This window comes from Chiloscyllium plagiosum, unplaced genomic scaffold (assembly GCF_037043375.1).
Source record: "Chiloscyllium plagiosum isolate Xiang-an unplaced genomic scaffold, Cpla_swu_hap1 HiC_scaffold_19, whole genome shotgun sequence".
Lineage (NCBI taxonomy): Eukaryota > Metazoa > Chordata > Chondrichthyes > Orectolobiformes > Hemiscylliidae > Chiloscyllium > Chiloscyllium plagiosum.
The window spans coordinates 28,020,941-28,133,332 of record NW_028270157.1 but is presented as its reverse complement, the minus strand read 5'-3'; the positions used below and the strand labels follow the sequence as shown (position 1 = coordinate 28,133,332).

At 39.8% G+C, this 112,392-nt stretch overlaps 1 protein-coding gene across 4 annotated transcripts; it reads right to left on the bottom strand.

Annotated features, from left to right (window-relative positions):
- Nucleotides 1-24,182: 24,182 nt before the first annotated feature.
- Nucleotides 24,183-75,656, bottom strand: lemd3 (LEM domain containing 3). 4 transcript variants are annotated; one of them, XM_087997160.1, is made up of 14 exons: nt 73,931-75,656; nt 53,464-53,517; nt 46,822-46,853; nt 46,000-46,066; nt 41,893-41,969; nt 39,990-40,069; nt 39,731-39,876; nt 36,783-36,884; nt 36,497-36,599; nt 36,205-36,383; nt 32,338-32,419; nt 28,056-28,161; nt 27,812-27,890; nt 24,183-25,877 (listed from the first exon to the last, which is right to left on the bottom strand). In XM_087997160.1, exons 1-14 carry the CDS (start codon nt 75,396-75,398, stop codon nt 25,714-25,716), a joined length of 2,739 nt encoding a protein of 912 aa, XP_087853286.1. In that variant the 5' UTR covers nt 75,399-75,656; the 3' UTR covers nt 24,183-25,713. The 4 variants fall into 4 exon arrangements, with proteins under 4 accessions (XP_087853286.1, XP_043565591.1, XP_043565593.1 ...); XM_043709656.2 differs by lacking the exon at nt 53,464-53,517 and adding an exon at nt 48,126-48,179; XM_043709658.2 differs by lacking the exons at nt 36,783-36,884; nt 53,464-53,517 and adding an exon at nt 48,126-48,179.
- Between the last annotated feature and the right edge of the window lie 36,736 nt (nt 75,657-112,392).

Here is a 112,392-nt window from a genome sequence, read left to right as displayed (position 1 = left end):
CATCCACACAGAGAACAAGAATCTCAAACCTCTTAGACAAGCTCAGGGCTGAGGTTCTTTCAACACTACCTCCTGGATCCCTTTACCTGTGTCGCTGATAGTCACATCACCTTGTTTCTGACTATTGACCACATTTAAGGTAGTTAATCTAAGAGGTATGATTGTATTCTGAAACACAGCACCCAGGATAACTCGCACAGCAAGGTGGCTCAATGGTTAGCACTGCTGCCTCACAGCGGCAGAGACTCTGGTTTGATTCCAACCTTGGATGACTGTGTGGAGTTTGCACATTCACCCCGTGCCTGTGTGGGTTTCCCCCAGGTGCTCCAGTTTCCTCCCACACTCTAAAGATGTGCAGGTTAGATGAATCGGCCATGCTAAATTGCCCGTAGTGTTCAGGGATGTGCAGGTTAGGTGTATTAGTTAGGGGAAATGTACAGCAATAGGGTTGGGGAATGAGTTTGGGTGGGTAACTCTTTGGAGGGCTTGTTGGGCCAAATAGCCCGTTTCCACACTGTAGGGATTCTATGATTTCTCCCATCTCAGTTTTTGAAGCTCAGATTCCAGCTCATCAAATCTGAGCTGGAGTCCTTCAAGAAACCAACAATTTCAACAGATGTGGTCATTACTATTAGATTAGATTAGATTAGATTAGATTACAGTGTGGAAACAGGCCCTTCGGCCCAACAAGCCCACACCGACCCGCCGAAGCGCAACCCACCCATACACCTACATTTACCCTTTACCTAACACTACGGGCAATTTAGCATGGCCAATTCACCTGACCTGCACATTTTTGGACTGTGGGAGGAAACCGGAGCACCCGGAGGAAACCCACGCAGACACGGGGAGAATGTGCAAACTCCACACAGTCAGTCGCCTGAGGCGGGAATTGAACCCGGGTCTCTGGCGCTGTGAGGCAGCAGTGCTAACCACTGTGCCACCGTGCCGCCCTTTACAAACCATAATGGAGTCCACCAACTGCTACATCATGTCATTATAACAAATCACCTGGTCTGGCATCTCTTTTTTTTAAGAAGTTCTTTCGTTTTTAAATTTCAGATGCATCTTTTAGTTTTTAATTTGTAAAATATTTCTCCTAGTTACCTTCAGTCTGGAAGTAATTTATAGTAGATAGTCAAATTAGCAGCTATTACCAAACAACGAACTTAAGGTTTTTCTGTGATGTTACTCTTTGTTTTGTGCTCAGCCCTGGTTGTGAACTTTAATTTATTCTGTTAAAAGACCTTACAAACCATGCACCAAAAAAAAATCAAAAAGCATCACTTCCCCTCTGCACCAAATTCTCACGCAGTTCCAGATTCCCAGAAATATATTCTCACTTGGGTTGTGCCTCATTCCAAAGGTGATCTCTCCTTCCTGATCATGCAAAATTTATCTTCCTCTATGTCCCAGACCCCTGGCTTTGTCATGCTTTCAGTACAGCCAACCCATTTTCATCTACTTATGGCCCTCATTTTCACATTTTCTTTCTTCCTGTCCTACCATTATCCACCCCTTTGTCTGTCTGTCTGTCTTTCTCTCTCTGGGCAATGTCCTCACCTAATCACTTACTCCAGCAGTCACCCCATCCCTGACTTCAGCATATACTGTATACCACCTTTTCCTTGCTACTAATTGTTCGAAAGAAGAGTCACTGAACTAGAAAGGTTAACTCAGCTTCCTTTCAGAAATGAGGCAAAAGTGAGTGCTGAAAACGTTGGAGATCAGAGTCAAGATTAGAGTGGTGCTGGAAAAGCGCAGCAGGTCAGGCAGCATCCGAGAAGCAGGAAAATTGATGATTTGGGCAAAAGGCCTTCATCAGGAATCCTGATTAAGGGCTTTTGCCCGAAACATCGATTTTCCTGCTCATCGGATGCTGCCTGACCTGCTGTGCTTTTCCAGCACCACTCTAATCTTGACTTCCTTTCAGAAATGCCTGCCAGACCTGCAGAGTTTCTCCAATAATTTCAGTTTTTGCTTCAGATTTCTCACATCTGCAGTTCCTTCTTACTTTCCTGCTTATATTTGTGTTGTCAGCAAATTTGGCAACCATACCTACTTTCCCTTCATCCATATAATTTATATAATTTCAAAACAGTTGAAACACCAGCACTAATCCTGATAGCATACCACTCATTACATCTTGCTGTCCAGAAACGACCCACTTGTGCCTAAACTCTGATTCCTATTAGCTCCCAACCTTCTATCCAGGCCTGTATGTTAGCACCAATATCATAAGATTTTACGTCCTGCAATAACCTTTGATGTGGCACCTAATCAAGTGTCTTCTAGAAATTAAGTCCAGATTATCCATTAGGTCCCCTTTATGAGCACTTGAGCAAAACACTTGTGGGCTTTATGACACTTTGGGGATCAAAGTGGAAAATCAGAGCTACTTCTCTCTCTTTATCCCACCTATCCCTGGGGAAAAAAGAATCTACCTTCATTCATAGAATCCCTACAATGTGGAAGAAGGCCATTCGGTCCATTGAGTTCACACCGATCGTCTGAAGAGCAGGCCCAGAACCACTCTGACCCATCCCCCTACCCTATCCCTGTAACACTGAATTTCCCATGGCTAACCTACCTAGCCTGCACATCCTTGAACACTGGGGAAATTTAGTATGGCCAATCCACCTAACCTGTACATCTTTGGACTGTGGGAGGGAACTAGAGCACCTGGAGGAAACCCATGCAGACTCAGAGAGAATGTGCAAACTCCACACAGACAGTCTCTTGAGGCTGCAATTTGTTAGTCAAACATCTGCAATTGTTTTTCTAGTAAACATGAAGCTTGAAACAAACTTGTGTTGTATTCTCCTCCTTTAACTAATTACAATCATGCCCTCTCCACACAGGACCACTTCCATCATTTTTCAACAGATTCTCTACATCAATCAGTGATGCATTGGCAAAATTTGAAATATTGATATCAAAATATCTGCAATATTCAGAGAACCAAGAGCAGATCCAAATGATTAGATTTATTACGATAATTGTATTTAGTTTCTGTGGTCCTGTCAATAGTCAGCAAGATGCATATGTCAGAAAAAACCTGTGTGCTTTTTTAAAAAGAACTATGCAGGAGTTCAGAAATTGTAAAGTTAGTGAGTTGATGATGGCCCAGAATTTGCCTTTGATTTCAATATTGATACAAAAAGAAAATGCTTAGCTTTTAAATTCTTAGTTTTTATTAGGCAAATATAATCAGTATCAGGTTGCCTGTTGACAAAACACAATATGTTGGCACAATGGTTGGCATGATTCTAAAAAACTAGATTTTAAGATTTGAATTTTACTCTCTGGAGCTATTTTCTTCAATTAAATAAATTGTGTACAATGTAAGTGAGTAGTTCATCTTGCGTTATGGAGACTGGAATATTTAGACCATGTATTACAGATGCAAACATTTGTCAAGGTTTCAGATTGTGAAAATGAAGTTGAGAAATCACTAGAACACAGAGGCTGCATCATCCAAGGTAACAGTTCCTCAGGAATTTGTTATTCTTATACACAAGAAATACAAGAGCAATCAGTTGGAAATGTATTTTTTTGTTCGCTAAATTTGCTAATTAGACTGTTTCTCTTTGGTTTTATGCCATCCTGGAAGAACACACAGGAAAACATATAACATTTTTCATAATTCTCCTTTGAACCTTCTTGGTATCAGTGCAGTGCTAATGAAATAGATCAAGGACATCAACATTCAGTGCTTGGTCTCTGCTGCGTTTGGTATGCTTTCAGCACAGCACTGAGAGCACTAATTTACCTCAGCATCCTTCTGTAGGTGAAGACAGTGTATTCCTAATCCTGAACAGTGTTCAGAAAGTATGCAGGTATGGACATTAGGCAAAAGTGATGAAGGGCTTTTGCCTGAAATGTTGATTTTCCTGCTCCTCAGATGCTTCCTGACCTGCAGTGCTTTTCCAGCACCACTCCAATCTTGACTGAGATATGGACACAAGGATAAGTTTGGTTGTGTAGTAGCATTACTGAGATTGAACATTCAACAAGTCACTAGCTTTCTGTCACTACACAATGCATTTCAATGAGCACTTATTGCTTTTATTTTGTCTTGTGTTGAATGAAAATTGAACTTAACACTGAAGATCATCTTTTACTAAGTTATTGTGAATACTTTGCTGTTTTATCACAGCTGTTTAACCACCACTTTTATGAGGATGATATGATATTGAGTCTGATGTGAAGTACATAGGTAGGGAAATTAAGTATACCCAATGTATAATTCTCACCTCATATAAGGTCCAGTTGTCTATGGGATATGTTGGCCATTTTTCTCTTTCTTCATATGGATTGTCAGGGCAATCTGGAAAGATTCAGAGGAGAGCCACTTGTTTGACACTTTGTTTAATAGCTTCTTTATCAGGAAGGGCTCAAAGTTGGAAGTGTAAACTTTGCGGGGATGTGTTTGAACTCTCTGAACTTTTGAACACTTTCTGACCAGGCAGATAGGTTACATGGGTACCTGTAAGAAGTGAATTTGGAGGCAGCTACATAAGCTATGGTCGCAGAATTAGTTCGATGTCTGAAAGTTTTCTTTGCACAGCCTTTAATCTGTGGAACAAAGCACTAGAACAGGTGGCAAGAACACATTTGATGGAATGGTTTAAAAACAGCCTGCTGAGTTCCTGTTGGACTCTTTTATTAACTTAGTATGACGGGGAGAGTGTGGTGGACTATAGGAGAAGAAGCGGTGGGGCACAGATGAGTTAGACCATGTCTGACTAAATTTGATGAACCAGCATGTTTTCTTCCTGTCCTTTTCTTCATATTTTATATGAGGCAAATTGGTAGGAGTAATGGAAACTTGGGAGAAATAATTTTTGCAGAAAGGGTGATGCAGTCTGGATCTGACTGCCTGAAGCAGAGGTTAAGGAAGAAACCTCATGGCATTGACAAACATTTTGAATATACACTTAAGGTGACTAAACCTACCAGTATGGACCAGAAACTGAACTGTGGGATTAGGATGGGAACAACATTTTAAAGAACTAATGACTAAAACAGAATTAATTTTTGTTAGACCATTGACTCATAGAGATGTACAGCACAGAAAAAAAACCCTTTGGTCCAACATGTCAATGCCAGCTAGATATCCTAAATAAGTCTTGTCACATTTGCCAGCATTTGGCCCATATTCCTCTAAACCTTCCTATTCATGTACCCATCCAGATGCCTTTTAAATGTTGTAATTTTACTAACCTCCATTACTTCCTCTGGCAGCTCATTCCATACATGCACCATCCTCTTCATGAAAAATGTTGCCCCTTCGCTCCCTTTTAAATATTTCACCTCTCACCTTAAACCTATGGCCTCTAGTTTTGGACTCCTCTACCTGGGGAAAAGACCTAGTCTATTTACCCTATCTGTGCCCCTCATGATTTTATAAATCTCTATAAGGTCATCCCTCAGCCTACAATGCTCCAGGGAAAATAGCCCCAATCCATTCAGCTTTTCCCTACAGCTCAAACCCGGCAACAACCTTGTAAATCTTTTCTGAACTTTTTCAATTTTCATAACATATGTCCTGTAGCAGGGAGACCAGAATTGCATGCAGTATTCCAATAGTGGGCAGCATGGTGGCGCAGTGGTTAGCACTACTGCCTCACAGCACCAGGGACCCCGGTTTGATTTCAGCCTCAGGCAACTGTCTGTGTGGAGTTTGCACGTTCTCCCTGTGTCTGCATGGGTTTCCTCCCACAATCCAAAAATGTGCAGATTAGATGAACTGGCAGTGCTAAATTGCCCGTAGTGTTCAGGGATGTGCAGGTTAGGTGCATTAGTCAGGGGAAATGTGAAGTAATACTGTAGGGGAGTGAGTCTGGGTGGGTTACTCTTCGGAGAGACGGTGTGGACTTGTTGGGCCAAATGACCTGTTTCCACACTGTAGGTAATCTAATCTTGTAGTGGCCTAACCAATATCCTGTATAGCCACAACATGACCTCCCATCTCCTCTACACAATGCACTGACCATTAAAGGCAAACATACCAAACGGCCTCTTCACTATCCTAGCTATCTGCGAATCCACTTTCAAGGAATTATGAACCTGCACTCAAAGGTGTCTTTATTCAGCAACACTCCCCAGGACCTTACCATTAAGTTTATAAGTCCTGCCTTGATTTGCCTTTCCAAAATGCAGCACCTCACATTTTCTAAATTAAACTCCATCTGCCAAACCTTGGTGCGTTGGCCCATCTCAAGTTCTCATTGTACTCTGAGGTAACCTTTTTTCAGTGTCCACTAAATCAGAAAGATATATTAATGATTTGTGCTGAGGGAACAATTGATCTCAACACCCTAAACAGAGGATGCTAGCCTTTATTGAAAAAGTGCATGTGCGTAGACACGTATTTGGTTTGGACTGAGCTCAACTGGGTCATGTCTTTCTTGAATTCCCCTCATTTTCTAGGTTTCAAGGATGAAGAATGACTGTTGGATAAGTTGCTGGAGATCAGTAGAAATTAACATTTTTGGTGAAGAAGATGGAAGAAATGTGCTTAAGAAAAATAATTACACGGCCATTCTGCTATAATACACGTTTCGTTAATGCAAATTTACTGTAATGCAATTGACGAATTGGGGACACTGTTTCTAAAGCACAAACTTTTAACACGTATATTGGCTGTAACGCGATTACATTGCCAACACTTTAAGCGCTGTTTCTAAAGTGCAATTTTTATATAATGCAGGGTTGCACAAGAACACAACCATCAAATTATTTTTAAAACCTGTACCAGGAAAGGTTGGAGACTAGAGAATTAAGATGTTCATGATCTGGAGATGCCGGTGTTGGACTGGGGTGTACAAAGTTAAAAATCATTCAACACCAGGTTATAATCCAACAGGTTTAATTGGAAGCACACTACCTTTTTGAATGCCGCAACTTCAACCACCTGATGAAGGAGCGGCGTTCCGAAAGCTAGTGTGATTCCAATTAAACCTGTTGGACTATAACCTGGTGTTGTGTGATTTTTTAAGATGTTCACATATTCATTAAATGCAGCTCTTTGTTGCCCCACAGTGGCAAGGTTTGCAACTACAATGAATAATGCCAGACTTTGCTTTCTGTTCAGCACCATTTTTTTGTATAAACGCTCAGAGCTTCAGTTGCAGAAGAGTTGCAGAAGTCACAAATCAATATGTCACGTAGGTGATAGAACTTGAATACTATATCTACTAATAAGATACAAATGTAATTATTTATAGAACACTCTTCATAAATATTTATAAGCTGCTGATTCTTTGGTTTGCTTTGTTGAGACACATCTTATTTGTTTTCAACTATTAAGTTTGACTAAATACTTTAAATTGTAACTACCTTGAAAGCGTCTAGTCCTTGAGTGGCGCTATGCTTTTTGGCATACTCAATGTATCGCTGCTTCAATATGCAACTCTGCTTGAATCATTTCATGTCTTCAAATCTTTTGTCAAGTTCTTAAAACAAGCATTTCCAAACCAATTGTATGGCCGTCTAGCCCAAAGCTGTATTCGTGGGCTATCCAGTTTCCTTTCAAATTGCTTTTCTTTTTATTGCTGACAGTTCTGTTAATTCAGTATTCATGCAATGGCCTCTCACTCATTCTTCTTCACATCGTCCAACTGCAGCCTTTTTTGAATAATTTTGATCTGTATTCAATTTCCTTCAGCTCACATTCCATTAATTGCCACAAACTGCTCCCTACATTGCACCAGCAGCTGACACCATGATCGCCTCCATAGCCTTTAAAGTGGTAATAAAGTTTATTCCTCCAAAAACGCAGTTCCTGTATGTCTTTCACAAGTACAAATACGCTAAATTATTAATCCTTGATGACTACATCCTTAATCCTTCATCTTTTGCTTATCTTGGTTTCATTATCTCTGATCAACAATCCAAGTTCCACAATTTCATTGTGAAAGCAGCCTTCACAACTAATTCACTTTCATGTCAAAAAGGTATTTTCCGCGGTACAATTCAACGCTAACAAAATCAAGTCCACCTAGAAAAGATTTGAATTCTGTTTTTGGAGTAGGGGATATCAAACGTATTTTTGCAGCCTGGACAATATTTCAGGAACGCTTCTTTTTTATGATCACAACTTATCATTCTTCTGTTTTACCATCCTTTCAATCTTTCTCTTTCTAAATTGAAACCCTTGACAGTTCTGCATTTATGGGCTTTGTTCCTCCATTTGGATTTCTCAGTTAAAAAAATACAAACCGTTAGGAATTTAGCAGTCATATTTTGCTCCAAAGTGTAGGAATAGTTAAATTTCTTGGAAAGTTAATAACGTAAGGCTCGAGTTAATGGTTTGGTGAGTTGATTTATTATATTTGGCAGACAGCTCAGGATAGGATTTCAGTAGAAAAGTAGGAAAGCCTTGTTACAACTGTACAGTGCATTGGTGAGACCAGACCGAGAAAACTGTGTATGGCTTTGGTCTCCTTATTTAATGGAAGGATATTTTTGCATTCAAAGCACCTCAGAGAAAGTTCATAAGGCTGATGCTTGAGATGAAGTGATTGCTTTATGAGGAAACATTGAGCAAGTTGGGCCATAACTCACTGGAGTTTGGAAGAGTGAGAGGTAATCTTACTGAATCACACAAGATTGTGAGGGAGCTTGATCGAACAAATTCAGAAAGGATGTCTCCCCTCGTGGGGAAATATATAACAATGGGACACATTTTAATAATAAAGGGTCTCCCATTTAAGATGGAGATGAGGAAGTTAGAGATGAGGTAAAAACAATGACTGCAGATGCTGGAAACCAGAGTCTAGATTAGAGTGGTGCTGGAAAAGCACAGCAGTTCAGTCAGCATCCAAGGAGCAGTAAAAGCCCTTCATCAGGAAGTTAGAGATGAGGAAGTTTTGTTTTTCTCTGAGGATTTTGGAAATCTCTTCCAAACAAAGCAATGGAGGCTGGGTCAAAAGCTGAGTTAGGTAGATTTTTGATGAAGAGATTTGGGTTGGGTGGTGAAGTTAAGGCCACAATCCGATCAGTCATGATCTTATTGAATGCTGGAACAGGGAGCATGGGCTGAATGACCTACATCTGTTTTTAGTTCCTGTTTCTTTTGGTTTTAGGCTCCAGGGCTGGATCCAGTTTATGTTGCTGGTTGTTCTCAGCAGGACTCTTTGAGTCCCTCTTTCCCACTCCTCATTTGATTGCAAGTTTTTTTAAAAAAAGACATGTTTACCTCTTCAGTAAATATTTAGCTGTTTTTAATGATCACAGCACAAAAGCAATGAAACAGGCTTTCTTCATTTGTTTTTAAGAGATAGTTTTTATTGTATTTAACTCAGGCTAAATAAAATAATTTTTAAAGATGTCACAACTTTCTCTCACACATCTCCACAAAGTCTCACAGATTTTGTCAGATGACAGAATAAAGGAGGATAGTTTAAGTAGGCTACAAGCCAGAGATATAAATGGGGCTGAATGTCACTTCAAAGCACCTGGCTAGGGTCTAAACTCTCTAGTCCTTCTGCTTTCACTCACTAGATGCGCTGCTTTTGGTGTCGAGGTAGTTTTATGTTGTAGGCAAATGACTCATCTGTTCTTTTGGAGATGATATGTTGGATGTTGATTTTTTTTTCCATACTGACTGCAGCCCTTAGACAGTGTTCAAAGGCTTGCAAGTTGCACAAGATAGTAAATAAGGAATCCACTCACTGAATCCACTCTCAGAATCCATTCATTTGCTTGACCTTTTCAAGAAAGAAAGGTGCTTAAAGTACATGAAGAATTGACTTGCTGTGTAGCCTTCTGCCACACAGTGATTCTAGTTGCCTGGTTTATGTGATTACATTAGGTTGGAAGATATTTCTTTAGTTGTCAGGGTCAATGCTCCAAGAGATTACACCTCATGAATTGTCTGTACCAAGCTGGGTACCACAGGTGTTTCTTTTTGGATGCTGTGATAAAAGGAAAGGAAATACAGTCCTTCTATTGCTATTCATTCTCTTTCAAATCTGATGAAAGGTGCATTACATATATTTTGTGACATAGATATTATAATAGAGGTCAATGGATGTGGATCAGATCTGTGAAGGGATTTTTTTAAAGCAGATCAGAAAGTCATTTGGAACAGCAACTCAATTCCAAAAAAGTATACAATTGTGGTCAGTTGCCTGATAGGACCCCTGAAGTGTTAGTAGATATAATACCTATACAGCTGAATTTACAACAGACCAAAATGTCAATGGTTATTATTCCTAGCTAAGCTAAATGATCAGGATTCAGTTCAGAAAGGCGAGCAGCAAGACGATCAAGTTTTTAGCTAAGGGGAACTAGTCACCCCAGCCAAATGGCTTTAATTTGAAGTGTTTTTATGGCAGGAAAGTTTGGATGGAAAATTTTAAAGTTGTTACAATTGTATATGTCTCGACCATCAGAAATATGAGAAGGTTCACGCCAAGTGACTTGGAAAGAAATCAAATAATGGTCTCCACAATCCAAGGAAAAGAAACTAGTGGCCAAAAGTTGTTTTTGGGGATCATAGATGCATGTGCATACCAATCTACAGGCAAAGAAACAATTTAAAAGAACTGCTTGATGCTTATGGGTTTGTCCCTGAAGCTTATTATTAAACTTTCAGAATTTAAGGAAGATATCTACTCAGACTTTGCGGAATAGGGGGAACTGCTCATATGTGAATTCGTAAAGAAACTGGAGGAACAGAAAATATGTGGGATGGAAAATATATTAGTTTTAGGAAACAAAGAGAAGACACCAAAATAACGAAGGAGAAAAACTAGAACCTAAAAGTATTGTAGAGAAAACAACATGTTTCCATTATATTGGAGATGAGAAAAACATACCAGCTATAATTGAATGGCAGAGCAGGCTCAATAGGCTGAATTGCCTAATTCTTCACCTATATCTTATGGTCTTATAATAATATTAGACATATTAAAGTCAATTATTGAATGCAGGTGGCTGATTGCAGTTTTGTAGAATCAAAGAAGTGTTATGGTGCCAGTGGAGGCTATCCAGCCCATTGTTTCTGCATTGAAATGCCTGTAGAACCCTCAATAAAAGGGGACATCAGGAAAAGAGGTATTAAAACTGTACCTACACTACAAAGAGAGCATGTTTTTCCTTGCAATCAATTAAGAAGGGAGTGATGGCTCAGGACAGTCAATAAAATTCTTCCTTAATTATAAATAGACAACCAGACCTTTGGTGGTTCCGAATTTGAAAGGAGATGTGTTTCCTCAGACTGTCAAGAAAGTAGACTAATGAAGATATTGAGAGACATTAAGATGCATATCTTCTGGAGCGAGATGAATCTGGAGTAATGACGTAAACAAATCCTAATTGAAGATATGCAAAGAATTACAAATTGGCCTTATTATATAGAGTTAAAGAGTGATTCAGAAATGGAATAGTTGTAGTTGATGTAGTGTAACAAATCTCTATAGAAGAAATCAATTTCATCCTTTAGAGATCTACAAACTTATGAGAGGCATGGACAGGATAGCTATTCAGAGGATTTCATCCTAGGGTGGAAAGGTCAGCCACAAGGCGCAGGTTCAATGTGAGAGGAGAAGGTTTCGGGGAGTCATGTTTAGATTGATTCTAATCTAAAAAGTGAGATAACAGAGTCTTACATGAATTCATGCAGTTTTTGAGCAAAGTACAATGTAACTCTGCAAGTACAAATTCACCCCACAAACATATATGTGTGCATGTGGGTCTTTGTGTCTGTCTGGGTTGGGGGTTATGAGTGTGAGAGAGAGTGTATATGTGTGTGTAGTGAGTGTAGAGTGTCTTAAGTCTGTGAGGGGGGTGCATGTGTGAGTGTGGGAGTGTGTGAGCGTGTTTGGGGTGGGGGGTTGTGAGTGTCTGTGAGAGACAGTGGATGTGTGTGTGCATGAGTGTAGAGACTGGTCGAAGTCTCTGAGAGGATGCGTGTGGGAGTGTGTGTGTCTGTGTATATATATGTCCGTGTTTGTGTGTGCCTGTGTGTGTGTGTATAGGAGTGCCTGTGTGTGTGTGTGTATAGGAGTGTCTGTGTGTGTATAGTGCAATGGGGGTCACCTGTAGTGTGACATGAACCTAAGGTCCCAGTTGAGGCCCTCCCTACGGGTGTGGAACTTAGCTATCAGCCTCTGCTTGGCCACTTTTCGCTGTTGCCTGTTCCGAAGTCCGGCTTGGAGGATGGTCACCTGAAATTCCAAGGTCGAATGTCCTGGACCGCTGAAGTGTTCCCCAACTGGGAGGGAGCACTCCTGTCTGTTGACTGTTGTGCGGTGCCCATTCATCCGTTGCCGTAGCCTGTGCTCTGTTTCCCCAATGTACCATGCCTCAGGCATCTCCAAATCATGTCTGTAAGAATAATAGGGTGGTTATGGTTGGGGATTTTAACTTTCCAAACATAGACTGGGACTGCCATAGTGTTAAGGGTTTAGATGGAGAGGAATTTGTTAAGTGTGTACAAGACAATTTTCTAATTAGTATGTGGATATACCTATTAGAGAAGGTGCAAAACTTGACCTACTCTTGGGAAATAAGGCAGGGCAGGTGACTGAGTTGTCAGTGGGGGAGCGCTTTGGGGCCAGTGACCATAATTCCGTTAGCTTTAAAATTATGATGGAAAAGGATAGACCAGATCTAAAAGTTGAAGTTCTAAATTGGAGAAAGGCCAATTTTGATGGTATTAGGCAAGAACTTTCAAAAGCTGATTGAGGGCAGATGTTTGCAGGTAAAGGGACGGCTGGAAAATGGGAAGCCTTCAGAAATGAGATAACTAAAATCCAGAGAAAGTATATTCCTGTCAGGGTGAAAGGGAAGGCTGGTAGGTATAGGGAATGCTGGATGACTAAAGAAATTGAGGGTTTAGTTAAGAAAAAGAAGGAAGCATATGTCAGGTATAGACAGGATAGATTGAGTGAATCCTTAGAGTATAAAGGCAGTAGGAGTACACTTAAGAGGGAAATTGGGAGGGCAAAAAGGGGACATGAGATAGCTTTGGCAAATAAATTAAGGAGAATCCAAAGGGTTTTTACAAATACATTAAGGACAAAAGGGTAACTAGGGAACGAATAGGGCCCCTCAAAGATCAGCAAGGCAGCTTTTGTGTGGAGCCGCAGAAAATGGGGGAGATACAAAATGAATATTTTGCATCAGTATTTACTGTGAAAAGGACAAGGAAGATATAGAATGTAGGGAAATAAATGGTGGCATCTTGCAAAATGTCCATATTACAGAGGAGGAAGTGCTAAATACCTTGAAACGCGTAAAGGTGGATAAATCCCCTGGACCTGATGAGGTGTACCCGAGAACTCTGTGGGAAGCTAGGGAAGTGATTGCTGGGCTTCCTACTGAGATATTTGCATCATCGATAGTCACAGGTGAGGTGCTGGAAGACTGGAGGTTGGCTAATGTGGTGCCAGTGTTTAAGGAAGGTGGTAAGGACAAGCCAGGGAACTATAGAGCAGTGAGCCTGACGTCGGTGGTGGGCAAGTTGTTGGAGGGAATCCTGAGGGACAGGATGTACATGTATTTGGAGAGGCAGGGACTGATTAGAAATAGTCAACATGACTTTGTGTGTGGGAAATCATGTCTCACAAACTTGACTGCATTTTTTTGAAGAAGTAACAAAGGATTGATGAGGGCAGAGCAGTAGATGCGATCTATATGGACTTCAGTAAGGCGTTCGACAAGGTGACCTGTGACCAGTGGAGTGCCACAAGGATCGATGCTGGGTCCACTACTTTTTGTCATTTACATAAATGATTTGGATGCGAGCATAAGAGGTACAGTTAGTAAGTTTGCAGATGACACCAAAATTGGAGGTGTAGTGGACAGCAAAGAAGGTTACCTCAGATTACAACAGGATCTTGACCAGATAGGCCAATGGGCTGAGAAGTGGCAGATGGAGTTTGATTCAGATAAATGTGAGGTGCTGCATTTTGGGAAAGCAAATCTTAGCAGGACTTATACACATTATGGGAAGGTCCGAGGGAGTGTTCTGAACAAAGAGACCTTGGAGTGCAGGTTCATAGCTCCTTGAAAGTGGAGTCACAGGTAGATAGGATAGTGAAGGCGGCGTTTGGTATGCTTTCCTATATTGGTCAGAGTATTGAGTACAGGAGTTCGGAGGTCATATTGGAAAATTGCATGCAATTCTGGTCTCCTTCCTATCAGAAAGATGTTGTGATACTTGAAAGGGTTCAGTACAGATTTAAAGAATGTTGCCAGCGTTGGAGTATTTGAGCTATAGGGAGAGGTTGAACAGATTGGGGCTGTTTTCCCTGGAGCGTCGGCAGCTGAGGGGTGACCTTATAGAGGTTTACAAAATTACGAGGGGCATGGATAGGATAAATAGACAAAATCTTTTCCCTGGGGTCGGGAAGTCCAGAACTAGAGGGCATAGGTTGAGAGTGAGAGGGGAAAGATGAGACCTCAGGGGCAACTTTTTCACGCAGAGGGTGGTACGTGTATGGAATGAGCTGCCAGAGGAAGTGGTGGAGGCTGGTACAATTGCAACATTTAAAAGGAATTTGGATGGGTAAATGAATAGGAAGGGTTCGGAGGGATATGGGCTGGGTGCAGGCAGGTGGGACTAGATTGGGTTGGGATATCTGGTTGGCATGGACGGATTGGACTGAAGGGTCTGTTTCCATGCTGTACATCTCTGAGTCTATGACTCTGTATCTTTCCTATGGTAGGGCGACCAGAACAAGACACAATATTCCAAGTGTGGTCTCACCATAGACTTGTAGAGCTGTAGCAAAACCTCGCAGCTCATAAACTCCATTCCTCTGTTAATGAAAGCAAAAATGCTTTCTTAACAGCCTTATCCACTTGGCTGGCAACTTTGAGGAATCTATGCACTTGAACACCAAGATTCCTCTGTTTCTCCACACTGCCAAGAATCCTGTCTTTAATCCTATATTGAGCATTGAAGTTCAACCTTCCCAAATGCATCACTTCGCATATATCCAGGTTGAACTCCATTTGTCATTTCTCAGCCCAGCTTTGCATCCTATCTATGTCATGCTGCAACAGCCCTCGATACTGTCAACGGTACGTCCAATCTTAGTCATTGACAAATTTACTAACCCACCTCTCAACCTCCTCATCCAAGTAATTTGTAAAAACTACAGAGCAGAGGCCCACGAACAGAGCTCTGTGGGACACCACTCACCACTGACCTCCAGGCAGAATACTTTCCATCTACAATCACTCTCTGCCTTCTGTCAGCCAACCAATTCTGAATCCAGACAGCTAAATCTCCCTGTATCCCATACCTCCTGACTTTATGAATGAGCCTACTGTGAGGAACCTTATCAAATGCCTTGCTGAAGTCCATACTACAACCACTGCTCGACCTTTGTCGACCAGTCTCGTCACCTCCTCAAAGAACTCAATAAGATTTGTGAGGCATGACCTACCCCTCACAAAGCCATGCTGACTGCCTTTAATCCTGCTATGCTTTTCCAAATAGTCATAAATCCTATCCCTCAGAATTCTTTCCAAAACCTTGCTGACCACAGACGTAAGACTGACTGGTCTGTAATTACCAGGGATTTCCCTATTACCCTTCTTGAAAAGAGGAACAACATTCACCTCCTTCCAATCCTCCGGTATGACTATTGTGGAGGGTCAGGATGCAAAGATCTTTGCCAGCGGCTTAGCAATCTCCTTCCTCACTTTCTGGAGCAACCGAAGATAAATCTTGTCTGGGCTGAAAATGTGTTGCTGGAAAAGCGCAGCAGATCAGGCAGCATCCAAGGAACAGGAGAATCGACGTTCCTGACGAAGGGCTTATGCCCGAACGTCGATTCTCCTGTTCCTTGGGTGCTGTCTGACTTGCTGCGCTTTTCCAGCAACACATTTTCAGCTCTGATCTCCAGCATCTGCAGTCCTCACTTTCTCCTTAAATCTCGTCTGGGCCTGGGAACTTATCAATCTTCATGTTTGCCAAAATTTCAGCACATCAACTTCATCAATCTTGATCCATTCAAGCCTATCTCCCAGCTCCTCAAATTCTCATTCACAAGACAAAACCTTCCTCGGCAACCTTTGTTTCTGTAGCTGTGATGCATTTTCTAATTAGCAATGCTACACCCCCTCCTCTTTCTCCACCCTCCCTGTTCTTTTTAAATGTTCTAAACCCTGGAACATCTAGCAACCATTCCTGCCCCTGTGAAATCCATGTCTCCGTTATAGCCACAACATAGTCCCAAGTACTGATCCATGCTCTCAGTTCACCACTCTTATTTCTAACACTCCTTGCGTTAAAGCAGACACACTTTAACCAATCCCTTTGTTTCATCACATGAAAAACCTCCCCGATAGACTCGCTACATCCTGTCACTGCCCCATCTACAACTAATTCCTCTCAGACATGTAGCTCTGGTTCCCACCTCCCTGTCAAATCCGCTTAAACCCTCCTGAACCACACGAGCAAATCTCCCGCCTAGGACATTTGTACCCCTCCAGTTCAGGTGCAACCCATCCTTCATGTACGGGTCCCATCTTCCCCAGAAGGCATCCTAATGGTCTAAGTATCTGAAGCCCTCCCTCCTGCACCAGCCTCATAGCCACTTGTTTTTGTGCACTCGCTGCCTATTCCTCACCTCACTATCTCATGGCACCGATAGCAAACCTAAGGTCACTACTCTACTCGTCCTGCTCTTCAGCTTCCAACCTAGCACTCTGTAGTCACTTTCAGATCCTCAATCACTTTCCTGGCTATATCATTGGTGCCAATATGTACCACAATTTCTGGCTTCAGAATCCTGTAAACCCGATCAATGACATCCTGGCACCAGGGAGCAACATACCTTCCAGGACTCCCATTCCTGACTACAAAATCTCCTGTCAATACGTCTTACTATTGAGTCCCCTACCACTAGCACTTTTCTATTCTCCCCCTTCCCTTCTGAGCCACAATGCCAGGCTCAGTGCCAGAGACCTGACAACTACAGCTTTCCCCAGTAGGCTGTCCCCACCAGCAGAATCCAAAACAGTATACTTATTGCTGAGGGGAACGGCCACAGGGGATCCCTGCTCTGTCCGTCAGTTCCCTTTCCTCCCACGGCTGTAACCCAGCTGTTATTATCCTGTGTCTGAGGAGTGACCAGCTCCCTGTACATCCTCTCAATTTCCCCCTCAGCCTCCCGATGATCCACAGTTCATCCAGCTCCAGCTCCAGTTCTCTGGCTTGGTTTTCGAGGAGCTGGAGTTGGGTGCACTTCCTGCAGATATGGTTGGTGGAGACATGTGTCATGTCTCTCATCTGCCACATTCTGCAGAAAGAACATGCGACTGCTCTAACATCCGTACCCTGCTAATCTGAGAGCCCACACAGTACTAAACAAGGAAGAAGAAAAAAAAGAGAACACCTGAAAAAGTACCGAGTTTACAGACTCAGTAAGATTACAGGAGGTGGATGTGATGGAGGCCCTACAGTGTTTGGTCTTAGGTTTAGATCTCATCCACTTGAAAACCTCCTGGCAGCACTCGCTTCTCTCTGCCATTTTTCCTCTCTGCTCTGTTCAAAACGGAGGCCCAATTCTCAAGGTTAGTCCCTTTTAAAGTGGGACAAACTCACCTACCCGGCAGCCCTCGCTTCTCTCAGCCCTATTCAAAATGGAGGCCCGACTCCCGACACTTTAGTGAAGTGAAGAAACAGTTATCATCGTTTAATGTGTTCACACATTATGATCCCAAGTGAGATCAGCTGCTGACATGCAATGCCTCTCCACATGGTGTCAGAGTACTGTTGGCTCACTGGTGGCCCAAGGGAGCGGAATGCCCAATAGCTTCCTGGCCTTTTGCTGATGCAGAGCGCATGTACACCCAAATAAAGGAGGGGGGTTTGGCAGTCATCTTTGGTGTGAGAAAGTTCCACCAATATCTTTCCAGATGTAAATTTGTAATAACAACAGACCACGAACCCAGGTTGGTGTTACTCAAGTAGGACAAGTCTATGCCACCTTTGGATTCAGGTCGAATTCAGCAATGGGCTCTCAATCTAACAATTACAAGTTCAAACACCATCCAGGAGGCCAAGTAGAAAATGCAGATGCCCTCAGCCACCTCCCACTGGCAGGTACACCACTGGTGGTGCAGCCACTGGGAGAGTTGCTCTGGTTTTAAACGTTCTAGATATCCTTCGGGTCACCACTGACAATATCCAACTATGGATGCAAAATTATTCAGCCCTGGAAAATCTAAAAAAGCTTGTGGTGATTGGAGAAACAAATGAGCCATCACAACCAGAATTGAAAATTTTTGGACCTGGCGAGACCAGATCACTGTAGAGGACAGCATTTTATTATGGGGAGCAAGAATGATTGTCCTGAGCATGGGTCATCTCCACACCCTGGCTGAACTCCACCAGGGTCATCCAGGGGTGTCCAAAATGAAGATGTTGATGAGAAGGTGACCAGGATTGGATGCAGACAAAGCTGCATTGGTGAGGCAGTGCCCAGAGTGCCAACAAGTACAAAAAGTATCACCAGCAGCTCTCCACATTTGTGAGAGTGGCCAGGTAAACCCGGACTTGGTTACATGTTGACTATGCTGGCCCTTTCAATGGGCTCACTGTTCTTAGTCATTGTTGATGCCCACTCAAAGTGGTTGGATATGCATAGAGTTCATTCGTCTAACACATAAATGACGAGAGAAAAACTGCATATCTTTTGCAATACATAGACTTCAGGAAGTGTTGGTCAACTACAATGGGCCTTTGTTTGCCAGCAGGGAATTCAAGCATTTCCTAAAATCAAATGGCAGTAGGCATAGAAGGACAGCTTATACCATCCATCATCCAATGGTCTGGCAGAAAGAGCAGTCCAAACTTTGAAGGCAGACTTAAAGAAAGAGCATATAGCTTCACTTGATACCTAATTTTCCCAGTTCCTATTTGATTAGAAGACCACCCCTCATACAACTACAGGGATAGCTCCAGCAGATTGTTAATGGGGACAAGGTGCCACACCAGGTTAAATCTGATTATCCTGATCCTGGGGGAGACAGTGAAACGGTATCAGGAATGTCAATGCTGGACACAAGACTCCTCTAAGCAAGAGAGACAGTTTACTTCAGGGGACAAAAGTTTGGTGTTGAAACCAAGGAAATGGCCCTGCATGGGTAAGAGCCATGGTTGAAGCAAGGTCAGGTCCAGTGGCAAACCAATGCTTGGGTGGGTAAGGTGGTCCTGAACAAGTACATTGGAATGAACAAAGTGATATTTGTCTTAACTTTACATAAACTCTTTAAAAAATGAGACAATTAAATGGCACAGTTTTTGTGGAATATACATTCTACTGTATTTTTAAAAAATACAAGTAACAGTAAATTTCTATCTAACTCAAAACATTTGAATTTTGATCTGATTATGTCATAAACATTAAAAAATGAATAGTGTGACAGCACTGTCTTTAAGAAGTGTATTTTATCTTTTTTTTAAATGAAGATAAGTTGAGACAGAGATGCTAAGCAGTATATTCAAAGTCAATAAAGTAAACAGATTGTCAGGCCTTGGGTGTTTTGTTTTACATTTGGAATAAAAGAATCTGCCTGAATGCGTGGAATCAAGCTTCCACAAAGCCAGGATTTTTTGTTTTAGCTTCCTGCAATTACTGGGGTCATAAAGCTGGGGTTGGAAGCTCTTATTCCTCTCTGTTACAACTAAAGGATGGGGTTCTCTTCTTGCTGCTAGAATTGCATGCAAGACAATCAGTTTGACTGAATTTGCCTTTGCCATGGGATGTTACAATATTGGAACAGTTAATTAGTAATTGTTCATATGTTATTTTGTTAAACATTTCAATATTTAAGCCAATTATTTTGTCTGCATTTTAACTGCAAGGTAAAAATAAAGCATGTTTTTCTAAAGTCAATAGTTTGACCAATCAAATCGCACCTGGAATTTACCTTACACTTACCTTTAAAATATGAAAAAGTTAGGATCTAAACTATCATCTTAATGTAGGGGATTTTGTTACCTACACAAAAATATATTATTATAGACTCAATCTATAAATGTTAGCTCAAATAAATTTCATGATAGACAATTATATTATGAGTTTTATTAGCTGGAAATCACCTATCACAATGGTGCCAAACTCAGATGGATCATAAAGATTCGTTATTGATTATCACAAAGTCAGCATAGTAACAAATGCTGACTCTTGTCCGATCCACATTCAGAAGGCTTCAATGAAAGACCTGGATGAGCACATTTTGTTGTTAAGACTGACTTGATAAAAAGATGTTGGCCAGTTCCATTGTCTAAGAGCTAAAGAAATATCAATTTTTGCACCACTGGATGGATTTTGTTAATGTAAATACAATGAAAAATGCACCAATAACTTTATAAAGATTAACCAAAAAAGTAATTGAAGGATCAATAAACTGCACTGACTATATCAACAACTTGATTACATTTAGCTAAACCTGGGAGGTTCATTTACACCATTTAAATAAACATTTTGACCTGTTACAAAGAGCCAATTTGGTCATAAATCTGACTTAAAGTGACTTCACCAAAGCAAAAGCGATTTAATGGGCCACACTGCGGGGTAAGTAGCAAATAGGGAAATAAAATTAAGATCTATTTTGGATCACTCCATGCCAAAGATATCACAACAAATGGATTTTATTGGATGCATGTTCCAAATAACAGCATGTAGAGGCCTCTTTGAAAACTTTATTAAATAAAGTGCTTTGGTTTTAGCAGCAGTGAACTTCATGAAGCCAAAGTGGCTGCTGAGACTAGCAACATTTGTGTGGGTGCCATTTTTATTATGACAAAATAGGGATCAAAAGACCAAATACTTTAATCTCAAACTGAACGAGCTCATGAAGAAACACTAAATATTGTAAATTGTAGAGTCACCACAATGTACATGTACATATCCAACAGTTCTGATAAGATTGTTATTTGTATTAACCAGTCCCTTTTCACCTTATTTTGGAAAGATTCCGTGACAGGAATCAACAACATTTTGGATTTTAAATTTAGAACCGTACAAATTTAAAAAAAATATTCATGTGTCTGGCAAGGACAATGTTATAGCAGAGACTATGCCAAGAGCAATCATGAAGGAAACAATGTTACAACCAAAATGAACTAGCATAGAATATGATCATGAATGTGTAGAGTACTATACTGTTAATGTAACTAAGTGACAAGAAATTTCGATTGAAAATCAAATGCCTCGAGGACCCTTTTCATTTACTCTGGGCAGGAGGTGGTGAGGTCCGATTAAAGGTGTATGATACAACTGAAGATTTGGATTTTAAACAACACAGATGAATGTGGGTGTACTATGAAGGATTTTTAAAAAAAAGTTACAAATTTGGAAGTGAGCCAATTACATCAATTCCAAGAAAGCATACAATTGGTGCCCTCTGTAATGTTAATGGACAAAACGCTTATATTTCAGAGTTGAAAGGCTCTAGTTTTAGCTTCCAGTTTATTTCAGAAGAACTTGGAGTTCGGTTCTCCTTGCAGGAGATTCAAGCTTTCAGCTCAGGGGAACTAGGCACTTCAGTGCAAGTGTTAGTTTGCGGCACTTCTTAGCTTGGAGAATTGGGGAAAAAAAAATTGTTAAAAATTGAAAGGAAGTAGGCTTTCAGAATTGCAAAAGAACTCATACCAGCAGACTCAAAATTTTAGAAAATCTTAAATCTGCAGTCCAAGGAGAAGACATTGGAAGAGATCAGTTAAGTAGAAGCTTAATAGTTGAGATAGGGAGTGAACTTTCTCTAGAATTGAGTATCAGTTAAAGAATCGTATTGAAACTTGGAGTGTATGTGAAAACTCGTGTCATTATATTGAGTTTTTTTCTTGTGGGTCAACCTCTCATTCTGTTGTCCTCCTCTCTCAGTCCAAACCACACTGAAGTAACCAACTGCAAAAATTAAAGAAGATAGATTTTATTCTGGGATCTGATTTATCCCAGATAAGATTATTACTGATGCAGTTTGTTTATCCAGAATAGCTGTCTCCATACCACGGGCTTGGAATGCAGAAGGTAGTAATGCAAAAGTACAGCCATCTTTGCCTCTGAGCTTAAGTTACTGGATGTAACTTTAAAGTTCAATTAAGAGTTTCTAGAGGAGATCTAAAAATTATAGTTTCAAAATAGATTGGTAAATTAAGTGAGTATTCTTTGTTAGGAGACTATAAACTGGAAGATTGGGTATGCATATCAACCTTGTAGTGCAGCTGGATTCTGATTACAGAATAATTATTACTCTGTTCAAGGCAGGATGATTTATGTCAGTTTGAAAAGGTACAAGTCATAACAAGGTAATAGACATCATACCCCAACAATCCCTAATTTTTTTCAATGAAAAGAGGCCCATTTGTTGCCCATCCCACTTTGACTTTAAACTAAATGGAGTCAACCACATTTCTGTGGAACAAGAGTCACATGTAGATCAGACCAGATAAGAGCAACATATTTCCATCTCGAAAGTCATTTGTGAACTAAATGGGTTATGACAATCTACAGAAGCTTTATGGCAATGACTGCGATTAGCTTTTAATTCCAATTAAAATTAATTTTCACCTGCAGCAAGATAGGACTCCATGTTCCCAGAACATTAGTCTGGGCCCTTGCATTATTAGCGCATTAATATTACCACTATAGCAGACTCCACACACTCCCTCCCCACATTCACCCCAACCCACAAACATAATGTTTGATTAAAACCAACAAATATGGGGGGGCTTGCTCTGGTTATTGGAACAATTATTTGAAATCCAAATGCTTATCCAGAAGGCATTCTGAAAAATTCCCTAAACATTTGGATGAGATGCTTGGACAATGGAGGAGTATGGTAGAGGGACATTTACTTTGCATCAGGTTCATGCTTTAACAGATTCATACTTTAAATTCAGCTTTGTTTTTAAGAAAAATTTCCTAATTGTCCTGTGTTGAAATTTCAAAGAAAAATATTTTAAAAATGGAACAGAGATAGATAGATAAACTATATTTTAAATTGAGCATTCAACCATTGCTCAAGGGTAGTATTCTTGCTTGAATCATAGTGTGGGTTCAATACTTACTCCAAAGGCTTGACAAATACAAAGCCAGAGGGAGCGCTATGTGGATACTGTCTCTTCAGTGAGATGTTTGGAACACTGCTCAATTGTAACACAATCTTCGAATCAGTATTTGAGTTCAAACTCTGCTGCAGACTCAAGCACATTTTTCATTTATGTGATATTGACATATCCAGTTAGATCACCATTTATTCTGCATTCTTTCTTGATAGTGGTTAGCAGCCTTCTCGAATACCGCAGATGCACCAATAGTGCTATTATGAAGGGGGCTCCAGGATTTTGATCCCATGATACAGAAGTAATGACGATATAGAGCCAAAATTTGTGGTCTGTATGGAAACTTGCAAGTGGTGGTGCTCTTATCTTTCCAGGTGTTAGAGATCAGGGGTTTAGAGATACTGGAGAAGAAGCCTTGCTAAGTTGCTGTGTTGCATCTTGCAGATGGTACACTGCTGCCAGTGGTGGACAGAACGTTGAAGGCACTATTTGGCATACCAATCAAGTAGGTTGCTTTATCCTGTATGGTGCTGATCTTAGTGTAGTTGGAGTTACATTCGCCCAAACAAATGCAATTATCCCACCACTCCCGACTTATGCCTTGTAGGTGGCAGACAGATTTTGGACAGTCAAGTGATGAGATATCAGAAGTCCCAGCCTCTGACCTGCTGCTATCACCATGGTATTTATGGTAAATATTAATCTCCTGCATGTTGATGCGAATGAACAAAGATGGTTAGATTCTGTTATTGGAATCTCGTCACTTAGTAGCCCAAGCCAAAATGATCACCAGGTTTTGCTGCACAATGGCATAGACTGCTTTGGGATCTGGGTTGTTATGCAAATGCTGCTTCACAATTATCTAGACTAACACTTCACAATCCCAACAGAGTTGTTGTCAGAGAAAGGCTTTTCGATATGATGTTAAAGCAATGTATTAATTGTAAAACTCTTTTGGGACTTGATATGCATCTCAGATGGAATGTTTTCTTACCTAAAGGGAGATTAAAAGCAAGTTGTTCAGTAATTACCGGATAATGATTTGGAAATGTTTCACTTTACAGGCGCTTGAGGCAAAATAATAAACCTTCCCAACTGTAGGAGCTTCAATAAAGATAATGAACAATAGACAAATACCAGCATTTTAAAAACCCCTAGTAAACCTTTAATTAGAGTGTTTTTACAAGACAAATGACAAATTACATTAAACATCTGAACTTTTTGAACATCTGGATATTATACACCTTCCCATCTGTCTTGCAGGTAGGATATTGTCAAATTTAACAGTTATAAGCAAAATAAGCTGCATAATGGTACATATTACAATATATAAATGTACAATGTTTACATAAAATGAAATACATCATAGAAGCTGGAAAATTCAAAGATGCATCTGCATCAAATAGTGCCCCATCTTAAAAAAATGCCAAATCCACTTGCACAGTTTTACAACAGAACAAATCAGGTGCATGATGCGTTGGCTCAAAAACATGAATAATATTAACACCATCACACGATGCACATGTGGTACAGCAAGATGTCTTGTTTTACTTTTAGTACAACTTCTTAACCAAAGTGCAACAAAGTTGTACAGAACAAACTGGCTACTTCTCTACGTTGAACTTGTTAAAACTTGGAATGAAGTTACAGTGCCTGCATCAAGCACACAAAGGTAAGGCACAGTAAGGCTCTGCTGCAGGCAGTGTGCATCATGTTTACTCAGTAAATTGTGCATTTTGTGCAATTCCATGTTGAAATGCTCTTGCCTGCAGATTATGACCCAAATTTGGAATAAATAATGAAACCAAGATTAAATGAACATAAATCTATACTCATTCTACCAATAATTCCATTATTCAGATTGCTTGCATTTACTTAATGTAATATAGACGAAGTTGTTAATCAAACTAAGCCAGTTTTGTTGGTATTATTTGAGTAAACTGCACATTTGTCATTCTGCAAACTATGACATTCTACATAACACTGCTGGGTCTTCCTTCCGCATGATATTGCTAGTATTAATCCATATTTAATCCAGACATGTTTATTGCACAAAATAAATCAGATCTCATTAAGCAGACAGCTACACTATGAAGTTGCCCTTCTTCATTTCAAATTTCTGTTGACAGCTTTCAACAGCTCTGTTGTAATGTGCCCTACATGTTGTGTACTTGCTCCATGTTATTTGCAATTGTCAGATGATCATTTTGCACCAAATTTACACTCGCAAATTTATATTCAAGCACTGCAATTCCAAATATGCAAAAAGATTTTGAGTAGTCACATCTGACCGACTAATATCTTCTCCTTTAGCTCAGTCAAATACTGATTGAACCGTAGTGTACATGATTAATCCCCAAGACACCCAAGTTTTCACAATTTCAGTAAACAAAACGGTTCATGCCCAGTACACAGTCTAAGAATTATAACTGCTGCATGAAAGTCATATCTTGTTTTACTTCTATGCCACTACTTGTTAATCCCAATACACTGAAATGTTACAGATAGCGCCTTTGGAAATTTTCTCCAGCTTTCTGGCATCTTAACACAAAAGATGCACTCCTTATAATACAAAAAGTGTACATATAAAAGCAATAAAAAGGAAGACAGAGCATTCAAGCAGGACTTCTCGCTGCAGTGTAACAGTACTGGCAGGGATAGGAGAGGTCTCATGAGGCTCCTTGAGAGTTAGCTGTGTTGGTCAGAAGACGCAGATGTGACATTGAATTCATGTACCTATTTGATGGCTTTAACGGAGTGTTGCAATGGACAGCCTGAGGAAAGCGATAATGATAACGATCTAATCTCAGATATTTTACAGTCACTAGTTTTCCTAAAAATAAACAAAAACAGGTTACTTAAGATTTCAGTAAACACCATTAAGGAAAAAATATCCATTACAATGCTTAGCCTATTACAATTTTGTACATAATACAATTAGTTTGTGGTAGTCAATTGCAACTATGCTACTTTGGCCAATTTTAGAAACTACAAGTACACATGCGCAACTGTTTGCTTAATAAGTGATCATAATTTCCATTCATATGCTGCAACCGAAGGTAAAAGGAACAGTTTCAAAAAAAAAAAGATTAAGGGTAATATTTGTTCCACCAATGCCCTCAGATTTTGATAACAGTTTATTGTTATGGGAAAATCCTGGCCTTTACATGAAACTTTGGCATTACTACATGGTTAAAATGGCACTAAAAGTTCATGTGTTCAGGACCAGTGTCCTGGATTCTAATAATACAACATGCACATAATATCACACCACACCCCCGCTGCCTCAAATACAATTCTAGCTGTTTGCAGAAATGTAACAGCAATAAAAAGTTGTACAGACAGGTTTACTTTGTCTGTAAATTTGCATTCTGTTTAAAAACTTTCACTCCTGTAATTTTAATAAGATGCTGAATAGAAAGATTTTTTCTGACACTTCTAATTTAACAAATTATTCTGCAGTTTAACAATTGAAAATGTGAAACTTAAGCAATTTTAAAGCACAGAGTCAGAGATGTACAGCATGGTCCAACCCGTCCATGCCGACCAGATATCCCAACCCAATCTCGCTCCACCTGCCAGCATCCGGTTCATATCCCTCCAAACCCTTCCTATTCGGATAACCATCCAAATGCCTCTTAAATGTTGTAATTGTACCAGCCTCCACCACTTCCTCTGGCAGCTCATTCCATATATGCACCACCCTCTGCGAGAAAAAAAGTTACCCCTTAGGTCTCTTTTATATCTTTCCCCTCTCACCCTAAACCTATGCCCTCTAGTTCTGGACTCCCCGATTCCAGGAAAAAGACTTTGTCTATTTATCCTATTCATGCCCATCGTGATTTTATAAGTGTCCATAAGGTCACCCCTCAACCTCCGATGCTGCAGGGAAAACAGTCGGGAAAACAGCCCCAGCCTATTCAGCCTCTCCCTGTAGCTCAAATCCTTCAACCCTGGCAACATCCTTGTAAATTGTTCCTGAACCCTTTCGTGTTTCATAAAATCTTTGATAGGATGGAGACCAGAATTGCAAGCAATATTCCAAAAGCGGCCTAACCAATGTCCTGTACAGCCGCAACATGACCTCCCAACTCCTGTACTCAATACTCTGACCAGTAAAGGAAAGCATACCAAACGTCCTCTTCACTATCCTATCTACCTGCGACTCTACTTTCTCCTTCTTTGTTTTCCAAGACCTCCAGCACTTCCTCTTCTATAACGTGACCTGAATTGATGACATCAGTTTGAAGTTCAGGTCTTACAGTAAGAAGGCGAGGACAGGGCTTGTGGGCTGGGGCAGGGCAGGGCCCACTGATATTATCAAAGTGGCAACATACAATTTCAGTGGCACTGCAGCAAGTGGGTGATATCTCAACTCAAGGTTCAATAGAACTAAGATCATAGAGACACACAACATAGCAATAGGCCCTTCAGCACACCATGTCTGTGCTGACCAAGCTACACTAATCCCATTGACCTGCACTTGGTCCACAGCCGACTGCGCCCCGGCATTTTAATTGCTTGGGTCCAGAAGCTGCTTAAATGTTGAGAGTGTACTTGCCTTGACCACCCTCAGGCAGCACCTTCCATTCTTCTGCCATCCTCTATCTGATCCACATCAAGCAGCTGCAATTTTGCCTCCCCTGTCACCTCACCCCACCCCATCCCACAGTGAGGTGCCCCACCTGCCCTGTTCTCAAAGCTCTGGGTGATTCAACCCAGGTTTTCCATTGGCTGGAAGGAAAAAACTAGAACACATCAACTTACCATCAAACCATGAGCCATGAAGTGCTTTAAAAGCCTTGCCAGCATATTCTGGTGACAAACACTTCACATACACGCAACCCTATAGAAGAAAGGATAAAGGAAATTATTGCATTTGAACAAAAACAAGGAAACCAAATCAATTTGCAAGTAAAATTCTCAGACTTTAAATAAATCAATTCGGCATACAGCTAAGACGTCAAGATCAGCAATTAGAAACTGCCTTAAAAAAGGCAGTACTCCCAACCTCACGTGAATTCTTATCCACAGCAATATGAACAATTCCCTCATTGTCACTGCACTTTTCTAGGATTGCTTCCTGAATTGCAATATGCCAGTCATCCCCAATTTCCCTGTAAGATAAAGAGTGTGATTAAAAAAAACAAAATACAGATTTCAAGTGCAATAGAAAGCATCCAAAAATATTACAATCAGAACTAGATAGCATAGTGGATAGACACTGGGTTTTCATCTCTGGATCTATGAATATCTCAACGAAGGTCATGCAATGAATGGGTTGAAACACCTTGTAAACATCTTTGTCTTTCTATAGGGACAGGATAGATTGGATATCTCCAAGTTCAGAAATTATTTTCCTAAGCTTTGCATTCCTCCTTTCAATAGGCACTCCTTAAAAACCACCTCTTCATCCAACATTTACTTATTTGACCCAACAGCTCACGTAGCTCAATGTCATATCACAAAGTGCTTAGGATATTTAATTACACTAGAAGGTGCTACACAAGCATAAACTGTTGTTGTAAACATCTTTTGAAACAAAAAGACCAGTTCATATAATTCAATACATTTCCAAACCTTTCTTCCTAGTTTGTGTACCTTTACATTCACTCATTCTTGTGTCACATATTCGAGAAAAAGTAAAGAGCAGTAGCTATTACAGAAGAAACAGGAGGGGGGACCATTTCTTTGCTGTCCAATGAATCCATGGCTGACTCCATCTTCTCACACCATCCCCGTATACGCCAGTTCCCCCAGCATCCAAAAATATATTGATCTGACTTAATTACATTCAATACCCAAGCCTCTATAAGACCACAGAAAATAGGAAGAGGAGTAAGCCATTCAATCAGTTGACCTGCTCCCCCAATCAATAGGATCAAACTGATTTGGCTTTGCTCATGTCCTCTTTCCTGCATTTTGCCCATAACCCTTAATTCTTATAAACCAAGAATTTACCTCGGCCTTAAAATATACACAAGGACTTTGCCCCTACTGTCTGGCAATGGGTTCTAAAGATACACAACCCTCAAAACAAATTCCTCCTCATGAGTCTTAAAACTGACCTGTTTATTCAGAGACTTTGCCCTCTGGTCCTAGACTCTCCCATACCAGGAAACATCCTCTCAGCATTTACCTTCAAGCCGCCTTAAGAATCCTATCTGTTTTAATGCGATCACCTCATTTTTCTAAACTCCAGCATGTACAGTCCCAACTACTTTAGCATTTGCTCATAAGAAATTCCCTACATACCAGCGATCACCCTGGTGAACTTTCCCAAAACACAGTCTTCCAATATATTGTTCTTTAAGAGGACCAAAATTGCTCTCATTACCCCAGATGTGGTCTCACCAACACCTTGTTTAGTTGCAGCAAGACCTCTCTACTCTTAAGCTCCACCCCCTTTAAAATAAAGGCCATCATCCCATTTGCATTCCCAATTATCTCCTGCAACCGTGTGCCAGCTTTGTTTTGCACAAAGTACCCCCAAGTCTGTGTTGTAGCTTTCTACAGTTTTCCTCTTTAAATATTATTGTTCTCCCCTCCAAAATTTCCTACATTATACTCCACTTATCAATTTTCTCCATTATCTGTTTTTTTCTTGACTGTAAATCTGGCTATAGCATATTTGTAATCGTCCTCCAGATCATTAATATATACTGTAAACAATTGCGATCCCAGCATTGATCCCTGTAGAATCTCACTGGTTACAAACCTTAAAAACAATCCCTTATCCCCTACTTACTGTTTCCTGTCCATTAGCCAATTGTCTATCCATGCCAATACACTATCTCCAATGCCAATGACTCATCTTAGGACTTTACTTTGTCAAAAGCTTTGTGGAAGTCCAAATACAACTTATCTACTGGCTCCCGTGTATCCACTCTAATTGAAACTTCCTTGAAAAACTAAGTTGGTCAGACACGATTCAACAGCTGTCTTGAATACAGAATTCTAAAACTTCAAAATTGAGTGAAACAACTTCTCCTCACTCAGCCCTAGATGGTTGATACCTTATTCGGAATCCTGACCCTTAGATTTAGACTCTTCAAAAATAAAGATAAAACATTCCTCCAGTATAGTTTGTCAAGCTTTAAGAATTCTGTTTCAATAACATCACCACCTCTAGGTAATACAAGACTAGTCTATGCTACTCTTCTTATAGTATAATTCATAGAAATTCATAGAACCCCTATAGTGTGGAAACAAGCCCTTTGGACCAACAAGTCCACATAGATCCTCTGAAGAATATCCCACCTACACACATTCTGTTACGCAATTACTTTACATTTCCCCTGACTAATACACCTAATCTACATATCCCTGCACACTACGGGCAATTTAGCATGGGCTGACCTGAACCTGACCTAACCCGAACACCATTGGACTGTGGGAAGAAACCGGAGCACCGGAGGAAACCCATGCAGACACGGGGAGAATGTGCAAACTCCACACAGACAATCTGCCAAAGTCTGGAATTGAACCTGGGACCTTGGTGCTGTGAGGCAGCAGTGCTAACCACTGAGCCACCATGCCTTCTCATCACAGGAACAACAAACTTATTACATTCTCTCCAAAGAAAGTAAACAGCACCTTATGAAGCAACACTCTTAATAAACCAGCAATAGTTATATATGTGAAATAACAGAAGCTTAATGCATTATCATGATGTCAGAGTAGTCAGTTCAGGGTGCAAGTGAGAAGGCTCTCTGCTGGTAACGTTTACTTAAGGCAAAGTTGCATTATTAAAGTGAGTTATGCTGTAAGTAAAGCATTACAGTGATGTATATACCTACTGAATTACACTACTATCACTGTTTTTACACAGTGGACCCTCTCTATTAACCAGCACACTCCTGGTCCCATTGATGCCAGATAATAAATTTGCTGTATATTCTTCTTTAGGTAAGGAAACTAGAAAGTTCACAGTACTCAAGGTCTGTTCTCACCAAGACACTAATTATAGTACTGCTTCTTTCTTTACATTTTCTATTACTTGGTAATAAAGACTGACAATTTGCTTTGCCAACTGCTTGCTGTTTCTTCTTAATTGCAGGACTTTTCCCATTAGACTAGCAGATAACCTCTAAATAATAATATTCCAGCCTTCCTCTATTTTGCTTACTCAGAGCCATTTAGTAATATAGAACTCAAGTATTGCTAAAAAAGGACACTTTGTTGATGCCTTGCAACTTGCACCTATCAAGACAATTCATAAAAAAAATGTAAGGGGAATTTATATTGTACAAAAGGAGGGTGCTGATAGTTTGACGAGCAGTTTGCTCTGACAGAGAAATTGCTATGGAGAATGCACAGTTCATGATGCAGAGGCAGGATAAATGTTGGTTTTCTTGCAAATTATCCAAACCAGCACAGGACAAAAAAAAACTTTCAACAGGAAATGACTCTTCTGACTCGTGAATAACTTCATACCTTTCTGTATGAAATTCTATCTGCCACTATCATGGTTGCCCAACCTGCCCACATCCTTTTATCACCCTTGTTTGTTCCTTTCTCTGTTAGTTTTGTATCAACAAATTGGGATACATTAACTTTGATGCAGGAAACAAGTTTATTAATATAGATTGTAAACAGCTGAAGACCAAATACTGATCCTTGCGGTACTCAACTAATTACAATGTGCCAATACCCCCAATTTTATGAGCTAACATTTTGTACAACCTCAATTACACCTAAATAAGTTGTTTGAAATTCCAAAACATTGTATCCATTAGATCCCTCATATAGGAATGCTACCAAATTAAAGGCCTATGTCAACCAGGATAGATTCAGTAAAAGAATCTATCCTGCTTCAAGATTTAGCAGGATATCAGGGTCTGAAGAGTGTAAAAAAGACATTACTCATGCATTATTTAAACAAAGAGATTACAAAAACTGCCCGAAAGAGAATTTACAGGGAAGCTTAGCTCATTACTGTGCTAATCTGTACTACTTTATGCAAACCCCTTCAAATCTGATACAAATTAGTGTTTTGGAAAAATCAGATATAAACTTACTTTTTGCTAAGAATGATTAAATGAAATAAAAGAAATTGGCTTAAGAATATCAGCTCAGCAGCAGCAATAACCTATAAATAAGAGCCAAGCTCTAAACAAATTTCAAAGTTGAGCCAAATTATTGAACTGAAGCTACTGAATTCTCACTTTAACAAATTTACATTGTATAAATGTAAATTTGTAGCCAGTTTTAACATACTAAGTCTGATCACTACAAGAATGCAGCATTTATGTGTAATTGAAATGAAACACCATAATTCATTAGATACATACATGACAGGGTCAAACATATTCCGAATCTTTAAACAAGGTGTCAAACTGTTCGGTGGAGAATTTCTACCATCAAGATGGAAAGCTGTTCAAGAAAGAAAAAAAAAAATCAAAATCTATGGTTATGAATAGACAATTTTATGACTATTTCAGGAATATAACTTTGTTTCAGAAATGTAATTTTTTAAACCCAGTGCCAAAAACCCTGATTAAGCAACTTTCTTAATAGTAACCCTGATTAAGCAACTTTCTTAATTATCTAAATAGATAATTACCAGTCACAGGACAATCCAATTTTACTTAAAGAGATCAGAGATGGAGTGTGAAAGCACTAAACAAAAACAGGGTTATTTTTCCAGACTTTGTTAGAGAAATGTCTACAATTGTCTTTGTAACAGATTTAAATTATTCACATAGCTCCCAGACAAAAGAAAGCTTTGAACCAATGGGTAAACTAGAGAAGTCTTAAATTAGTGATGCACTTTTCACATCAACATATTTAAAGATCAAAGTCAAACGGTTTGATTCACTATCTGGGACATGCCAGTTAGACATGTAGCAATGGGATTAGATTTCAGGAAGGTAGTCTTTTGTTTTGGGTTTATTTGTGCATTTTTTCTCAGAGAAATGAGTCAGCTTCAAAGACTGAGACAGCAGTGGTGCTCAGCCAGCTAGCAATCAGAACAAAGGCTTATAGAAGCCACTTGGAATAGGATGTTCATGATTTGAAGATAGTAAGTGGGAACTGTGAATAGGACCTATGCTTGGAAAAGTCCAAATTAATAAACAAACAATCTACAAATTCAGGTATGCCTGCTAAAGCTGTGAAAGACCAGAAGTGGAATCCTCACAGAGATTCCAAGGTCACGAAGTCTAAGTACCAGATTGCAAAATGAAGGAGAGTCAAAGTCAAGTCCTGAGAGCAATGGCACATTTGATCTGGACGGAGGAGAAATGAAAAAACCTTAAGTTCCTGTAACATACAGGAGAACATTTGGGTAAAAACAGAACAGGAAGTGGCCCATTAAGATTTCAGGGTTTATGGAACAGTGTTAAATTAATACGACCTGTTTTAACATTTGTATAAGAAAAAAATGAATCCTGAATTTATAATTCTTTTAATGAACTAGGAATTTGAATTAGTAAAATGTGAATACTCTTCCTCAAGATTACAACACTGTAATGTTATAAATTAATCGACAAAAATGTATCCCATCCAGTTGCAAAGAATTATGCAAAATTAGTGATTTATATTGCCAGGGTAAAAAGCTTTCACCTAATGAAAGGTTAGTAAATGTACTGCCATTGTAACTGGTCTCAAATGGAGTTCAAGATATTTGAGGACTTCCACACCTTATTCCAGCAATAAATTTTTGGCAGAATCCTTGCACTTACAATTTCAAGATCACATCTGTCTGCAATGTCTTCCCCATCCCATTGTACATATGTCAGCTGTTTATCAAAGACTCTCGTATGATCATTATTCTACATGATAGCATTATAACCACTGGAACCAAACTTTGAATTTAAACTCCAATAGGATACCAAAGTAATGAAGACTGTGCTCAAGCGCAAATCTTAAAAAAAACTAAATGACAAAATTTTAAAACTTCAATTTGAATTGTTTCATCCTCTTACCAAAAAGATGTAAAGTCAGCTTGAGGGGCTCTGCAAAAACACCTTAATTTGTGCATACAAGCGATTTGGCTACAATAAGGTAGGTCTCTAACTATAAAGCTCTAAGTCTTGAAACATTAGGATTACACAGGATTTACGGCACAAAAACAGGCCAATTGAACCCACCAATCCGTCCAACACTTATGCTCATTGAAGTCTTTTGTCTACCTTTTCAGCTTGGCATTTGAGTAATTATTTTGCTTGCCTCGACTTTCAGTTGAACCAGAAATAATGAACTACTAAAGTCTTATCCAGGAAGAAAACTACAGCACTGCAAGAAATGAAAAAAAGAACCTAACAGGATTTAGAGAGTGCAGAGGATGCCATCTGTTCAAAGAAAAAGGAGAAAATCTGAAAGGTAGCAATATGACAAAGTGGTCCAGATTCAGTGCAGAAATACCCTTAAAGCAGCACCATAATCAATTTTCAGGGCAGACCAAAAAAAAAAGGTTACTCCAAGACAGTTTAATCTAAATAGTATTGTAAAATAAACCTGCCAACAAAATCATGTTGCTATCTTACCTCTAAATAATTGCAACTTGACAGATGCCAAATAACAGTCAAATGACCTTGAACATTATAAAAGATTCTCCCCTGGAAGACAACAGTAGATTGTTTCCTCCACTTATCTAACTCTAAGGCATACTCACTAACTTGTTTTGGGTCTTTCAGCCATAAGAAACAATTATGACTTCGAATTCAATGCCACTGCTATTGGAGTGAAATTGGGTACAGCTAGTCTTCAGCAAGTATCAATTACTGATTAAGGTTCACATTTCCCTGATGTGCCAAGTGTGAGAAATTCTCTCAGTGGTAACACGGAGATAGTGTGGATAATTCAATTTAGTAAGTTGAAGTCACATTCTACTGTTTGCAAATTTTTGAAGTTTGCTCTGATTAACAAGAGGTTTTTAAACTTGGGCACTACTTGAAGACATAGCAAACCAAAAACAAATGTGATGCTAGATTTAGGTTTTGGCAACAGCTCAGTCAAATCATGATTATGAAATGGGCTATTATATTTTGCACACCAATAAACAGACCAAGCCTGGTGTCAATGCACTGTCCCAACTGTAAAGAAAATTAACTTGTTTATATTCAGTTTCTTCTGTTGTTCACAAATAGACCAAGATAAATGGCAAACAGACAAGTTAGTGGGAAAGGAGACTGAAACAGTGTGATTGAAGTTAAGCCGCCGAAAGGTTGAACCTTAAATGCCTTTTTGTATTAGTTTGTTCTATCTATTTAAAATGAAGATTTTAAACATGCCACATAATGTTTGGGCTATAAATAAGGACAAAATAAATGAAGTTTGATCTGAAAAATTACTTTTATTATTGGTGTTTTATATTTACATTGCTCTATACCAATCAGTCCAGATGCCCATTTTCAGTATGCAGTCAGTTCAGAAACAAAAATCAATCTGCATCTGAATTTTAAAAGAGGAGTTTATCTGACCGACATCTGTCAAGACACAGGATTTAAGGCAAAATTCAGCAATGAAACAAAAGGGACAGGAAAATACCATTTGTAGCTGGGAACAATGTAGTCTTCTGGTTGGAAGATAACAAAAGGGTTCAATGGCATGGGCCTTGGGGCTTTATAGATCACATTTATTAATGCCAATCATACTTTACATTTTCACGCGCAATTTAAGCAAGTAGGCTCTCTGGTTATAAACCAAGCTAGACTTAACTCGGATAGCGTCTGAAGGGTGGAGGAAGATTTAATCTTTTCAGTTGCTAATTAATCCCAGCTAAGTGGGGAATACAAGGTTTTAAAAAAATGGGTTTTGCAGATTGATTTTGAGCACAACACAAAAATACGGGGTTAGTGCAGACATGTTGGATGAGCAGATAATCATTGCACCAAATACTTATTGAAGTTGTTGGAATATATCCACGTGAATAGAACAGAGTTGCCCATATCTCAGTATTTGTGAATGACGAACCTTTTATTTCAAATGGTTTGATAAAAACTGCAATTCAGTTTAAAATTGATGACTTTTAATTATTTGTGCAAAATAAAATCTGCACAATGGGTTCTAAGTATGTTAGTACTGTAAACAAAATCATTCAATTAATTACAAATCATGCCAAGCAAACTAACGAGACTGGCACTCAAGTTGTAACCTTGCAGTCTAAAATTAGACCTGTTGTGTGTCAAAATATGCAATGGATGCCAAATTCATACCTTTTCCTTGCCATACTTTGGACGGCACAACTGCTATTTTATCACAAGTTGAAGACGGTTGAGTCCATCTCCAAACTAAGAAATCTCCTCCTCCTACTCTTTGGGTTTCTTTCCGAATACGGGACTCATTGGTTTCAACAAAAACAACAGCTCTCTCCCACACCTTTTTCATCTTTTTCCTGAATAATTCAAAAAAGAATTTGCTTTGTGTAAAGATGCAGCAAAAGATTATCTTCAAGAATTGTATTAGTTTAATGTTTACATTTTGATCTATATTATTAATTTGTCTTACCTATTCTGGGGTGGTATGAGAGAATCACGTACATGGGGAATAGGCAAATAAGGCTGTAAGTCTTTATTTTCTTGGCAGGCTTCATTATGGCTTTTCAGAACATCTAACCAAAACAAAAAGTGTCAGCCACCATTTACTTTGAAGCACTTTCAGTACAAATAACAATATAGAAGACTCTGATGTAAATGGAAAACTAGGCTGGAAACAGTGGCCTTCACATCAATTTTTTATTAATGCATTTCAATGCCATCAAAAATAATCAAATTGCAAAACAAGTGCTCGATACCTATGATTCTTTCCACCATGTCATACATCTGTCTTGTCTCTGCCTCTTCCTTCCGCCAACGATACTTCATGTAATGAAGCACTGCCCACACAATTCCCACACCTACAAGTATTAAAAATAAATACCAACGAATTCCAAAAAGCAGTCCAATAAAAGTAACATTTTATATTAAATTTTATATAACTATTTATCTAGCATTACAAATGGATTTATTCAGATTCAACAATGTGGAACGGCTGAGTACACTATGAATCACTTACAATTTATATAGTATTATTAATGTAATGGACTGATCTAAGGAACTTCACAGAAGCATTTCAAAGGAGTATACCAAGCTATACCAAAGATAACCAAAAGTTTAGTCAAAGAGATTGTATTGGAGAAAAAGGCCCAGACAATCGAAGACATAATTATCAACGATGGAGCATTAACACAAGCAATGCTCAAGAGACCAGACTCTTGTATAGTGGGGGAGATTAAAGATAGGAAGGAACCCAGGCCATGGAGGAATTTGAAAACAAAGATGAGAATTTTAAAATCTAGACATTGCTGCGTCCAAAGCTAAATGACTTGCAAGCTAGAATGTGGGGATCAGAGTTTTGAATGACAGGTTTATGAATGTGGGAGAACAGCAGAAATATATTGAAGAGGTCATATTTCGAGACAACAAAAACCACGAATAAGACTCAACAAATAAAAGGAGATTGGGTGTTGTTATCGAGTTGGAAATAGATGGTCTTGATAACAGCATGATTGAGATCAGAAACTCACCTCAGGATCAAACATGACACCAAAATTGCAAATAAACTGGTTTGTCAGATCATGTCAAGGAAAGGAATTAAGTCCTTAAGCTGGGGAAATGCAGCTTGGAGAGGGACTGAAAGCAATGGTCTCAGTTTTCAAAATATTTAATTGAGGGTACTTTCTGCCCATCTATTACTGGATATCACATAAGAACTTTTATAAATTAGCAAGAATATAGTCAAAAGAGGTAGTGGTTAGGTAGACATAGGCTCTTGTTAGCACGTATGTGAAAACCAATACTGTTTTTTTAGATGCTGCTGGTGCTGTGGGGCAGGACACAGGACGGACATAGGTAGATCCTTGGTGGATGCCACAAGTTCTAAAGGAGCAGTGGGAAGAGAAACAAGTAATTCTCAGGGTTTGATTAGAGATACAAATAGATGCAAGTGTCTAGCAGTGTCATTCAGTTGGATAACAGGAAAAGGATTTTGTTAAAACAGGTCAAGAAGAAGGAGGAAAGAAAGTTCACTTTTGCTGGACACAATATAATTTGAAACATTAACAAGAGCTATTTTGGTACTGTGGCAGAGGCAGCCAATTAGAAATGCAAACATGAAGCTTCAAGACAGACAGGGAATGGATTTGAAAGAAGATATGTCAAGGAGAGAAGAGGTGAGTTTCATGGACTACATCAGACTGTAGAGGAAATAATATCAAAATAGATGAATGTACAATTCAAAAAGATCCTGAAATAGCATGCAAATGTTAGTAACAGCGTGACCTAATACTGGACCATCACATCCTTTCAAGCTTGCACACCTGGACATTAAAAAAGGTGGAGATAAGTGTCTCTTGAAACCTCAAGCAATTAAAAATAAAATACCATCTTAAGCATTAAAATTATAAAACTGCAGCCAACACCAAAAGCATGGTTCTTTTTGCCAGTTTTATGCAAGATATATTGCCTGACTTACTGCAAGTGCAACAAAGATATTTTCATTCATTTTATGGACTGTCACTGGATTAACGTAAAATCTGACAGAACAGAATGTAGTTTCTGCAAGATGTTACAGCAGTGGTCTCTTGAAACAAAAAAGAAATGGCCTTTTCAAATTCTCTAATGTTCCTATCTGAAGTTAATTTGTCAATCTAGTCCTTAGCAAGGAAAATGTTACAGTAGATCAGTTGGTAAAGCATTGTTCAAAAAAAATGTGCAGTTTAACTCCAAGTCCATTCGCTGCCATGGGAAATTTATACTTGTTCATTTGGGGATTAAGACAATAGGAAGAGGCTTAATCTCCATGTAATCTACTAACCTCATACTTCAGGAAAAGACACTGTGCTTACAAATATCAAAGAACAAATTCTTCTTCAACAATGGCATATTGAATAAAAATTTCCCTGCAGGCAAGTGCAAATTTTCAGGCTATAGAATTTTGACAGAGTTTTGATACATGAAATGAAAGTCAGGCGGCACGGTGGCTCAGTGGTTAGCACTGCTGCCTCACAGCGCCAGGGACCCGGGCTCAATACCCGCCTCGGGCAACTGTCCGTGTGGAGTTTGCACATTCTCAGCGTCTATGTGGGTTTCCTCCGGGTGCTCCGGTTTCCTCCCACAGTCACAAAGATGTGCAGGTTAGGTGAATTGCCCGTAGTGTTAGGTGCAGAGGTGAATATAGGGGAACGGGTCTGGGTGGGTTACTCTTCGGAGGGTTGGTGTGGACTTGTTGGGCTGAAGGGCCTGTTTCCACAATGTAGGGAATCTAATCTAAAATGCACAATCCCAGCCATTAGCTCTGAAGATGATTTTAAATCAGAGTAGTTTGTAATGTACAATATTGTAGAGAGACTGGAACTTAAGGAACCTTAAACATAAGAGGAGAGTCCAAAAAAGTAGACAGAAAGACTATGATGTAAATTTATTAGCATGTTTTCCAGGCCAAATTAGTAACCTCTTTTTAATTATGCTCAAGTCAAATGTTTAGAGCAACTTTTGAAAGGACAATATCTAATTTAAAAATAAAGATAGCCAAATGGACTAATTATTTAGTAATGTTTGATATTATTCCTTACAAAATGCATTTGACAATCTGCCTTAGATATAATTTATCCCCTTAATTTTCACACTGAAGGGAAGGCAGATAAAAAAAATTAGCATTACGTAAAAGATATTTTACACTATTGGAAAAAATCACAAGACTCACCCACAAGAAATATAAACATCCTGTGCAAGACAGTTAGGAATGCACGGCGAAAGCGGCAGATAAATGACATCTGTGGATGCGTGGACTCCAGATACTGTACTTCACTCACATCATTTACCTTGACATCAGAGTCACTGCCAAGCAACCTGTGTATTAAAACACAAACCCGCAGTTATTATAGCTCAGTTGCTCGAAAGATGTGTTTTCTGAGACGTCTTTTGGGTCCAGAATTCATTCTCAAATGACCAAACTCACTCACTTTATACCAAAATCATCTGTACTCTGTAAAATCCATTGTAGTGAACCATTAAATTTCTTTTCATGATTGGGATCAAGAACCTGTGTATAAAGTAAAAAAACTGTTTTAGATTACATAAAGCATATACACCTCAAATTCAGAAATAAACCACGCCAACCATCACATCCAGATAGTTTGTAAAGAGGTAACATATGCATTTTAATTTGTTACAGATCTAAAGAGAACATCTGATTTTTCTCTCATGCAAAGAATAATCTACAGAAAGTTGATCAAAAAGCTAACAGTTTGCTCAACTATATTGAATGACAACTGATTTAATTGTGCAAATATTCACATATTGTACATTTCTTTGAAAGTTACTAAACATCAGTGCCAACAACCAAGTGACATTTCAGCCCTTCCCAACATTAGGTTCTACTACACCAGCAAGTTAAAGAAATTATGATAATTAGTTCAAACAAATAATGAGAAGAAAATAGGTTGTCAACAAGGATTAATTAATTATACAAATTAGAATTCAGAGTTTTTAAACAAAGAATGGTAGTCTAAATGGTTGACAGAAGTAGTTGTGTCGAGGGGACAAGTTCTCACATCACTTCAATCGTAATGAGTAATTCTGTTTTCATTTATCAAAGATACAAAATGATCAAATAATAAATATTTCCTGAAATTGAGTATTTTATTCTCAGAATGACAGGAAGAATTTAAGATCTTTACTACAGTAGATTTTGACAAACTGCCCTTTTCATTGTGTATGGAATGAATTTTAGAGTAAAGCTTTAACCAAAGTCCAAACCTGGTATATAACTTTGCTTCTCAAAGGTAAAATAATTTGTTAATTAGGTTGACAGCCAATCAAAATCAAATTTTAACAAGAAAAACCAAATTACTAAGCATACGTACATTACTTACCAAAATGGTTAGCTATACATGGGAAAATAATCAAAAACATTCTAATGCACAATATTTTCATCTTGGTCTCACCTGCCTACTTAAGAAATATTCTTAAATACCAACAGAATCTATTATTGTGGTGTGAAACTTATTTTCAATAGTTAATTTCATTCTAATTAGATCAGGACATGAATCCAAATGCTTATAACTTCCATTCCTGTGCATTTATTCAGAACACTCCATAGGCAATCATTTTAATTTTATGCAGTTATAAAATCTCCGAGCAATCATACTAGAAAATCACAGCTGTTATGCAGACAAGGGGTCCCCATTAAAATCTTCCATGACAAATTATAGACATGTACTGCGCAGAAACAGACCCTTCAGTCTAACTCATCCGTGTCGATCAGATTACCTAAATTAATCTAATCCCATTTGCCAGCGATTGGCCCACACCCCTTTAAGATCTTCCTATTCACATACCCATCCAGGTGCCTTTTAAATGTTGTAATGTACCAGCCTCCTCCACTTCCTCTGGCAGCTCATTCCATGCATGCACCACCCTCTGAAAAAGCTGCCCCTCGGATCCTTTTTTAAATCTTCCCCCACCGCCCACCCCCCCTCCCCACCCTGGGGAAAAACTTTGGCTATTTACTCTATCCACGCCCCTCATGATTGTATAAACCTCTATAAAGGTGACCCCTCATTTTCAGACACTCCAGGAAACAAAAAAGCCCCAGCCTATTCAGCCTCTCCGAAAGGTCAACCCTCCAACCCTGGCAATAAAATTCTCAGAATTATTGTGGCCATGAGTTTTGTAAGTCATACAACATAGATCTTACTTCACACATTTGGTAAATGCTGTTTCAGTACTGTTCTTCCAACTACTTTGATATTTACACTTATCTCACTTACAGAAGGATGAACATTTTATAGTAGAGAACTTGCTCAACAATTCATGCAATAAAATAAATTCGCGCAAGGAAAAGAAAAGCCTGAAATAACTTACAGTTACATATTCAGCAGCATCTTGGACAGGCAGACTTCTGTTTTTATAATGGACATGATCTCCACAATCGTAGTCCCCTGTGATTAGATAAAAAACACACATCAGGAATACAAATCAGGTCAGTATAGATGTTTAAAATACTGCAAAAGAAATTTTAAATTAGTAAAAAAAAACCAAATAAAATGTGTAGTGCAATGACAAGATGCAATACTCATTATGCCGACACTTTTGAAAGTCACGAGTTTGCCTCAACTTTGAATTTGTAGACACTTTAAGTACATCAAAATTAAATACATCATTTTCTCTTGACATTGTTAATTACTGCTTCATGATATTTGATATTCTTCTGTTCATCTTCATTCATTCAGGTTGATTCATTTAAATGCCAGAATGTGCTAGTCACTTCAATTACCCCAGTAACAGTTGTCTTTCATTCTTATCTTGCACTTGGATCTATTCTTAATCAGGCAAATTAAATTCAAGTCCTGAAGAAATGTCACTGAATTTGAAACAATACCTGTTTACACTGCAGGTACTGCCAAACCTGTTTAGTTTCTTCAGCAATTTCAGTTTTTTGTTCGTTTCAGATCTCCAGCAATGATCCCCATTCCTAGTTTTGTTATACACAAAGTCCTGTCTTCACTTTGAGAATATCTACATATTGTGTTGTTTGGTACCATTACTGTGCTAAATGGGACAGACTTTAAACAGATCTAGCAACTCAAGATTGAGCAACCTTAAGCCATCAACAGCAGCATTGTACTCCAGCACAATCTGCAACCTCATGGCCCTGTATATCCCTCACTCAACCATTACCGTCAAGCCAGGGGATCAACCCTAGTTCAATGGAGAGTGCAGGCCAGCTGCCAGGTGCAGCACCAGGCATACCAAACAATGAAGTGTCTACTTGGTGAAGCTACCAAATAGGACTGTTTACTTGCTAACAGCATAAGCAGCAAGTGACAGAGAGAACTAAGCATCCCACAATCAACGGATCAGATCTGTGCTCTACAGTCCTGCTACATCCAGTCATGAATCGTGATTGTCAATTAAACAAGCTACTGGAGGCATCAGGTCCACAAATATCCCATTCCGCAATGATGGAAGAGCCCAAAACATCAGCACAAAAATTAAGGCTGAAGCATTTGCAATTCTCTTCAGGCAGAAATGCCAAGTAGATGATCCATCTCGGCCTTGTCCAGTGGGATGCAGCATCACAGATACCAGCCTTCAGCCAATATATATGATATGATTCACTCCACATGATATCAAGAAATGGTTGGAGGCACTGGATACTGCAAAGGCTATGGAGCCTGAAAACATCTCAGCAATAATTGTGCTCCAGAACTTTGTGCTCCCCTAGCCAAACTCTTCCAGTAGTTACAAAACTGGTAACTACCTGACAATGTGGAAAATTGCCCAGGTATGTCCTGTACATAAAAAGCAGGACATATCCAACCTGGCTAATAGCTGCCCCATCAGTATACTCGTGATCAGTGAATTTATGGAAGGTGCCATTGTTATCAAGCAGCACCTGCTCAGCAATAACCTGATCAATGATGCCCAATTTGTGTTCCACCAGGACCAGATAGCTCCTGACCTCGCTACAGCCTTAGTTCAACCATGGACAAAAGATCCAAATTCCAAAGGTGAGGTGACAGTGACAGCGCTTGACACAGTGTGGCATCAGGAGTTCTAGAAAAACTGGAAATCAGGGGCAAACTCTCCACTGGTTGGACTCATACCTGATACATAGGATGGTATATGGTTGTTGGAGGTCAGTCATCTCAGTTCTGAGACGTTTCTGCAGGAATTCCTCAGGGGAGTATCCTAGGCCCAACAATCTTCACCTGCTTCATCAATGAGCTTCCCTCCATAAGATCAAAACTGAGCACGTTCTTCAATGAATGCACAATGTTCAGCATTATTCATAATTCCTCAGATACTGAAGCAGTCCATGCAACACAATCTGGAAAATATCCAGGTTTGGGCTGACAAGTGCCAAGTAACATTTGTGCCACACACCAAGCAATAACCTTCTCCTAATCTAATCACTGTCCCTTGACATTCAAAAGATATTACCATCACAGAAGCCTCCATTAACAACATTCTTGGGGTTACCATTGACCAAAAACTCTCAGGACTGTCCATATGAACAATATAGCTACATGAGCAGGTCAAAGGATAGGAATACTGCGACATGCAACTCACCTCCTGACTCCCCAAAGCCTGCTTATCATCTACAAGGCACAAGTCAGGTGTGAGATGGAATACTCCCCAATTGTCTGGATGTTGCAGCTTCAAGAGTCATGAGCTTGACATCATCCAAGGTAAAAGCAGCCTGCTTGACTGGCATCACATCCACTCTCTCCACCACTGACGCTCAGTCACAGTAGTGTGCATTATCTACAAGATGCACTGCAGAAATTCATTCAAGTTTCTTTGACAGCACCTTCTAAACCTAGGATCACTTCCATCTTGAAGGACAAGGGCAGCAGATACGTGGGAGCACCACCACCTGCAGGTTCCCCTCCAAGCCACTCAACTTCATTGCTCCTTCATTGTAACTGGGTTAAAATCTTGACATTCCCTCCCCAATGGTATTGTGGGTCAATCCACAGCACATGGACTGCAGTGGTTTAAAGACAGCAGCACACCACCACAGTCAATAAATACCAGCCAGCCAGCGTTGCTTAATTCCAACAAATGAATTTTTAAAAACCCATTCAACTAAAGGTTGCGACCCAAAACTATCTACTACATTCACTGATATCATAAGCTCAATTGCAGCATCTGGGGGCGAAATTTGATACTCATTTTATAATGGTATGTGGCCAAAAACAAATCAGAAATTGACCCTTGCAAAGGATTAATGTACAAATAGACATGATATGAAAAGCTTTTTATGGACAGATCATGGATGATCAAACCTTTGAATAACTAAACAAATGTTTATTTGAAAAGATGGAAAAATGCCCAAGGTAGGTCTACTGCACAAAGGCGGCAGCACAAATCCAATCTGGCCAATTACTGTCTCGCAATCTACTCTCAATCATTACAGCGATGGAAGATGTCATCAAGTGTTACCAAGTAGAGATTCCTTTGCAATAATCTGCTCACTGAAGCTCCGTTTGGGTTCTGCCAGGATCATTCAGCTCTTGACTTCATTACAGCCTTGGTTCCAATGTGGACAGGACAGCTGAATTCCAGGTACTTATGCCATCAAGAACACATCTGATTGAGTATAGTATCAAAGAGCACTAGCAAAACTGGAATCAATATACCTAGAACAAAAGATGACAGTGGGGCTTTTGGAAGTCAATTATATCAGTAGGTACAGAACATCTTAGTGAGCATTCCTCAGGGTAATGTCCTAAGCCCAAATACGTTCAGATGCTTCAGTGATGTTGCCTCCATTATGTCAGAGTCTAGATGCTTACTGATGATTGCACAATGCACTGCAGATCCTCTCTTTCTAACCCCCTCCATCCCCTTTTCTCCACACTCCCCAAACCCTGATCCCTTTTTCTGTCCGCCCCACCATCAACCTGACCTGACACTCCCTCCATCATTACATTCGAAACATCCACACTCCATTTAGACCCGATGGCTCCAACACGCTTACCTACCCGAAATACAGCATCACGTATATTGCCACTGGGCACTCTTCTCATCATCCCGACCTGATGTCCTACCCTCCTCCACATGGCAAACACTTCCCATGCCCTTTCTCACCTGCCATCTCTAAACACTATTATACTAAGTATACGTACTCATCCTTTGACATCAGCAATTAAAGACACTATCAGAGCCTTTAAATTTCGTAATATGGCAGCCAATTGCTGCAAAAAGGTGGTGTGATTTGCCTTGCTCTGATGGTCTGCACTATAAGAGGAACGTCAGAATGGATGTATGATTCATCAGTTGAGGAGCCCAAGCAAAATCTCTCAGATTTATTTATTTCAGAATTATTTAAATTATCAAGTTTCCCAGCTGGTGCTTGAATTGACATTTGAATTAATTCCAGTTGTATAATCAATATTTCAAAAGCATCACAAACACCAAGAAATCATATTACACAAAAGCTCAAAAAAGTAACAATCTTACCTGCTATTTTTGCTAGGTGATCATGCAGTCTATGAAGAATAATCAGAATTACTCTTTTCTCTTCAACCTAATAAAACAGTTCAGAAAATCACCTGTCATTATCTAAAGCTTGCAACCACTCCAAACTACAGCTCGTTCTGCTCAAAATGCACATTTCATTAATGTGAATTTGTTACAACACGATTAACGAATTGGGGACCATGTTTCAAAAGCACCAACTTTTATAGTGTTTATTGGTGAGAATGGGATTCCAGCCCCATTAGTTTAAATGGTGCTGCCATTACACAATTTTCTTATAACACAGGATTGCATGAGAACTACCACGTTATAGCAGAGCCGAATGTACTTTTTGAAAAAAGTGATGCAACATTATAAAAAAGCCAACTGTAAAGAATTATAGAAAAGTAACATGATAGAGTAAAAAGTGCAGGTGTATTTCTCCTTCGCACAACATTAAGTGGATTTTTTTTTCAACCTAATTAAATTAGAAGTATAGAATTTTGGAAAGGAAAAGAACAGTGTAAATACATATGGCAACTAAATGTGTATTACAGATTGAATTTAAGAGTCAACTCATTTGCTGGGTTCTTTACGGCTGATGTTTATTTCAATTGTTCCTTTCTCAAGGAAAATATGTCCTCAGGACCTCAAAATAATCAGGATTTAAATCTAGTCCATGCCATTTGCTGTGTTTTTCCATAGAAAACAGAGACATGAGAGAAGCTTCCTCTGGAGAAGTAATGGATTTTTATTTTCACATGCACAATTTTACTTTGAGGGGAAAAATATTTCCATTGACAAACATGTGGAAGGTGCACTTACCTTCTCATCTATTCCAAATGGCTGCGATTTTACTAAAAAACAAAAAATACATTAATAGCAATAACAGCTTAAAGAAAATTCTGCTGGCTCAGGGCTTGAAGCATTTTATATGGTTCTTAAACTGGACACATATGCATATGGATAAATGTGAATATTAGATGTCATTCAGCCAGCTCCCAGGGTGCATGTACATATGCTGATTTGATGTACCTCCTATTGAAACCTTTGAGAAGTTTGATAACATCATTCACTGATATGATATATGCGGTTTTTCTGCAATTTCCTTTGGATGGCTACCTCTCCTGGTTAACAAACTAAAATCCAAACACAAGAAACAATGATTCCATCAAATGACTATTGATCTTAATGTCAAATGGTTCAATTGAAATTCTGTTGCATCCAATGTTAACTTTGTCTGCTTCTAAAGGTTCGAAAAGATTTTTGGTTGCATGATACAAAATTCCAGTCCAGTTAACAAAAGATTTCCAATGTACCTAGAAGAAAACAAATAGCTATAGGATAGTGGGAATCAACATGCTTTCATGAAAAAGCATTCATATAGTTCACTTGACGCCAATATACTGATTTTCACAATGATCAAATTATAACAGTGATACTTAAGAGGGAATCATGGCTTAATGCACTGGAGAGTAGTGTATTGTGTTTAAATCTGTTTCGTAACACTGACAATAAGGTTAGCAGAGAGTAGTAAAACAACCAATCTTAAAATTTTGTTACAACTGTCACAGACACTAACAAGATTCATAACATAGCCATTATCACATTTATCCAACATTAACAAACTTACTGGAGTTTTTATTTTGAAGCAAAGTAATGGTCAAAGGATTTGTTCAGGCTGGAGAAAGTTTTCTACTGGACTGGAGGTAATCCCCAGGAGTGGGTTAGTATTGGATACCTTTATCTTTCCTATCATTTAATATATGACCTAGATCTTGAAGTGCAGGGAACAATTTCAAATTCTGTGGATAATACAAAAGTGTTGTAAACTAAGAAAATGTAGAACTTCAAAATTTGGAGCGAGCTGACAGTTAGCAAATTAAGTTCAATATGGAGAAATGTAAGATAAAGCATTTTAGTAGCAAGAACATGGACAGACAATACAAAATAAGGGATTCTAAAGAGGATGGAGTACAGGGACCTGGGTGCATATGTGCATAGATCATAGGCAGCAGGTTGAAAGAGCAGTTAATAAAGCATACAGCATCCTGGGCTTTATTAATAAGAGCACAGAGTACAAGTGCAAGATGGATATGCCGAACTTCTAAAAGTCACTCAGATCTCACCTGGATAACTGTCAATAGTTCTGGGTGCCACACTATAGGGGAGATGTGAATGCACTGCAGAGAATGTAGAAGAGGTTTACAAGAATAGCTCCAGCAATGAAAAACTTCAGTTATGAGGACACATCGAAGGAGGTTAGATCTGATTTTGTACAGAAGTCTAAGGGGAGATCTGATAGACAATTTCAAAATCATGAGGGGTGCTGGACGTTAAATAGGGAGAAACTGATCTCACTCAAACAGATCATGAACAAGATGGTACAGATTTAAAACAATTTGCAAAAGTAAATGCAATGCAAGAAAACAAAACACACACAGGTCACCTGGGTCTGGAATACAATGCCTGGAAGTACAGTAGGGGCAAGTTCAATTGATGCATTCAAGAGAACATTGTTTCTAATTAAGTCATTAGGTAATGTGCAAAGGTACGGGTTAAAGGCAGGAGAACAGTAAATCATAATGCTCCTTTGGAGTGCTGGTGTAGATACAATACGCCAAAATGCTTCCTTCTGTGATTCTATCTCATGTTCTTCAATGCAAGTTTCCAGCTTTCATGAAACCTATATAAAGTTCCATTCCCAAAGCCAGTTGTGGTTCGACACGTAACATACAATAAAATAATAATGAGCCCACACAAATACAGAACAAGGTGAAAATGTAAGCTGAATATTGACACAAACTTTTGGAATAAAAAGCAAATAATCTACTCAGCCAAAACTTCCCATGACATGATTTAAAGATAATCAGTTATTACAAATATAAAACAGGTAGATGAGGGAATGTTGTTTTCATTGCACTGCAGGAGTCAAATCTAGAGGCAAAGACTTCAATGAAGTTTTCAAAATTTAAGTCAGGCAATATTACAATGGCAGGATAGACAATGTAATGAATAGTAGTTGAAAGATCAATAATGGATTTAGTCTCAGCTAATTGCCAGAAAGGGGCTTGAATATGATAGCTGGTTATGAAATTTGGAACGAAGATCAAAAATAATGGTTCACTCTTTCCAATATTTAATTTGAGTAAATTTCTGCTCATCCTGTATAAAATGTAGGAGAAATTTGGAACACGGATGAGTTGAGGTGGCGGTGATGGTCATCTGCTTTCATGTAAAAACAAATGCTATGTCATCACCTGAAAACAAAAGTATGTAGATGAGAAATAGGAAGAGGTCATGGGTAGGCACTTAGAGGAGAATACCAGAAATAAGAGTGTGGGAGTAGGATGATGATGAGTCAATCCAAGTAATTAGTACCTATTTAATTACAGTAAAGGTACGAAACCAGGGGAAAAAAAAAAAATCAGTCTCTTTCAGCTGGACAAACAGCGGAGATGTATTGAAGGATAGCATCTTTAACAAAATCCTGTGTCTTATGGTCCTGCGCCACAACCTCATGAAGCAGCAGCACTTCAAAAGCTAGTGTGTCCAAATAAACCTGTTGGGACTATAACCTGGTGTGATTTTTAATTCTATCATTTACAAACTTAACAGGTTGCAGTCACTACAAAAGGATCAGGATGAATAATTAACAATCAAGTCACAAGATGTCATTTGCAACTTAAAGCTGTTTTTATAGTAGCAGGGATGGAACTGGATTAAAGGGGTTTAATTCAAGGAAGTCTAGAAGATAGCATGATCTGAAGGTTCAAGACCTTTGGAAGAGAGGTTGGAGATAGGCAGCATTTGCAAGGATGGAGATATTCAAAGAGGGGAGGCCATTGGTACAGACAAACCAGAGCCAGTTGAGTAGTGGGAGATTTATTGCATCAAAAGAAACAAGTCAGTTGGTCTCATTAATAAATTCAGAGGTGGTATGGATTTTGAGGGGGGGGGGGGGGGGGGGGGGAAAGAGAGAAAGAGGTGGTGGTGGTGGTGGAGAGGAGCATGATAGGAAAGGAACAAGAGAAAGATGCAAAGACAGTGAGAATCATTGCAGGAAATTGAACCAAAAAAAAAAAAGAGGCTGTGGCAAAAGCAACCGATCGGATGGTATCAATTTTAGTGTCAAGGAATTGCACATGTTCCTCTATTTATTTTTGGAATCTAGGGCAGAGAAGATAGGGGACAGAAGTTTATTGAGGCAGTTTTCAGTACAAAAATGCCAGGTTGTGGCCATGGATGACAAAAACAAAAACAATATGCAATTTCCATTTGAGTTTGTGTACCTTGATGTAAGGGAATGGGGTGGCATGTATGCCAGAAGAATTTCCAGGGAGTGTGTTAGTATTATTAAGGACTTAGGGCTAAGGCGGAGACGAGGGCACAATTGATCAGCAGCTACAGAAATACTGTGGCAAGTGGAGTGACAAACATTAAATGGGATGATTAGGGATAGTCAACATAGCTTTGTGCGTGGGAAATCATGTCTCACAAACTTGATTGAGTTTTTTGAAGTAACAAAGTGGATTGATGAGGGCAGAGCAGAAGATGTGATCTATATGGACTTCAGTAAGGCGTTCGAGAAGGATTTCCATGGGAGACTGATTAGCAAGTATAGAGCTCATGGAATACAAAGAGAACTAGCCATGTGGATACAGAACTGGCTCAAAGGTAGAAAACAAAGGGTGGTGGAGGAGGGTGGTTTTTCAGACTACAGGCCTGTGACCAGTGGAGTACCACAAGGATCGGTGCTGGGTCCTCTACGTTTTTGTCATTTACATAAATGATTTGGATGCGAGCATAAGAGGTACAGTTAGTAAGTTTGCAGATGACACCAAAATTGGAGGTGCAGTGGACATCTAAGGGGGGTTACCTCAGATTACAACAGGATCTGGACCAGATGGGTCAATAGGCTGAGAAGTGGCAGATGGAGTTTAATTCAGATAAGTGCGAAGTGCTGCATTTTGGGAAAGCAAATCTTAGCAGGACTTATACACGTAATGGTAAGGTCCGCGGAGTGTTGCTGAATAAAGAGACCTTCGAGTGCAGGTTCATAGCTCCTTGAAAGTGGAGTCACAGGTAGATAGGATAGTGAAAGCAGCGTTTGGTATGTTTTCCTTTATTGGTCAAAGTATTGAGTACAGGGGTTGGGAGGTCATGTTGCGGCTGTACAGGACATTGGTTAGGCCACTGTTGGAATATTGCGTGCAATTCTGGTTTCCTTCATATCGGAAAGATGTTGTGAAACTTGAAAGGGTTCAGAAAAGATTCACAAGGATGCTGCCAGTGTTGGAGGATCTGAGCTACAGGGAGAGGCTGAACATACTGGGGCTGTTTTCCCTGGAGCGTCGGAGGCGGAGGGGTGACCTTATAGAGGTTTACAAAATTATGAGGGGCATGGATAGGGTAAATAGGCAAAATCTTTTCCCTGGGGTCAGGGAGTCCAGAACGAGAGGGCATAGGTTTAGGGCGAGAGGGGAAAAGATAATAAAAGAGACTAAGGGGCAACTTTTTCATGTAGAGGGTGGTACGTGTATGGAATGAGCTGCCAGAGGAAGTGGTGGAGGCTGGTACAATTGCAACATTTAAGAGACATTTGGATGGTTATATGAATAGGAAGGGTTTGGAGGGATATAGGCCAGATGCTGGCAGGTGAGACTAGACTGCGTTGGGATATCTGGTCAGCATAGACGGGATGGACTGAAGGGTCTGTTTCCATGCTGTACATCTATGACTGGCATTTTCAGGAGCAGTTGAATAAGTTAAATCAGTTTTAATTAGTTTCAGTTAGGAGAAAGTGAGAACTGCAGATGCTGGAGACCAGAGTTGAAAAGTGTGGTGCTGGAAAAGCGCAGCAGGCCAGGCAGCATCCTGCTCCTCGGATGCTGCCTGGCCTGCTGCACTTTTCCAGCACCACACTTTTCAACTTTAATTAGTTTCAGTCATGTTGTAAAGGAAATGAAAACCACATCTGTGTAAAGCAGGCACGAGTACAGGAGCTGCATGATCAGCAAAATAAGGTCGGTCTTGGGTGAAATACTGACAATACCTGCAAAAAAATGAAAGAAAACAGAACCCTATGTGATATATGTCTTATAATGTATTGCATTAATTTTGGGAGGTGTTTGCAACCCAAAATTAGTTTTATACTTGATGGTGATAAGACTGGCTTAACTTGTAATAATAATTGTTATTCTCAGTCCTGTAATCAATTTATTAAGCTCTCTGATAATAGTAGCTGTAAATAAATGGAGGGATAATTTGTTTCAAAAACAACAAGACACTCAGAGATGGAAGTAGACTTAGATTCGCGATAGATTCCTCCAATGAAAAGGGTAGTTGAATGGGCCTATATTCTCAAGCCTTCAAGAACGAGTGGCAACCTTATTAAAACGAAGAATTTTTACAGGTGTTGACAGGTTATAGGAGAAACTGTCTTTCATTGTAGAATCGAGAATTAGGGTCCTATTCTCAGGAATGCTCTACCCCAGAAGGCTAGAGATAGTCATTTAATACATTAGACTTTGATAGTGCTTTGACAAAAAATTGAGAGCCAAAACATTTTGGATGAGCAGCAAAATTGGAGTGCAGGGAGTAGACACTGATCTGAGAGAACGCAGCACTAATTTGAAGGGCCAAATGGCCTATTACATACACCATATTCTCTACATTACCACTTTTGTTAATGTTCTGATCGTACTGTGGAAGCACAAGTTGTCATTTAGCTCACTGTTCTGCACAGGCATCCCAATCTCATTCTTCTATCTTTCCCTACAACTAGCAAATTTTATTCAAAGTTTGTGAGAAGATTTGTAGCTCGGGTGCTCGTTGCTGTGGTTCTGTTCGCCGAGCTGGAAGTTTTAGTTGCAAACGTTTCGTCCCCTGTCTAGGTGACATCCTCAGTGCTTGGGAGCCTCTTGTGAAGCGCTTCTGTGGTGTTTCCTATAAATGCCGGAGGAAAAAACCACAGAAGCGCTTCACAGGAGGCTCCCAAGCACTGAGGATGTCACCTAGACAGGGACGAAACGTTTGCAACAAAAACTTCCAGCTTGGCGAACAGAACCACAGCAGCAAATTTTATTTTACAAGTAAATTGGCTCATCATCACTACCATGGCAATGACTACTCAGATGGTAGAATTTGCACCTTGGATTGCAAAGTTAGGGGTGCCGTTCCTGAGGCAGAAAAACAAATCTCTAGTGCAGTACACAGCAAATACTGTGCTGTTAGAAGTACTGTCTTTTGGATGAGATGTTAAACTGAGCTCCCTTCCCTCCCTCTCAGGTCTGCCGTGAGGTTCCCATGGTACTACTTCAAAGCAAATGAGAATAATCAAGTTTTCTGACCAATAGATTTTTTTTTCAATATCACAAAGAGAGAGATTATCTGGTCATTCGTTATCACATCATTGGTAATTAGAAATTTGTGTACATAGAAAATGCAGTAGCTAATCTATATTACCTGCAACTACATTGCAAAAAAAAACTTCCTTGGCTGGAAAGTGCTTGGAACATCCTGGAGGTCACAAAAATACAAGTTTATAGAAATAGAAATCTCTTTTTGGAGAGACTTTCCTGGTAGACTGCCAATTCTGTGGCAAATTAGAGACAGTCTTGCACTAACTAACTAAATGTAGGCTATGCAAACATTTCACGTCAGATTCTTAGTCAACTGACAGGGAAGACTATTATTGTCAGTTTTTAGCTGTATTTCAATCCAGATTGCTGTATTGAAAAGCAAGTGCCCCTTCCATCAACATACCTTTGAAAACTCAAGTAGAGGAGCTACTGATAGAGATTTAATGCATGAGCTTTCATTTCCAAAACTTATTGAAGGAGGAAATAAAAATGTATACATCTGTGGCGAAATTCTATCCTGCATGATAGTCTCAAAATTGGGTCATTTAATTCAGATAAATGCAAAGTGCTGCATTTTGGGAAAGCAAATCTTCACAGGACTTATACACGTAATGGTAAGGTCCTATGGAGTGTTGCTGAACAAAGAGACCTTGGACTGCACGTTCATAGCTCCTAGAAAGTGGAGTCGCAGGTAGATAGGATAGTGAAGGTGGCATTTGGTACGCTTTCCTTTATTGGTCAGAGTACTGAATACAGGAGTTGGGAGGTCATGTTGCGGCTGTACAGGACATTGGTTAGACCACTGTTGGAATATTGCATGCAATTCTGGTCTCCTTCCTATCGGAAAGATGTTGTGAAGCTTGAAAGGGTTCAGACAGATTTACAAGGATGTTGCCAGGGTTGGAGGATTTGAGCTATGGTGAGAGGCTGTACAGACTGGGGCTGTTTTTCCTGCTGAGGCTGAGAGGTGACCTTATAGAGGTTTATAAAATTATGAGGGGAATGGATAGGATAAATAGACAGACAGTCTCTTCCCTGGGATCAGGGAGTCCAGAACTAGAGGGCATAGGTTTAGGGGAAAAGATATAAATGAGACCTAAGGGGCAACTTTTTCACACAGAGGGTGGTACGTGTATGGAATGAGCTGCCAGATAATGTGGTGGAGGCTGGTACAATTGCAGCATTTAAGAGACATTTGGATGCGTATATGATTAGGAAGGGCTTGGAGGGATATGGGCTGGGTGCTGGCAGGTGGAACTAGATTGGGTTGGGATATCTGGTCGGCATGGACAGGTTGGACCGAAGGGTCTGGTTCCATGCTGTACATCTCTATGAATCTATAACCTTATGGTTGAATCAGCTACAAGTACCCAAAGCTCTCAATCAACAACCACACACACTAGAAAGCGGTTTTCTCGAACATGAGATAGTAACTTGCCTAAATACCTCAAAATTAGCACATATACACTTACTTTACAGGCTTGCACTTCTAGAGCACATTTCATGATTAACAGACATCTCAAAATGCTTTCTATTCAGTGAAGCACAGTCACTAATGTAGGTAATGTAGAAGCCAATTTGTACACACAGTAAACTCCTGAACAAATGATAATATCAATCTTATTGGAAGAGGAATAAATATCAGCCAGAAATGCAGGATAACTCTCTGCTCTTCAAAACAGGGCAATGGAATTTTATAAACCAACCCATGCAGATGGGTCAGTTTATGCCTCTCCTAAAAGGGGTTGCAAAACTCCCTCAGAACTGCACTGAAGTGTCAGCCTTGACTTTTGCTTCCAAGCCTAGTTTGGAACTAGGAACCAGGACCCATGAACCTTATGGAAATTCCTTCATAATGAAATTAACCAGGTTGCTTCAAAGCTTGCCTGAAAATTTCTTTATAACTAATTACAGCTGCATATATACTAGGGACATCTAATCTGATCCCACTGTTCCTTTAAAGCAGATAGCACATAGTAAACAAGACTTGATAAAGTTGAAATACAATATGACCGTAAGAACGAAAGTTGTCAGAACCTACAAAGTTTAGAATCTGAACAAACTGACTAATTCCAACTTTCAATTATTTATACTACTGCGACTTTATTCAAAATAGGGCAGCTTTGGAAATATTGTCTATTCAATATTTCAAATGACTTAATGATTTAATTAACTCAAGTTGTTTCGTTTCAACAGCATTATCAGCATTTTCTCCAACCGGATCACTGGTACAGATAATTACACTTTGGCCAACATTTTCTAATCGAGTTACCAATGGCATCACAATCAATAAATCTAGGCATTGTAGGAATGTTTCAAACTGGACATTCAGTGGATACTTTTACTACCAGTAATAAGCAACGTTTCAAAATAAAATTAGGAGTCACATTTTTTAATCTCCTACAAGATAACAAAAATCCTCAAATTACATCAGCAAATAGAAAATGGGAAATTGGATATTTTAAAAGGGCTTCCTCTCAAACCTAACTCAAATTCTAAATCAAAGAAGCTATGTATCCAATGTTCTGGATTAGCATCAAAATTGAAACATTCACAGGCTCTAATGTATTCAAGAAAACATTCAGCTCGAAAAGAAGTCCCATTTCCTTCCACCTCACAATACTGAAAGCACTTCACAGCCAATTATTTACTTTTTCAAGTACAATCACTTGCTTTGCATGAAAACACTGGAGAGTCATGCTGTGCCAACTTGCACAAAATGGCCTTACAAACATTGAGATAAAGAGCCAATGATTTTACTGGTCAAGGAAGGAGGTTGGGAGATGGATAAGGAGCTGTCAAAGCATGTGTTAAGAGGGCGATTGCTAAATTTAGAAACTAATTAAGTGCAATGCCTCAGATTAATGCTGACATCCCTCCTACCAAATGTCTACACAAATGATTTGATTTATTAGAAGTTAGTCAGGGAAGAGAATGGGAATGAACAATCCTGTTTCATTAGTGAATTGGATAAGAAATAATATGAACATTAACACTAGAATAAATAAGTGTATTTTCTCGATTTCAGATGTCAGCAAAAAGAGCTGAAAATGTGTTGCTGGAAAAGCGCAGGTCAGGCAGCATCCAGGGAACAGGAGAATCGACATTTCGGGCATTAGCCCTTCTTCAGGAATCCTGAAGAAGGGCTTATGCCCGAAACGTCGATTCTCCTGTTCCCTGGATGCTGCCTGACCTGCTGTGCTTTTCCAGCAACACATTTTCAGCTCTGATCTCCAGCATCTGCAGACCTCACTTTCTCGTCAGCAAAAAGAGTCAACTTAAAACTATTATGGTCAGCAAGGACAATTTAGGAGAAAGGACTTTACAAAACAAGTGGCTTTGGGGACATGGAATGCTCTACCAGGAACCATTTGAGGTACAGATAAAAGCACTTTTCATAGTTGAAAAAGTTAAGCAAAGAATGATAACTTAGAGGAATACACAGTCAACGGGATTTGTCTTGCAAAAATTCTCTATTTCATGCTGTAATATTATGGGTCGTGCCTCGAAAATTGCAGTCTCACTTCCTTCAATATCCTTGGATGTCTTTCATTTGGACCTGGTGCCGTATCAATTTTAACTACCAACATTTTATCCATCGGCACAAGGTTGGCACAGTCGTTAGCACTGCTGCCTCACAGCGCCAGAGACCCGGGTTCAATTCCCACCTCAGGCAACTGTTTGTGTAGAGTTTGCACATTCTCCCAGTGGCTGTGTGGGTTTCCTCCAGGTGCTCCGGTTTCCTCCCACAGTCCAACAATGTGCAGGTTAGGTGAATTGGCCTCATTCTTGAACAAGGGCTTATGCCAGAAACGTCGATTCTCCTGCTCCTCGGATGCTGCCTGGCCTGCTGTGTTTTTCCAGCACATTTTTCAACTCTGGACTCCAGCATCTGCAGTCCTCACTTTCTCCACGCTAAATTGCCCGTAGTGTTAGGCAAAGGGGTAAACGTAGGGGAATGGGTCTGAGTGGGTTGCTTTTCAGAGGGTCAGTGTGGACTTGTTGGACTGAAGGGTCTGTTTCCACACTAAGTAATCTAATCTAATCTAATCTAATCTAATCACTTCCTTATTAACTTTGAGCCCTTCTTGTGACAGTTTGCTCCAGCCACTATGGCTTGGGTAGCATCTAGACGCAAAGTATTCATTTAATATCTTAGCCATGCCCCTGCCTTCATGTGTAAATTCCCATTTTAGTCTGTTAAGTGGCCCTACTCTTTTTTTAAAAAAAAAGTCTTTGTTTTACTATTTACATATTTCAAATCACAAAACTGAACTGTAATAGGCCAAAGTTTAAAATTCAAACTGCTACAGTCAGGGAACAACTTAAATCTTTGAATGTAGTTAATGAAACCAAAAAAAAAAGACCTTTGGCGGTTATAAAAAACCAGAACAAACCCAACATTAGAAAACTGAGTAAAGGAAAATTTAGATTCTTCAATCCTGAAGAGAAGCAAATTGATAATATGACTGAAGGAGATAAAATACTAAGAAACCACATTTTTTTAAAATACACATTAGTTCTGAAACAGAAGTGATTAGAGGATGGGGTGGGGAAAGAATTGATGGGGAAAAACGGTCTTCAGACTTTATAGGTATTTTTAAACAACCTGTTCAGCGATAGTATGACACAGGAGCAGTTGGGACTTGAACCAGGTGATCTGGTCCAGAGGTAGGTAAGCTACCACTGCACTACAACAGCCCTCAGCTTAGTCCCCAGCCAAGCCCACAATGATAAAAATGAACTGGAATGTGGCTATTGAGGTACATGTACCGGTGTCTCACTGGATGAAGTTACAAAGATATTGAGCCAAGACAGGTGGAGGGAGTTAAAATAAAGATCACTGAAAGCCTCTCTGAACAGGAGAACAAGATTAAAGATCTACAGTACACCTCTTCCCAAGACAGATCTAGGTCGGGGGGTGAGAGAGAAGATAGAGTGAAACATTAGCATGAACTTAGAGTTGTACAGCATGCAAACAGACCCTTCAGTCCAACTTATCCATGCCGACCAGATATCCTAAATTAATCTCGTCCCATTTGCCAGCATTTGACCCAAATCACACTAAATCCTTCCTATTTGCATACCCACCCAGATGCTTTTTAAATGTTGCAATTGTGTCAGCCTCCTCCATCTCCTCTGGCAGCTCATTCCATACATGCACCACCCTCTGCGTGAAAAGGTTGCCACTTAGGACCCTTTTGTATCTTTCCCCTCTCACCCGAAACCTATGTCCTCTAGTTTTGGACTGCCCCATGCCGGGAAAAGACTTGTATATTTACACTATCCATACCCCTCATGATTTTATACACCTTTATATGGTCACCCCTCAGCCTCCGACACTCCAAGCAAAATAGCCAGTATGTTCATCTTCTCCCTATACCTCAAACTGTCTAACATTGGCAACATTCTGGTAAATCTTTTCTGAACCCTTTCAAGTTTCACAACATCCTTCTGAATAGAGGGATACCAGAATTGCACACAAAAGTTCCAATAGTGGCCGAATCAAGGTCCTGTACAGCTGCAACATGACCTCCCAACTCCTATACGCAATGCACTGAGCAAAGGCAAATTATGGGCGGCACGGTGGCACAGTGGTTAGCACTGCTGCCTCACAGCACCAGAGACCCGGGTTCAATTCCCGCCTCAGGCGACTGACTGTGTGGAGTTTGCACGTTCTCCCCGTGTCTGCGTGGGTTTCCTCCGGGTGCTCCGGTTTCCTCCCACAGTTAAAGATGTGCAGGGTCAGGTGAATTGGCCATACTAAATTGCCCGTAGTGTTAGGTAAGGGGTAAATGTAGGGGTATGGGTGGGTTTCGCTTCGGCGGGTCGGTGTGGACTTGTTGGGCCGAAGGGCCTGTTTCCACACTGTAAAGTAATCTAATCTAAAAAATCTAATCTAAAACCAAAACCCTTCACTACCTTAAGTGTGACTCCACTTTCAAGGAAGTATGAACTTACATGTCAACAAGGTCCTTTGTTTAACAACATTTCAAGACCTTACCATTAAGTGCACAAATTCTGCCCCGAATTGCCTTTCCAAAAATGCAATTCCTCACAATTATCTAAATTAAACTACATCTGCTGCTCCTTGGCCCATCTGATCAAGATGCTGTTGTACTCTGAGGTAACCTTAACTGTTCACAACTCCTCCAATTTTGGTGTCATCTGCAAAGTTACTAACTATATCTCCTATACTCACATCTAAATCATTTATACAAAGACAAAAAGCAGCAGACCCAGCACTGATCTTTGTGGCACACCGCTTGTCAGAGGCATCCAGTCTGAAAAGCAACCCTCCACCACCATCACCTCTATTGCCACCTCCGAACCAGTCGCATTCAAGTGGCTAGTTCTCGCTCTATTGCATGTGATCTAACCTTGCTACCACGAGGAACCTTGTCGAACACCTTAACGAACTCCACATAGATCATTCCTGACGGAAGGGCTTTTGCCCGAAATGTTGATTTTCCTGCTCCTTGGATGCTACCTGACCTGCTGTGCTTTTCTAGCACCAATCTTGACTCCATATAGATCATTTCCACCACTCTGCCCTCATGAATTCTCTTTGTTACTTCAAAAAAACTCAAAGCTCATGAGACACGATTTCCCACGCAAAGCCGTATTGACTATCCCTAATCAGTCCTTGCCTTTTCAAATACGCGAGTATTGTGATGGGGCGAGTTGAGAGTGTGCTAATTTAAACCAACTGGGGGTTAGAAAGTGCTCCATAAAAAAGTAACGGAATGACAAGTCAACAGTAAAAGACCTGATCAAGAAGAATGAACAATTAACAGATGGGGCAATCTGGAACAATATGTAAATTTCCCCACAAGAATAAAGAAAACCTGCAATTCCCCAATGCCCATAGATCCAGAAATGGACTAGCCCAACTGAGTATCTTCCGTCTTAACATCTAGGTACAGTCTAAAAAAAGTTTTTGATTAAGTTTTAGAAATAGTCTGTGTAATAAATATGGGTTTCTAAAAAGGCTCACCTGCTTTAGATTGCAATATAAGTATATGAACCGCTTTAAAGAAACAGAAGGCTTGGGAGATCCGGATATGGATAATCAGATTAAGGCAGAACCAATTTGAAACGCATAATATTGTAAAAGACACAAGATCCTTGGCTTTAACAGCAGGAAAACACAATACAAGAGGCAAGGAAGTGCTAAATCTTTATCAAGCACTGGTGAAGTCTCAGCTCAGGTAAAATGTTCAAATCGGAGCATAACACTTCAGGAAGGATTACAAGGTTTTAGAGAAGGCCTGAAGAGATTTACTGAGTGCGTGGTTGAGGAACTTCAGTTATGTGGAGACTGGAGAATCTAGAGTTACTCTACTTAAAGCAGAGATGTTCAATATTACGAATGGCTTTAAAGGCGCAAGCATGAAGAAAGACTTTCCAACAGAAGGCTTAATAGCCAGAAACTCTTTTAGTCTGGAAAGCAATAAAAATCTTTAAAGAAATTGGAGAAAATATACATTCATGTAGTGTTGTTAATAATGAAACATCCCAAAGCATTCACAGTAGCCTTACAAAGTCAACTAACAGAAATATTAATTCAGATTACTAAGAATTTAGTTAAAGTGGAAGCTTTTAAGGAGTGTAGGGGGAAAGTGTAGGACAATTGTGTATAGAGGGTATCCAAAATTTAGGACTTAGGCAACTGAAGGCACGGCCACCAATGGTGCATCAGGTAAAATTGGAGGATACTTAGGAGCCCAAGACCAATGAGCTCATATCCCTGGGTTTTGGTATTATAGATGATGATAAGAGATAAGGAAATAAAGGCCATGGAGAGAATTGAACAAAGGACGAGGATTCTCAAAATCAAGACATAAGGGGGAAAAAACTTGCAGGGCTGTGGTGAAAAAGCAGGATAGGGGATTAGTTGAATAGCTCACTGAAAGAGCTATTACACGCTTGATGGGCTGAAACACCTCTTCTACGCTGAACAATGATTCATTACAGTGATACCTAGCTTCGTGGGGAAATGTGTTAGGATTGCCTTTGCAAACTTCTTAGACACTAATTTAGGACAACAAATTTAGAGGATGAACTCAGAACCCAAAAAAAAGTTATTCTATAATATGCCAGTGAAATATGCAGTGTTAAACTACAATACTTTATGATCTGGTCATTGTGGTAGCAGCTTTTCTTCAGAGAAAAAGGAAGTAGGTATGAGACTCAGGAATGAGCAATCTCTCTGAGTGGTTTTAAAGGGATCCTTTGTCTAGACTCATTGGCGACAGGGAAGGAAGAACTCATTAAAAAAACCACACCTGAACTGGGCCTGTGAAAACTGTAACAAGTTTTGAATAGTACACAGCCTAATAGTAACCTTTTCCACATAAGGATGAAGGCAAATTGCGAGACAACGGAACATTCCTACATAAACCAATCAGTCAAAATAGTTTTCAGTAATTTCACCGAATCATAAAAACTGAATTAGGAAAACATTAAAGAAACACTTCACTACATTATGTACACAAACCCTTGTGACTATAAACTGACTCATAAACAAGGTGAATAAAGGAGAGTATCCTCAACTCTAGAATTATATAGAACATGAGATATTAATGATTCTTTATAGAATGATTTGTATCAACCGACATTAAAAAAACTAACTACTCCAATATGCAGTGATGACTGAGATGATTCAAAGTTTGACACAAGTATCCCAGCATTGTAATACAGTATAGATGGGCTGTGCATACAAAATGTGTCAGACCACTGCACTAAGAAGACACTCCTCTAAGCAGGATTTCCACAACTAAATTCTTTATAAATGCTTTTGTTTAGCTTTTATTCAAAGCCAAGATGCTGCACTGCCTTGAACAGCTTCTGTGGCAATTCACTTCAGTCAGAAATATTTCCAAGCACAGCCAATTCTACAAGTCTAAAATCCAATAAACAAAGCTTTATATTTGTGTAAAAAATATCATAATGCAAGAAACTTTAAAAACAAACAACTATGATATGTGGCTAATGTTAATTTGCAAACAACTGCAGTAGATAAATAATGGGTTAAATTTCCACTGGTACTGTTGTTTTGAGAGCTGACCGACAGACCTGGCCACTGGGAGAATTCCTTAGTGTGGTTAGCTTCACAGTAGGCTTCAATGCAAAATTAAAGAAACTCAAAATATTTTAAATGACGTAAGTGGTTATTTTTAAAATCAAGTGACATATATATATTTTGCATTCAAGTAAACATTGTTTTACTTACTGATCTAACAGATCTCAAACAATGCCACAAACCCTCAGTTCGACAATGAAGTGTCAGTTTAGAAGTGGTTAAGACTCATGCGATTTTTAAGAATCCCTTACTGAAGAGACCAAGACTCTCAAAATCAATCTAACGTAAGACTTAGTACATCCACTATTTTCTGGTATGTAGTCTACGCTTCCTTGGAATAAACTTAGCACACATACATTTACAAAATCCATAAAAATTTAACTTACTCATGATCCAACCAACAGTTGAGTCACTACCCAAATGTTATGAAATTACATTTACTCAATTTTATTAACTCAACTTTCAAGGTTTAATATATTTAACTATACACTTGCTTTCACAGTTCATATTAACTAATGCATATTATGTCTTAAAATCCCAGAGAATGGATTGATTACATGATCAAACATGAAAATCTCAGTGTCAGGATGTACTGATTGCTCCTACTAATATTTGATATTATTATTTGACAACCAATACTCAGCAAGCTTTTCAAGCATTCTGACATAAATTGTGCACCTGTCCTTGAACATCAGAATGTTATACCAAGAGAAAGTGAGGACTGCAGATGCTGGAGATCAGAGCTGAAAATGTATTGCTGGAAAAGCTCAGCAGGTTAGGCAGCATCCAAGGAGCAGGAGAATCGACGTTTCGGGCATGAGCCCTTTTTCAGGAAAGGGCTCATGCCCGAAACATCGATTCTCCTGCTCCTTGGATGCTGCCTGACCTGCTGCGCTTTTCCAGCAACACATTTTCAGCTGTTACACCAAGAAGCAGCTTCAAGGTTACATAAACATACGGTTACAAACTCTTACCCAGTCACTTACCTGGTACTCGAAACAGCTTCTAACGTACGTTAACATTTTGTCAAATGGAACAATTAAGATTAATTATAACAACACCTTTTCTTCCTCAAGCGGCTCAGAAAATTTGGCATCTACGGGAGGGCCCTCATCAACTTCTACCACTGAAAGCATACTGGGCAGGTACATAACGGTCTGATATGGCAACTGCTCTGCCCAGGACGTAAGAAGCTGCAGTAGGTGCTGTGCACAGCCTAGGCCATCAAGGAAGCCAACCTTCCATCCATAGACTCCATCTATGTGGCTCGCTGCCATGGAAAGGCTGCTAATATCAAATACCCATCGCACCACAATAATGATCTTATGTCAGGCAGAAGATACCGACGTCCGAGCACATACACCAACAGGTTCAGGAACAGCTTCTTCCCAGCTATTATTGGACTGAAGGGTGGACACTCGAGACTGAACAAGCAATGTAACCTGCGTGACTAAGTCTTTTTGATCTGTACATCCTTGCTTACTATGATCTGCCTGTACTGCTCGTATCAAAGCTTTTCACTGTACTTTGGTACACATGACAATGAATAAATCACTGAAACACAAGAAAATAAATAAGTTGGAGATGGGGCTGCTAATATCCTGAAATTCAACTGTATTGAGCTAAATTCAATATTAAAATTGAAGTTCTTCTATTATTGCATTGTAGAATTTTTATTTTCTACACTTTGTTTCCATGTAGGTTACTGTATCTGTCTATTACGGATTAGCTGCCATTTTTAGCAAACAAATTTAGATCAAATTGTCACTTTGCCAATTAGTCAACTCAGTCTTGAGATTATACCCAATTCTGCCTTATAAATAGTATGACATTTGTTTAAATACACACCATAAAGTGTACAGTATATACTGCAAAGAACATTCTGATAGTAAAGTTCAATTTCTGCTCATCATAAAAAGCATTCACAAGAACAGGATCAATGTTAGATGCACATACACTAATCTCCAACTTTATCACTAAACCATTGGTGACCAGCCTTCAGTTGCCTCGGCCTTATACTCTGGAAATTCTCTAACTCACTCCCTCACATCCTCGTTTAAGACACTCCTTAAACTCCACCTCTTTGACCAAACATTTTAACGTCCATCCAAAAGCCCCTTATGTGAATTGGTATTACATTGTTTTGGATAAATTCTTTGAAGCAGCTGACATGTCTTTATGCTTAAAAAGGTTATGTTTCCTCAAGGAAGACAATAGCCTAAAGGTATTGTCGCTAGCATATTAATTCAGAGACCCAGGTTCCAATCCTGCCATGACACATACTGGAATTTGAATTGAATAATTCTGGAATTCACCATCTGATGACCATGTCAATTGTCTTTAAAACCTGCCTGGCTCACTGGTGTCCTTTTGAGAAGGAGACTGTCAGCCACTTAAAACATTTCCACAAACAAATGTTCACCACTTCCACACCAAATATGGATACTAGTCTTGAAAAAGGGAAACACTTACTTCTATTCAGCCACTAACAGACTGGACTTCAAGGCACTTTACAACCAATTACTTTTAATACATTGTTGTAATAATGTCAGAAATGCAGAAGCCAATTTGCACAAAACAAATCATGCAAGAAGATAATGATCAGTTTTTTAAAAAAAAGTATTACAGGGATAAATACTAGTGTTGTTCTCCTTCAAATAACCCAGAGGTCAGATAATGTCTCAGTTAACAATTCATCAGAAGGATTTTACAGATCTTTACGGAAAGCAGTAATCCTGAATAACATGTGTGAACAGCCACATGGCAACTTGGAATTTACTATGCAGGCTTTGCTCTAGATTAAATACCACATGTATATCGTAACAGAAAAAATTTAAAAGTTTACCACAGTTCAAAAACTGGCCACATGCAAAGCTTTACAGCAACGTTGTCAGTGAGCCAGTTTTAGGATAACTCAATTCATTCGCAGGGCGAGGGCGTTGCTCCCTAATTGCCCAAAGGATGGTTAAGAGTCAACCACATTGCCGTACAGTCACATGGGCCAGACCAAGTAATGCTGACTGTCTCCTTCCCAAAAGGACACCCGTGAACCAGGCAGGTTTTAAAGACAATTAACAGTGGAATTTTAATTGAATGAAACCATTATGTGTCATGGCAGGATTGGAACCTGGATCCTCACATTATCTGGGTCTCTGAATTAATAGACTAGCGATAATACCTTTAGGCTATTGTCTTCCTTGAGGATAACATAACCTCTGAGCATAAAGACATGTCAGCTGCTTCAAAGAATTTATCCAAAACAATGTAATACCAATTCACATAAGGGGCTTTTGGATGGACGTTAAAATGTTTAGTCAAAGAGGTGGAGTTTAAGGAGTGTCTTAAACGAGGATGTGAGGGAGTGAGTTAGAGAATTTCCAGAATATAAGGCAAAGGCAACTGAAGGCTGGTCACCAATGACTTAATGATAAAGTTAGAGATGGTCAAGAGGCCAGTATTAGAGCAGAGTTAACAGAGCTGATAAGAAAGTATGGAAAAGCAAGACATTAAAGGATTTGAAAACAATGACTCGCCTTTAAACTGAAGCAATGCTTAACTGGACGTCAACATAGGTCAGCAAAACCTGCGAGAATGAGAGTTGCTATATATAATTACCTGGGCAGAGTCTGCAGTAATCTCAGGCTCAGCAGAAAAAAAATGGAAAGTTGGCCAGGTGTCCAGTGGAGTAGACAATTCTACACAAACACATTGTCTGCTGCAACCTCAGACAATCTGATGCAGAATCATTGCAGCATGATGTTACAGATGAGATGGAAGTAGGTAGTCTTAGTGGTGATGATGTGGCTACACACACAGCGCATCCTCAAAGTTAAATATGAATAGCATAGTTAAACTTTGGGCAGTGAAATAGATGAAGTTGATGGATTGCAAGAGAACTTATGCAGAGACTGAAAATAACAGCTTTTCTTTACCCTTTATTTAGTGGGAGGAAGGAGAGAGAGAGAGTATAACACTTCTGTTCATTCAAAAAGGATGTTTGGACATCTTTTTAAAACTTCAATTTCCCCATAGCATTGTTTTTGACAACGTGCATTCATATTTTACCTTTAATTTAAAATAGCCAAGATGGTCCACAGAATACAGGCAAAATTTGATACTGATTCAAAAGGATGAGTTATGATTTCAAATTAAAGATGCAGATTTGGAGGATTTCAAAGGAGCTGAGCCAAGTGAAGTCAGGACAGCTAAAATACTATATTGTCATAATGGGTTGAAAGGAGGTAGGGATAGACAAGAGCCAAAGTTTGGAGACTTGGAGGCTAATGTTGGGAGAAACAACACCACACCCAGGTCAGAACAGAATTAAAATACATATTTTAGGGGACTGGGGTGATAGGTTACCAAGTCTAGAAGTGAGGTAAGATAATGGCGAAGTGTGAACAGAAGTTCATAGAAGGTAGAATGAAATACCAGCCAAAAAAGCCTCGGAACACAACAGTCTGGCAGCATAAAAAAATCACGAAGGTTTTAACAACATTTGGTCTGAGGCAAAGTGGACACAGATGATGAAGACTTAGATATAGGCAAGCCTTGCAATTCTAAGGATTTAGTTAGGGAGCTGTCAGAGAGTCTAAAAGAACACCCAAATTTTCAGACAGTTTGGTTTAACCAGAGATAGCAACTGAGGGTGAAATTGGTTGCAAAACAGATCTGACAACTCTGAGGCAATGGAAACACCACCAGATGACGAAGTAGAGTTGGGTGTTGTCAGAGTTACACAGCAAGAACCCTGAATTAATAAGCCAGCAGCTGCCATCAAGTCATAGATAAGCCTCTGATCCTCACATCATATATGGGTAAGTGACATGGAAATTTCAAATGATGAGAACAGTAGTTAGAGGTCCATTATAAACTTTGTCCCCCTGCCTTAATTCCTCTCATTGTCAACTGTCTGAAAATGTAATTAGATTTTGGTATTCTGGTCAACTCTAAGATGATCTTCCGACGACACTGTCAAACCACCCATCCCATAACACTGCTTGATTTGAGCCTGTTTCCTCATGGCTTGATTATTCCAACGAGTCCCAACTCTCACCAACTTCTGTTAACCTATGTTCCCCGTGCACCCACTGATCTACACTGCTTTGCTTCCAAATCCCTCCACACTCTCACCTTTCCCTAAACTTCTCCAGATATATAGCTCAACATGTTCTACCTCAGCAATCCCAGTTTCACTCTCCTGATGCTTTCAGCTACCAAGACTATGCTCTGGAACATCCTCCTTAAATTTCTGCATCTACTGCTACATCTTCATGGTCTTTTTTAAACAAAGTTTATGGTGTGGAGAGAATGAAAATGTAATGCTGCTTTTAGCCTCCCTAATTTAATTTTACACAAATGTTTCTGCTTCATTCTCCCATTATTCTAGTCTCAAGAGATTAAATCATTGCTAAACAAGTGTAAACCGAATCAATAAGTATTAGTGACCAATCAAGATTTAGTGCCAAAGTTTATTACAACTGTTAGTTCTATTTCTTTATGAACTTAAAATTGGTAGATCCTGAAAATAACAGAGCGCTCATGTTGTTCTTCGTCCTTTTAAATACATAAGCACTGATAGTTAATTCATTGATTCATGGTCCTTTGCACACCTACCAACATGTATTTCCCAATTCTCAGCTCCATTGGTTAAGCAGTCATAGGGTTCACAGCACAGAAAAAGGCTCTTCAGCCCATCATGTCTATGCTGGTCAAAAACAAGCACAAAACTATTCTAACCCAATTTTCCCAGTACTTAGTCCAAAACTGTGCATGTCTTGGCATTGCAAAGTGCGCATCTTAATACTTCTAAAATATAAGGAGGGTTTCTGCTTCTAACATACTTATAGGCAGTGAGTTCCCACCACCCTAAATGGAAAAAAATTCACATTCCCTTGAAATCTCTTGCTCTTTACTTCAAGTTTGAGTTCCCCATTCATCGATCTCTCCCAAGATTAAAGTTCCTTCCTGTCTGCCCAGAATAAGCCCCTCAATGTTATGCATCTTAATCATGCCCACCCTCAATCTCCTCTGCTTAAAGAAAAACCAAAACTCTCCAGACCAGGCAGCATCATAAATTTCTTCTGCACCCTCTCTACTGCCATAACATATCTCCTATAATGTGGATTCTAGAACTGCACACAATAATCTACTTGTGGCCGAAGCAACGTTTTTTACAACTCAAGTGTTATCTCCCTTGCTCTTAAAGGTATAGTGAGAAAAGGGATCAGTTGGAGGCTGGTGCAGTTGGGGAAAGAAGTCTAATATTCAAGGCAGGCAGGAGCAAAGCAGAGATCAAGGTAGGACTGATAAATTAAATTGCATTTACTTCAATGCAAGAGGCCAGAGAGGCAAGGCTGATGAATTCAGGGCATGGTTGAGAACATGGGACTGGGATATTATAGCCATTATAAAAACTGGTAGCTTAATGCTGCAGGGTTTAGATGCTATAGGAAGGATAGCAAATGCGATAATAGAGAGGGAATGACATTTTGATTAGAGATCACATTACAGCTGAACTTAGGGAAGATATCCCAGGGAGCATGTCCCATGACGTTATTTGGGTGGAACTGAGAAATAACAAGGGGACTACCTTATTGGAATTGTACTATAGACCACCCCAGTTATCAGTAGGAAAGAGAGAACAAATTTATAAAGGAGATCTCAGTTATCTGTGAGAATAATAGGGTGGCTAGGGTAGGGGATTTAAAACAGACTGGGACTGCCATAGTGTTAGAGAATTGGATGGATAGGAATGTATTAAATGCACATAGTGTGTACAAAATTTTCTTATTCAGAATGTGGAAATACCTAGAGAGGAGCGAAACCTGACCTCCTCTTGGGAAAGCAATTGCTATGTCAGTGGGGGAGCACTTGGAGGCAAGCATTCATAATTCTACCAGTTTTAAAACAGTTGCGGAAAAGGTTAAACCTGATCTAAAAGTTGAAGTTCTAAATTGGAGGAAAGCCAATTTTAATGGTATTAAACAACAACTTTCAAAAGTTGATTGGGAGCAAATATTCGCAGGTGAACAGATGGTTGGAAAGTGGAAAGCCTTGAAAATGGAGCTAATGAGAGTCCAGGGACAGCATATTCCTGTTAGGATGAAGGACAAGGCCAGTAGATGTACGGAATGCTGGACGATGAGAGAAATTGAGGTTCTGGTCAAGAAAAACAAGGAAGCATGCGTCAGGTATAGACGGCAGGGATCAAGTGAATTCCTCGATGAGTTTAAGGGCAGTAGGAGTATGCAGAGGGACTTTGGTTATCGAATGACACAGACAGGAAGTATTTTGTTGGATAATCAAATGCCAGATAACAGTTTAACCAAGCATCAGGACCTTGCAATCTTGCCCGATAATCCAAAATTCAGATAATCAAATGTCAGATAATTGAGGCTCCACTGTACTTAAAAGGGAAATCAGGAGGGCAAAAGGGGGACATGAAATAGTTTGGGCAAATAGGGTTAAGGAGAATCCAAAGGGTTTCTACAAATACATGAAGGACAAAAGAGTAACTAGGAAGGGAATAGATCCCCTTAAAGATCAGCAAGTTGCCTATGTGTGAAATCGCAGGAGATGGGGAGATACTGAATGAACACTGTGGAGAAGGATATGGAAGCTAACTAGTTTGGGGAACTAAATAGTGACATCTTGAAAAGTATCCACGTTAGAGGTCGTCGTGCTGGACGTCTTAAAAATCATGAAGGTGGATAAATCCCTAGGATCTGATCAGGTGAACCCTAGAACTCTGTGGCAAACTAGGGAAGTGACTGCTGGGGTCCTTCCTGACATATTTGTATCATCAATAGCCATGGGTGAGGTGCTGAAGGCTAACTTGGTGCCACTATTTAAGAAAGTGGTAAGGAAATGCCATTGAACTACAGACCGGTGAGCCTGACATCAATGGTGGGCAAGTTGTTAGAGGGAATTCTGAGGGACAGGATTTACATGTATTTGGAAAGTTAAGAACGGATTAGGGTTAGTCAACATGGCTTTCTGCATGGAAAATTATGTCTCAAGAACTTGATTGAGTTTTTTTGAAGAAGCGACAAAAGGACTGAAGAAAGCAGAGCAGTGGACATTGACTATTTGGACTTCGGTAAGGCATTCGACAAGGTTCCATATGATAGACTGGTTAATAAGATTAGTGCACATGGAACACAGAACCACCCATTTGGATACAAAATTGGCTAGAAGTTAGGAGACAGGTGGTGATGGAGGAGGGTTGCTTTTTGGATTGGAGACCTGTGACCAGTGGTACACCACAGGAACCAGTGTTGGGTCCACTTTTTTTGTGTCATTTATATAAATTATTTGGATGTGAATACAAGAGGTACGGGTAGTAAGTTTGCAGATGACACCAAAATTGGTGAAGTGGACAGCAAATGTTACCTCAGAGTACAACAGGATCTTGGATCAGATGGGAGGAGAAAGTGAGGACTGCAGATGCTGGAGATCAGAGCTGAAAATGTGTTGCTGGAAAAGCGCAGGTCAGGCAGCATCCAGGGAACAGGAGAATCGACGTTTCGGGCATAAGCTGAAGAAGAGCTTATGCCCGAAACGTCTATTCTCCTGTTCCTTGGATGCTGCCTGACCTGCTGCGCTTTTCCAGCAACACATTTTCAGCCTTGATCAGATGGGCCAGGTAGTAGCAGATGGAGTTTAATCTGGATAAATGTGAGGTGCTATATTTTGTAAGGGCAAATTAGAGCAGGACTTATACACTTAATGGTAAGGTCCTGGGGAGTGCTGCCGACTAAAGACACCTTGCAGCGCAAGTTCACAGTTCCTTGAAAGTGGAGTCGCAAGTAGACATTAGTTAAGGCGGGGTTTGGTACCCTTGCTTTTATTGGTTTATGCATTGTGCTTGGGGGTTGGGAGGTCATGCTGCAGCTATACAGGACATTGGTTAGGCCAATTTTCGAATACTGCGTTCAATTCTGATCTCCCTCCTATAGAAAACACATTAAAAGTTGAACAATGGGTTTAGAAAAGATTTAAGGATGTTGCCAGGATTGACGTGTTTGAGCTATAGGGAGAGGCTGAATAGGCTGGGGCTATTTTCTCTGGAATACCAGAAGTGGAGATGTGACCTTATAAAAGGTTTATAAGTTCTTGAGGGCTATCAATAGGGTGAATCAGCAAAGTCTTTCCCCAGGTTAGGGGAGTCCAAAGCTAGAGGGCGTAGGTTTACGGTGAGAGATGTAAGATTTAAAAGGGACCTAAGGGGCAACATTTACATAGAGGGTGGTGTGTGCATGGAATGAGCTGCCAGAGAAAGGGGTGGAGGTTGGTACAATTACAAAATTTAAAATACATTTAAATTGCTTTACGAATTATGAATTTTGAGGGATATGGGCCAAATGCTGGCAAATGGGACATTAATTTAGGATATCGGGTTGGCATGGACAAGTTGGATCAAAGGGTCTGCTTCCATGCTGTACATCTCTATCGCTCATATGAGAAATGCAAGAATCTCATATGTCTTCTTAACCACTTTAATCAACCTGTTCTGCTACCTTAAGGTACCAGTCAACATGCATACCTAGGTCCCTCTGATTTTAGGTGCTTCCCAGGGTCCTACTATTGCCTTGTCTGCCCAGCTACATCACCTTACACTTGCCCAGATTGAATTCCATTTGCTATAGAGCAGACCCCAGCAATTTTCACATCATCCGTGAACTTACTGATTAATAAGATTTACACATACCAAACAGCAACTGACTGCTATGGAACCCCATAACTCTCAGACCTCCAGTCACTAAAACACCCTTGGTTTTTTGCCACGCAACCAATTTTTGATTCAATAAGCTAAAGTTCATTGGATCCCATTCTTACCTTGGCTATTAGTCTCCCAGATGGTACCTTATCAAAAACCCTGCGAAGTTCAAGTAGACTATATCAGATGCTCTCATCTATACACATCATCTCAATGAAAAATCTCAAATTTATATTGGTTGTCTCGATCACTTAGATCCAAGTTGGTCCTTTCACCTCTCTGATTTTATCAGCATGCATTCCCAGTAACTTTGAGCTGGAGGGTGCAAAGGCAAATCTAACTAATGACAGCAGCTATTGGAAGCCCTCCTAAAACAAATTCTGAGCCCTACATTTTGCAATGATGATGCCATGGAATATGGATGAGAAATTGGTGGGAGCCCTAAAAGCATCTAAAATGCATTCAAAAAAGATGGAGACCAAGACTTTAATGACATTATTTTACACATTGTTATCGGAGCCTACAACTACATAGCTGACCAAACAAATTGAATATAAAACGTTCTCATGATAAATTACAATAGTTATAATAATCCACTGGAAGGGTTTAAGCAAGCCAAGCACATTTGACCCAAATGTTTTAATACACCCTCAAAAATGTGAATTTTGTTTCTGAAGCATACGTAACAAGATGTAGTAACAGATTTAAATGTATGGAGTGATATTCCTCAAGAAAAAAAGCTTCCTCTGCCTAAGTTGTAACACCAACAAAATGGCATTAGTATTATTGAAAGGGGATCATAGTGCCAAAAAACCCTCATGACAGTTCAAATCAAAAGATAATCATGAGGGGTACAGATAGGATAAATAGTAAAAGTCTCTTCCTGGGGTGGGCGAGTCCAGAAATAGAGGGCATAGGTTTAGGGTGAGAGGGGAAAGATATGAAAGAGACCTAACGGCAACTTTTTCACACACAGGGTGGTATGTGTATGGAAAAGGTGGAGGCAAGTACAATTGCAACATTTAAAAAGCAACTGGATGGGTATATGAATAGGAAGGGTTTGGAGGGATATGGGCCGGGTGCTGGCAGGTGGGACTAGATTGGGATGGAATATTTGGGTCGGCATGGATGAGTTGGACCAAAGGGTCCATTTCCGTGCTGTAATCTCTATGATTCTATAATACCCTACACTTGTGCTGAAAACAAGATAATATGTGCACATGTATACCCATCAGTGACACGATCCAACCAAGATTTAACTATTTACTGATATTAAGTGCAAACACTATTTACAACTAAATTAAAACCTTGCTTTTGAAAGGTATGGTGGAAATTATACCAAAGAATGCAAAAATACAGTAAATGGTAAAAGTGGATTCAGATCACACCAAATTTCAAGAAGGGAAAGCTGTATTGTAGTAGATCAGTCCTGCTACAACATAGCTTTGCAATTGTAATCATTTTGTACAAAATAAACAAGTGAATTGGTCTGTCATATTTCACCTGATAAAACATTTAAATGACATTTAAATTAAGTACCCCTAGCTACAGAATCAAATATGGTTGGCCCTTAAAACTACTGTAATTTGTAACCATGACTATAATACAACTATGCCTAGAACTAGCTTACCACAACCAGGTGAAAGACATACCATTTTTGCTATACATATTCAATAAACATACAAAACGTTTCTGAACATATTAATGTCTGGCAATTTGCAGTTATCACACCGCAAACTCTGATGCTTCTGTTGCAACACTTACCGTTAAGAACTCCTCCTGTTCCTCCAGAACCCCTCATCCTTATATAGGTAAGTCCCAATATGACGAAAAACAGACATGCAGCAGTTAAAAGAAACATGGATAAGTAGTGTGCACTGAACCCACCGGTCGCCGAACCCCCCTCCCTTTTAAATTGCTGCAATAGTTCCTCCTCAGGCTCTCTGGGGCTTTTACGATATGCACTGTAAATGTGGTTACTGCCCGTATGGTTTGAGTGATTAGCATTGATTAGAAGGGAGGACGAAGGGCCACTTGGACTGGTGATAAAATTACTTGTGGCGCTAACGTGATTATTGTTTCTGGTGCTGCTCTTATAAAGACTCTCCTTCTCAGAAGCCAGCAGTCCTGGGCCAATCTTTTTGGAAGAGGAATTACGGAACCGCAATAACATGGTGGGCTCCGCTGTGGCGTCTTTCTCCCTCTGATCCTCTTCCTCCTCCTCCAGTTGGTCTCTCCTTGCGTCTAGACAGTAAGGACCGCCGGCGACGTCGTGGATCCGTTTGGCGCCGCCCTCCTCCACCATCGCTCTCGGGTTATGATTGTTAACGGTGGCCAGTAATTTCTTGGAGAGACTCCGCCTGGAGTTGGGTCTCCGGCTCGACTCTTCTTCTCGCTCATCCTCGGAGTCAGAGTAATTACCATCCCTAACGTAGGAGACTCGATTGCTGCTGGTGTTGTTGTGGCTCTGCAGATCTGTTCCCAGAGGTCGTTCCTCTTCCTCCGGCGACTGCTGGACGCCGCCGCTTGTGTTCGGCCTCCACCAAGGGGTGGGGTTCCCTTTCCCGGACGAAAGGCCCCCTCCACTGCCGCTGTTATTGTTGCTGTTCACCATTCTCGGAGGAGTGTTCCTCCCTTTGCTGTGACTAGGCCGCGGGCGGGGGCAGTCGCCTGGAGCTTTATCCGTCCTGCTCGTCCTCTTGCCGGCCTCGCTCCTTCTGCCGTTGGGCTCGGCGTCCGATTCGTCCGAGCTGAAACCCAGCAGCTTGCCCGGGGTTACGGGGGCAGACGTGGAGGTGGTGAACCCGCCGAGGCCCAGGCCCGAACTCGGGCCTGTTCCCCCGCTGCTGCTGCCGCCGTTCCTGGTTTTAGGTCTGGCGCCGCGCTCCTCGCGCAGCTTCTTGAGCTTCTTCAGGTAGACGGGGCGCGTGCTCTCGGTCACGGGACCCGGGACCAAACCGAACTTTTTCAATTCGGAAAACAATTCCGCGTCCGTTAACTGCGCCGCCATCTTACCGCGCGAGGCGTGAGACTGCCGGAACTGACGCGAACATCCCCGCCGTGCAGCACCTAGCACCTCGCCCCTCCCCCTCCATCCCAGGCCCAACCGCCGGCCCCTCGTGCACTGCTTTAAACTGGCTGAGGAGGAAAAAGGGGCCTTAAAAGGGAAATGTCCTCCACGCTCTGTAAACCCGGAATGCTCATAACAATCGACAGGTACTGACTGTCCCATTTGGGGAATGATATAGAGAACTGTGGGTGCTAAAGGTCTGAACTGAAAAGAAAAAGTGCTGGAGCAGGTCTGGCAGCCTCCGTGGAGAGAGAAAACCGAGTTAGCATTTGAGCCATGGCCAGTTCTGAAGAAGGTTCACTGGATGCAGAAACGCTAACTCCGCTTTCTCTCCTCAGATGATGCCAGAACCATTGAGTTTCTTCGACTTGGGACATGCTCAGGTTTTCAGATTTTTTTTTTTGCTGAGCGCCAGTAGCTCCCTCCATCTGTTGTTCTTTTAGATTCGACCATTAGCTTCAGGAAAGTTAATGTGACATTCTTGTCTTAGTGTTGACAGCGTCTAGTAAATTGTCTTGCGATTGTGGGATGTCTGCGGAATGTTTGGGCATCATAACGGCAGCCCTAAATGCAACCTGACTCAAAATCCAGACCTTCATTAGGCTGAGCGAGACTACCTGGACGCTTTCAAAAAATGTTTTTGTTCGTTCATGGGACGCGAGTATCAACGTCGAAGGCAGCTAACACTTAGTTGTTCTTTAAAAGGTGACGATGAGTTGCCTTCTTGAACCACAGCAAACCATGTACCTGCACCACAAGTGATGACTGCAGTTTCAGAGTGGTCTAGAGACATCGTCATAACTGAAGCAAATTGTGTTAATTTCCGCATCTTTCATTCGAGTTTGCCTTTCTAAGACATACTTATTTTTCTCCATTCACTTCCTATTGCAACAATAGTTTCTTCAGATGTGGCAAGCAAGTAACTGATTTTCAACTAGGATTTCCAACTTTGGTTAGACATATTCCAAAAGGTTTCATCAAGTGACTTCATTACCTTTTCATAGGCAAACAATCTTTTACCTATTTCCAATGCTATTACCACAATACATGTGTTGATGGAATAAAATGACAAGAAAAAACTCAATTAATGGAATACCTTTTCCTATTTGTAATGACTACTGGATTAAACCTCAATTTCTCGATGTTTCATGTTATTTCTAAGAACTTCAAGGGAAATATATTTCTCTGATTTCTGCTTTGATACTGAGACTATTATTTGAAATAAGTGTTGAATCATTAAAACAAAATCAAATACAGTAAATTCCATAATTTTCAGAAAAGATTTAAGGGGAAGATATTATTGGATTGAAAGGTTTTTCATTTTAGAATTCAAGTAAAAGTTTACATCAAGATGCACATGGAAAACAAATTCTATATTCTGAGAATCTTACTGATTACTGGCACAATTTAGTAATCAATACCTGAAAAATGTTTTATTTTTATCTTTGTGCCTTCTGGGCAAGATCAACATTTATACCTGTCCTTAATTGGGTAGATGGTGCCGATCTGGTTTCTTGGACCGCAGCAATCTATGTGATGTCAGCAAACCTACAGTGTTTTTTGAAAGGGACTTTGATGATTTCCAGGAACAGTGAATATTTATAAATCACAATGATGTGGAATTTGGAGGGGAACATGTAGATGGCTGATAATCCGCAACTTCACTATCTTGATACTTTACTGGTTAAAAATATTTGCATCTCAGCCTTGAATATACTCAATAACCTAGCATCACCAACCCTCTATGGTATAGAATTCCACAGATTCTCTATCTTCAGAGAATAAATTCCTTCTCATCTCTCTGCTAATTGGGGGAAGCCTTACTCTAAGAATAGGTCACAAGGGAAAATAATCTCTCTGCATCAAACTTGTCAAGTCCCTGAGAATCTTGTATGTTTCAACAATGTTACCTCTCGCTCTTCTAAATGCAAATGAGTATGGACCCAAACTATTCAAACTCTCCTCATGAGAAAATCCCTCCATATCTTGAGTGGAATGAACCTTCTCTGGATTTCTCCAATACCAATACATATTGCCTTTTTTAAGGAAACATTTTATAACCTGTTTTATAATTCTGTGTCTTATGATCTTATATTCCACAACCACCTGATGAAGGAGCAGCACTTCGAAAGCTAGTGCTTCCAAATAAACCTGTTGGACTATAACCTGGTGTTGTGATTTTTAACTTTGTGAGCTGAGATGTCACCTCTTGTTATAAAACCTTAAGTTATCTCGAGAAGTTCAAAGAATCATAGAGATGCACAGCATGGAAACAGACTCCTTGGTCCAACTTGTCCATGCCGACCAGATATCCCAATCCAATCTAGTCCCACCTGGCCCATATTCCTCTGAACTCTTCCTATTGTACTTCCTATGTTGCAATTGTACTAGTCTCCACCACTTCCTCTGGCAGCTCATTCCATACAAGTACCAACCTCTGCATGAAAAAGCTGCCCCTTAGGTGTCTTTTATATCTTTCCCCTTTCACCCTCTCGTTCTGGACTCCCCCACCCCAAGGAAAAGACCATGTCTATTCAACCTATCCATGCCCCTCATGATTTTATAAACCTCTATAAGGTCACCCCCCAGCCTCCAACACTCCAGGGAAAACAGCCCTAGTCTATTCAACCTATCCCTATAGCTCAACTCCTCCAAGCCTGGCAACATCTTTGGTAAGTCTTTTCTGAACCCTTTCAAGTTTCACAATATCATTCCAGTGGGAAAGAGACCAGAATCACACGCAACATTCCAAAGGTGACCTAACCAATGTCCTGTACTCAATTCTCTGACCAATAAAGGAAAACGTACCAAATGCCTTCTTCACTATCTTATCTACCTGCGATTCCACTTTCAAGTAGCTATGAACCTGCTACTTTATCTTTATTCAGCAACACTCCCCAGGAACTTACCATTAAGTGTATAAGATTTGCTTTCCCAAAATGCAGCACCTCACATTTATCTAAATTAAACTCAATCTGCCACTTCTCAGCCCATTGGCCCATCTGATCATGATCCTGTTGTAATCTGAGGTAACTTTCTTCACTGTTCACTATGCCTCCAATTTTGGTGTCATCTGCAAACTTACTAACTATACCTCTTATGCTCACATCCAAATCATTTATATAAATGACAAAAAGTCGTGGACCCAGCACTGATCCTTATGGCACTCCACTGGTCACAGGCCTCCAGTCTGAAAACAACCCTCCACCACCAGTAGTGGTGGCATCTTGAAAAATGTCCATATTATAGAGGAGGAAGTGTTGGATGTCTTGAAACACATAAAAGTGGATAAATCCCCAGGACCTGATCAGGTGTACCCTAGAACTCTGTGGGAAGCTAGGAAAGTGATTGCTGGGCCCTTTGCTGAGATATTTGTATAATCAATAGTCACAGGTGAGGTGCCGGAAGACAGGAGGGTGGTTAACATGGTGCCACTGTTTAAGAAGGGTGGTAAGGACAAGCCAGGGAGCCTGACGTCGGTGGTGGGCAAGTTGTTGGAGGGAATCCTGATGAACAGGATGCACATGTATTTGGAAAGGCAAGGACTGATTAGGGATAGTCAGCATGGCTTTGTGCATGGGAAATCATGTCTCACAAACTTGATTGAGTTTTTTGAAGAAGTAACAAAGAGGATTGATGAGGGCAGAGGGGTGGATGTGATCTATATGAACTTCAGTAAGGCATTCAACAAGGTTTCCCATGGAGACTGGTTACGAAGGTTAGATCTCAAGGAATACAGGGAGAACTAACCATTTGGATACAGAACTGGCTCAAAGGTAAAAGACAGAGGGTGGTGGTTGACTTAAAAGCAGTTCTGGGATTTACATATTAATGAACCAAAACCTACAACCCATTCTAAAAGATGAAAGACTTAGCAATCCAAGTTTGTTCAATATGACACTGTAATCTTTTGGTATAAATTCTGTGTCTTATGATTTTAACCTCCACAACCACCTGATGAAGGAGCAGCACTCTGAAAGCTAGTGCTTCCAAGTAAACCTGTTGGACTATAACCTGGCGTTATGTGATTTTTAACTTTATACTGCAAAAGACAATGGCAAACCATTGAAGTACTTTGCTCCTAAGTATGGACCATCAATGGAAATCCATGGCCCAAACCTTAGAAAAAAGGATGGGAGGAAAGATGAACCAACAAAATTGCTTGTAGAACAGAAGGTGTATATGACTGAAATATATGTTGTTGAAACTTTGCATCTTGCACTCACCAGATTTTGACAAGAGTGCGAAATTTCAAAGAACAACAATATAGGGTGCTGATTGGCTGACAAATCAGCACTGATTGATTGAGTTGATTCCATTGTGAATATAGGGAACTATTGAACCTTCATAAAAGCAAATTACTGCGGATGCTGGAATCTGAAACCAAAAGAGAAAATGCTGGAAAATCTCAGCAGGTCTGGCAGCATCTGTAAGGAGAGAAAAGAGTTAGACTCGAAACGTCAGCTCTTTTCTCTCCTTACAGATGCTGCCAGACCTGCTGAGATTTTCCAGCATTTTCTCTTTTGGTATTGAACCTTCATGCTTTGTTGATTAAAAAAAAGCACAATGTCTGGGCATGCCCCTTTCTTTGTGCAGGGGACAGATGCCTGTAATGAATTAATATAGCTTCTAACAAGCTTAAATAAATCACATTGTGAGTCCAACTGATAATCCAAAATAAATTGTTTGTGTAAGTGCAATGTGACTCATTTATACTGAACTACTTTCTCACAGGTGATGCTTTATAATAAAGGCACTCAACAATGTAAAAGCTTTCCCTCTTCTTCGACAGAGTCCTCAAACAATCTAATTTTTTTCTAAACTTAGATTTATAACATCAGAGAGTCATACAGCATGGAAACAGACCCTTAAGTCCAAACAGTCCACGTCAAACATGTTCCCAAACTAAACTAGTCCCACCTGCCTGCACTTAGCCCACATCCCTTCAAACCTTTCTTATTCATGCATTTATCCAAATATGTTTAAATGTTATAACTGTCCTTCATCCACCACTTTCACTGACACATAACTCCACACACGAAACATTCTCTGTCCAAAAGTGTTGCCCCGCATGTCTTTTTTTATCAATTCTTTCATAACTTTTTTTTTCATTCTTCATTGTTTCTTAAGGGAGATTTATTAGCCAGAAATATTAACAACCCATTCCTGACCTGATTTGAGCCATTTCTCTGTTTATTAAGCACACCATAATCATAATCCCATGTTGATATTTGTTCCTGCAACTCACCAACCTTATTAGCTACAGTACAAACGTTGACATACATATATTTTAAGATCTCCTTTGTCAATTATAATATTTTTCTTTAGCTGGTTTGTGCAATTTTTAGGATAGTTTTCATGTTTTTGCTATTTGAAACACTTTGTTCTCTGATCTAATTTCTGCTGCTTTCTTCTACTTGGCTTTTCCTTTCTTCAGGATTTAGGGTGTCTCTTTGTCATCCTGTCCCTTTCATTTTTGTGCTTGGCTACTAGTCTGAAGAAGGAATGATGCTGAAAACAGAAACATAAATGCCACACCAGAGCAAACATTCAGGACAAACTCTATGCCTTTGCCTTCCTGAAACTGATTTCCTTAATCTAAAGCTATTCATTGACTTACATTTTTTCTGGACCTCTGATATTATTAATTCCTCAAATGTTGGAGCATTTATGCAATTAAGTACAATTAAGTAAATTATTATAATGCCATCTCCTATTACAACATTCTAGTTCTCTTATACTATATTTTTAATTAAGATTGTAGAACATAAGAAATGGTTAACAAAACAACACTCTAAATTTTAATTAGCAGCATAAAAATATTCATTGCATAACTTGGAATGAAATTTAAAAACAGTATGGAGGATTGATACTCAGAATCTTAAAACAATAGATAACTTTGCAATTAAATAAATTAAAACAAATTCAAAACTAATGCAGTTATGGTATACAGACAGTGTTAGGAAGATTTTAAAACATTTAGGAAGTATTCCACGGATAAGAATCTCACTTTTAAATTTTTAAAAATTTTTGAACTTTGGAAATTGTAACTTTAAATAGTCAGGTGATAGATTTTTCTTTGTAGACTAGAGGCTGAGAAAGGCACTCCCAAAACAGTTGTTTTGTCCTAAGATTTTATAAAAGGGAAATTGTTGCAGCAACAGGAAGTCCTGATCAACATCACTAAGAACATAATCATCATCAGCAGCAATCACTTCACTAACAAATATCTTTGTCCACGTAGGAAATTCAATGAATCTGCTCATGGATTTTGTGGGTCCTTTTGTGGCTGATGTGTCTGATCCTAGAGCTGCATCTCCAACTACACATTTGGCAGGTGTTTCCAGGAGGTAGAATTTGTCCTTGGCCTTGAAATTGCTGCCTTTCCTTTCCTAGGTTTCCTTTCCAGTGGCAGATCTCAAATAACTTTGCCCCCTCATTACAGAAGCTTCCTCCAAATTGGTTTCTTCTGAATGAGGGTGTCCCATGCATTGACACCTATGTGGCATTCCTTGAGAGAAGCTTTCAGGGAGACTTTGAAATGCTATCTTTGTCCTCCTCTTCTTTGAGGTGTCTTCCTTGAGTTGAGCGAAGATGATTTACTTTGGCAATCAGAATTCTGGCATCCTAACCACATGGCTGGCTGAGTGGACTTGGTTTCAGATAATCATGGGCTTGATGCTGGTGCTATTAGCTGCTTCAAGGATGCTGACATTAGTAAGCCTGTCTTCCCAGCTTATGCAGAGAATCCATCTCAAACAGCGTTGATGTACTCCTCAAGGGCCTTGAGATGAGGTCTGTACACAGTCTGAGTTTCAGAGCCTTAAAGAATAGTCAGAGGAATGACTGCCTTGTACCCAGTGATCTTGGTATCGGCACAGATGTCACGGTCATTGAAGACTTTCATCCTTAGGTGTCCAAAGGTGGTGCTTGCTGATTGGATACCATGTTGATGCTCCGCCTTAGATGTCAGTCTGAGATGAGAGGTAGCTTCCCATGTATGGGAAACATTTCACATTAAGGAGGGATTTTTTTGTTGATCTTAATGGAGTGATGGACCAGAACTTTACCTGGGACAAATTGGTATAGGATTCCTATGAGGTAGACATCTTGTGCAGTGCACCTTTTAACATGAGAATACTGTTGCACATCAATAGACCTTTATCAAATCATGAGTGGCATGGATAGGATAATTAGACAAGGTCTTTTCCCTGGGGTGGAGGAGTCCAGAACTAAAGGGCATAGATTTTGGGTGAGAGGGGAAACATTTAAAAGAGAACTAAGGGACACATTTTTCACGCAGAGGGTGGTGCATGTATGGAATGATCTAGAGAAAGTGGTGGCAGATAGTACAATTTCAACATCTAAAAAACGCCAAGTGCGAGCAATGGGACTAGATTAGGTTAGGATATCTGGTCGGCATGAACAAGTTAGGTTGAAGGGTCTGTTTCCGTGCTGTACATCTCTATGACTCTAAGATGGCAATCCATGAAAGGACCAGAATACTGACTACACTACCATTGGCGTAATTTACAAATTACCCAGCCATTTCACTCACCAAAAAACAGGTATCAGCAAGTTGGGCCCTGAGAAATTCACCAGAACATACTGGATTTTCTACATTGGATCTCTGTTCAAATTGTTCCCTTTTGCTTATGTGTTGCACTAAGTGCTTCTAACTAACTCTAAATTTGTGCTTGATCATGAATTAGAGTACTATGTGAGATTTCAAGTTTCCCTCTGGCAGCAGATACCTGAATGAAATAAGAATGTAAGAAATGAGTACCGATGTAGGCTGTTTGACCCCTCAAACCAACCCTACCATTCAACAAGATCATGGCTAACCTACCCCAGGCCTCAACTCCTCTTTCCGCTGGTGCACCATGCCCTCAACTCCCCAATATTTCAAAAAACTATCTACCTTCTCTTAAAATACTTTCAGTCAACTCGCTGGGGTAGGGAATTTCAGACTTTCATTATCTTCTGGGCGAAGACATTCTTTCACATCTTTGTTTTAAACGAATGTTCCTGATTCTGTAACTATGTCCCATACATCAAAATTCCCTCAGTAATGGAAATATCTTCTCAACATTTAACCTGTCAAGCCCATCCTCCCTCAGAGGCTTGTATGTTTAGGTAAGATCACCTCTCATTCTTCTAAATGTGAATGAATAAATGCATAACCTATAAGTAAGCTCTTTCATTCCAAGAATCAACCTAGTGAATCTTTTTGCTTCCAATTCCAGTATATCTTTTCTTAAATACAGGGGCCAAACCTGTACATAGAACATGAGGTGTGGCCTCACCAACGCCCTGTTCAGTTGTACCAAGACTCCTCTATTTTAAAGCTCCAACCTCCTAGCTATAAAGGTCAAAATTCAATCTGACTTCTTAATTACTTGCTGCACCTGCATGCTAGACTTCTGTGTTTCATTCACAACAACATCCATATCCCTCCGTGCTTTACTTTTTTGGAGTCTCTCTCCATTTAAATATTCATCTGTCTTTTGATTGTTTCAACAAAGGTGCATGCTATCACATGTTCATACATTAAACTCTATCTTCCAAATTTTCGCTCACTCATTCAAACTATTATTATCTCTTTGTGGATTCTTTATGTTTACATCACAACATGCTCTCCCACCTATTTTTGTATTGTCAGCAGATTTGGATGTATTACACTCTCCACCTGCCACTATCAATAATTCAGTAATTGAGGCTCTAGGACCAATGTTCCCTGTTGTAGTTTTCTTCAGTAATGTGAACTTCCAAGGTCCAGTAAATATGCAGATTAAAATCACCCATGGTGATTGTAATGTCCTTCTTCCGTGCCTCCATTAATTCCTGATTACACTTCCTCCTGTGGTGAGGCAACTCTTCTGTGGCCTATAGACAACTCCCACCCTGCAACTTCTTTCCTTTACTATTTCAACTTGCACCCAAACTGATTCCCCATCATGATCTATTGCACCTAAATCATTACTCACCACCACACTGATACTATGCTTTATTAACAATTCTATGTCAACTCCTTTTATTTTGACTATTCTTCTGGAATGTTGAATACTCCTGAATGCTGAATCTTTCTCACTCTGCAATCTAGTCATATTCATTATTTCTGTTTGTGCTGCCAATGATTCATTTAACTTGTTACCAATGGTGCATGCATTCAGATAAAGAGACATGAGCTTTGACTTTTTACCAATTCAACTTACTCTGATTCTAATTTTGGCTGCACTTTTCTGTATATATTTTCTACCCCTTCCTGTCACATCTTCATCATTGTTCACCCCTTCACTGCTCTGCACCTCTCCTTTTGACTTTTTAAACTTCCCTTCAATTGAACTCCCCCACCCCCCGCAACTAATTAACTAAAAGCTAGTGAGTTTTGAGAAGATTTGTAGCTCAGCTTCAGGTTCTGGATGTAAGTTTGCTTGCTCAGCTGGAAGGGTCATTTTCAAATGTTTCATCACCATACTGGGTAACATCAGCAGTGAGCCTCCGGTGAAGCACAGGTGTTAGTGACCCGCTTTCTATTTAAGTTTTGAGGTTTACTTGGGTTGGTGATGTCAATTCTAGAGTTTTTATTTTCAGAGGGTTGTAAATGGGGTCCAAGTCGATGTGTTTGTTGATAGAGTTCCTGATTAAAGCTCTATCTACAACCCTCATTATATGACTCTGTAGGATTTTGGTCTTTCTTTTCCCAGTATTGGTGCCTGTGGCTCATGATTCAGTACCCGATTCTTCTACATCAAACTTTGAGCCATACTTGCCAACTTGGACGTGATTCAGATATTATTCTGGAGGTTCTGTTTTTCATGTAGTATTCTGGTGATTCTGCTTTTTAATTTAGCCCCAAACTGCTCATGAATGCTCAGCAGAATCTCTTTCTGAGTTCTACTTACATTGTTGCTATCTACGTGGACCACAACAACTGGATTCTTCCTCTCTAGTCCAAGTATCTCTTCAATCCAAAAGCAATGTTCTGAACCTTGGCATAGGTGGGCAACAGTCATCTTGTTGTTCCAGAAAACAGTATCTACACCCCTATTTATGTTACCCCCTTATAACTGTTATATGAGTCAGCACATGGTAGTAGCCTAGAATCTTCTCTCTCCATTGGTGTTCCATTTGGATCCTTTAAATTCTCGCAATATTATTTATTGCAGCTTCCTTTAAGAAGGACAGTCTATTTTTTTAGAACAGAATACTGGCTCTATCGCATTTTTTCAATGCAGAACCCTCAACATCCTTCTGAGTACAACCACAGCTGACAGCATGAAAAGGGAGCCAGCAGCAAGGAATCCACTCATTCCCATGTTATAATCAGGAAAATGTGGTAGGAGAACAAAGTTTACACCATCAGTGAAACCAGTCCAGGTAGGTCATAAATTGCCATGGCAAAGAAACATAAACGAACTGTTAGTCTACAACAGATACTCAAAAAGTCAAGTTGTAAAATAAATCCTGCTTCTTTACCTCAATTCTTATTTATCCTTGAAAAATGAAGAAAGGGAAAAATGCTACTTTTTTTTAACCTTTAATGGGTCAACTTGCATATTTTTGGCATTACATTTGTTTGTATGTAACTTTTAAAAATTCGAAATCTGACCTCATACACCTTATCTTCCAGTTTCCCAGCCAAGCCTGCACCACAAAGTCTCCAGTTTTAAAAGCAGGCTGGCTGCCCATATGTCTATTTTCTCCAATTAACAGTTAGTGAGAGGATATAATTTGTTCCTTAAGAGATTCGCCAGTTAACATTTCAATAAATATGGCAACATTTAATTCGTCTTTGAGGTATGGATCTCTGGAAACCAAATCCTGCTATTCTTAAAGGCTCATTGAGGTTTAGGTGAATCAATTAACTATTATTGTCTCAATTTGATATAGACAATGAGGCAGGACAGTCCATAAATGGGGTTCATCTAATTTTAATGCCCAACCTCAATGCCTGGCTCATTGACAAATACGCTCCCTCCAAACTCCCCAGACTGGAGATGGCTTTAAAAAAATCGACTGATGCATCTGTGGCCTATTCTGTATTCTCGTGTTGATATGTTCATGCTGGTAGGAACGTAGTGTGCATCTGTCCCTTTTGGAGAGATGGACACTTCATTATAACAACCCAGATTTCTGCAGTGTAGTTGTGCATGCAAATGTCTGCACAAACTAACTCTCGGAGAATTGTCTGGAAAATTGAAATTCCCTGTGTGTGGGACCTTCCAGTTAGTAATTTCACTTATGTCAACAGTTACCCAGAAAATGTTAGGGTGGCATGGTGGCTCAATGGTTAGCACTACTGTCTCATATCATCAAGGACCTATATTCGATTGGCCATCTAATCGTGTAATGTCCAAAGATGTGTAGGTTAGGAGAGTCAGTCAAAGTAAATGTGGGTTACAAGGATAGGGTGAAGGACTAGGTCTGAGTGGGATTGTCTTCGGAGGGCCAGTGCAGACTCAAAGGGCCTTAAGGCCTCCTTCTTCACTGTAGGGATTCTATGATTAAATAAAACCTGCTCTACCTTCTTGGAAACAATTGAGCTGAACCCTTGATTCACCATTCCCTTCACCACACACCTACCCCACCCCTACCCCCATCAACTACACCCCTCTGACCAATGACATCTCAGGGCCTAACACCACCTCCAAACCTGACCATCTCCCAATATGACAACTGGCTCACGCCTGGGCAAGCTGACCCTAAATCTTCCCCTGCCTAGTCTGAAACCATCCCTCTCCCTGATTCAGCCTTGGTGGACCTGATATCCATCCCCCGTGACACAATGTTACATCACAGACGTCTTCTCTTCCTCACCAATCAAAACCTTCAACCTAAACCCTGACCTGAACCAACCGGGCACTCAATAATTTGCTGGAGCTGACAACACTCCTGCCCTATCCTGCCAGCCATTCCACCCCAATACTATGTCCACCTCCCCCAACCATGATACCACCCTCCAACCCATTACCCACTTACACACCTGACATCTTACTCCCTCATTTACCATACACACTTACCTTTCCTTAGTCGTTGTCAAAGTTATTCTGGCACTTTAAAACAGTTTAATCCTGAAATATGCAGCAAGTAAATATGAGGAAAATCTTGACTTATAATGCTGCTGTTGCATTAAGTGGGCTTCTCCCCTTTACCCCCAATGGATTCATTCAGATCAAACTAGACTATGAATTTGGATTGGAAAAATTGCCAGCAATTAAATAAGTAATTTTAAAGGGGATTGCTATCTGTGAATTTTTTTTTCAGATGGCAATCGGAAAGCCTTGGCCAATTTTTGGATCAGGTTCACATAGCAAAGCGGGTATTTGATTTGAATTTCCAAATGGAGACCAGATTTCTGAAGGCTCGCAATATCTGCAGCAAAATGCACACTTGTACAGACAGTTGCAACAGCTTTGTATTTTTTAGAGCACTTCTTGTGGGATAAAAGAAACAAGAGTTCACCTCTAATTTCTTAAGCAAATTCTCATCATCCTCTCTGATGATTGCGACGTACCTTTGATGTCACAAAGAACCACACCCCCTTCATATCCCACACATCCAATCCAACGCCCCTCTATCAAACTGACTTAGCTGATAATCTTTTTCAGTCTTCTTCAGAGGTCACACTATTCTCAGCAACTGGTCTTTGGTCAATTTTCTTCGTTCAATAATATTAAGAAATCGCTGAATGCACAGCAATAGTGAATGATCCAGACAATATCCCAGCTACAGAGTGAAACATCTGTACTCCAGAACTAGCTGTGCCTCGAGCCAAGCTGTTACAGTACATTTACTACAAAGTGCCTGACAAACTGGAAAATTATGTCATGCCCTTAAAAAGCGTGATAAATGCAATTTGGCTTATTATTGCCTCATCTGACTGCTCGTCATCAACAGCAAAGCGGTGGAAGGGATCATCAATCATGTGGCACTTCAAGTTGTATTAGGATCACTAGGATGTCCAGATAGATTCCAAACAAGGATACAATGGCTCAATTCCAGTGATGCAATAAGAATATCTGCTGTTAATGTCAAGGCTGCATTTGACGAAATTTGAAAATAATGATTCCAAGTAAAACTAATCCAATTGGGATTAAGAGAACAGTTCTGCAGAACTTCTGAAGAAGGGTCACTGGACTTGAAATGTTAACTCTGTTTTCTCTCCAGAGATGGTCCCAGACCTGCTGAGTTTCTCCAGCAATTTCTGTTTTTGTTTCGGATTTCCAGTATCCACAGTTTTTGTTTTATTTTCTTATTTCTGGATTATTAGTCCAATAAAATAACCACATGATAAATACACTATTAGATGAAGTGTAGGGGGAAGAGACTTCTCAATAGAGAATCAATTCCAGCGCAGACCAGTTGGGAAAAATAGTGTGTTTCATACTTAATTGGAAGGATAGCAATGATACGTCATTGCACTATCCGAATAGCTAAAAGATTAAGGCTCTAATGTTCAATTATCAGACTTGTTAGGATTTGACGCTGGATCTGCCAGAAGAAATTGACCCAAAGACCATGCAAATTGGTGTTAGGGCCTCAACTCCAGTGTTGGCAGTCCAAAAATACTTTAAGTTATTCAAAAAGCTCAGTCCAAGTTATTTTAATTCAGTGAAGTGTGCCGATGATAAAACACTTGCTTTGGGTGTTTTGTTTTTGGGTGGCAGTTCATTGCTCTTCTTCTTACCTGGGGAAATTCCCTTCAAAATACTGACCTCTTCTTTGAAACAAAGCATTTGAAATCTGGGATCTTGCACATTCTGCCATGCCTGTAATTGTGTAGCATCTTTTCTGAGTTACTTCAGCCAAAAATGCACCTTCCCTTTAAAGGGGTGCAACCTGCCTTTAAGGGGTTTAAACCACATATGAAAATCACCCATCCACACCAAACTACCAATGTTAAGCACAAATACTGCTGTAAGCCTACTTGTTTTGTTTACTAAATGAAGAACACAAATTTAGGGTCTTCTTTTGGTCATGTGATTGGCCATCCATTTTGCACATGAATGTTCACATGGCAATTCCTGTCTCATTAGTGTGCATATATGTTAATGTTCCAGCATACAATATATTCAGAAAATGAAAAAAAGCATTTAGTTTAATCTTTATTACTCCCAGTGTTTCTGAAATAAGTCACTTTTGGACAAGTGAACCAAAATGTCTTGTTTCCATTCTTATAAGAAAATATATAAATAGAAAACTATTTAAAGGTATACATCTCAATATCTATTTTAGAATTGGATTAAAGATTCCAGCGTTATGTAGGAATGTACTACCATACTCAAATTGAATAAGACAGAACTTTAATTTATGTTGTGCTTCATCACATCCACTGGATCTTCTAACCGTACAACCGAGGAATATGGCAGCCATATTTCCAACATGTACAGCAAATGAATGAACTGGCAGATAAATAGTTTTTGACTTTATTTAATGAGGAAAGAATGTTGGCCAATATGTGAGGAAAATCCCTTCCTTTTCTATGTTGCACTGTGGGATTTTCCACATCCACCTGAAAAACCATGTGGGACCTCAATTTGACATCTCATACAAACAACAGCATTTCAAATAATGCAGTCCTCTCTCAGCAACACCCTGGGGTATCAATGTGATTAAATACTCAAATCTATAATGCCACTTGTATCGCAAATTTCAAGCTCCAGAAGCTATAGTACTACTAACTCAACCAAGCTGGTGATGGATTGAATTTTTTTCTTTGTTCTTTAGCTAAATAGCCTACATGTGCACCACAGGTAGTTCAAAGGAGTAATTACTTGAATTAATACTGAACACTTGCTTTGAAAAAAAAATAATAGTTTGAGGTTTCTGATGCCTAAGCATCTGTGTTTGTAAAACAAGAAAAACTAATGTCCAAGTCAGGCCCCTTCAATTTTACTATAAGAGAATGTTTTGAATGTTCAAACATGACATTTTGTTCCTGTGCCAGAAACTTTATTAATATTCCTTTACCACAGTATATGTACAGAATTGTTTGAATTCCATTGTTCTTTTGGGAGTATTCTTTTGTGCAATCAGGTGTTTCAGAATAATAGCATGTATTTGCAGCTGTGTCATGTTATTTTTCTTCTGCAGTGAATAATTTTGTTTACTTTGACGATAGAAAAATATGCATGGATATGAAGTAAGAATACTTCCCATGATAAAAGACTGCCAACATTTATTAAATTTAACTAAATATCATGCAGATATACCAGCAAAATATCACGCTGCTAACTGAATCCTTATTCTCAGTCTGATTGAAGAAACATCAGATAACTTCCTCTCCCTCCCCCATATTCCACTTGCGTGCATTACAAGTAAAATATTTATGTCTAATGAATCCTTCTCACATCACCTTTAATCTGTTACACGCAAAATCCATTTTATGGGAACCAGTCTAAACATAATGTCTGGTAATCCTTCAACCTTAAACTGTTGAAAATCTTAGGAAAGCATGTCACCACACATGCACAACATCTGTTGTGTCCAATATTGTCTTAGTATGAGGCCGTTGATATACATTTTATAAGCATAAAACATAAAATTGGAAAGGTTTTACCATTGGGCTGAACTTGACATGGTTATAGAAAAATTGTAAATGCATACCCATGCTATCTTTAGATATATCTTTAGATAATCAAAACTGGACCAAAAGGTTATAGTTTTTGAAGGTTATAATATAAATGCCTGACAATATCAACAAATTAATCATGCTGAGGACTAACAAATCGGTTGATGAAATGTATTTACTGTTTTGTAAGATGTATGATTCATCTATATTTTAATATTTATGTTAAAATTTGAATTTTGAGTTTTTGGCATGTAGATTTGGGTCAGAAGGGTTTAATGATTAACTTGTAAATACTTATGTTACCATGCTGATTTCTTTTAAAAAGCAGAATGGCAGGGGGAGTTCCTGCTGTAAAACAGTTGCTTCTGAAAAAGGAAGATAGTTTAGAACTACAAAGAAGCTCCAGATCAGAAGTTTTGGTTAAAGTCCTAAAAAGGTGATTTGAAACCAAGAAAGTCTGCACTCAGTTGTATGAATGCTCAAGGAAAGGGCAGCACAGTGCCAGGGACCTGGGTTCAATTCCACCCTTGGGCGACTGTCTGTGTGGAGTATGCACATGTCTGCGTGGGTTTCCTCTGGGTGCTCTGGTTTCCTCCCACAGTCCAAGGATGTGTAGGTTAGTTGGATTGACCATGCTAAATTGTCCATAGTGTTCAGGGATGTGTAAATTAGGTGGATTAGCCATTGGAAATGCAGGGTTACAGAAATAAGATAGGCAGATAGGTCTGGGAGGGATGCTCTTCGGAGAGTCGGTGTGGACTTGTTGGTCCGAATGGCCTGTTTCCACACTGTGGAGATGCTATGAGAGGGATATTAGAATCTCATGATGTGGAATTGAAGTCATGGTTAAATTAAGCCTTATTATTATGAAAGAGAAGGGAATTCTCTCTAGTATGAGTACTGTAAAAGAGTGCATTTGGAATTAATTGGAATGCAATTTCCCGCATGTTTCTAAATTTTAAAACTTCGTTAAATGTAAACACAGAGGAACTTCGATTATCCAAATACCAATTATCTGAAAATCGGATTATCCAAAAGAGATCTCGAGGTCCCAATGGAAACATTATATCAAAGACGCGTCAGTGATCATTTCTTTCGTTGACAGTGATTAAACAGGCATTGTCTCCAAATGACTGACTGCCCGCCCTCTCTCTCTCCCCACACAAGTTCCACAGAGGGGTGTACCCTAAACCCCCCTTCCCCAAATAATCTCTCCAACATTGTCCTGTGCAGGGTAAAGGTGGAACCTGTCAAAATGTGGCTGTGTGTGTGTGCGCTTTTTGGAGACTTACCCCACAAAGGCAACTGCAACAGTCTTGTTGTTGGTGTCCAGTCTGGCTGCCCCGGAGAGGGGGCAGGTGTGTATGGGGTTGGGGGCAGTGTCGGATGGGGTTAGGGGCGAGGGGAGGTGTTGGACGGGGTTGGGGGCGGGGGGGTGTCGGACAGGGTTGGGGGTGGGGCAGTGTCGGACGGGGTTGGGGGCAGGGGGAGGTGTCGGACGGGGTTGGGGGTGGGGGCAGTGTTGAACGGGGTTGGGGATGGGGGGCTGTGTCGGATGGGGTTGGGGGCGGGGAAGGTGTTGGACAGTTGGTGGGGGCAGAGCTGGGGGTGCCTTGCACGCTATGTGCTGCTGCACTCTCCTGAACGAGGAGCAGACTTTAAAAACTCTGAGCCTGAGAGGAAAGGCATTTAATCAATTAACTGAATAATCGATTATCCGAACAAAATAGTGCCCGCCCATCGCATTCGGATAATCGAGGTTCCCCTGTAGTTTGCTTTATTTTGTTTTATGTTAATTTCTTTTGTGTAATAAATTTAATTTTTAATTGTTACAACCGAACATATAACATTGTGTTTGTGTTTCAGAGAAAGACCACCATATTAACCAAAACAAAGATCTCACATTTCAGATTTCCTAGCTAATTTGTTTGTGTTTGGAATTTCGCATTTCTATACAATGCCGATAACTTTAGATTCCCTTGGCCAACAAATATCTACCTACCTCTGTCTTAAAAATGAACCATGACACTCCATCTATTGGGTTCTGTGGTCGAAAGGTTGAAAGTCACTCACTTCGAGAGAAAACAATGTTTCCTCATTTCTGTCCATAATTTTTAAAAACATACCTCTAGTTCTAGACTCACCCAGAAGAGAAAACATCATTCAATCACACCATCTCTCATTACTCTAAACTCCAAAAAAACAATTCCAGTCTGTCAAATGTTTCTTCATTCTAAGTATTAATTTAGAAGACGCAAAATACTACAGATGATGGAAACCTGAAATAAGAAGAATAAATGCTAGAGAAACTTATTGGTTTCAGAATGTATGTGAAGAGAGAGAAAGAGTTAACATTTGAGTCTGATATGACTTTGTTGCTGCTGACAAAGGCTGGAAAATTGAGGTTTTTTTTAATGCTGTTGACAGTGTGAAGGAGGAAAGAGTGGAATTGATCTTGAGGGTGCCCAGGACAAAAGACAAAATTAGTGTTATTGGTATTAAAGAAAAAGATAGAGATGTGAAATAAGTGTAAACAGTAGGAATGAGGAGGGGGAAATGGGTCCTGTCTGCTGAGAGCAAAGCCACAAAGGCACAAACAAGAAACAGATAGATTGAGACTGGGGTTTTGTAATCAAAATGCAGGACAGCGCCATGCTCTGCATTTCTCCAACATTTTCTCTTTTCACATAAATTAAATAACCATGATCTGAGACACCTCCAATACATTTACATCCTTCCTGGAGACTAAAACTGCACAGAATAATTATGTATGGTCTCCCCATATATTAGAAGTGTAATATTAGAGCTTATGTTCAGCTCCTCTTGTAAGAAATTTTCATTAGCCTTCTTAATTGCTTGCAGCATGTAATTAACATCTACTGACCCATGCACGAGAACATCAAGATCTCTCAGCACCTTGGAATTCTACAGTTGTTCTCTGTTTAGGTGATATTCTGCAACATTTTAACAATTTCATATTTCAATGCATTATAGCACCACAATATATGAGTAGAGTTTGGTGATTTGCCCCATTGAGTCTGTTCCACTATTTGATCATGGTTGTTACGTTTCTCAACTCCATTCACTATTGATATCCTTCAACTGTAAGATATTTACTGACTCACTAAATTTAACTATATCCTTCTGCAAACTCCTTATCTCCCCTTCATACATTGTATCATTGTATCTTTCCTCACCATTCTTAACAAACTCTCTCACCTATCTTTCAGTCATACATTGTATCATTGTATCTTTCCTCACCATTCTTAACAAACTCTCTCACCTATCTTCCAGTCATCTGCAAAGTTAGCTACCATATCTTCTTTCTCCTTACCCAAGTCATTGTACAAAATTTCAGCCCCAGCACTGACACCCAGAGGACCCCACTTGTCATGTGCTGCCAGTCAAAAAAAAGATCTATTTATTCATGCTCTCTGTTTTCTGCCAGCCAGCCAATCTTCCGCCTTGCTCATTTTTATGCCATGTGCTTCAGCTTTGCACAATAACCTTTTATGTGGCACCTCAACAATGCTTTCTAGAAATCTAAATACAGTATGTCTACAATCTTTATCTTATTCATAATATTGCTGCATGAAATTTAGTTCATTTGTGTATTCCTATATCTCAAATCACTGATTTTCCTAAACTGGATAAACTGCAGGTGACTTGCGTTCCAATATGTAAAACATCTAGAATCGTGTAAATCAAAGAAGTGAAACTGATTTCAGTCAATTTAATGACATATTAATTTCTGTTCAGATAGGATCTTGTTTATTGATAAGTTCATGAACTGGCTCAATCTCAAGTCAGGTGATCATTGAAGCTATGTAAGGACTTGGCTTTCCTTCTTTTAAAATCTATTTTGGTTCATGAAGAATCCCAGGTATTAAAAATCAGGTATTGGGTCAAAGAATGAAATAACATTTTTATCATCGTCAAAGGCCTCCTTTTGCTCTCAGTTGAGTAGCATGAGACTGTGAGAGATCTGCAGCTGAGTACATTTAAGGGCTGATCAGGGTAGATCATCAAGTAGAGTAGACCTTTGATACAGTTTGTAATTCCCTTGAACAGAAATTATGTTCTCTGTTAATCATTTTTACTGGGTTGCCCATTTTCTGAGCCCTTTGCTATCCTTCATGGATACTGATATGTTTCTAGTCAGAAACGTATTGTCACACACTTTAGACTGCAGCAGGAGCACATTCCACATGCTTCTCTGGGATTAGAATATTTCCATGTCTTTCTCTCTCTTTTGCTTTCTGATGAGGATGAAGAACTTTTAATGTTCACCTTGATTGCTTTACAACAATGTGCTAAGGATGTAAGGAATTCGAATTAGAATTAGATTTATTGTCACATGTACTCACATGACAGCAGTGAAAAGTTTACGAAGTTGCCACTTACAGCGCCATTTTAAGTACAAAGGTACCTAGGTACAGGATCTGAGGAATAAATGAGAAAAATAAAGAAATAAAAAGTTCAGCATTACGGTCCTTCGTGCCATCTTATGTACAAGGTACCTAGGTAAGAATCCTTTCAAAGATATTCCATTGAAATTTTTCAATGTTTCTGTGATTAACAATTTCACATTCAGTTTCTATCTCTCCCTGCAAGTTTTCTGTTCTTTTTGTAGGTGACACCTGTCCAACTGTATTTAGTATTTAGTAGTATTTAGTGAAGAACAACATCTTAATGTCTGTGCACCTGACCACAAGCAATCGAGATGTAAACAGGAAGGCTATTCTGGAAGAACATGTGTATGAAACAGATGTATTGACAGAGTGCTCCATCTGCAGCCTTGCCAAAGATATCACACAGTTCACCAGCTTTTATCATTTCCATATGGACATAGCATCAGTTTATTGTTGGTCAGATTGTCCAGACCCATCTATGATACAATTGAAGTCACCACCATGAATGACCAGTTTGAACATCGTAAACAAAAGTGGGAACTTCTGGAAGAAGCCCAACCACTCATTCTTTGGAATTGCAGCCCATACACTGATTAACTGGAGTTTAATGCTTTTGGCAATTATGTTTGCTATTTGGAGGCAACTGCCCTTAACTTCTGCCTTCAGCTTACGTGGTGAGAAAGCATAGAATCCCGACTTAGGTCACTGTTAAAATAATGGCAGAAGTTAATGTCTTCTGCTCGTATGAAAAAAGATTTATTAGCTTTATGCAGTTTCTCTTGCTGCATCCAGAAGAATGGATTAAAAGGGAAAGATGGCATGAGGTAAGGTTGGACATTGGTGGTGTATCCGCTGATCACCTTCAACTGCCTATCTGCCCAGCTTCCATTGGAAATGGACTATTAATTGCAAAACCATAGTAAGAAAATAGATAACAAAGATAAAATAAATTTAGCTTTTATCATTTACTTAGCAAAATGTTATCTTGCTTATGGTATTAAAATATAAGTGAATGCATCATTAACCTATGATTTATTCATTTACCATCCAATGACAATAAATAGATCATAGATATTGCCCTACGTTTACACTTACAAATCCAATATTTTAAAACTTGTACGTATGTTATTAATAATACAATAACCACCCATTTTGCTGATTTTATTTGATTTTGTGTATTCCCTTCTGGTGACTATTTCTGTGATCATAAATTGTTTGCAATCTTTAACATTCTAATTTTCTATTAGATGACTTACGAACAAAAATCATATTTATTGCACTATAGTCAGCTCTTTTTATTTCCTTGTATATTTTCTGTGCAGTTTCAGATAATAACAAACATATGCTAATTTCTCTTTGGGTTAAGTACCCATTTGTACATTGCATACTTGCAAATTTTCTGCCTTGCTTGAATCATTTTGTTGAATCTGTGTTACGTATGCACATGGTTGACTGAAATTGAGTATTATCAAAATAGTGATATTTGCAACTGAACAGATAAAGATACACCAACTGAAATGTTGAAAATGGAAATAAAAACTACCAGTTAAGAATTAGGTCGACAAGCAGGACACATAAACACAATCAGGGCAGCCAACTAAATTTTTCTGAATTTTTTCCAGAAAATCTTTCAGCTTCCTTTTGTTTTTCCCATTAAGTTGACAACAAGATGAAGACATAAAAATTGAACTTTTGGAAAGAAAAGCCTATGCCTGTCTGTGAAGTTTATGTCTGAGTTCTTGGAGTTTCTAAAGCCAAGTGTCTGAGTTGAAAAGACTGAACAAAGTTGCAGGCTACAACTTTGGCATGCATTTATATCTATGCATTCCAGATTTTTTCAATGATGAACAACAAAGCTTGCTGCCTGTTTATTCAAGCAGCTAAAAGTGGAAGATGGATCCATGTGGAAAGTCAATGGATAAGTCACCTGTGTAATTTTAACTGCCTTTCTGCCTGCCAGATTTATGCCAGTTGGGTAAAGTGAAAATTGCCCTTTAGATTTGACAAATAAATAAATGGCTTATTTATGAAATTGATGTTTTTTGAAGCGGTTATACTTTTAATCATTCTGTTGCAGTGGCAAATACATCCAATTCTCTCAATTATTGTCCTTAACTTTTCTCAAGAATATTAATCTGACAACATTATTTAATTTTAATGCATTTTAAATGATTAATTTAGTTACTTTTTTTATTTATGGCTATTTCAGAACTCAGAACCATTAGCAAAGAATGATAAACAGTGGAAATTCTGGAAGGATTGGATTGCTCTTCTATTTTGCAGGAAATTCTACAGTACATTGTTAATGATGGAAATATGTAAACTAGATTATTTTTCTTAGCATTATGTTGTTTAACTTTAAAGGGCTTGATTTCTCTGATGTTATGGAGCTATGTTTTGAAGTGTAATGGAAGAGATGAGCAATTTTAGCTTCAACTTGATTTTTCTGGAAACATCAAAGCTGCAAAGTTTCTAAGCTACAAACTTCTTTCCAAACAGAACATAGACATATAACATAGAAGAAAACAGCACAGGAATGGGTCATTTGTGCTGGACATGATGCCAAATTAAGCTAAAGCCTTCTGCCTGCCCTTGGTCCATCTCCCTCTATTTCTTGCATAGTCATGTGTTTCTCCAAATGCCCCTTAAGTGCTCCTATCATATCTGCTTCTACCACCACCCAGGCAACGCATTCCAGACACCTATCACTCTGTGTAAAAAAACTTGCGCCTTACAACTCCCCACATATTTAACTAAAAATGTCAACATTTCACATATTTTGTAATGTTTTACCTTTGGTTAACACCACAGGAAATCTGCACATTCAAATCTAATAATCAAATTTGACCCCATTTAATGCAACATCCATCTTAGTTAAAGACTGTGCAAGGAGCAGAATCTGGCAAATCATTAAGGGGCAGATTGACAATACAATTAGCCTGGTTCATTCTCAAAGACATTGGAAGCCACGTCATGGATAATGTTTCCTGTAACAAACTTCCTAAGCAGTAATCAACAGGAGTAAACAAGTCATTCCTGAGAATTTTGAATGGAACTTAAAGATGTATTGTCTTGTGCTGTTCACTTGCTGCTGGAGACTTGAGCACGATTTTTGGAGCACATCAGGAGACTTTCTGGGACCACACTAACTCTCTACCAACTGTTTTTTGGAAATTCTCTGGGGACTTCCCCCATAAATGCTTCATTAGATATCCCAGGAGAAAGAGTGTTCTTGGTCACTGGCATTTTGTTAGCAGCACCCTTTGTTTGCAAGAGAATTGTGAGGAGGAGGTGAAGGCAGGCAACAGTTGTTGCAAGAGAAAAGGACAAGAGAATACGGTGGGTTGCTTAAAAGCAAATTACTGCGGATGCTGGAATCTGAAACCAAAAGAGAAAATGCTGGAAAATCTCAGCAGGTCTGGCAGCATCTATAAGGAGAGAAAAGAGCTGACGTTTCGAGTCTAACTGACCCTTTGTCAAAGCTGACAAAGGGTCAGTTAGAATCGAAACGTCAGCTCTTTTCTCTCCTTACAGATGCTGCCAGAGCTGCTGAGATTTTCCAGCATTTTTTCTCTTACGGTGGGTTGCTTTCCCACTATGGAAACAGAACATCCTACCTTTTCTTGTCTTCCTCTATCAATGCTAGGCCATGCTCAAGAGAATTAGCAAGAGGCAGGAAGTGAAGCACTTTTGGCTGTGTGCCATTCTCAAACTGATACTCAGCATTAGAGACTACTGTGAAAGACAACACCTTAAAGGAATGCAGTTTAGACCATGACACAAATTGTTCACGGATTGCCTGTGAGTTTTTATTGAGTTGGGAGTGAAACAAAAGGGATGAATACTGTTGTTATAAGACATTCCATAGTTAGAGGAATACATGGATATTTCTGTAACTGTCAATCTGAATCCTGTATGGTGTGTTGCCTCTCTGGTGCCAAACTAAAGGACATCGCTAAGAGCTAGTAGAATAATCTACAGAAGGAAGGGTGTAAGTCAGATTTGTGTTACAAGCTAGTATTAATGATGCAGAGAGGACAGGTATTGAGGTTCTACAGACAGACTTTCAGCCGCTCTGGACAATGTAAAGATATTGAAAATAGTTATTACAGGATTACACCATGCAACATGACTTGGAGGTGCTGGTGTTGGACTGGGGTGGACAAAGTTAAAAATCACACAACATCAGGTTATAGTCCAACAGGTTTATTTTGAAACATTAGCTTTCGAAGTGCTGCTTCTTCCTCAGGTGGTTGTGGAGAATAAGATAATAAGACGCAGAAATTATATCCAAAAGAATACAGTGTCATGGAGATGTGATGATTCATTAAACAATTTTAGATCAAGTCTTTCATCCCATTCTAAAAGATGAAAGACTTGATCTAAAATTGTTTGATGTATCATCATATCTCCATGACACTGCACTCATTTGGCTTAAATTTCTGTGTCTTATTATCTTATTCTCCACAACCACCTGAGGAAGAAGCAGCACTTCGAAAACTAGTGTTTCCAAATAAACCTGTTGGACTACAACTTGGTGTAGTGTGATTTTTAACTTTGTCAACCCCATGCAACATAGTAACAAGAATAGAAATAAGCTAATAAGGAGGATTGTGTTTAGCTTGAGGCAGGATACAGAAATGAGGGTCTCAGATTTTTTGTGCTTCTGGGCCAGAAGTGAGTTTGCAATGCAGGAGAATGGGGATCAATAGTCTTGTGATGAAGGACCCTCATTTGTCGGACAGGGTACAAACTAGGGAGAAAGATAGAGGAGTAAGTCTCCGTGAAAGTGATGTGCAAGAATTTTGGAGAGTTGATAATGTGGGACTTTAGCTACTCCAATATCAATCAGCTTATGTTACAGTAAAGTGGAAAGAAGTGGAGGAATTTCTGAAAATATTTAGCAGTACTTAGTAAATAGAATGTCTTCAGTCCAACGAAGAAGGATGACTTGCTGGATCTAATGTTATGGAATGAGGTGAGACAAGTATGTGTGGGGAAACATTTTGGTTAGTGTTTCATAAGTTTCATAACCTCATCATAAGTTTGGATGGGAACAGAGCAGAGCAAGGAACAATCTAAAACAGAACATGAAATTGGAAGAGGACTAACATCAATGGGGTAAGAAGGAATCTAGATAAGGTGAAATGGAACCAAAGTGTGACAAGAGAAACTGTAAGAGAACAATAGGTGATCTTTAGGGAAAAGACGAGTAAGCTATAGGCTAGCTTTAAGCTAACATGTACAGGAAACCAAACTCAAGGTTCTTTTGATGATGTGATGAATTTGAAGATGCATATCTGCTGAATTCTTCAACTGGGAATCAACCCAAATGTTGGGATTGTAAGTGAAGAGGAAATTAAAACTGGCAAAGAAAATATGAATAAAATAGAATCTTGCATCGACATATAAGTAATAACCGATTAGTAAGTACAAGTACCAATAGAAGTGGAGGAGGTGGAGTTAATGGATGGAGTGGAACTAGTGGGGGTGAGATAGTCAAAGAGCTTGGTGAAAGTTTCCAGTCCCCCCAATATATGATGGATATGCCAGAGGATTGGAAATACAAGACCTTGCTTCAAGACAAGACATAAGGACATTCCTAGTCATTAGAATCATGGAATTTTCAGCCTGTTGTATTTGTGCTAGTTCTCTGAAGGAATAACTCCCCTCGTGACATTGCCCTGCCTTTTCACTATAGCATTGCCACTGTCTCCTTTTCAGGTAATGATCCAATTCCCTTTTGCTATCTTCAATAACCCTACCTTCTCTACACTTTCAAGGTGTAAATTGCTATCTGAAAATGTCATGGTTACTTTTTTTGCCAATTACTTTCTATCCATGCCCTCTGTGTCGCAAGCCTTTCAACAATGGGAACAGTTTCTTACAACCTACATGTCTAGATTCCTCATTATTTTCAGTACATTTATCAACGTTCTTTTCTCCAAGGAGAGCAATCCCAACTTCTCCAATCCTTCTCTATAATTGAAATTCCTTATCCCTAGTCCCATTCTCATTAATCTTTGCTGCACACTCTCTAACGCTTTCACATCCTTCCTAAAGTGTGTTACCTAGAACTGGGTTCAATATCCCAGCTGAGGCAAAACTAGTCTTATATACAAGTTTAATGTAATTCCCTTGTTTTATTATTACTCTATGCCTCCACTGATAAAACTTAAAATTATGTATGCTTTATTCATCACATCTGTAACCTGTTCTGCATCTTCAATGAATCATTCACATACATATCCAGGTGCCTCTGTTCCTGTACCCTCATCTTCCACCTTTTATCCTACTCTAAAATCAGACTAACCTACAAACACTTCATTGTACTATCTTTCATGTGCCTATCCAAGAGTTGCTTAAATGTCTCTAATGTATCTGACTCTACTATCATTGCTGGCAATGCATTTCACACACCCACCACTTTCTGTGTAAATAACCTACCTCTGACATCTCCCCTAAACTTTCCTCCGATTAACTTAAAATTATGCCCCCTTGTGATAGACATTTCCACCCTTGGAAAAAGTTCTGGCTATCCACTGTCTCTATGCTTCTCAACGTTTTGTACACTTTTGTCAAGTCATCTCTCATTCTTCTTCGCTCCAATAAGAAAAGCCCTAGCTCCCTCAACCGTCCTTCATAAGCTATGCCTTCCAGTCCAGGCAACACTGGTAAATCTCACCTGTACCCTCTCTAAAGCTTCCACATCCTCCTATAATGAGATGACCAGAACTGAACACAATATTCCACATGTAGTCTAACCAGGGCTTGATAGAACTGCAGCATAACCTCGCGGCTCTTCAACTCAATCCCCCGCTAATGAAAGCCAACACACTATATGCCTTCTTAACAACCTTATCAACTTGAGTGGCAACTTTGTGGGATCTATGAATGTAGACCCTAAGATCCCTCTGTTACTCCACAATGCCAAGAATCCTGCCTTTAATTCTGTATTCTGCATTCAAATGTGACCTTCCAAAGTGAATCACTTCACACTTTTCCAGGTTGAACTCCATCTCCCACTTAATAGCCCAGTTTTGCATCCTGTCATGTCCATTGCAACTTAAAACAGCTCTCCACACTATCCACAACTCCACCATCATTTGTGTTATTGGCAAACTTACTAACTCACTCTTCCACTTCCTTATCCAAGTCATTCATAAAAATCACAAAGAGCAAAGTTCCCAGAACTGATCCCTGCAGAACACCACTGGTCACTGAGCTCCAGGCTGAAAACTTCCCATCTATCACCACCCTCTGTCTTCTATGGGTGAGCCAATTCCCTGTATCTCATGCCTCCTTACTTTCAGAATGAGCCTACCATGGGGAACCTTATCAAACACCCTGCTAAAATGCACGTGCATCACATCCACTGCTCTACCTTCATCAACATATTTGTCACATCCTCAAAGAATTCAGTAAGGTTTGTGAGGCATGACCTACACCCCACAAAGCCATGCTGACTATCTTTAATCAAACTATGGTTTTACAAGTAATCATAAATCCTATCTCTCAGAATCCACTTCAATACTTTGCCCACCACTGACGTAAGACTGACTTGTCTGTAATTTCCAGGATTATCCCTATTCCCTTTCTTGAACAAGAGAATAACATTTGCTATCTTCAAATCATCTGGCATGACTCCAGTGGGGAGTGGACAGTAAGGACAGAATGATCATCGCCAAAGGCTCAATAATCTCACCCCTCACTTCCTGTAGTAACCTATGGTATATCCCATCTGGTGCAAGGAATTTATCTATCCTTATGTTTTTCAAAACTTTCAGCACACCCTCCTTCCTAACATCAGCCTGTTCTAGCATATCCGTCTGTTTCATGCTGTCCTCAGAAACATCAAGGTCCCGCTCAGTAGTGAATACAGAAACAAAGTATTCATTAAGGACCTCCCCAACTTCCTCTGATTGCAAATGCAAGTTCCCTCCACTATTCCTGATTGGATCTACCCTCACTCTGGCCATCCTCTTGTTCCTCACATACTTGTGGAATGACTTAGGGCGAAAGCTTTTTCATGATCCCCTTCTAGCTCTCCTAAGTCCATTCTTCAGTTCCTTCCTAGCTACCTTGTAACCCTCTAAAGCCCTATCTGATCTTTGCCTCCTCTTCTTCTTGACCAGATGTTCCACATCTCTTGTCATCCAAACTTCTTTCAACCGACCATCCCTTCCTTGCCTCAGTCGGACAAACCTGTCCAGCACTATCAGCAAGTGCTTCCTAAACAAACTTCATATCTCTGTCGTGCATTTCCCTGAGAACATCTGTTTCCAATTTCGATGCCCCAGTTTTCTGCCTAATAGCATTGTAATTCCCCCTCCCCCAATTAAATACCTTCCCATACTGTCTACTCCTATCCTTCTCCATGAGTATAGTGGAAGGCAGGTCATGTTTAACTAATGTAATTAAATGTTTTAATGAAGTAACAAAGAAGTGGATGAAGAGAAAGCAATAGTTGTTGTCTCTGAGGATTTTAATGAAATATTTGACCAAGTCTGTCTTCTCTTAGGCAGTCCCTTAGCATAGCGATGACTTTCTTCAACTATGGTGTTGTGGATCCTGAGTTGATCCAGTGAGTCACAAGCAAAGCAGGTTGTATTTGTTGAAGTGGGTGATTGGGATGCCAGGAGCTTTTCACTCTCTTTCTGCTGTTTGCTTTTGGCCTCTATCTGGGCCTGTTGGAGACACTCAAAAGACTTAGCACTTTTGCAGATGCCCCTTCTCTAGTTCATGTGGTCTTGGACAATAAGTTCCCACAAGTCGATGGGTGTACAGAATTTTTCACAGAGACTTGGAAAAGTCTTTGAAATGTTTCCTCTGCCTTCCCGGTAACTGCCTATTATGACAATTCTGAGAGTGCAGAGCTTGTTTTGGAGTCTTTCATCATCCATGTGGACGATGTGACACACCCGACGCAGCAGATTGTTTATAACTAATACCTAGACACTGATATTAGAACACCTGCCTTGCAAATGGATTTGAAGGATTTTGCAGAGGCATTACTGATACTATTTTTTAATGGATTTGAGGTGTGCTGTACATGTTCCATTTTTCCAAACAGACAGGATAGTGTTACTGCTTCCCTAGACTATGAGCTTGGTGCGGGCTTTAGATCTTGGTCATCGAACACTATTTCTCAGATGGCCGAAAGCTGTGCTGACAAATTGAAGGCACTATTTAATTCATTTGTTCACAGCCTCATTGTGGACCTTGATAGCCCGACGCAGTATTGAGCAGTGGAAATGAGTTTGTAGAGCATCTTTGTCTTCTGGATGTTTAACCTAACGGCCATTCTCTCATATGCTTCTGTGAGGGCAATGATGATAGTTTCGAGCTCTGCCTCTGAGTCTGCGCAGACATAAATATCACCTACACACTACAGCTCAATGACAGAGGTTCGGCTGGTCTTGCTTTTGCACTGGGGATGATGCAGTTTGAACGGCTTCTCATTTGTCTTGTCGATCAGCTCCAAACCAATGGGTAGCTTCGTGAATATGAGGCGGGGTACTGTGGCAAGGAAGATGGAGAAAAGGGTTGGTGCGATGACACAGTCTCACTTAACACCAGTTTGCACATGTATTAAGTACTGGAGTGCAGAATAAAATATCAAAATTTGCTGATGATATTAAAACTGACCTACTAATTGAAGCAATTTAGCTACAAGGTTGGGTTGAAGAGCTGAGTTCTCCATTTAACAGAGATGGTTGAAGATAGATTTACTTGAGTGATACAGGATAATGTTATGATTTATTTAGTGAATGCAAATCCCCAGAGCCAAGTGATCATCTCCTCATTTGCTGAGTTTAAAGCGATTTGTCTGCTATTTTGTCTGAAGAGGAAACACTCATTGCAGCATTATTTGTGACTTTCGTAAGTGTATAAATGATGTGTACAGAGGCCCTAGCACTACAGAATTGTTCTGCAGGGAGCCTGGCTGGTGTTGAAACTGTTTAGTAAGGACAAAATAATATCAAGTTTAGATAAAGTAGACCCATCCCCTGACGTTATAAGCATGAGGGAAGACAGATTTAAGATTTTGAGAAGAAATTTGGCCAGGATGTGGGAAGAGCATTTTCTATGTTGCAAATGGTCATAACCTCAAAGTTATGATTTCAGAAGGAAATTGTTTGGGCACTTGTGACAAATGATTTTGCAGGTCTGCAGAGATAGTGTTGGGAAATGGGACAAATTAGATTGCTCTCTGAGAGGTGGCGTGGTTTCAATGGGCTGAATGACCTCTTTCTGTGTGATAAATTACTTCAACATGTACATCCTCTCTCTCAGTATCTGACCCATCCTGACACCTGCCATAATGTATCAGCCAATTCACTCTGCACATTTAACGGAAGTTGGAGAGCACGTAAAATCTTTCAGGAAATAGCATCTAGGTACAACTTGAGTACTAAACCTGCAGCTTCCCGATTTAGTACCCAGTGAAATTATGGAATTAACAATTTAGCTCAACGTTTATGCAAAAACTAAACATCCATATAGGCATATCTTATCAGCATGAAACGCAATTAGCATCTGCTTTCACCCTGCATCAAAATAAATATTACCTTCTTATTGAGGAACAAGTTTCAATGGCACAGAATCTTTGTTCAGACATAAACCAGGAGGAATTGGGCAGCACAGTAATATGGTGGAATGCTAATACTACCAGAACCTCAGAAGTCAACCAAATGAAAATACTTCCTATGAGTTCTAGACATGAAAATATTTGCCTTTGGGTGCCACTACATGATTTAAAGTACATAGAAGCTTAATGAGTAAATTTGATTGCAGTGAATTTTAGTTATGAGAACTTTTGACCTACTAAAAAACAGCTGAAAGAAATTGTGCAGGTCCCAGAATGCCTTGTTTTACCGAGTTAAAAATCACACAACACCATGTTATAGTCCAACAGGTTCAATTGGAAGCACTAGCTTTTGGAGTGCTGCACCTTCATCAGGTGATTGTGGAGAATAAGATTGTAAGACAGAATTTATCGCAAAAGTTTAAGGTGTGATGTAACTGAAATTATATATTGAAAAAGACCTGGATTGTTTATTAAGTCTCTCATCTTTTAGAATGACCGTGTTGGTTTCAGTTCTTTCATATGTAAATCGCAAAACCTTTCTTAAAAGTTACATTCTCAAGTGCACTTTAACAATTGTTGTCATGTCAGCCCAGATAATGTATTGAAGGTGTTAATTCCCTGTGAGGCTGTCTGTGCCACAATGTTTTGGAGGCGCCAGTGTTGGACTGGGGTGTACAAAGTTAAAAATCACACAACACCAGGTTAGTCCAACAGGTTTATTTGGAAGCACTAACTTTCGGAGCACTGCTCCTTCATCAGGTGATTGTTAAGACTGATTCTAATCACCTGATGAAGGAGCAGCGCTCTGAAAGCTAGTGCTTCCAAATAAACCTGTTGGATTATAACCAAATGTTGTGTGATTTTTAACTTTGTACACCCCAGTCCAACACCGGCGTCTCCAAATTATGACTTGTTTTACAGATGTAGCTATAGAAATTTTATTGAAACAAGTAAGCTGGGGAAGGGACCCTTATTAGGAATAATAACTCTCAGTCCTCATATAATCTCAATTTAGTGCATGGAAGGAGGTTGTAAAGAATATGAATGCAATATTCAGCAGGCCTCGAAGTGATGTTGCAAGAAACTAACGACTTTGCCAGATAAGTCAAAGTAACATTTATCATCATAACTTCATGTTAAGTCAAGGTTCCAAAAAGGCATGGCTGTCTTTTATATAAACCTGCAATATTTTGGATGTTCATCATCAATGTTCAAAATGAAACAGAATATTGTTATTGATATTGAACTTCAAAAGACATACTTTAACTCAAAGTAGAGCAGAGTTCTATTCTGAGGAACTGCATGTCTGAAAATGGGACGGTATAGTGGAACAGATGGGCATACTGCCCTTGTAAGAAAAGCAATTGTAACAAAGGCAGTGTAATTTATATTTTCTACAGGTTATGGTTTTTGCCTCTTCATCCATATTTAACTTGTGTGATTCTGATTCAAATTATAGTATATATAAAAAAATGAAAACTTGTCCTGTAATTTCTTCATTCAGTAAAGTTTGCTTATTCGGTTTATGAATCCACAAGGATTTTTTAATAGTATGCTCTTGCAACAGCAATTTCCACCTCGGAACACTTCGACCCCAGGGCATCAATATGGATTTCACCAGTTTCCTCATTTCCCCTCCCCCCACCTTACCCCAGTTGCAACCTTCCAGCTCAGCACTGTCCTCATGACCTGTCCTACATGCCAATCTCCCTTCCCACCTATCTGCTCCACCCTCCCCTCTGACCTATCACCTCCATCCCCAACTCCATTCACCTATTGTACTCTTTGCTACCTTTCCCCACCCTCCTCCCTGACCTATCACCTCCATCCCCAACCCCATTCACCCCCATTTATCTCTCCACCTGGGAGGCTTTCTGCCTCTATTCCTGATGAAGGGCTTTTGCCTGAAACATCAATTTTCCTGCTCCTTGGATGCTGCCTGACCTGCTGTGCTTTTCCAGCACCACTCTGATCTAAACTCTGGTTTCCAGCATCTGAGTCCTCACTTTTGCCTCTGCAACAGCAATGTATAACCCACAGATGCTCCTCCAGTCATATCTTATTTGGTGAAAACAAATCCTTCTATCTAATGTGGCTGAAAACTCATGGCTACTATGGATTACATGGTGTCAAATGGCTATTGCATTGTTTTGCTACTAATTTGAAATTTTCATCTCTGTTACTATTTGTAGGAAATTGACCAAAACAAAAGGTAGATAACTTAGTTGAGATAAGAGTTTGTCTAACGTTTGCATAAATGGGATAGCCCCTGAAAATGGATGCAGGAATTACAACGCACAATTAAACATGTGTTTGTTGAATGCACACTAACTTTGTGCCAACAACCCATTTCCATGGTTGTGTGATCAAACAGTATGGACCATGCTTTAATTGAGTGCACACATTGGCAGAGCCCATATTGGGAGTGAAACGCCACTGAAAAGTAACCTGCAGCTCCTAAAGGGAGGTTAGAGCAGATGTTGGGAGTCATGATTGAAGAGGACCTGACCTGGGAAAGTTTGAGGAATGGTACCATAGGGATGAAAATAGTCTCCAATGTTTCTAAACAAATGATATTGATGGAGAAGGTGGAGATGAAGAGAGATGTCCTGTATCTGCAAGAAAACTGGGAGGGCTTCCAGACAAAGTTTCAATAGAGTGGAGACTAACATCAAGGGACACTACATGCAATGCTGAGAGAAATGTGAAGATCATACATGAGTGAATGCCACATGCCATCAATTAGGAATATGGCCAGTCAAAGACAGAAGTGGAAATTTGTGTATGGACCCTGTGGAGATTGGAGAGGTGCTAAATGAATATTTTTCATTTGTTTTCACCCAGGAAAAGGGGAATATTGTAGAGGAGAAGACTGAGATATGGTCGATGAGACAAGAAAGGATTTAGTTAGTAAGGAGGAGGTATTATCAATTATAGAGAGTGTGAAAGTAGATAAGTCACCTGGGCCAGATGGGATTTATCCGAGGATCCTCTGGGAAGCCAAGGAGGTGATGGCAGAACCTTTGGCCTTGATCTTTGAGTCATCATTATCTACAGGTTTAGCACTAGAGGACATGATGGGTGGCATGGTGGCACAGTGGTTAGCACTGCTGCTTCACAGTGTCAGAGACCTGGGTTCAATTCCTGTCTTAGGCAACTGTCTGTGTGGAGTTTGCACATTCTCCCTGTGTCTGCATGGGTTTCCTCCGGGTGCTCCGGTTTCCTCCCACAGTCCAAAAATGTGCAGATTAGGTGAATTGGCCATGCTAAATTGCCCGTAGTATTAGTTGAGGGGGTAAATGTTGAGGAATGGGTCTGGGTGGGTTGCTATTTGGAAGGTCAGTGTGGACTTGTTGGGCTGGAGGGCCTGTTTCCACACTGTAAGTAATCTAATCTATGACTGGAGGATTGCAAATGTTGTGCCTTTGTTCAAGAAGGGTAGTAGAGATGACCCTGGTAATTAGTGAGCCCTATGTCTGTTGTAGGAAAAGTTTTGGAAAGGATTATAACAGATAGGATTATAATCATTTAGCAAGCAACAGTTTGATTGAAGGTAGTCAACATGGTTTTATCAAGGGCAGGTCATGTCTCACAAACCTCATTGAGTTTTTTGAGAAGGTGACCAAGCATGTGGATGAGGGTAGGGTAGTTGACGTGGTGTACATGGACTTCAGTAAAGCTGTTGATAAGGTTCCACATAGTAGGGTTTTGGAGAAAATGCAGAGGTATGGGATTGAAGGTGATTTAGCAGTTTGGATTAGAAACCAGCTTTCTGCAAATAGGCAGCGAGTGGTGGTTGATGGAAAATATTCAGCTTGGAGTCCAGTTACTAGTGGTGTGCCACAAAGATCTGTCTTGGGAGCACTGCTGTGTGTCATTTTTATAAATGACTTGGACGCAGGCATAGGTGGATGGGTTAGTGAGTTTGCACATGACACTAAAGTCAGTGGAGTAGTGGACAGTGTGGAAGAATGTTGCAGGTTGCAGGAGGACTTCGATAAACTGTAGAATTGGGCTGAGAGATGGCAAACGGAGTTCAATGCAATAAGTATGAGATGATTCACTTTGGGAAGAATAACAGGAAGGTAGAATGCTAGGTCAATGGAAAGATTCTTGATAGTATGGATGTGCAGAGGGATCTTGGTGTCCATGTGCATAGATCCCTGAAAGTTGCCACCCAAGTTGATAGTGCTGTTAAGAAGACATAAGGTGTGTTCGGTTTTATTGGTAGAGGGATTGAGTTCTGGAGCTGTGGTGTCATGCTGCAACTGTACAAAATGCTAGTGCGGCCTCACTTGGAATATTGTATACCGTTCTGGTTGCCCCATTACAGGAAGGATGTGGAAGCTTTGGAAAAGGTGCAGAGGAGATTTATCAGGATGTTGCCTGGTCTGGAGGGAAGGTCTTGTGAGGAAAGGCTGAGGGACTTGGGTCTGTTCTCATGGCTAAGAGAGGATTTAATAGAGACATACAAGATGATCAGAGGATTAGATAGGGTGGACAGTGAGGATTAGATAGGGTGGACATTCTTTTTCCTAGGATGATGATGTCAGCTTGTACGAGGGGACATAGTTGCAAATTGAGGGGTGATAGATTTAAGACAGATGTCAGAGGCAGATTCTTTACTCAGAGAGTGGTAAGGGTGTGGAATGCCCTGCCTGCCAATGTAGTTAACTCAGCCACATTAGGGGCATTTAAACAGTCCTTGGATAAGCATATGGATGATGATTGGCAAGTGTTGGGGATGGGCTTAGATTAGTTCACAGGTCGGTGCAACATCGAGGGCCAAAGGGCTGTATTGTTCTATGTTCTCTGTTCTATGTTCTCTGTTCTATGTTCTAACTGATGTCATGCACTGCTTAAATTACCACACGTCTATGCTTCATATATTTGAGCAGTTAGGCTTCAAACTACAATCTCACTCTTATAGATTTTTTTTAATGAACCTGTGCAGACATGTTATGACACACATCTGGAACAGCCAAGTCTTTTGGCCAAGAGGTAGGACATGACTACTGAGCCACAGGATCCTGCTGCCTCCGACAATTGGTATTCCTAGGTAGCCTCCCGTCCAAATAGTAACCAGATCCGAGGCTGTTTAGCTTTCAGGATCAGATGAGGTTGGATCATTTCAGTCTAGTATGGCTGCAGAAAGATAATACCAAAGTGTCTGGATAGCAAACTACTGGCACAGTTGGCAGCTATGGGATTCAAACACACACCACCAAAACTTTGGCACTGCTGCAAGACTTACAGCCATAACTCTCAGATTGCACACAGATTGCAAATTATGTAAACATGCATCTCTTATATTTCTGGCACTCCTACCCCAATAACCTTTCCCTTTCATTTTAGAGATGCAAGGTGTGCAAAAAGGAAGAGCAAAAGCTCAGCAATAATTACATACAAAAACAGAATTGCTGGAAAAACTCAGCAGATCTGGCAGCATTGTGGACAGAAAGCAGAGTTAAAGAGTTAGGTCCAGTGACCTTTCTTCAGATCCTTTTCTTCTGAAGCACAGATGCTGCCAGACTTGTGGAACTTTTCCAGTAATTTCTGTCTTTGTTTCTGATTTCCAGCATCCACAGTTTTTTATTTTTTTTGATGAACAATAATGAAGTCACTGGATATCAAACTAACAGCCAACTGTTCACAACGGACAGTGTGTGCTTTAAAATATAGATTAGAAGTGAGATCCCAGAGATAAGTCACTACAGGGCAGGTAGCAAGGATAGCGAAGTCCCAGCTTACGATTCCAGATTGCAAATGGATTCTGCTGCTGAGGCTTCTCATTTAACTTTGATGGGGGTGGGGTCCTACAGTAAAACTCTGATGGGCATGCACAACAAAATGCTTGTTGCAGTAGGAAGCCCATCAGAAAGCCTGAAGTCATTGACAAACAACATGGAAGTGGCAAAGATCTTTACAAGGAGCTTGAAGGCTATACCATCTAGCCTGTAAGTAGTTATAAATTCTGTTTGTGGATTTGTGGGTCCTGCTAAACTTTTGCATCTGTTAGACGATTTTGCAACTCACATTGCAGGGTAAACATCACTCATTTGAGTATTTCAATAAAGCTCAGATTGATAGCAAGGTCAGTTTGGCTTGTGGATTATAGATGTGCAAACGGACTTCCAGGCTTTCATAACAATCCACAAATTTGTCCAAACAAACAGAGAATGCAGTAGAAATTCAGTAGGTCTGGCAGCAGCTGTGGAGAGAGGAGTTAACATTTTGAGTCTGTCCTATAACTTAACAGATTACTTGGATTGTTGTGGTGCAGACAACCCCAGCCCCCAACAACCTAGCAGTGACAAAGGTTCTGACCCTGAGTCAGTGGTCAAATATTCATCCTCGCACCCTTGCCATGCCATCCTTGCCATTGACATCAACCTAGACTGCTGCCACACATGGTAAAACTTTGCCTTTTAAACTTAGAGCTGCGCAAGTTCTTCTTCTGAGGTTATCTGCAGTTTCCTCTATTGAGAACAGGAAATGTTCCCATGCCATTCTGTAGCTAATGGACCAGCGCCATGTAGATGCATTAAAACAGGTAAAGACACATGGAAGACAGGCACT

What these genes read in the sequence shown, in the direction of transcription:
- lemd3 (XM_087997160.1), bottom strand. Translation starts at nt 75,398, where the DNA reads ATGGGACAGTCAGTACCTGTCGATTGTTATGAGCATTCCGGGTTTACA. An exon ending in TCACCTAGCAAAAATAGCAG is followed by an intron (nt 41,970 to 45,999) that starts GTAAGATTGTTA and finishes ATCTAATCACAG; the next exon opens with GGGACTACGATTGTGGAGAT. An exon ending in CATGGTGGAAAGAATCATAG is followed by an intron (nt 36,600 to 36,782) that starts GTATCGAGCACT and finishes TGTTTTGGTTAG; the next exon opens with ATGTTCTGAAAAGCCATAAT.